We start from the raw sequence: 128,661 nt of genomic DNA, 5'->3' as shown, positions 1-128,661 counted from the left end.
GGGCTGAGGCTGCCTCCTGGCCAGTTTTTATGGCTCCTGAATTCAGGAAAAGAAAACAAGTTAGGTTCAAAGCCACTCCTCATGTCTGAGACATCCAAAAGTAAATGTTCACTGCCTAGATCTATTTTGATGAAAAGCAGAAGTTGAAAAACTGATCAGTGTGTACTGTTGTGGTTTGCAAAGAATAAAATTGGCCACCCAGCCCATCCAATAAGAGCATGAATGTCAGAATTGGATTTCTAGGTGATGAGATGGGAAGGAGAGTGGGAAGATGAAACCAAACTTGAATGGCCCCAGTGCAACCCCATCAAAATACTTTCCTCCCCACTCCCTGCCTTCTCCTTCCCGTAATTCTTATTCCCTCCACAATCACCTCTCCTCTTTTGGTCACTGAGGAGTAGTTAGAATAGCAGACTGACAGGTGAGGAGAATGCAGAGGAAGTCAGGAGACCTTCAGCAGATGCAGGCATAATTCCATTTATTAATATAAACTGGAATTTATCTGCTCTTTACTGTGTTTCTCACTTGACTGTCAGCACTTTGCATTTTAATCTTTGCAGCAATTCCATGAGTGAGGTGTTAGCCTCTGTTCCCTTTGCAGATAAGGCTTGGAGGAGAGGCCACAGGTAGCAGGGGGTGGGGACTGGAATCCAGGTGGTCTCCAACCCCAAATCATGCCCTTAACCATCAGCCCTTCTACCTCCTCTTAGCATGATTTCAGCCTGTTTCATTTTCCCTCTAAGTCGTATGATTCCGCTCCTTCACCAATGAACAGTAGATAAGAAACAAGTAAAAGATGTTGCAAATATAGGGCAGTTCTTAGGAAGAAACATTTTAAGGGGAAATTTAGAATCTCCCTTCTCTTTCAACTATAATAATGACAAAGTTTGTCCTGCAGCTATGTGCAGGTTCTGGAAAGGACAAGGTGATGAACTTATTCCTATATGTACAGAACTTATCAAGGATTTCAAGAAGCTCATGGAGAAGACTTTTCTTCTCTAAGATGCTGCTGCCTGATAATATGTTTACTCTGTATTCGAAATGTAAAATCAAAATATGTGTGTGCATATGTGGGCTGACACAGGTGTGTTCATGTGTGAGCATGTACATATGGGTGCATGTGTGGGTGTGCACGTGTGTGGGCATGTGTGTATACAGGCTTTGCTTGTGTTTGGGAATGTGCATGTGTGTATGCAGGCAGCTGTGGCATACAGCGTGTTGGCATGTGTGTGTACATATGGGGCATGTGTGCACATACACACTTGTGACTGTGTGTTTGGGCATGTGCATGCACATGCATGTGTGTTTGCAGGCATGTGCATGCATGTATAGTGTGTGTTCATGTGCACACATGTGTCTGTGTGACCTTCAAGGTGCCATTCAGCAGCAATCAGTGCAGCCACATGCTCTAAATCCAGACATCAGACCATCAACCTTGGCTGGATCCATTTGTGCATTTGTCTAAAATGCAATATTTCTCAACGATGATCTGGCGGTCCAACTGCAAGAGAATCAGCTGGGGAATTTGAACAATGCACACCCAGTTGATTTAATGAGATTTTGTTCTAGAGCAACTGCTATAAGCTATATAAAACTATATATATGCTATAAGTATACACATCCAGTTCGTGTATCATGATCACATAAGTCCAGGATAAATGGGGAATAAATGAGGGGAAATGATTTTCAGCCTAGCCAACTTTTCTTACTCTTCATACATTAACTAAAAGGTAGCAAAAAAATCTTACTCCTTAACACCTCCCCCTGCCCCCGCCACACACACGGAGGCAGGCACCTTTATGTTCTCAGCTTCTGAATTCATTTTGCATTTGACAAGCACATAAAAGCTTACGTGAGAGGAGGCCTTGGCTCTTTAGATGCAGTTGGTAAGCATGTTCCCTTCCCTTCAGACATCTCCATCCTACAGAAGCTTCAATCCATTGCCAATAGCTGAGATTTATCTTCTCAAGAAGTTTAAAAGTGTTTTTACCTGTTAATATGTTTGAGGTTTCTTTGCTTGATTTATGTGCCATCTTGGCTCAGGAATTTTACAGCAAATTTCCTCAGTGCTGCAAATGAAGATTTTCTAAGTGTGGATGCTTTGTTACAAGCAGCGCCTCTGGCAGGTAGTAGGTAAATCTCTCAAACTCAGAGGCCTGACCCTCAACTCTCAAACTCATCTATTTAAAAGTTACACTACCTAAATTGTAAACTTTCCTCTGGTAAATAGCATACAGGCCAAAAGGCACAAATTAGTAAAGCAAACCAAAGTTGAAACCCAGAAAGAGAATAAAATTAAAACGCAAGCCTCATTGGAGGGCCGTCATTTTTCTTTCCATCACTAACAATCCAGAAGCCAGACCTGGGTTCAATTCTCAGGGACAAAAGAACGGCTCTCAGGGAATTTAGCCTCACCACATTGCTCTGGAAATATTGCTGCTGCTTTTTGGGCACAAAGACTTCTTCTCCCAACGTCTTCTATTTTCTATCGCTTCTCATGGACGGTACCGCAAACTGGAAGATGGTGAGTGTGTGGCAGGAAACCACCTGGGGAGCAGCGACGACCTGACCAACTGCAGTGAGGATTGGGATGGAGAGGAGAAGACATAGGCAGGAGATATAAAAAGAGTTAGAGGAATCCTACGGCAAGGTGATGGACAGGAGAGAGAGAATCAGGAAGATAGGGGGGGTCACAGATGACAAACAAGGTTCTGATTCTGATGTGAATCACTAGATTTCAGAGTTTGCACAATCGCATGCCTGCTTGGAGTCAAGCAGGTAAACTATATCAGTGGGGGGAGTGCGGACTGTGGGAAACCAGAGGGCAAGGGAAGGGAACCCTCCCCAGTTACAGCCAGCTGCTACCAGCTCAGAACCAAGGCCAAGAATTCCACAGCTTCCTGTTTTCAAATGAACCCAGAAAGTTTGGGTTTAAAAGTCTGAATTTCAAATGTTGAAAATTATTTCTTTTTATAAATTCAGAAACCCCATATAGATCAAATAAAACCTGTGTGTGGATACAGCCCAGAGTTTCCAGTTTGGGGCCTCAAAAATAAAAGACGGTGCTACTGAAGAAATGAAATTCCTACTCTCTCCAGATAGTGCCTTTTTAAAAAAATTAAGGTGAATCTATAATCTAACCCAACTACCATGAAAACACAAGATTGGAAAGGAACCTACTTTCAGCCGATGAGAATACTCTTCTCCTCCTTGTACATCCCAGCTGATTGCTGTCAGCTCGCACATCTGCATGCAGTGCTGTCACTTTGGAATCCACCATTACCTATTCTTACTTTCTCTTTTTAGGCTTCTCTCCTGAGATAATGCAAGTGAGGATGTGATTTGACACTTACCCTGTTAAGATGAACAATGGATAATTTAGGTGCCAATCAAGTATAGAAAAATGTCCACATTTCTTCAAATCAGTCAAATAATTGTCAAATCACTTCACTTTGCTTCTCAGGTACAGTGCAAGCTATGAAGCTCCCCAGAGATTTAAATTCTGAGTGCTAATGGTCTTTGAAAGCTACACCAAAATCAACTTGATCTTGAAAGTGATTCCTTCATTCAAAAAACTCTTATTAAGTGCTTACTCTGAACCAGCTCCCATGATTACACACGGACTAAGAAGAGGAAACTATGAAACATCACTTCATCCCAGAAGAGAGGAAATGCACTATTATTTACAAAGCATAACATTAATACTTATGAAAGTTTCTCCTTCCATGTTAAAAAAAAGTACTAGCAAGAAACAATTGGAGGGGGGACCAAGGTGGCTCTGCAGGCAGAGTTCTTGTCTGCCATATGGGAGACCCAGGTTCGCTCCCCAGTACCTGCCCATGTAGAAAAATAATAATAAAGAAACAGTTGGAGCCTTGCATGCAGGAGACCCAGTGTATTAGTTAGGGTTCTCTAGAGAAACAGAATCAACAGGGAACACTTGCAAATATAAAATTTATGAAAGTGTCTCACGTGACCGTAGGAACGCAGAGTCCAAAATCCACAGGGCAGGCTGCGAAGCCGATGACTCCAATGGATGGCCTGCATGAACTCCACAGGAGAGGCTCACCAGCCAAAGCAGGAATGAAACCTGTCTCCTCTGAGTCCTCCTTAAAAGGCTTCCCATGATTGCATTTAGCATCACTAATTGCAGAAGACACTCCCCTTTGGCTGATTACAAATGGAATCAGCTGTGGATGTAGCTGACGTGATCATGACCTAATCCTATGAAATGTCCTCATTGCAACAGACAGGCCAGCGCTTGCCCAAGCAGATGAACAGGTACCACAACTTGGCCAAGTTGACACCTGTCCCTAACCATGACACCCAGGTTTGATTTCCAGACCATGCACCACCATCCCAAAAAAAGAAACAATTGGAAAATAAAGTTTAAAATAATGCCATTTGCAATGATCAAAATGTAGGAAATACTCAAGTATCAGAAGAAAACACAATTATCGAGATGTCACTTCTTCCAAAACTGATCTATAGAGTTAATGTTATTCAACCAAAATCCCAGCAGGCGTTTTTCATAGAAACTGACAAACTGATTCTAAAGTTTAGATGGGAATGTAAGGGACATAGAATAAACAAAATAATCACACAAAAAAAGAACAAAGATGGAGTACTTACATTATTTGATTTCAAGATTTACTAAAAAGTTATAAAAATCAAGACTGTTTAGAATATTGGTATAAAGAAAGACATAATAATGATGAATAGCTGGGATAAAAAACCAAGGAGAAAATTCAGAAATAGAACCAGATAGATTAATAGAAACAGATAAAGATAGATAGATAGATAGATAGATAGATAGATAGATAGATAGATAGATAGATAATGTCTGTATGTGTGTAATTGATTTTCAACAAAGTCTCTAGGATAATTCAATGGGAAAAAAATAGTCCTTTCAATAAATAGTGCTGGAACAAGTGGTTATTTATTTTGAAAAAAAAAAGAAAAGAAAAGAAACTTGGTACCTTTCTCACACCAGACACAAACAGTAACATTTATCAAATACCTAGATTCAACAACCAGAATTATAAAACTTCTAGAAGAAACCAGGAAAAAGTCTTCATGACCTCGGGGAAGGCAAAGATTTCTTAAATAGGACACACACAAAAAATATGAAAGAAAAAATTGTGAAGCCTCCAGTCTGTCGCCGAGGAGGGAGCAGGGCGCCACTGTGGGGGCGCTGAGAGTCCTGAGTTCTTACTGGGTGGGTGAAGATTCCACATACAAATTCCTTGAAGTTATCCTCATTGATCCATCCATTCTAATTGATAGAGTGTTACCCTCGTCAAAATAAAAAAAACTCCTGCCCTTCAAAAGACACTTAAAATAAAAGGCGGGGAGAAAGGCTACTTCCTTTACATCTGGCAGCAGCCATCAGGTAAGCCAAGATGGGTGCTTATTAGTACATACAGGAACTACGGAGGAAGAAACAGTCCGATGCGATGCACTTCCTTTTGAGGTCCAATGCTAGCAGTACTACCAGCTCTCTGCGCGCCACAGGACCCCCGTCCCGTCCTGCAGGATAACGCGCACACACTGGGATACAAGGCCAAGCAAGGATACGTCATCTATACAATTCGAGCGTGCCGTGGGTGGCCACAAACGCCGGATTCCTAAGGATACAACCTATGGAATGCCTGTCCATCATGGTGTTAACCAGCTGAGGTTTGCTAGAAGCCTTCTGTCTGTCGCCAAGGAGGGAGCAGGACGCCACTGTGGGGCGCTGAGAGTCCTGAGTTCTTACTGGGTGGGTGAAGATTCCACACACAAATTCTTTGAAGTTATCCTCATTGATCCATTTCATTAAGCTATCAGAAGAAATCCTGGCACTCGGTGGATCACCAAGCCAGTCCACAAGCACGGGGAGATCCGTGAACTGACCTCTGCAGGCGCAAGAGCCGAGGCCTTGGAAAGGGCCACAAGTTCCAACGACGCCATCGGCGGTTCTCGCTGTGCAGTTTGGAGAAGGCGCGATACCCTCCAGCTCCACCTTTCCTGCAAATCTAAGTAATGTTTGTAAAATTCACAAGTAATAAACAATTTAGGACAGTCGTGTCTACTTAAGTGTTCTTTGCTAAACAGTAGTTGTCTGCAGATTGTTTTGTATATATATTATATATAGTCAAGTTATGAAAATTAAAATACAATAATATTTGAACACTACTTAAAGTGATGGTGTATCTTTATTCTAATAATATAAACAAATTTGGTTTTGCTTTATCTTATTAGGGAGCTTTATGTCAGTGTTTTAAAATGCCCATGCTGTGTGTGGTATAGGTGTGAAATAAATTCTTTAAAAGAAGAGCGCTGAAAGTAGCTCTTGGGTAGATTTGTTTGGTGAATGAAAACCTACAGCTTTATTGGTGGCATAAAATGCTCTCCAGGTTTATTCTCAAGTGGCTGGTTTTTGGAGTTTGGTTAGACGGAAAATTAGGGAAAGATTTTTTGGGTTTTTTTTTATTGGAATTTGCTTGGAAATCTGTAGGATGGGAGAAGGATAGATATCCTTACTCTTTTTCACCATATATTCAACATACACCATCAGTAGCATTTAAGATCTGGGAAAATAAAATAAAATAAAATAAAAGGCAAGACTCACACTGGGAGAAAATATTCACTATCTATGTATGATAAAAGACTGGTAGACAGAATACATAAAAACTTTGACAACTCAATCATAAAAAGATAAGTAAGCCAATAAAAATGGTCAAAATATTTGTAGAGACAAAAGATATGAATGACCAAAAAGCACATGAAATGAAACTCAATATCGTTAGCTACGAGTGAAATGCAAATTAAAACCCCGATGAGATGCCACTGCACACCCATTAGAATGGCTAAAATTAAAACGGAAATTAGATGGTTTCCAAATGTCTGCACTCACAGAGTGTGAATACAGAAGCAAGGGCAGATTTGAAGGATAGATGACTAAAGTAGTTTAATACATAGGCCCCATGTATTAGTTTAAAGTTGTTTAATACATGTGCCCCAGACACCCTAAACTTTGAGGTATCTGGGGCACACGTGCATGGAGAGATGTTCATGTAGACAGAAGAGGAACTCGAGCTGGAGAGATTTAGGAATAATTAATATACAAATGTGTGATCAAGCCTGAAAGTGGAAAGCTCTTCCCAAGCAGAATGTGAGAATTTAGACGAGATTTAAGTGCTATACAAAACCAGAGGTAACATTGCCAAGTAAGGGTTACACAAAAGAAGAAAAGTTCAGGCGTGAGAATAAAAATGAACCACCACCACAGTAAGACAAAACAGCATCAGGAACAGAGGGGAAGAGAGAGTTTCTAGAAAGAAGGACTGGACAACTGTGTCTAGTTTTGCAGATATGACAGGTAATATAAGGACTGAAAACGGTTCACTGGATTTTCATCTAAAAGGTTATTGGTGACTTTAACAAGTGTAATTTCACTGGTGTAGCAGGAGCCAAAGCAAAATTGCAGTGGAATAAGGAATTCATGTGTGAGGAAGAAGGAGCAGACCAACAGGGAAGCTAGACAATTCTTCAATGATCTTAGCTGTGAGGAGAGAGTTAGGAAAGAAGTTGGGCCAGGAGGAAAATGAAGACAGATATGAGAAAAGTGCACTTTTGTAAAATTAAGAGAAAAACAAGTAAGTTTATACACTAACATGTAAGAAGCAATGGAGAGTCAAAACCTGACAATATGAGAGAGAAAGGGCAAGTCAATGAAACAAGCTTCCTAAGGCTATGTGAAGATGTCAAATACAAAAGCAAAGCACATGGGATTGGAATATACGTGGAAGGTCTCATGGCAAGAAGCTGCAGGAGCACTTGCCTTGATGCATATGCCCTGATGAAGGTATTAAAATGTCCATGCCATCCTCTAGGAGAGAACGATGAGAGGAACAAAGCAGATGGTGAGAGGTAGTCCTTCACACCCCCTCTGCCCCATTCCTGCATTTTCTCTGGGGCACATGAAGCTAAACAAATAAACACAACATGCAAGAGGAACAGAAGAAATTTCTTTTCATCCCATCTCTGAACAAGACTTCTTGGGGTCATGAGGCTCTTATGGTGAGCTTTCTATGGAAGTGGCAAATGCAGAAGGAAGTGGATAGCAGGTTCCACATAATCTAAGTATGTCAACAGCCCTATGTGGCCAGCTGTTCTCCCCTCAACAGTGATCAGAGATCGCAGAGAGACTTCAGCCCTCAGGTTGCTTTGTTCCTCTGCCGCATATCCCAGGCAACCATATCTGTGAATCTATAGACTGAGAGAGCACCCCTGTCTGCTGCAGCCACCCACCAGGAGGGGCTGAGGAATCTCTTTCCTTCTCCTGTTTCCACTGCCGATGCCCCCAACCCCATACCAAGCAGAGCCTTACCAAGTGTTTCAGTTTGCTAATACTGCCAGAATGCAATATACCAGAAATGGTATTGGCTTTGATAAAGCAGGTTTATTAAGTTATAAATTTACAGTTGTAAGGCCATAAAAATGTCCAAACTAAGGCATCCAAAGAAAGATACCTTGACTCAAGAAAGGCAGATGGCATCTGGAACCTCTATTAGTTGGGAAAGTATGTGGCTGGCATCTGCTGGTTCTTTGTCTTCTGGTTTCAAACAGCTTCCTCAGCGTCATTTTCCTTCTGTGTCTCCAAATGTCTCCGTCTGTGTTGGCTCTGAGCTTTTTCCAAAATGGTTCCCTCTTAAAGGACTCCAGAAAGTGGATTAAGACCCACCTTGAATGGGCAGAGAAACATTTCCATGGAAACCAGCTAATCAAAAGTTCCCACCGACAATCAGGTAGGTCACATGTCCATGGAAAAAACTTAATCAAAAAGATCCCACCCAAACAGTAGGTCTGCCCCTACAAGTGTGGATTAGGACTGAAAGAATAGCATTTTCTGAGATGCACAACAGTCTCAAACCAGCACACCAAGTGTTGTGGATTGAATTAGGTTCCCCTAGAGCTATGTTGAATCCTAAACTCCAGTCCTATGCATGCGGACTCATTTGTAAATAGGATCTTTGAAGAAATTATTAGCTAAGGTATGAATTCATTTGTGAGTGAAATCTTGGATGATGATTCAATTTAGATGAAGCCAAACTGAACCAGGATGGGCCTTAATCCACATGGCTGAAATCCTTAGAAGCAAAGGAAATTGGACACAGAAGTAGAGTGAGAGGAAGCCAGAGAAAGAGGCAGATTGCCATGCAAGGAAGCAGAGATGTAAACCAAGGAGCCCTAAGGATTGCAGTAAGCCAGCATCAGGACACTACAGACACTGGGAGATAGCATGGGCTGTTGAATTCTTGATTTTGGACTTCTAGACTCCAGATCAGTGAGACAATGAATTCCTGTTGTTTAAGCCAACCAATTTTGCAGCCCTGGGAAACTAAGACATCATGTCAGGCTGCTTCCCCATCCTTACTCTCTGCACCATGACAGCTCCTTCTCACTCCCTGCTTTTGTCCTCTCTCCTATCTTCTCCACTTGTTCCAACCCTACCCTTCTCTTGAGCCCCAGTGACCTGGTCCAAATGTTCTACCACATCTTGTTCTCACATAATTTGCCTTGCTACATGCAAGAACATTGACACTTAATGTCGCACAATGGAATCCATATAAAATAACAAATGATAAGACTGTGTGTTCTATGGAGAAGTCCTCTTTCCAGGACTATATTATTATGATTTTATGAAGTAGCTTATTTATGCAGTTACCATAAATTGCTCTATCATAACTTTTGATTTGGAGCCTGGGATCCACAGCCTGTTACTTTCAACTATTATCAAAATACTCTACTCACTTTCTTTCATTACTTGAAAGCTGCACTAAGCCAATCAAATCACAAAAAAAAGAACACAGCAGTCCAGGATCTGAAAAAAAGGCATTTTGCCTCCTAATTTCCAGTTTAAAACAGCACAATACAAAGGGCCATTAATATAAATTGAATACCTACAGTATATATAGTAATTTTTCTTTTAATCCATGGAACAGATCAGATTTATTATTCCCATCGTACAGATGAGAAAAGAGAAGTTTAGAGCATAAACTCCTTTTCCAAGATTACACAATCGATTGATAGCAGGACAAAGGGAATCAAAGTTAGCATTCTCTATTCATCACCCTTAATAGCAAAATAATTGCTTTCCACAATACAATCATGCATTAAGAAGTTAGTTTCTAGGATATCTGCCAAGATGCTTCCTTGAGTTTGCTATTCCAAAATTTACCATCACATAAGAGCTTCAGAGAAGAAAAAAGATGTGTTTGACCCTTCTGTTCTCCTCTGCCTTCATTTATTGCACACAAAACACATTCTGTAGGCTAATTTTTATAAGATCCACGCTCATGAAAAAGTATTTTGGTCTTTGCTCTTTGCTGATATCTATATTCAACAAAATAGATATCAAAAGAGTAACAATAGAGTTGCAAATGAGCATCTTTGAGGTTTTGAGTTCTTTCTCTATACAAATTTATGAAGACATTTACCTTCTTTAGTACACCCCATAAGCATGAGAGCCATGGAAGGTCTAATTACAAAGAACAATATTTTTCAAAAAAACAACCGCTTTTGCAAAACTTTATAATATGGATCTTCCCTCAAGAAGTTTGTAACTTTGAACCACTGCTTTGCTCCAGTGATCTATTATTGTTCAAAACCTCTAAGAACTTCTCTTCTAGCATTGCTTCAGTTGCACAAATTGTTTCCTTAGTAGTTGCTTCCAATTTAATTAGCAATATGAATAGTAACTAATTAAATATTATTCATTTATTAATTTAGTTAATGAGTGCAGGTCCTATAGGTGAGATGTAGAATCTGGTTTGGAAAACAATAAAACAAAATCAAATTCAAACTCAAAATAGATTTTGGACCACACAAACAATACAATTTTTTAACATGGCTGTTTCTCTGATGTTGCTATTAAAATGCTTGAAGACAATTCCAAAAGTCATTTTTAAAAAAATCAAACTGCTCAAAAATTCCTATATTGGTTGTATTCATAGCTATAGCTTCTTTTAATCTAATGAATCAAATTATAACTTGTTTTATTTATGGTCTAATTACCTGTGCTTGAGTCTAAAATTACCTGTGTTTTATTCTAAAATCTTTTCCCTCTCTGAGAGTTATAGGATAGATTGAGGGACTGTATTTCAATTCTAATTTTACAGTATGTAAATGCCATGTTTGATGTGTTCTGTTTAGTTTCCTTTCCCTACTGTTTTGATGTTTCTCTCTCTCCCTCTCTCTTTCTCTCTCTTTCCCTCCCGCCTTTCTCCCAGTCTCCCACTGTTTCTCCCTCCAACACAATTTCTATTATTTAAACTCAGTTTTAAGCAACTTTGTACCAGGTTACTTTGTCTTCCAAGAAGTTAATTCTAGTTCCTGAATTTTTGAAAATGAGAATGTACCAGCACTCGCATTCTTTATAATGGGGATTTATCACACCGTGAAAATATCTCACGCCAAACAACTCCACTCAAAAGCCTCTCTGCTACCGTGTTCTGAACCAGGCTGAAAATGAATCCCTGAACAGTGATACTTCATGGTAACATGCCCAGCTCACAGAATCCCATTTTGCAAAACACGCACTTAGATTGTAACTGAAAACAGGCAAGTTTCCCCTGTCTCTGGCGTGATTCCAAACATCTGAAATGTTAGAACATAGTGCTTTTGTGCCGAAACATTACACAATCCCCAAAGTGCAAAACTGTCTTGTTTCCACTCCTACTATTTTAAAGAGCCAGGAGTAAAGAGAAATAGAGTTCTGTAATAAACTGTGTGTTGGGGTGGCAGGGAGGGGAGGGGAGCAGGGATACCTGAAAGACATCATTCAATTTAGGCATCTTCCATCCTGGAAACAATGGAAGAGGGCAAAAATAAGACCTTTTTTTTAATCCCTTGTGCACAACTCCCAGAATACTTAAGAACTGAGTAAAGCACTGTCATCAGAGTTTTAAAGGTCGCATCCCCAGGTCTCTGGAATGAATCCCCCTTGTCTCATACTTGGGACTCCATAATCAGAAGAAGGCTGGTGTCTCACTCTTTGCCTGAGAATCAGAATTTTTTGGATTAAATGTTTGAAGACGTTTACTCCTTCCCTTTTTGAGTCTTAATTCTGTACCAACTTTTTTCCTTTTAATAAAAGTCTATTCGTTCTTAATAAACGTTTAAAGGATCATGAAAAGATGGGTGGAAGCTTTCCTTTCCTTTCCTAAGACAACACCATCATTGAGCTTATGTAAAGAGCCTATAAGGTCCAGGGAAACGTTGTTCTTTTCTGGTAAGAAGCCAGAGCTGGTTCCTTAAAGCTGTGTTGGATGTTCCCCCTCCCACCGCCAGCGCTCTGGTTTCGCGCCCTGGCTGCAGGGTTGCCTCCGGGGCCGACCTGGTGAAAAGTGCCCGGAGCCTAGGAGACCGGGTGCTCGGCGGCCCAAGCCTACGCAGGAGAGTGCTGCCCTCCAGCGACCGAACTGGGGGATGCAGCACGGCCCGAGCTTTGCACTAGCTGGGCGGTTCCACTGCATTCCGCGACATTTGAAACGGAGGTTTGTTTTGCAGGGGGACACGGTAAAGCCCGGGGACTCTTGATGTATGGACTCCGGGACAGTTTCTTTTTTTCCCCTAGAGTCAGGAGAGATAGACAGATGTATAGATGGATGAATAAATAGAGCAGAGATGTACGATAGACAGTCGGTAGGATGGCTGATGGTTAGAAGTCCGTTTTGGGAGTTTGCTATTGACAGGCACAATGCTAGGTGCCTCATTATTGCGTTTCAGTTTCTCTGGGACCCTGAATCGCATACTGGTTTTGCCCCCCATTTTCCAAATAGGAAAACTGAGGCCTTGCCACTTGGCAATCTTTTGCAGAACCAGGAAGGGGCCTAGTGGGTCTCGATGGCCCGTTCCAGTCTCTACTATAGACGCTCGACCTTCTCCGTGTGCCTCGTCTCTCCTCGCCGCCGCGCTCCTGAATGGCTCATGTCGCCGCCACCGCGTCACCCCCTCTCACTAACACCCCAGGACACCTCTACCCCCGGCCCAGCGGCCCTGGACAGTACGCTCGAGGCAGCGTGTGCCCATGCCCTGAGTCCCGCCGGAGTTGCTGAACCAAGCAGGTCTCCGCCCCCCACTACCCCATCCCGTCTCCGGCAGAGGCTGGTCTCGCGCCCTGGGGCTGGGCTGCGCGCAGTCCGTAGGGGGCATCTTCTGCTTCCACGCTTACCCGGAGTTGCGCTTACAGGAAAAGTGGAAAGCTCTGTCCCAACAGACTTTAAGATTGTCGGAAAGTTTCGGTCATTCGTAACCATTTATTAAGCGCCTACTAAGCGCCTGACGCTGTTAGACGCAGCCTGAAAGACTTTGGAGGCAAGGGCGGGGACAGACGATTGGACAAGTGACGACAGTCGCCTGTGTTTGGGCCGACGGGGATCAGCGAGAACGCCCGGGAGGACACGGGGAAGGGCAGGACACCAGCGAGGAGAGTGGCCAGCACATTCCAGAAATCTAAGCCAGTCCACGCGCCCCTCTAACGCTCCCACGCTGCAATTCAGTGACTTGATCCCACCCCTGCTTCCCTCCAAAAGTTCCAAAGACCCTGGGTTCCTAGCAGGCAAGCCCTTCATCTACCAGGAGGAGGGCAACCAAGCGACCCCCCCCCCACCCCCACCACTCCGACCCGGCCCTGGGGGTGGTTGGTGAGTCTCCGACGACCGCCCCCCTCCCGCTGGCTGCCGCGCTGGCTGGCGTAGGGCCTGCGTCAGCTGCAGCCCTCCGGCGATTGGGGCGCGCTCGCCTCCTGCGGTTTGGAGCTAATTATAAAGTGGCGCTAGCCTCTGCCAGCCCACCACCGCGACGCGAGGCAGGCGCTCGCAGCCCCGCCCGCAGCGCGGCCCCGCAACAACTGGAGGACGGCGACCTGGAGAACCACGCCGGTCCGCTGCTCCAGGCGCGCCCTCCTCACCTGCCCTCTTCTCTCCCCTCTAGAGTCGGTCCTGGGACCCGCGTTCTCCGGCCAGCCCTGCTCCATTCGAAAAGCGGCGACGTGAGTGAACTTGCCCAAAGCTCGCATTTGCTGCGTGCATTTGGGACCCATCTCGCCTGCTGTGACTTGTTCTTCGTTCCATTGCATGGGGTTCCCCAACTTTCTCCTAGTCCCTATTTGTGATTCTGATCAATGTCGCCCCTCCTGCGCCGGCTCCCGCACTTGATCTGGGGCGTTCTTTCCAGAATCGGTAACGGGAGTTGGATAGCGCGCCGTCCCGGTAGCCGCCGGCGAGCTGAGCCGTCCCCAGGCCTCCCCAAAGGACTTCCCTAAGGGCTCTGGTTCATCGAACCCCTCGGGGGCGCTGCCGCGGCGAGGGGTCCCTCTGGGCCGGGGCAGCCTCGGAACGTGTGTCCCTCTCTCCCCTCAGCCCATGGCGCGGTTCCTGAGACTCTGCGCTTGGCTGCTGGCGCTCAGCCCCGCACTCCTGGCCCCCGTGCGGGCGGAATGCAGCCAGGACTGTGCGTCGTGCAGCCGTTTGGCGCGCCCGGTCGACATCAACCCCCTGGTGAGTGTGACACGGGAAGGTAAAGCACATCGCGGCAAGAATCCGCGGTCTTTCTTGCCACGGCCCATTGAGCGGCGCATCTCGGTCCCACCTGGTCCGAGCCGCGGCAGGGCGGACCCCTAAGGACCCAGGTGTCCCGTCAGTTCCTGGAATACTGACGGAGTCCCACCCTAGTTTTCAGCTTCAGGGACCTACGCCTAAGGTCAGGTAAGGGCGGCTGTGTCTCCACACGAACTGTACGGATGCCCAGAGGTGTGCTCCTTTCAGCACCTCGGAGAGCACTGGGTGGTTGACTCAGAGGGCCGCTGGAAGATGCCTGTTCATTCCAACTCCCAACATACCCCTGCTAAAGGTCCCATCCCCACCCAACCATCCTCTCCTTCCCGCATACTCACCCAGGGGAAATCTGGCGTTATCAGTGTTGTCGGTTTTTATTACGTGGTCTCTTTTCGGATTTCATTTCTCTAGTTTTTTTAACCTCAGTCCTTCAAGCTCTCGCCCTTACCTGTGGTAGGAAAAAAGTAAGGGGCTGGGAAAGGGGCAAAGAGAGAGGAAGGGGCAAGCTCAGTAGACAGCAAGGGTCCTATAGGCAAGTAATGGCGGGCCTTCGGCTTGTGTCTTGTTTTAACTGTACTTTTTGCCAAACGTACTAAGACAATAGTTTCACTCTTCTATGAAAATAAGGCACGGGAGAGGAAAGGTGGCCAGTTGAAGAGGTTGCAACAGTCTATAGAGAAACCACACCACAAGGGATTTAGAACAAAAAGCTAGTGACAAAACAACTCTCATTCTAATCATAATCCAAGCTCCCAGATCACCTCTGGTGCTCTTAATGAGAATCTTTGGCTTCCGAGCCCAGATACTTTCATTTTTTACCAAGCTTCCCAAATAACTCCTTTGCACTTGCTTCACAATTTGATGCAATTTTGTGATAAATTAAAAGAGAATTATTTATTATTCCAGGGACTGAGGCTCCAGTCAAGCCTTTGAAGAAATCTTATGTATATAGTAGATGCATAAAATGGAGAAGAAAGTTATGGAAAGGATCCCAAAAATATGTGAGGCATATATTTCAGATTAAATGTTTGTTTTATTTGAATTAATTTGTTCCACTTATTTTCACATGTGCTGAAATGGTCTCAGAGGAAGACACATAGTAAGGTTTTATATTCAGACTATGAGAAAAATATTCCCCCTTAGATAAATAAATAATATGCTTCATCCACCTTTCTTCTCTCTGCTGTAGACCTGAGCTTTTAAGTCATACCTAAAATTGAGCAAGTGACTACAAACAGGTTTTTAGGGTAAAGAATTATATGCACAGAAGCAGAGAGAGAAATCAAAAACATACATACAGAAGACCTCACTCCCAACCCCATACACTTTGCTCACTGCTGGACATATGCAAAGTACAGCCATTTATAAACCTCTTTTCGTAGCGGTTCCCGTCAAGGTTAGGTGGATTCTAGTGTAATTTTTAAAATCACACAGTCTGACCACAAAACAGTATCAGGTTTACTTAAATTATGTGATTCCATGGATTAATATAATTGACATTTAACAGTGCATGTTCAAATACTATATTTAATCTGCTGATTTTACCAAGCTACCAAACTGCTGCTAATCTTTTCTTTCCATTGTTGAGGAATTTGAACAGAGCTCTTTTTCTGGTACATAGGTCTTCCCTAGATATCACCAAAAACTGATTTCTTTCTGTTTTTTCCATCCCCTCTCACTATTTAATTGGATGGGGGGGGGGGGATTAACTGCTCTTTCCAAAATTGTCCTCACTCCTTTTTATACTGTTGAATTTTTGTAGCTTGTTATTGTTTTTAATCAGATTCTGGTATGGCAGGCACATGTAGAATAAGCAGTTTGGGAAAAAAGATAATAATGAATCATAAAAATATCTGTCTTGTAAAATGGCATTTTGAATCATAAGGAACAGATGCGTTTTGTGTTGAGGTTTTTACTCAGGGTGGTTATTTTCTCAGTGACAAAGCCTTTGTTAATGGCTACGTTGCTAGAATTACAGCCGTTTTGGAATTTTAGCTAGGATGCAAAAGACAATGGGAAATAAGGTTGCCTAGCCAAAATATGTAGTAAAATCAATGTAACAAATATTTGTTGAGCTTCTCCCATGTGAGTCGCCTGTTCTTGGATCTGTGGGTATGCATGGATGAGCCAGCATGCCATCACTGATGTCCAAACTGAATCTACCATCTAGTAAGGGTAATTTACCATCTAATATGATGTTGACCACAGAACACAGTATATGATATTACAAAAGATGCACAGATGGCTATAGGTACATTTAAATTAACACCATTTCTTTAATATGTGTGTGCTATCCTGATTATTTGTCATTATTTATTTCGACGGAATCCCAAATCACTTACTTTAAAATGCCTTTTGGTAAACATATATAAAATACTCAACATTGGATTTTGGCAAAAAGATTATTTTAGAATGGAAATATTATTGCCACTTGAACATCTGAAGTTTACTAATGACATTTTCATTTTTAATCAGGCATCAAGAATAAAACAGAACTGTTCTAATTAGATTATCTTTAGTTTTTAATATACTCATATTTCATTTTCTTTGACACAGAGGTTAAATAATCATTTAGAGCTGATTAGACATGTACCCTAAAGAATTTGTTGCATGAATAAAAAGACTTTTCTCATTTCGAAAATAACACGATGTGTGTTTTCTATCAATTAAGGAGTCAGTATATTAAAATAGTAAGAAAAGCTGATATTTTCATTTAAATCAAGGGTTCTTAACCTGTATTCTATAAATAGACTTTAGGAGGCTATGAAAAATCCTGAAAGGCTAAGAAATAATATAAACATTTTATAAATATTCATGTCAATTATGATTCTTTTTATTGTGCCCAAGTGACATGTTGAACAGAAGAGAATCGTAACAAGCTCATTAGAAAATATAGCCTAATTCTTACAATGATTAGAATTTAATTATTGTATAATAAAAAGGAAAGAACTGCATGCTGATTATTCCTATTTAATTAAATAATGTGATTGTCATTGGAAAATATTTTCCCTGCACACCAGTAACTAAATGATTAAGGGGGAGGCGGGTAGATATAAAAATTTGAATACTTGAATATGCATAATTTTATATGAGACCTCACCATTACAAACATTTGGTTGAAGATGATAAGATCTGTTTTAATCAACCAAGGAATAAAGAAAAGCAAAACGTATCTACTCTGAGAAAATCCATATATCAGAATACAAATAATTCATATGCTTTAAATTGAGTTTTTAGAATGTCTTTCCATACTTATTTTGAAATTGTCATTTTCCTTGAAAGACTGAAAGTGATAGCAATATCAGATAGTATTTCAGGTAAAATAATAATACAAGAAAGGAAACAAGCATTATGTTACAAGTATTGATTTTATCTGTAAGCTAAGATGATAAAAGGAATTTTGAGAAGGTAGAGAAATCTCTCCTTTTGGGTTAGAAAAATCCCAAACAAAATTGAGCAAATGACGGAAAATTAGCCACTAAAATCAGATTCTGAAAGCAGCCAATCTATGTTAAAATTGGGTGGGAAAAAATAGTTTAAAATATTGAAACCTGTCAAAATCCAAAGACAGATTTCTCATTTAATTCTGTTAATTCTCTCCACTTCCTCCCTTTCAGTTTTCATTTATTTCACTTGCCTGTCCAGTATGATGAGAAGTTTTGATAAGAAAATGGGGATGATTGCATTAAATGGGAATTTCCATACCAAAGCAAGGCCAATATGGTCCAGGAAAATTTGCATTTACTCAATAAAATCCAGAAAACCTCTTTCTATCATTAAATCGAGTTATTTTTCCAGGCTTGCACACTGGAATGTGAAGGAAAACTGCCTTCTCTCAAAACCTGGGGAACCTGCAAGGAGCTCCTGCAGCTCTACAAAGTGGAGTTTTCTCAAGACGGCGCCAGCACCTTCCCAGAAAACGGCAAACAGGAGGAGAGTCATTTGCTGGCCAAGAAGTATGGGGGATTCATGAAGAGGTATGGCGGTTTCATGAAGAAAACGGATGAGCTTTATCCTGTGGAGTCAGAGGAAGAGGCCAATGGGGGTGAGATCCTTGCCAAGAGATACGGGGGCTTCATGAAGAAGGGTGCAGAGGAAGATGCGCTGTCCAACTCCTCAGACCTGCTGAGAGAGCTGCTGGGGACGGGGGACAACCGCGACAGCGGCCACCACCAGGAGGGCGACGACAGCGACGGAGAAGTGAGCAAGAGATACGGGGGTTTCATGAGAGGCTTGAAGAGGAGCCCCCAACTGGACGATGAAGCCAAAGAGCTGCAGAAGCGATATGGGGGCTTCATGAGAAGGGTGGGTCGCCCCGAGTGGTGGATGGACTACCAGAAAAGGTACGGGGGCTTCCTGAAGCGCTTTGCCGACTCCCTGCCCTCCGATGAAGAAGGTGAAAGTTACTCGAGAGAAGTTCCCGAAATGGGGAAAAGATATGGAGGATTTATGAGGTTTTAACACCTTTTGCTCCCCAGCGACCCCAGGCCCTAGCAAGCCTTCCTCTCTCCCACAGTGAGAAAGGGCCTCGCTGATTGTGTTTTATTGTCCTGTGTTGCTTGCATTCTACAGTTTGCTTTATAACAGGATAACTATACAACTTGAAAGCTGTCATCTCAGTCAGGTTCTGTGTTCTTTGTAGAGCCTTGAGCTCAGCATTGGTCTATTGCAGTTATCTCGTTTTCAGGCTAAAATAATGTTTGTTACCGTCTCCTTTATTTTCAACAAAACGTTAATAAGTGCTTACTTGTATATAGATATAATAAACCCACTACCCTCCTGCAAAATATTCCTGTGAGTCTCTCCTTTTTGAAGGCTTCCATAGCCTGTGGGGTTCCATGATAAAGCCTAGACAAAGAGATAGTAAAACCATCTGCTTTTGAAAGAATAAATGAATAACTGGCCTCTTTCTATTCCAACAGCTGAGTCTGCAAAATGCATCTTCATTTAATTCCTTATACATAAAATCCTAGGTGAACAAACAAATTGGAGCAAGACAGAATATATTACCACAATCATTTTTGGGAATCATATATCTGAAGCTAAAGCATACAGCATAGCTAACATAATTGGCTATGCCTTATCTAAAGGAAACCTACATTTACATCCTGATGTATATATCTCTTTTCTTCAGCAAAGCATTGTAAAAGTTGATAGGAATTCAGGCATAATTTTGAGCCACATTTTGCAGAGAATAAACTGAAGACTAGAAAGGGTAAGTGGTTGGCCCAAGGTTGCCCAGCAATTGAAGGACAGAAATGGAATTAAAACTTCAAACTTGTTGACTGTAGCCAATGTCCCTTCTCCTACAGCTCCCATCTCCCCTCCCAGTTACTACCAAGAAGTGAGAGAACTTGGGATTATATCCTGTCTACTGTTGTACAACCCTACACCAGGAATATAATAGGTTTCCAATACCTAGTATACATATATATGAATGAACAGATGAAATTTGGTGACCAGATAATCAGGAAAAGTGTTCTGAGTGTTTTGTACAGGTCATAGCAGATGTTTAAAGTACACTCTCATTACACAAGGTGCTTACAACTACTTCATATGAATGAAGCCATTTGGGACAACATTCAGGTACCAGAAATGTAACATTTCCTCATTTTTCTAATTAAAATTACTTACAAATCAACCTGCGTCCACTTAGCCATTTTTCCAGGACCCCCAACAATTCTCTCCCTTGTGTTCATCAGAAAAAAGAAAAAAATACTTAGCAATTCAGGAAAACTAAGGATGAGTCTCTGGTCTTCAGTCTATCAAGGCTACCGTATCAGTTATTAGAGCCCTTCAGCTGTCCTCTCCACTCCAACTTGGCCAGGGTTCCAGTACTAACAGAATGCCTGTCTACTCCTGATGGATGGGAAAAGGTCTCGGTCCTGCTACCCACAGAACTCCACCACCATCTACCTTTCTAGTCCTGGGTAAACTAATTTTCCCTTCCAGCTGGAGTGTTAGGAGCCCTCCTTCTTCTGAACCAGAGATCCAAGTAATATAATTTAACTGTTTGAAGCAGATGTGTAAGCAGGTGATTAAAGGCAAATGGCACTTGGAAATCAGTGCAAGGAAGCAATAAGGAGCGATGGGCACTCGAGCTTTAGCCATTTGTTTCCTTTGGAAATGCCACCCCAGCATCATCAGACTTTCCCCAAAAAACCTGAAAGCCAGATATTTATGATAATATTCATAGTTTTTAATTTTGGAGACAGATTCTATTTAAAACAGAATGGGGATAAAACACACATCTTACAGGTCAGATTTGAAAGACACAGGGGCTAGTCTTCCGAAGAAAAAATAAATCATTTAATTTCCTAGAACAGAGGATTTCTAAACCTTGGAAACACAAATCCAGTCTATACCTTTGAAAGGATGAGGGAAAAGTGCCTTAGTGCCTTCTTGATAAATGTACAACTAAGAAAATAATAGAATTTCATGAATAAAATATTTTCCAAATCAAACACAATCCTTTATCTAAGAAGCTGTTTCTTTTTATTTTTGTGATAGCCATTAGACTAGGCTCAAGCCCTGATTAACAGACAACTGTCTCTCCTGAATTCATCATGAAATAAAGGGTAAGGCACAGAGTTCAAGCTTTCCGGGAGGCTCCTAATCCTCTGTCCCCTGGTTTTCCCTCCTGTTATGTCTGCCAAGGGCCCCGGGTAGGACAGTGTCACTCACTTCTACATTTCCTCAACTCCCTCAAGTGTAGAGCCAGGAACCTGGGAGCCACTCCATAAATGTTAAGGGAGGAAGGAGTAAAGGAGAGGGACAGGAAAAAGAGGAAAAAAAACAGATAAAGAAAAGAAGGGAAAGCCACAAGAGAAAGACCAGGCAATGAGAGCTCTGCTTCTGCCCTTGGCTCACATGGCACATCAAAAAAAAAAAGCATATGTCTAATTGAAATTTAATCACTTTTTCAGTGTTTTTGACAGTTGCTGAATGGCAGTAATGCTGACTTTAGTAGCTGCAGAACTCGAGTTCTGAGTCTCAAATGTCATATAAATATCCAAAGTTCGGGGAATTATCAGGTTATACACAAAGAGCCCAGCATCTCATAATTTAGAAATACAGCTACAAATCCAGAATGATTATGGCTGCTGTAAGAGCTTAAATCTGGGAACCTTTACTATAAGCCTTCACCTGATAACCTATACTCTTTTTTTCATATTTCTTTATTGAGATATTTTCACACAAAGTCCATCCAAAGTATACAATCAATGGCTCACAACATCATCACATACGTGTCTATTCATCATCATAATCATTTTTAGAATATCTGCATCACTCCAGAAAAAGAAATAAAAAGAAAAATACATTCCATATCCCTTACCCCTTCTTCTTATTGACCACTAGTATTTCAATCTACCTAATTTTTTTTTACCTCTTAATGCCCCCTGTTATTTATTTATTTTTATCCTTGTTTTTATTTACTTATCTGTCAATACCCTGGACAAAAGGAACATCAGACACAAGGTTTTCACAGTCACAGGGTCACACTGTAAAAATTATATAGTTATATAATCATCTTCAAGAATCAAGACTACTGGAATACCGTTCAATAGTTTCAGGTAGTTCCCTCTAGCCACTTCAATGCACCATAAACTACAAAGGGGTATCTATATAATCCATAAGCATAACCTCCAGGATAACCTCTCAACCCTGTTTGAAATCTCTCAGCCACTGAAACTTTGCTTTGTCTCATTTCCCTCTTCCCCTTTTTGATCAAGAAGGCTTTCTCAATCCCACGATGCCAGGTACCGGCTTATCTCAGGAGTCATGTCCCACGTTGCCAGGAAGATATACACCCCTGTTTTACCCACTTTTTTGTGTTTCTTGAAATAGGGTTTTATATTTATTACTTTTCCCTAAATGTTTCTGCAATAGTTAGCAATTAGAATTTATTCTGTGGTGGGGGGGGGGGGAGCCCCTTTTAATAGAAAAAGAACGGTTGACCCAAAAGCTACTTCTGCACTTTCTTAGCCTTGATGAAAAGCTCAGTTACAGGGTCACATCTCAAACACCACCCTTCACTGGGGGAAGCAACCTGAATGGCTTTGATAATGTGTGATATTGCCTTTGGAGAAATATGTCAATCTTTCTTCAGCTGGCCTTATCAATCCTAACTTTGAAAATGTCATAAGAAGAAATAAAAAAATAATTCACTTGTAAGTTTGACCCATAAGCCATCTAAGAAATACCAACAATTTTAATTTCCTTTTCTTTAGTTACAATAATGAGCTTTAAAAACTGTGTGTCACTTCATTTAGAAAGTCTTCAAGTGCACGTGAAAATCTTCATACATAAAGTTAACATCTAAAAGCATGTAAAACCGAGAGTAATTGACATTTTCCTATTACATAGGGATTTTTTTCATTGTGCAGTTTAGATAAAATTCTTTTAAGTAAGGACCCCTGGTGAAGTTAAAATATATACTTCACAAATATTTGATATTCACACAATTTTTCAGGAATAGGCCTATCATAGAAAGTCAGTCAAATCTATAATTAAATACCCTGTAATTAGATCCAGATTAAAATAACATGAAATATGTGTAGTTTACCTGTACAAACACCATCAAGAATAAAGGGTTAATAGTAGAAAATATTGAAAGCTATAGTGAATGTTCTAACAAATTGTGAGTAGAGAATTTTAAAATAAGTCATCATTTGACCAGAAAGGTTTGACATCTGACATTTCATATTTTAAAATATCTTGCTTATTCTGTAAGTGTCAAGCCTGAATGATCAAATATTAAGCAGCTCCTTTCCCTCTTTTAAGCATCCACAAAGCTGGGAGTTATTTTGACAAGATTCAGTACCAAGAATGCTTTTTTGAACAAAGGACCTGAGGGATTTTTGTTGGTCTTATTCAGAATTAGCATATAAATGGCAAGCAATGATTTATAATCAATTAATAAAATGGAACCCAGAGTCCTATAAAACATCCCACGTTATATCACTTTAGTGGGAATTACAGGTTTAATATATTTTATGATTATCTTCAAAGAACAAACATAAATACAATCTAATGTTAAAAAGATAATAAGAATCCATTTGGGGAAGTGCAGTGTGCTTGTAGGTAACATAAAAAAGGCAAGGAATTGGGAATTAAATTAGTTAAACTAAGTGCTAAATTTTTTATCATCACAATCGACTTTTTTTCTTTTTTGTGAAAAATAACATATATACAAAAAAGCAATAATTTTCAAAGCACATTGCCACAATTAGTTGTAGAACAGATAAAAGTTTGGTGTGGGTTACCATTCCACAGTTTTAGGTTTTTACTTCTAGCTGCTCTAAGGTACAGGAGACTAAAGGAAATATCAATATAAAGATTCAGCAGTCATTCTCATTTGTTAAATCCTACCTTCTCTGTTTAACTCCACCACCACCTTTGATCTTTCTCCCACTTTTTAGGGATATTTGGGCTATGCACATTCTAGCTTTTTTTATGTTGGAAGGGGCTGTAAATAATATGGGATGGGGGATGGGACTAGTTAGTGTTTGGAGAGGCTGGCCCCTCTACGTTTGAGAAATTATCTGATACAGGAACCCATCTGGAGGTTGCAGGTTTCTGGAAGGTTACCCGAGTGCATGGAACCTTTGTAGAATCTTATATAATGCTCTAGGTGTTCTTTAGTATCGGCAAGAATGGTTTTGATTAGGGTTTGCAAGCTATAATAGGTAGCAATGTCTAACTGAAGCTTGCATAAGAGTGATCTCCAGAGTAGCCTCTGGACTACTCTCGGACACTGATACCTTATTTATTACACTTATTTTCCCCTTTTGGTCTGGATGGCATTGTTGGTCCCATGGTACCAGGGCCAGGCTCATCCTTGGGCTCATCTCCCATGCTGCCAGGGAGACTTTCACCCCTGGATGTCATGTCCCACGTTGAGGGGAGCACAGTGATTTCGCTTGGGCTTAGAAAGAGAGAGAGGGCACATCTGAGCAACAGAAGAGGTCCTCCAGAAATAACTTTTAGGCATACCTATAGGTAAGCTACGCTTCTCTGCTACATATATAAGCATCACAAGAGTAAGCCTCAAGGGCTTAGCCTATTGATTTGGGTGTCCTTAATGTTTCACACAGCATCAGGCGTTTCCCCTGCAGTAAGATTTAATAGCTTAATTTTTTAACTGTCTGTTTAATATACTCTGGGAGGTATCCAGAGTATCCATTACATTAAGCTATACAGGATTAAATGCCCTCATTCTTATTTTGGGCTCCCTGCGTATGGATTGGTTAAATGATCTATCCAGACAGGTTGAGTTAGATTATGTGCAACAGAAAATTTAGGTTCTGGATAAAATAAACCTTTCTTCCTTTGGTCTCAAAGAGTAGGTGAGGTTCTAAAATACAGACGTCTTCCTTACCCCTGTATTCTGAGTTACCTCAATCTCAACGATACTCTTTATTTCAATTCTCAGAGTTTAGACATTATAGTTAGCCCATAAGTAAAATATTATAATATTTGTCTTTTTGTTTCTGGCTTATTTCACTCAACATAATGTCCTCAAGTTTCAATCCTTGCATGCCTCACAACTTCAATCCTTCTTGCAAAATATCATTGTATGTATTCACCACAGTTCCCTCTTCCGTTCCTCAGTAGATGTACCCTTAGACCACCCCCATTCATTGCAAATCATTAATACTGCTCTCATAAGCACCACTGGACAAATGTCCATCCATTCATCTTCCCACTTTCAGTTCTTCCAAGTATATATCTAGCAATGGGCTTTCCGGATTATATGGCAACCGCACCCCTAGTCTCCTGTGGAACCACCACACTGCCCTCCAGAGAGGCTGCACCTCTCAGCTTCGCTACCAACAGTGAATAGGTACTCCTCACTCTCCACATTTTCTCCAGCACTTCTAGCTCTCTGTTCATTTTAAAACACTTTTATTCACACATAAACCTAACTAAAACCCAACCTAACTAAAAACTCAATGGTTTCTAGTATAATCACATAGCCATGCCTTTACCACCACAATATATATGAGGATATTTCCATTTCTTCCACAAATAATCCCATACCTCTCCCCCATATACCCCGCCTATTGACATTTAGCTTTGGCATATTGCCTTTGATACATTCAAAGTAAGCATATTACAATGCTACTGTTAACTATAGACCCTAGTTTGCATTGACTGTATTTTTTTCCTATATACAATCCCATTTTCAACACCTTGCAATATTGACATTCATTTGTCATCCCTCATGCAAAACCTTTCATACATTTGTACATTTAATCACCATCGTTGTTCATTCTAGACATTGCAAATTTATACCATCCCAGTCTTTATCCTCTATCTTTCCTTCTGGTGTTATAGATGCCCCCAGTTCTCCCATCTCAACCATACTCACACTCAGCTTCATTCAGTGTACTTACAATATTGTGCTATCACCAGGTAGTATTGTGCTATCCACTTCTGGATCTTTACAATCAGTCCTGTTGAATATTCTGTACTCCTTCAGCATCAAATGTCCAATCTCTACCCTTTATGTCTTGATAACCTGTGTTCTCAACTTCAACTCTCAAAGCGCACTTATTGATGTTAGTTCACATTAGTGAGACCAAGCAATATTTGTCCTTTTGCTTCTAGCTAATTTCATTCAATATAATGTCCTCAAGGTTCATCCACATTGTTACAAGCTTCTTGAACAGCTGCATAATATTCCATCATATGTATATACCAGTTTGTTTAGCCACCTGTCCATTGATGGACATTTGGGCTGTTTCCATCTCTTGGTAATCATGAATAATGCTGGTATGAACATCAGTGTGAAAATGTCCATTAGTGTCCTTGCCTTCAGTTCCTCTGATGTATACCTAGCAATGGGATTGCTGGATCATATGGCAATTCTATGCTTAGCTTCCTGAGGAACAGCCAAATTGCCTCCCAGAGAGGTTGTGCCATTCTACCTTACCACCAGCAGAGAATAACTGTACCTTTCTCCACATCCTCTCTAGTGCTTGAAGTTTTCTGCTATTTTGATAATGGTACACTTCTAGTAGATGTGAGATATCTCATTGTGGTTTTGATTTGCATTTCCCTAATAGCCAGTTAGGTTGAGAATCTTTTCATATATTTTGAGCCATTTGTATTTCCTCTTTTGAAAAGTATCTGTTCATGTCTTTGTCCATTTTTAAATCAGGTTGTCTTTTTGTTGTTGAGTTGTAGAATCTCTCTATATGTTCTGTATTTAAACGCTTATCTGATATGTGGTTTCCAAACATTGTCTCCCATCACATAGGCTGCCTTTTTCTCTCCTGACAAAGTCCTTTGATACACAAATGGGCTTAATTTGGAGGAGACCCCATTTATCTATTTCTTTTTTCACTGCTTGTGCTTTGGGTGTAAGATCTAGGAAATCATCTCCTATCGTAAGATCTATAAGATATTCCCCTGCATTTTCTTCTAAAAGTTTTAAGATCTTAGCTCTAATGTTTAGCCTCTGTTCCATTTTGAGTTAATTTTTATATAAGGTATGATAGAGAGACTTATTACAGGAATTAACTCAGATGATTGTGAGGATTGGCAAGTCCAAATTCCATCGAGTAGACCAGAGCTGGAAACTCTGATGGGGTTACAGTTGAATTCCCCAAGAAAAGTTGGCTGACTGAAGTAAAAGCAGAAATCTTTCTTTCTGAGTATTTTTAATTCCTCAGTTCTGACTTTTCAGACCTCCAAATGGTTGGATGAGGAGACTACTCTCATTGCTGAGGTCAATCTTGTTTGTTAATTGTAGATCCAATCAGCCGTAGATGCAATCATCTGATTATAGATGCAAATTCATCCATGAAATGCCCTCACAGTGACAATCAAGCCATGGCTTTCTTGACCAAACAATCTGACCCCATAACTTAGCCAGACTGCAACATGAATTTGACCAACAGAAATGCACACACAGAAAATCCATACATCGTAAGTGCATCTCTCACTGAATTGTTATGAAGCAATCTCACCCAGATAACCATCATCTAGGTCAAGAAATAAACATCACCAGAATTCACAGAAGCCTTACTCATACCTCCTCCGAATAACTAATTCCTCCTTTCACCCCAAAGGTGAATTCTATGACCATAGATTAATTTGCCAGTTTTTATAGTTCATATATATGAAAACATTGTTCAGCGTTTTGCATCTAGCTATCTTACTCAACATTATATTTGTGAGATCCATCCATGATTTGCATATTGCTATAGTTTATTATTTTAATTATCAAATAGTATTCCATTGCATGAAAATACCACAACTTCCATCCTATTATTGATGGATGCTTGGGTTGTATTCAGTTTTTGGCTATTTCAGATAATGCTGTTGTAAACATCTTTTACAACAATGTGTTCTTAGCACACAGGTTACCATTTCTCTTGGACAGAGACACCTGCCAGTAGATCTGCTGGGTCACAGGTTATGTAGATATTCAACTGCAGTTTGTAATGCCAAACTGGTTTCAAAAGAGTTTATGTCGATTTGGACCCCAATATGCAATGCAAGCCTCACCAGTACTTTGCATTATCGATCTTTTAAAATTTAGGCTATTTTGTTTTAATTTAATTTTCCCTAATTGCTAATTAGATGAAGCATCATTTTATATACTTATTGACCATTTAGATATATCCTGTTACTCATTTGCATTTTAAGTGTCTTTTTTGGGGGGGGGGGTTATACACCTGAACCGTTTTTTGCACTAAGGTGTATGGCTTTGTACCATTAAAGAGAATGAGCTCTTTAAACTATTAAATACCCTCAGAAAATCATGTCTGACCTTCCTATTAACAGTCTCTACAAGCCTATCCACATTGCTGAACTAGTTAAATACTGGATCTGCATGACTTTGGTCCTTACAGCTTCTTTTGTTTAGAACATTTGTGTGAGAGCATCCCTCTCCTAACAGGGTGCCTTGCCAGCTGCCAGGTTTCCCTCTGGACTCACTGAGCAAAGGGTGGGGATGGATGATGTCTGTGGGACTAATCAGTTTTGATGACTTAGCTGCTTAAAGAAGCTACTTCATCCAGGTCTTGCAGTGAGGCATCATCTTCCTCAGCCTGCCTCTTACCTCGACCCTGGGGCAGTGAGGCTCCTTGGTGCTCTCTTCCTAGAAAACCCAGAAGAGCTTGAAGACCTCCTGCAGACCCTCTACTCTCCACCCTCATCTTCACCATCTAGAGAGGAAACTGGAAGGAAGAGGAGTTGTGGGAGTTTTAGCCATGAACTTCTCAAAATTCATCCATCAAGCAGAAGGGCAGATGATCTATGGATAGAAAAGGGGCTGAGAGGAGGGTGGGGACTTTGAGGAAGCCAAAAAAACTTGAAATGGGCATTGAGGCAATAGGAAACTCAGCTTTTATTAAAGAATTGGCTGGTAAGGCAGGAGCTTAAGTGAATTTGGAGTTGCAATAGAGCATTTGCCCAGTGAGTCCTTTTTTTTTATTATTCTTTTCATTGCCCAAATTATTCCTTGCATATTTATGGAGCATGTACTACAGGTCATGCACTGTTCTAGGCTTTAGTTTTCCAAAATGAAAAGTAACCTAAGTTTTCTGCTTTCTCAAAACATACAGCTTAATATCTAGAGTGAGAAAATAAACAGCAAACAAATATTTTAAGTGCTATGCTTGTTTTGTTGTAAGAAAATTCAAAAACTGCAGAACTATGTATTGTTAATAGTGACATTCCTCCATCACCTCCCCTACCTTTTTCAGAGGCAACGTAACCATGTTAACAGTTTCATGTTTGCCCTAAATATATTTCTCATTAATGAATACACAACATATGCAGGCATGAAAACACAATTTCATTTTTTTTAACATGAATAAAGTAACTCTATACACTTTATTCTGCCACTTTTTTTCCACCTAATGTAACTTAAAGCTTTTATGTCAATATATAGGTCTATCAATATGATGTCCTTTAAACTACTGCATGGTATTGTGTAATACAAATGTTTTACTTTTTTAACAATTCCACTAGTAATTAATTTTTCACAATTACAAATAATGGTGCAGCAAACATCCTTATAAATATACATGCACTATATATCCTATGACATAAAATATACATGTATGTGTATGTGTGTAATAGGGTATATTGCAAATATTTCATAGGATTAACTTCTAAAAGTTGAATTTCTGGATCAAAGGACATATATATTTGAAATTTTATAGTTATTTCCATGTAGCTTCCAAAATGCTGCATCAATTTGTATTCCCAACTACAACATATATATATGGTATGTGTCCCTTCCCCAGTGTTAAGCCATTTTATTCATTTAATTTTGTCATGAAGATGGATAAAAATAGTATGCTGTGTCAAGTCTGTTTACTTATGAGTACAGTGCAGTACAGAACACCAAAAAATGCAATACTTACGTAATAAACCTAAAAAAATATGTACAAGATCTAAATGAGGAAAACAACAAACCTCTGATAAGGGAAATCAAAACAGGTCTAAATACATGGTGCAATAGTCCATGTTCATAGACAGGAAGGCTCATTATGGTTAAGATGTCAATTCTTCCAACTTGATCTATAGTTTCAGTGCAATCTATACAAGCCAATTATTTTGTAGACCTTGACAAACTTATTTTAAAGTTCATATGCAAAGAAAGGCAAAACACCTATAACAGCCAATACATTACCAAAGAAAATCAAAGTCAGGAGACTGAAAATACCCACCTTTTACATTTACTCTCAAGCCAAAGGGATCAAAGCAGTGTGGTATTCATGAAAGAATAGACAAATAGATCAAAGGAGCAGAATATAGACCCACACCAATATAGTATACTGATATTTGATAAGGGAGCAAAGGCAAGTTAATGGAGGAATGATAGTCTTTTCAACAAATGGTGGGAAACAACTGGATATCCACATGCAAAAAAAATAAAATAAATCTAGACACAGACCTTACACCTTTCACAAAAATTAACTCAAAATGGATCACAGACCTAAATGTAAAATGCAAAATGATAACACTTTTAGAAGGCAGCAGAGGAGAAAATCTAGTTGACTTAGAATTTGGTAATAATTTTTTAGATACAGTTTTTAGAAAATTTACAACTTTTAGAAAACATTATGTGGTGGTTTGAAGCTGTTATGTACACCAGAAAAGGCCATGTTCTTTCTTTTTTTTTTTTTACATGGGCAGGCACCAGGAAACGAACCCGGGTCCTCTGGCATGGCAGGCAAGCATTCTTGCCTGCTGAGCCATCGTGGCCCACCCAAGGCCATGTTCTTTTAATCCATTCTTGTGGATACATACCTATTGTAGGTGGGACTTTTTAACTAGGTTATTTCAACTGAGATGTGACCCACCTCATTTGAGATGGTCTCTTAATCCCCTTATTTGAGTCCTTTATAGGATAAAGACACAAAGAAAAAGCCCAAAGAGCTCAGAGAAGTCCTAGAGAAGCAAAGAGATGAAATTAAGAGAAGCTCACAGAGAAACACTAAAAGAAGTTTAGAGAAAAAGTCACAGACAGAGAAGCCAGTAGCTGATAAAGGATCAAGGATCTGTATCCAAAATACACAAAGTACTCTGAAAACCAGTGAGTCTGAACTTCACTATATGCTTGCTGAACATTTTTCTAAGAATTTCTTGTTTATTTGATTATTTGTCCATTTCACTGTTTCGTTATCTTTTTCTTCTTGATTTATAGGTACTTTTTGATATATTATACCAAACAATCCTTTTTCTGTACAAATTAGATTACATAATTAAGAAATTAAAGCTTTTCATCACTGTGTATCTTCAGCTGTACACGTAATGCATCAAATTACAAACCTCTTGAAATACCCTTTAGAATGCAGCTTTCTTAAAACTCCAGGGATAACATAAATTGTGATCTATATGGGAAGTTACTCAAGTAAAAAATGAATCTAAATGTCCCCTGAGAGTAGTAAGTCATCCTCTGCACAATAAAACATAAAAATGTGGAAGAATTTTAGAGTTGAAATACATCACATAGAAACTTCTTTGGAAATAAATAATATCCTAAGAAAAGCTGTTAACCACTAATCCCCAAAATTCCAGCATGGTCTGGTAATGGCTGCTGTAGGAAATGGAATGTATTGAGCCTTTGGAAAGGTGGACACTTCAGCCATGAAAACAGGATGAGGCTGAAATGGTGTGACATGATTAAAGTTGTCTGAAAAAAAAAAGCCAATAAGTCCCCTTGAAGCAGCACAGGAAGAGGGGACAAGCTGAGCATCTTGTATGCCTAAAAGTCTTCAAATGACATAAAAACTGAAACTGAATTTTAAATGACTAACTCCTTGCTGTTACAGGGTTCCAGTAGGTAATCTATCAAGGAAAAATCCTTTATAGAATTTGATCAGAACTTAAAAGACACCATACCATATTTCACTTCAGATTAGTCAAGCACTATATATTATTAAAAACTTCCAAGTGTCCACTTCCAAATTCTTCCCTACTTGGGTTCTCGAGTCCATCAGGTTCCTTTATGATAGCTTTCCTAGAACACTCATTTTGTTTGGTTGGTTGGTTTTGCTTTTTCCTCTGCAGCACTTATTTCATTTATAATGATTTGCTCATTTGTCTGGTTAATTTATGTCTCAACAAGTAGATAATTAACAGTAGGAAAGTAGGAAATAAGTCTGCTTTACTTGCCACAGGCATTCAATAAATATCACTGTGAGTCCAGGCTCCCAATCAGACTCTCAGCAAAAATATGTAAATTGTTTTCATTGAAAAGGCATAATTATGCTCAGAAAAAAAAAAAAAGATGAACCTATGTGCAAGCTAGAAACAGAATGGAAATCCACAGTTATAAGCAGGAGCTGAAAAGTCAGGGGGAGGTGGGCTTCTACTTTGACTTTTTCATGATACTTGGCTCAAGGGGCAAGGTCCCAGAGCCTCAGCTCAGAAAGGAACAGGTCTCTGCCATCCATTGAAGGCGACTGAAAAAAGTCAATATTTCAGACCAGGATGACTGGTTATCTGGGATGGTAGGAGTAAGCAGTACAGTTTAGAAACCAGGATCTGGGCACAGCCAGCTTGGGCTCGGTGGCCAGATTTTCAGTATTATTAACATCACTGTGGAGAAGTGGCCCCAACACACCAATGCAAAGTCTATTTCTGAACCCAGGCTGCAAAGCATCTAGACAACGGAGAACAGGGAGAACAAAAGAGAAAAACAAAAACCTCCATTCTAATGTGCATTAGAAAAATAATAGGACAGCCAATAAATGCTATAGTAATGATGTCATTCCAGATGATGTGCAAATATTAAAGTAATTTGAAAAATAAATTTAAACAAGTATTTCAAGATTTTTGGAGATAAAGACAGGAATGCCATTCATGAAAAAGGAGCAAGCAATTATGAAATAAAAAATATATTAGCAATAAATAGCATGTATAGTCATTGAGAAAATCTAAATTCTAAAAAGTCTAAATTTTAGATTAGACACTGTGAAAGACAGTATTACTTGATAAAAAAGCCAATGATGAGGAATTCACCCATAACAAAACAAAAGATGTCTTAGAAAAAGAAAAACAAATTAAATGACAAAAATAGGTTGAATGGCTTCAGTGTAAACCTTTTAGAAGCTCCAGAAACAATAAACAAAAACAGTGGCTCTTAACACCCACTAGGATGGTTATAATCAGAAAAATGGCCAATAACAAGTGCTGGCAAGAATGTGGAGAACTTGGAATGCTCATACATTGCTGAAAAGTAGTTTGGAAGTTCTTCAAAAAGTTAAACATAGATCTACCATTTGACCCAGCATGGGTAGTTCTGTGGTGGAATGCTCGCCTTTCACGTGGGAGACCTGGGTTCGATCCCCAGACAAAAAGATCCCCCAAAAAAAAGAAAGAAAAAAAAAAAAGAAGTATATTTGGGCAGTGTGACGGTGACTCAGTGGCAGACTTCTCGCCTGCCATGAAGGAGACCCGGTTCGCTTCCCAGTGCCTGCCCATGAAGGAAAACAAAACAAAAACCATATAACAATGAAGAGAAAGGCAGAAGACGGGTGAGTATAAATGGTGCTGGAGTTAAAACTGTTTTCAAGAATGGAAAAAGAGGAAAGCAAGCTATCAAATTTCTTTTATGAGGCTAAAAAAGTTTTATCTGCTTTATTGATGCATAATTGATGAACAATAAGCTGCACATATTAGGTGAAAATCTGATGTTCTGCAAATGTGTATACCTGTGAAAACATCACCACAATCAAAATAATAAATTTAACCATAACCTCTAAAAGTTTTCTAGTGCCACTTTCTAATCCCTTTCCTTTCTCACCCTGCCCCTCCACCCCTAATCTACTTCTGTCACTAGATATTAGCTTGAATTTTCAAGCATTTTATGTAAATGGAATCCTACAGTACATAATCTTTTTTTTTTTTTTTTTGTCTAGTTTCTTGCAATCAGTACAATTTTGGAGATTCAGCAATGGTACTGCGCATATCAGTGACTCATTCTTTGTAATTCCCTTTTATGGATAGAACACAATTTTTTTTCTCCATTCCCCTGTTGATTTGTTTGTTTGTTTGTTTCAGTTTGGAAATCATTCTCGAGTGATACAATCTGTTCTTTATTCTACTCTTCTTCTTTTTCTATATACTTGTGAATTAACTGAGTATTTCTAAGTATTCCACTCTATTTCCTTTGTTGGCTTATGGGCTAATCTTTGTTGTGTTTTTAGTAGTTGCTTTAGCACAAACATATTTCTTTATCATAGTCTACCTTTAAGTAATATTATACCACTTGATGTATTATAAGAATCTTACAACGATAAACTTTTATTACCCCTCTCCTAAACCTTATGCTATTGTCATATATCTTCAATATACATTATAGATCCCATAGTACATCATTATTCTTGCTTTGCATGGTCAATTCTCTTTATTTATAGAGGGTCAGAAATGAAAAGGAGAGCTGTTTGTTTTCCATTGTTATTCTTTCTTTTAAGTGGATTAAGATTTCCATCTGGTTCATTTTCCTTCTGCCTCAAAGACTCCCGTTAAAGATTTTCCATTTCTTGTAGTGTAGGTCTCCTGGTGATGGATTTTTTCAGCATTTGCATGTCTGAAAAAGCGTTTATTTTTACTTTGCTTTTGAAAGATATTTTACTTAGGGATAGAATTCCAGTTCGAGATTTTTCTTTTCTTTTTGTAAAAAAAATGTCTTCAGACTTACATGTTTCTAACTAATATGCTGTGCTGGTTTGAAAGGAAGTATGCCCCCTAAGAAAAGCCATGTTTTGATATAAATCCCATTTCTAAAAGGTAGAATAATCCTTATTCAATACTGTATATTTGAAACTGTAATGAGATCATCTCCCTGGTTGATGTGATTAAGTTAAGAATGGTTGTTAAACTGGATTAGGGGATGACATGTCTCCACCCATTTGAGTGGGTCTTGATTAGTTTCTGAAGTCCTATAAAAGGAGAATGAGAGACTCAGAGAGAGCAGAGAATGCTGCAGCACCACAATGCAGAGTCCACAAGCTAGCAACCTTTGGAGTTGAAGAAGGAAAGTGCCTCCCGGGGAGCTTCATGAAATAGGAAGCCAGGAGAGAAAGCTAGCAGATGATGCTGTATTTGCCATGTGCCCTTCCAGATGAGAGAGGAACCCTGACCGTGTTCACCATGTGCCTTTCCAGATGAGAGAGAAACCCTGAACTTCATCGGCCTTCTTGAACCAAGGTATCTTTCCCTGGATGCCTTTGATTGGACATTACTATAGACTTGTTGTAATGGGGACATTTTCTCGGCCTTAGAACTGTAAGTTAGCAACTCATTAAATTTCCCTTTTAAAAAGCCATTCCGTTTCTGGTATATTGCATTCCAGCAGCTAGCAAACTAGAACATATGCCATCATCTTTTATATGCTCCTCTATATGTAAAGTGTCTTTATTTGCCTCTGGTTGCTTTTAACAATTCATCTCTATCACTAGTTTTAAGCAATTTTATTATGAACATGCTTTGGTAATGTTTTGTTTTGTGTTTTCTTCATTATTTCTTCTGGGTGGTGTTTGTTGAGTTCCCTAAACCTGCGGGTTCACAATTTGCACTAGATTTGGAAAACTCTGGCCAATATTTATTCAAATATTTTATACTACCCATTCTTCCTCCTTTGGGCCTCCAATTATACATATATCAGTCAGTTTGAAGTTGTCTCATAGCTCACTGATGATCTGTTTTGTCTTTGTATGCTGTTTGGCAGGGCCACATTTCATTCTTTTTCCATGTGAGTTTCTCGTTATTGCAGCACCATTGTTGACTTTTGTTTGTTTTTGTTGGTTTCTTTTGTTGTTTATTGGGGGGAAGTGTGTGGGCCGGGAATTGAACCCAGGTCTCCCACATGACAGGTGTGAATTCTGCTACTGAACTGCCCTCACACCCCCTTGCTCCATTTATATTTATCAGGACTTCATCTCTGTGCCAGGCACTGTATTAAGTACTCTGCATATATTGCCTCATTTCCTCTCTTAACAAGCGTATGGATTAAGCTATATTATTGCCCCACTTAGAGCCTAAGTCACTTGCCCAGGATTATATACTTGGTATCTGGTAGTACAGAGGTCACCCACTTTCAGAGTTTGTAACTGCTCTTAAAAGACCAAAAAAAGAGAACACAGGAAACATTTAGAGATGTCTTGGGAAACCAACTGTATTTCTCCTTCTCTTGTTTCCCTCCGAAGCCTGCTGCTCAACATATCTCAGAAGTAAAATCTGGCCATAATTCACAAGCATGCTTTCTGAAAACTTTCAAGGTGTCTAATACTGGGTGGTTTCAGCCATGAACTTCAAACCGTCTTTGTACCCACCCTTAAGTGTCATCTCAAGTCCCAGAAGGAGCGGAAAGAAGTAGAACTCAGCTCAGTCTATGAGCCAACCCACCAAGTTGATCCTAGAACTTTCATCCATTTCACTAAAATCAGAAATTCAGTATTAAAAGAGGTGGGCTAATACTTTACATTCCATGGCCCACCCTGTCTTTACACTTCTTGAGATGTTTGACATTTCACCAACTTTAAAAGGTCAGAAAGGATTTCCTGCCTGGAACAAGAAAGTGATAAAAGCTAAAAGGGGTCTCAAAATTACCATTAATTATGAGCCACAGTCCCTACCAAACAAAGACTCACTAATATAATAACTACACTGAAAATATGTTTTCAAAAAGAGAGGTAGAAAGGGCCTATTAAAAGAATAGGAAAGAAGGTAGAAAATTAAACATTTCCATGACATTGGTTTCTTAGATGCCACTTGCCCAGAGGTTATCTCTTCCCACCTAACAGAATAGGGAGCAGAATAAAACATATAACCTAAGGAAGGTACTGAGGGTCACTGAGTCAAGGGAAGAAACTGGGTGATGGGAATCAACACTTCTCTAACTAGAGAAACGGGTTGAACAGAGGACTGATCAAAACAGGATGTACTTAGTCATGCCCACTAATATTTTAACAAATATTGACTGGGCATGCTGCTAGGCAATGTCTACTCAAAAAGTTATTCAGAGGAAAGTAGATCACGAAATTACAGTAAAGCTTGCTCAACAGATATTGGAGCAGGGAGGAATTAGGAGAAAGGTCAGAAGTTAGGATTGAGGCACAGCAAAGAGCAGAAGCCACTGTTTTGGTTTTCTAAAGCTGACGAAATGCAAATATGCAAAGAAAAGGGCTGACTTTTAACAATGGGGGGGTTATTAACTTACAAACTTACAGTTCTGAGACCATAAAAATATTCAAATCAAAGCTTCAACAGGTGATGCTTTCTCCTTGAAGACCAGCTACTGGCAACCTTGGGCCCCTCTGTCAGAACAGCAAGGCATATCATGACATCCTGCCCTTCTCTCCCAGATTTCTTTGCTTTCAGCTTCTGGCTGCTTCTCTTTCATTTCTCTGGGGCTTTTTTTAAGGGCTAATCCCCTTATAAAGGGCACTCCAAGTAAGAGGATTGAAACCGACCTTGAATGGGGTGGGTCACATCTCAATCGAAATAACCTAATCAAAAGGCCCCACCCACAACAGGTCCACTCTCACAGGAATTGATTACAAGAACATGATCTTTTCTGGTTATATACATTTCAAAAGCATCACAGTCACTGTCCTGAAATCAAGTCAAGCTTTGTCTGAACTACTCATCATACCTTGTCTTTCTTAAAGTGAACAGGTTCTGTTATAGGTTTTTGAGTGACAGTCTGATAAAGAGTCTTTGTGCTGTATATTGTCCATTTTCCCCTTCAGCTCATGTTCTCCATTTTGCTCTGTTCCCCCAGGCAGCTACCTAAATGGACCCACTGCTCTCAGTGGTACCCACTGCTCTCTGGTTTCCACTTGGGTTTTGCCAAATCAAATCACCAGCAGATCACAGGTGAGTGGATTATTCATTCCTACAGCTCTGCAGGGTTCTTACCACAGGCTAAGGCCATGAACTAAAGGTGTGAGATTCTAGAGGCTGTCCTTCTCTACACTGCCTCTCTGCCTTCAGTTCTCATATCTCCCGCCTTTGTTCCTAGAGGCATAGGAGTAGCAAAGGAGCCTGTTTTTTACTGCTGTTACTCCTTCACGATCTCATGTGATTTTCCCATTTCCTGCCCATACCTCTATAAATAGTCTTTTTATGAAGCTCCACTTGAATTATCCTAATTTGATGTTTCCTGCTGGAATCCAGGCTGTAAGGGTCCAGCGTGTGACAATGAGAAAGTAGAACTGCTTAAGACTGGAGAAGTAAAGATCATAGAGAGGCACATTAGGTGTCCATACCGAGGCTAGGCAACCGCTGTCAAACCACATTACACATGATGGTTAGCAGTTTGCACAGACAAGCTAGTTAGGAAGACTGGAAAAACGGACCGGTGAGATCACTGCAGGGCTAGGACTCTTAGGCAACCAGAATCTTGACTTTTTCCAAGTACACTGTGACTAGAGTGAGCAAGGCTACTCATTAGAAACACCACTCTGGGTCTGTCCTTCGGTCCTTAGAACACATCAAAATATTTTGCAAAAGCATTTTAATCTGCTCACGTGCAGGAAGACCCAACCTCAGCAAAGAGATATTTTCTGAATATAAAACACACAGCAATCACAATGGCTATTTAAATAAAACAACCTTCTAGTGCCCTTAAACACTTGGAACTTACCAGAGCAAGCTGCTTTAGGATATTACAGTCCTTTATTCCTTTCTCTTTCTTTTTTTCTTTTCTAATACCCCATAAACTAAAAAGGGGATATCTATATAATGCATAGGAATAACCTCCAGGATAACCTCTAGACTCTGTTTGAAATCTCTCAGCCACTGACACTTTATTTTGTTTCATTTCTCTCTTCGAGGTTTTCTCAATCCCTTGACGCCGAGTCCCAACTCACCCTAGGAGTTCTGTCCCACACTGCCAGGGAGGTTTACACCCCTGGGAGTCATGTCCCACATAGGGAGGGAGGGCAGTGAGTTCGCTTCCCCTGTCAGCCAAGAGAAGGACCTGTTCCTCTTAAATGCTGTCGTTTCATTAGAGTTATTTTTACCTGTATGTCTGTTTTTAAATGTTTTTATATATACATTTATACATATGTGTGCATTTATGTGTTTGTGTGTGTATAAATATTTCAGATGTAGTGTGCTACAAATCAATACTAGGCTGTGAATGAAGGACAGGATCTAGCTTTGGGTCACCTGTATGCCTTTATGTGATCATTTACCTCTTCGAGCTCCAGATTTCTTGTCTGTCAATTAGGCTAGTGTAGTGGGTCCAAAATATATGCTAGGTTCTAACCCCTGGTACCTGTGCACGTGGTCTTATTTATAGATAGGTCTTTTCAGATGTGATTGAGGATCTTTAGATAAGATCACCTGGATGAGGGTGGCCCCTGACTCCAATGACTGGTGTCCTAATAAGAAAAGAGAAGACATAGAGGCTCAAGGAAAAGCAGTGAAGGGAAGGCAGAGCTGGAGATTGGAGTGTTGACTCAAGAAACTAAGAGGCACCAAGGATGGCTACAGCCACCAAAAGCAGGAGAGAGGCATGGAGGGATCCTCCTCGGAGTCTCCAAAAGGAACCAACCAACCCAGCAGATACCCTGACTTCAGACTTCTAGACTCCAGAGCTGTGAAAGAATAAATTCCCATTGTATTAAGCCATCAGTTTGTGGTGACTTGTTATGGCAGCCCAAGAACTGTAAGATAGGAAGGAAACTAGTGACAATCACATTTGAGTATTAATGCTATTGATGTCTTTATTTTAGGTCATAAGGTCTTAGGGCCTGGGCTGGGGGCTCGTCTTGCTCTGCAGAAAACAAGATGCTATAAATACAAAGCCTAATCATTTGATAAGAGGGCAATTTGCTGAAAATTGTATGAATATGATGACTCAGATTCACGTTTCCATTGTGAGCTAAAAACATTTCTTGAAAATGAATTTTATTTAGTTCTTTTCTACCACCATTATTTAGTCCTAGTTCAGGCAAAATATATTTGTTGCAACTAACTTTTTACCCACTTTGTTGTAAAAATTACAAAAATAACTTGGGAAATTATTATAATTTCACAGCACCCCAAGTCTTATACACAACCTTATTAGCAAATTACGTGGCCTTATCTTTAAACTTTAGTGTGATATACCGAGTTTCAGGCAATGGACCAGATAATTTCACAAGATCCATTATTGTCTTACAATTCTATTTCAGATTCATAGAAAATATTTCAGTAAACTTCAAAAGGTAGAAGGAAAACACACACACATATTAAGCTTCTTTTTAACTGTAAATTATCAGTGCTTTATCTTGAATATAATTAGCAGCACTGAATTATATATTTGAATATGGTTAAAAAGGGAAATTCTAGATTGTACATATGTTGCTAGAACAAAAACTTTTTAAAAAGTGTTTATCTTTAAATCTGTTACTCATTTTTCACCCCTTGAACTCAAGAATTATGTCTTATATGCTTTATTAAATGACAGAAATTCTGGCTCACCTATTAATCTTAATAAATAATTTTTGTATGCGGACCAAAAAATGTGCATGGTAACAAAGTGCATAATTCAAAAAATACTAGGCAACGTAAGATCTGTTTTAGATTCTCTGAGTACACCGCGTTTTTCCTCCAAGACACGTAATTGAAATTGAACATTTTTCTCAACTAGTTGTTTTCTATCAGTCCTCCAATAAACTTATGAGAGAAAAAGAACTCTTTGTGTTTTGTCATAGCTCTATATCCCTAGAGCCAAGCACACAGATCTCACAAAACAGATTTCTGAAAAATACTTATTGAATAAATGAATGGCCTCCAGACTATTGGGGGGGGTGCACATTTATACTGAGAGTAAGGTATCAGTATAAAGAACAAATGAACAGACCAAGCAATAATTCAGAAAAAGGATTATGACTGTGAGGTGAAACGGAGGGAGTGCTGAGCCGTGCCTGGGAGCCCATCCATCCCAGGAAGTGGTATGGAGGGAAGGCCAAAAGGAGGGGTCTAGAGAGGGAATTTAATCTGTGCCCCCTATCAAAATGGGGAGAACTTTAAATATATTCAGTCATAGAAGTCTAGCCAAAGTTCTGAAAGCATGTGATGCTCATTAGAACTTATCACCTGGATGGACTTATTAAAACTTTTTTATAAATCCAGTAACCTGGATTAAAAACAAATATTGCAAAACCTTTTCCTGGCACAGAAGTACGGCTGTTGACACATGAAGAAAGAATGCTAAATTACAAACTCACCATTTTGCAAAGCCCAAAGTCATAAGCAATTCAGATAGAATCATGAACGTAAAACACCGCGTGTTTTAAAAGTCATTAGGGAACAAGAAAGGGACATGGTGTTCAAGTATCACCCTATAGACCTATTATAAAAGGAAAAATGTACTTTTGTCACTGAGAAAACTTGTGGTTTCCCACTTTTTCCTAGTGACTAAGCTAATAATCACTAACAGTTTTGCTGACATCAGGACTTCATTATGTGTTACAACAAAAAAATGTTCAGCATTATATAAGATATTTTCTTGCCAATAATTTGTGTGTGTGTGTGCAGGTGCAGGGTCCAGGAAACGAGCTTGGGTCTCCTGCCTAGCAGGTAAGAATTTTACAACCAAGCTACCCTTGCACCACCCACCAATAATGTTTTAATTTGAGTATAATAAAGCCTCTAATGCTAACAGCAAGTTCGTACAAGTTACAGGGAACAGAGATTCAATTTAGTGATACCATCAGAAAAGAAAATCGAGAATATGGGACAGTTCTTAAGAACATGCTCTGGACTCTTCAAAAAAGTCAATGACATAAAAAATACTGAGACAGAACTGTTCTAAATAAAGATTTTTTTTTAATATGACAACTAGACGCACTGCACAAATCTTGACTGGATCTTTGGGATAGGTAGGGAAATTTGAACATGGATAAATATTAGATGGAATTATGAGGTGTGATTATTTAATTATGGTTATCTAGGATAATTCTTAGGATGAAGGAGCTGAGTATTTGCAATGAAGGGTCATTATATCTGTGACGTATTATCAAATGGTTCAGCAGAGGATAGCGGGCTGGAGATGGAAAGCAAATATAGTGAAAAGCTAGCAATTTCTGGGACTAAATATACTTTCTTGGAGTTTACATGTTCTTAATTGACCTGAGGAAGTGCTTCCGCTGGAGAAGTAAAGATCTCAGGAGACCCACGAGGACTGACTATCACGACAGCATAATGTCTATAAACTATTAAACACATGCTGTCCCAAGTTGCCCCTTTTCGACCCCATTGGAAGGTGAAAATATAGGATCTCATTTCATACACTGCACTATCATACCTGGGTGAAACACAGGTAAGTTACCACATTGGCCACTCCTTTATCTACTACCTAATCATATTTCAAAAGGTATGGGAGGACAAATAAAATCACATGACACCTCCCAGCTTTTAACATAAGAGCTGTGCACATCTAGCCCTGTACAGACTCTGTGCTGCTGAAGTGAGAAACTGCTGCAGGTAAGAGTTAACTTTTTCAGCCACTCAGGAGAATACTTGAGGTGCCTGCTAGTCCAGAGCCAACTTCTCCAGACACAGCTTAGAGCAGTCCCCAACTAGGGGGTGAAATAATTCTGGAACTTGAAAGAGATTATCTCCTCCAGTGTCTTTTTATTCTTCTTTTTGGAGTTTTCTTTTTGTTCATCTTGGTTACTTTTGGTAGGAGAAGGAGTGATTAAAAGGTGGTGGAGAAGCGCCTAGAAGTAAAAAAAAACCTAGAATTGTGGAATTGCAACCCATACCAAACTCTGAAATCTGTTCGACAACTAATTGTTGTGAGGTGCTTTGAAATGTATTGCTTTTTTGTGCATGTTTTATTTCTCACAAAAAAAAATTTTTTAAGCCGACTATAAAATATGAGACTCAAATCAGATAAGCAGATAAAATATAGAACACCCAGTTAAAATCGAATTTCAGATAAAAAAGAAATTATTTTTTTGGATTTTTGAACCAGTATTGTATCAGCCATACTTGTACTAAAAACTAATTTTCTGGAACTTCAACTGACAATCCTATATTAAAGCAAAAAAAAAAAGGTGGTGGAGAAAGCCAAGAGGGAGCCAATGTAGAAGTGCTGGTGTGTGCTGGTGTGTGCTGATGGGAGCCCAAATATTTGGGTTTTGTAACAGGGTCTTCCAGCTGCCAATACTAAAGTAGAGAATGTGACTTAGATTAACTCCTATCCCAAACCCCCCTTCCTAGCCCTCCTCAGCAATGAGGAACAAGATGTGAACATCAAAAGGAGCAATACATGCACTGTAAAGACAAAGAAAACCCAAATATAGCTATGGGGATTTTAAAGGATAATTACAGAAAAGGGGATCAAATATTTCACTCAAATACTTTTTAGAGCCTTTCTGTGTGTATTTATATATGTTTTATGCAGATAGGCAGATGTTTCTCGATTAAATAAGGGTTCAAAGCTATAGTTATAACCTAAAGGACTGGTTTTCCTAAGACTATTTATCCACCTTCATTTTCCATCTCTTTAAGGTTCATGCACCAAATGTTCAGAAAGTCAAATTTGCCCAAAGCACCAGCCAGTAAAGTGGCAGGACCAGCACTTGAGCCACATCTCCAAAGGAGAGTCCTGCTTCTTCCAGTGTGCTTGAGTACAGGTCACTGATGCTAACTAACCCTTCTTTCATTCTCATAGCCTGTCCTTTCACTCAAAGCTCTCAGTACATGCCTAAAAAAAGAGAGAGACAACCCTTGTGACTGGAGGCCCAGTAGTTCATAGAACTTTAGTTCAATCTATAGTAGTCAAAAGAACAGGAGTTCTGGAATCATGGAGGGTGGGCTCAAAGCCCACTTCAGCTTCATAACTGTGGAATCCTTGGCCAGTTCTGTGCCTACCTGAGCCTTGCAGTTATCCCCCAAGATCCTTTTAAAGATAAAGTGAAATAAGGCACAAAGAGGAGTTATTGCAACTTGATACTTGATTCTTGTTCACTGGGAATATTGCTTCATGATTATTGCTCAGTGGTCATATTGCCTAATGAATCATCAGGGAACAAAATAGTCTCTTTTGGCCAGGCTTTCTGTCTTCAGGGCTTACCTGCCCTTTTCTCTTATGTTCCTAGAGTGAATGCTTTTAGAAGACTGGGCTCATGATCTCTTCATTCAGAACACATTTAAGCAATGTAAGTTGAAGAAATATCACAAATCCTTGTCCTAGCAGTGATCCCAAAGAGTAAAACTACTTGCTGAACATTATAATGTTTATAGCAAGGTTCTTGACATACTTTCAAGTAAATCAAATCATCTAATTTGAGAACAAACTTTCTTTTACAGAAAAATTCCAGGGAAAACCTGATCTCTTATTCCATATAAAACTCCCATGAGGGTGGGCTGTGGTGGCTCAGCAGGCAGAGTTCTCGCCTGCCATGACAGAGACCCAGGTTTGATTTCCGGTGCCTGCCATGCAAAGAAAAAGAAAAAGAAAAAAACAGAAAAACTCCCATGATTCGGAATGTATTCTCCACAACACCTGTATATATTTTTAATAGATAATTAAAAAGGGGGTGGTTCTCTTTCATAATTGCAATACCTCCCATGTTGTCCACAATTGGATTTGAGCCAGAACAGGTAATATAAGCTTGGAGAAGAGAGTGATTTGTTCTGTAGTTGGATCTCTTTCTTGATTGTAAACTTGAAAGCTGCATTAACATTTAGTGAGGAGTAAGGTAAATGGAAGTACCTAAATTTCTTCAGAAAATACCTTTAAGGATATTATTAATAATCTCAATAAACCCAAATAAGTTACTGGGAGATATCTGCAATACTTCCTTCTTGCTCTGTCCAGAAGGCAGCCTTCTAGAAAAACTCAGTTGCAAACCTCCTTGCCCAGTTTTTCTTTACTCCCCTACTGAGAACCAGTCTCCCTGTCCATCCTCCAAAGGCAGTGTCCAACCCTTCATACAAATTTTTACTGAAGCACTTATCATACCATAACCCTGTGTTTGCTTGTCAGTCTCCTGAACTACACTCCCATGTTTCTCAACTCAGTATCTGTGAAATTCAACATCTAATATTTTGAACCAAACACGTGTTCAGCAATACTCACTGAATGCAATGAAAGCCTACGTGGTTTCCTGGGGATGTTTCTTCCCTTCCCAATTTCAAATCAATATCTGCAGTGGTGTTCTGACAGTGGCACTCTCTTTCTAGTCTGTCTCAAAGAGAATTTCAGGCAAGTCAGAGCTGTCAGCCCTGGGTCCCTTGGTATCTTCACTTTGGCCCCAGGGACATTTCAAAGTTAACTCCTGACTACTGAAGATGAAATAGAGGTCACCCCAAAACAATTCTTTCTCAAGACTGAATGTACGCTTTTTTTTACTTTATTTTAGTTTTTCCTCTATCACTTAGTATTTAAGAGAGAGGACTGGGAAGTCATTGCATGGCTTCAAAGTCTAGTCTCACTCTTACTAACTGTCTGGTCCTGGTCAAGTTACTTAGCCTCTGGACACTCAGTTCACTCAGATATAAAACAGGATATTCTTCACAAGGGCTAAATGACTTGGTGCATGGAACACTGCCTAGTTTGTAAAAAGGGCCCTATATGGATAGTCACTATCACCATGGTAGTCGCTGTTATTTTCTCGAATGACTGGGGCCTGATTACATTACAGTTCGGCAGAAACCAAGGTCTGATTTCTACATGAAATGACTAAGAATGCTCTGATGTAACAGGGTATGATTGCCAAAAACTCAAAGCAGTGTTATGAAACCCAAAGGGGGTTCTAGAGGGGACACACGAGCGCCAAGAAAACCCTATTGCAGTGACGAAGACTCTGGACTACAACTCATGAGACCTTGAGCCTGACATTGCACATGTTATTAAATAGCCAGGCAATCCTGAATAAAGTTCCTTAATCTTTTTTGTGTCTCCCTGTTCTCACTATAAAATAATAATAATGCTTGATGTTAGTGTCTCAGATAGATGTGGTAAGGAACAGGTGAAAATGTGCAAAGGCTTTACTTATATGACAATATTATTAATATATTATTAACCAACTGCCTAATGAAAAGCAAGTTTCTATTTAATATAAGATCATCAAATGTGTTCATATGGTAGAAAAATGACTGAATTAAGAATTCAAGTTCTTAATTTACTGGTATCAAGATGCTGGGCAAGTCAGTAAACTGCTCAAAGACTATATGTCTTTAACTACAAAGTTATTATTGTAGTCGGTACATAGGTACCTCTGTGCATAGGTAAAATTAAATTGCACAATGAAAGTGTCTTGCGATGGAAAGGTTCTTATTAACATAAAGTATTTTCATAATCATTTATATAATTAAAAATTTGTTTTCTCTCTATGTAATAGATATATATTGTCTCAAAGGTAAATTCTCTTGTGCCAAATGCATTATGTGTTATATATCTCTCAAAAATTGTGATCGATTTATCAGTTACCATTTTCTTTACTAGGAAGAACCTCTCCTTGGTCAATGAACATGGATACATTTACAGATACTACTGTATTTCTGGGAAAATTCCTATATTACTTTTTAGAATCTTTAGTTTACAAGATAATTCCCAAGAGAAAAAAGAAAGTTGCTGGAGAAATTGTGCTTATAACAGGAGCTGGACATGGTCTTGGGAGAGAGTTGGCCATAAAATTTGCCCGTCTTGGAGCCATTTTAGTTCTCTGGGACATTTATACAGAAGGCAATGAGGAAACAAGCAGACTGGCCCAAAAAAATGGTGGTGTAAAAGTATTTGCCTATACATGTGACTGTAGCAATAGGCAAGAGATCTACCGTGTCGCTGAACAGGTAAGCTGATTGATTTTCTTCATGACGCCAATGCCAAAGAAAAATATGGTAACAGGTATGTTTTTTTCCAAAGAGAGGCAAGAAGGTATCACAAACTTATCCAAGATCTCTGTGTGCTTCAGGCCTGATTCTGCACATCAGAAATCTAACATTGTAAACCTGCAAAATGGGTATAGCATAAAGCAATGCAAGAGAGAACATGATAAGCCTCCTAATGTTGTTCAACTGCTTTTCTTGGTAACCCATTTACTGACAGAAGTCAAAAGAAAATGGGCCTGATCCCATCTCTGATGCTCAGTGGTCGTGCAATTTTTACCAAATTAACTACCCACTCTAATGTCCAGTTTCTTCACTTATAAGCTAAAGGTATTGGACTTGATTTTCAAGGTCACTTCCAGTTTTAATGTTCTATGTAAATGTTTAATGTTCTATGTTTTATAATTCCAATGCAGCCAATAATCAATATATATTGAGGACCAAAAAAAAAAAAAAAAAGAATGAAATATATAGAGAATTGAAGCATTTACCATCTATCTAGACTAACTCTCAGACTTTGCTGGTTGATACTTGTTCAGTTAAGCTTTTGAGTAGCTGCTTTTCCAAGCACTTTTTACATAATAACTCAATCAATACAATAAAATCCTTTTAGGTCTATATCACTATTACCATCCCCATTTAACAATGAAGAAACTAAGGAACAGGAAGAATATGCAAATTTCCAAAATCATAAAGCAAGTAATTGGCAGAGCCAGGATTCAAGCTCAAGGAGCCTGATCTTTTCACTATACTATGATCCAAAAGGGTATCTTTCACAAAGTTTGATAATGGAACCCCCAAGAAATTTTCCTTTAGCGCCCCCAGTTCCAAATATGGAATTCACTTATCAATACATTCAAAAATATTTACTGAGTCCCTACTCCATAACACTCATATTATACTCTATACCCACCCTCTTCACTCTCCTCCTTTTTCTACTGCCTCCTTCTTTGTCTGATCTTTATAATTCATCACAAACTAATGAGCATATGTGCATCCCTTGGTGCATTTTAGAACACAGCAAGTGGAATTTAAGTGAGTTCTCTATTTTGCAAAACAGAAAGAAATGTGGACAGGAAAAGTTCACAGGTAAGAATCTTTGAGTCAGCTCAAGGACACAGTTTGTCTAGAGTCAGCTCAAGGACACAGTCTGTCTAGCAGGGGATCCAGTTTCAGTACTACCACTAACTACCAGTACTGCCACTAATACTAATACTGCCACTAACTACCAGTACTACCACTGACGACCAGTACTGCCACCAACTAGCTAGCTCAGGGCCTCTGGAAAAGTCTTCTCTCCTGAGACATTGTCATATGTAATCTTCATTATGAGGTAGGTGCTATTATTTTCCCCAGTCTATTGATGAAGAAACAGAGTCAGGTAGAGCTTACAGAACTTGACCAGGTAATAGAGCCAATAAGTGGTAGAACTGAGACCTGACCCCATCGATCTGGCATTGGAACTCATGTTGCGTTCCCAAATAGTCATCAGCAAATACCTGAGCCATGAAGAAGATCCCTCAAGAATCCACTTCTCCTTTGATAAAAATCATTGTGATCTCTGGACTTCCATATCCTCCCCTACAAATCTCCCGTCCTTGCTTAAAATTTTCTTACTATCTAATAGAAAATCAAGTTAAAATCTTTAACAAAAAATTATCTTCCCACCATTGGAATACATCTTACACTTCCCTTTGTTCTCAGTCCTATGACTAGACTCTTCTACTTTAACTGCTTTTTTGTTTCAAGTCAATGACTTATATACTACCCCCAAGAAGCCAAAATACTGGCTGTTGATCTGACCTACAAGAATTTCAATCACCCACAGGCATTATTGAGTCCACTGAAATTTACAAGAGATTCAAATAGTAATGACAGCATTCTAAAAAGAAACAAAAATTAACTTCTCCAAATTAGATAGAGGTAACATATTCATCCAAAACAGAGCCCAATGTACAAATAGCTTTTGTTGGAATAACCAGGTTCCCACTTTATTCCCAAATGACAGGTCCAAATCCTAATATTTATTACTGTGTGTTTATGTGTGAGTGTGCACATACACATGCATGAGATTTGTTCATTACTCACAGAAATAGTCATTTTGATTAGAGAGTAATAAATTTGAGTGAAAAGAACTTAAGATGTGGAATCCAACTTGGATATGAATTGTTCTTCCTCTCAAAAGTCATGTCTTCTTCAACAAAATCTTGATTTCTCTAAACCTCTCCTGCCTCATCTGTAATTCAAGACAAGAACTTCCTAAACAACGTCAGGAAGTACTATGAAAATTAAGTTCTATGACCGAGGGAAAGCCCCTCTTGGCTCTGGTGCACCTAAGTCTCGGGGCTTCTTGGACAAGGATGCAGTGGCGTCCCTTAAGTTTTTCTTAAATATTCAGGAATGTCTTAGGTCAAATCTATCCCCAGCTCTTGTATGCTTCTTAGACATGTATGGCACCTGTTAATCTAAAATTCTGCACTTGCTTATACTGATTCCTTCATCAAGCCAATAGAATGTGCCCTTCCTGAAAAGTTAAGCATCTCAGGGATGTTTTCCTCTGGCTTGCTGCTCTCAGTAGTAGAGGAGAACAATTTCTTCACTCAAGGTCAGCTCAGCAATATTAAACCTTCCTTTCGAAGCTCATTTAAATCTAGTGCACCAGTAGCAATATTTACCTAATGTCTCCAAATCATATTATCAGATATGCTCAACACTTAGCCCAAATCATATTATCAGATATGCTCAACACTTAGCAACACATGGACAAGGGATTAGAAAACCAAGACAAGGCAGGAGATATTTCTTCTGCTTTAGAAACAAAGAAATAATATGTTGGATCAGTGCAAAAGATTCACTTTCGGGCAAAAGAAAATATCTTCACAGTGGTTGTTAAAACATTCACCAGGCTTTACCCCTGGGTCAGTTTTGCCTATGAGATAAAAAGGAAATATACTAGTTGGAAGGAGTCCATCCAGTGTTGATCCAGTGTTTGGAGCACACTTTCATCTGATGGGGTGGGTGGGCTATTGTGGGTTAAGATGGGTAGGTGGGCATTCAACAGGGAAGAGTGGAGAAAGGTGCTGAGGACACAAGTGACAGGAGGGCAATAATGCAACAGTGGGGCACAGGGAAATATACACCAAAGATAACCAGATTTGAGGCAGTCTTTTGGACAAAAGTTCACTGTATAGGGCGGGCCGCGGTGGCTCAGCGGGCAAAGTGCTTGCCTGCTATGCCGGAGGACCTCGGTTCGATTCCCGGCCCCAGCCCATGTAACAAAAACGGAGAAACAGAATACAATAAAACAAGAAAATGTTTAAAAATGTTTCCCTTTCTTCCTTCCTTCCTTCCTTCTATCCTTCCTTCCTTCTCTCTGTCTTTCCTTAAAAAAAAAAAAAAAAAAAAAAAAAAAAAAAAAGTTCACTGTATAACAGAAGTCTATGAGCAACAGATTCAACACTTACACGTTTGGAATTACTTATGCCAATCCCTGACCAGGGCATTAGAGGGAACTGAGATATGCTCCCTGCCATCCTACTCCCAGAGGAGGGGGGATGGCACCTATAGAATTACTGTCACACACCAGAGCTATAGAATTACTGTCACACATCAGAGCAATTCAGACAGTGCCACCTCAAGGAAGGCAGTCAGAGCTGCCAAGGGACTGAACAGGTACTCCCCATGCAACATCTCACTCACGGGTCACAGGGACACTAAAGGAAAAGCCATTAAGACAACAGAAATATACCCCAACAGTAGGTCATTTCCACAAAAAATACCAAGAGTCTTCAATCAAAATGGCCAGATCAAAGTGTTTTATTCTTGTTTAATTGATTCTAAAATTATTTTTTTAAATGATGACATTTCTACATGCAAAATAAAAATGAAATTGTTAATTTTAAAGAAACCACCCAAACGATGTTTTTTAAATGAAGACTGGGAGTAAATATATATATATATTTAACACCTCCAATGACTTACTGTTTACTTCACTCCTGTCCAGGTGAAAAAAGAAGTTGGTGATGTGACCATCCTCATTAACAATGCAGGGATTGTGTCAGGAAAACCGTTTCTTGATATTCCAGACCACATGGTGGAAAAATCATTTCTTATAAATACTTTGTCCCATTTCTGGGTAAGTTTTCTTTCTTTACCATTTTATCACCATTAAAGGTGAATATGAAAAGTCTATGTAATTTATTGACATGGACCAGGTAATAGTAAACAACTATTCAGTCATCTGCCTATAAATAGACAATTTGAGGGATTTTTATCAACAGGCCAAGGAGGTCTCATCCTTGCCAGCTCTCACAATGTTACTCAAAACACTTTCCTAATTTGCCTTTTGTAAAGAATACTTCCCTCTTGTTTCCCTCCTTTCTCTTCTATAAATTTGGGCTTACCAGGAGCATGACCTTGAAATATTTTGGGCTTCAGTTTCTTTATTTATAAAATGAGAACAAAACCCTACTAAGCTTGGCAGCTGTGTGCATGACAAAAACTTAGGATAGTGCCTGGTATACAGTAAGAGCTAAATAAATGTTAGCTAGCATTATTCCTCCCCACTTTGTTTTCTTCATTAAGATGCCCAGTTGTGCATGCACATAAAATGTCACTTTTAAAATACTCCCCCTCCCTCCATCTGAGCAAACTCCTCTCACTCATTAACAAATTAAATCTCTCATATCATCTCTATCACATTCAGTTGGTAGGTTGGTAGAAAATATTTTGGGTAACCTAAGGGATCTTGGGACCAAACTAGAGAGTGTAGAGGGAAGGACCCTACTCTAAGACTTTGGAATAAGGTTAGATCAGGAAAAAAAAAACCTGAACGGGACATTGTGAGAGCTATTCTGTACAATATGCTCAAATGCACTTACTTCTCTCCATGCCAACTGCCTGTGACACATCAAAGATCCTGATATGTGCCCAGAACACAACCACCTCTTCCCCACGTGAAGGTATTTGCACAACCTGTCTCCTCTGATGAGAACAGTCTTCCTCCAGATCCTCACACAGTGGCCCCTTCTCACCTTCCAGCTCTCATGTAGTCTCTGGACTTGCACCTCTACACTGAGTATTCCGTTTGGCTTGATTCATTGACATAGTTTAACACATATAAGCCTTCTTATTGGATGTAAGCAAACACAGAGCCAAACAATGCTGAGCTAATACTACAACCAAAGAGTCAGCTTCCATCTGAAAACTATGGAAGAAACCAGGTGTAAATCGCCCTTGTCTATGCCATAATTCAGTCCTATTTAGTCTGTTCTGCTCTGCTGGGTCTTAGCCCAGAGTCTGCCTTCATGGGCTATCTGCTTTTTGATTGAATAAATCCTAGAAATCTGATTCTGCCTAGGGTATAGTTTGCAAAGTGTTTTTTTACTGAGGCAACTTTAATTTACATTGGGAATCCTGGACCTCTATGTCTGTCCCTGGTCCTTTCCCTTGTGGCTTTGAGTGTGCTTTCCTTCACTCTGTCTCCCGAAGCACAGCTTCCGGCCTGCAGTAATAGTACTTCAAACAAGATGGCGGTAGGGGAGAAAGGATGGCGGAAACTATCTACTGATGACAAATCTGAATGAATCTGGTTTACTTTAGTCACAAAATTATCAAGGTGGAGGAAGCAGAAACCTCTACTGGATTGTGATATACAACTATGTCATCAGGATTTGGTTAATTATTCCATCAAAAGCCCTTAACGAACAAATCTCCAGGGCCTTTCTATCCATGCTATGAAGGGTGTAATCTCTTAACAAATTTGTATTGATAAATTAATTAACCAGGGAAAGAGAAACCTGAGACTTTTTTATCTGACAGGTTTTCCCCATATTTCCTCAGGGCAGGTCCTAAAACAAGATAATGCTAATTAAGAAATGGGGAACACGTCCCTAAGCTGCAATGCTTCTAACAGCCCTGCTCCTTCTCATCCATGTCAGGGGTCCCAAGGTGAGGGAATAGGCTTTGGGTTCTTTATCACCCAAGAAGTGCCAAAGATGATGCTGGATGTGGAAACATCTCAACAGTTTTCTTTTTCTAAATAAAAACATAGTAGAATGGCTGCAATGGGCTAGCTGTTTAGGCAGAGTGACAATATGTTAAAAAAAAAAAAACAATATGTGGTAACTGAATAAGGGACTTCAGATCTTGCAGATGTGATAAATTAACAATTCAACTGCATGACAAAAGTTAGCTCAAGGGAACAAAAGTGAACAGCCTCCCAAGTTAAATATCTTCAGTCAAGATGAAAATCTCTGTTCCCTGGGCAGATTCCCAAAAGATAAAGAATGACCAGTTCTTGCTTGGAACAGAATAAATAACCCAAGACCAATTTTAAACGACCAGGTCCTTCACCTTTTATCATACAGAAGTTTCTTTTGTTCATTAATTTTAAGGATTTATATCTGTTTATGAATTTAAACATACAAAAATATACATAGAGCTCTGTGGCAATATCATTCTTAGATTTCAAATATAACTTTAAAACACAATTAACCTTATTAGCAGATTAAAAGATAAGGTATATACCATACTGAATTTACCGTCTTAATTCTGCTTCCCAAACAGCATAAAAACTGTGCTTGGTGACTCTATGTCCTCGTTCTATATATTTTAGCTTCCTTAAAAATTTTATGGGTAACCAAAGATTACTCATTTTTTAATCCAATTTCTATTATCCTAAAATTGTCCAGTCATTCGTCACCACAAAACAATCACTGATGACATTAAAAGGCTGTCAAACAGATGACATGGAAAATCATAAACGTTGATGCAACTGAAGCAATTAAGTCTAAACGATTTGCAATATTGTCTGAAGTTAAAAAAAAATCCATCCTTTTTCTTGTACACCAAAGTTGTCCCATGTCAATGTAACTGAACACGTATCGCGCTCTTCATAATCTGAAATATTTTGTGGAAAGAAAGACAATTTGTCTGACCCATAAACCAGTGTGAAAAAAAAAACTTAAGAAGTCCAGACTTTTTCATGTGAAAGACCAATTCTTACATCAAATGAAATAAAATAAAGCAAGTCTGATAGCTGTTTGCATTACAGCTCACACTGTGATAAAATTAGGGAAAAGAGCTTTCTTTAGCGTTGATCAAACACAAACACACTTGTGATTTATTCATGGATTTACCTTGATTATGAACAATATGTAAACCTGGGACCATATGTAATTCTCTATTGATTTACTAGGTATCTTAAATGCTTCACAAAAGTTTTCATTTAGTCCATTTTTTATTACTAATTGCCAAATCTACATTTATTTGCATTTCTTTTCCTGCTCTTTAGTGGTAGCTATCCCTATAAAGAGCACAAATGATGGGTTTCTATGATCAAGTGTTCTTCAAGAATTTTCTAAAAAAAAAAATCCCTCCACAGATACAAACAAACAGACACTTAGAAACTTTCCTTCTGTGAGGGAAAACTTTTCTCAATGGAAACACAGAAAACTGGGAGCAACTTCAGCCCCAGCATAAAGAAATACACTGATACATTTGGGGGGAAAAAATCCTTGTAGAGAAAATCTGAACCCCTACAAGTAGTTAAACCCTCAAGCAAAGTAATTTCTCACCCTGGTCATTTTTTTATTTCATCCATATGCAGCCATATGGCAGACTATTGTCAGTTATACTTTCTACAAAAAACTGGGGAACTTTTGCAGCCCCAGTGGGTAGATTTCCTTATCAAAAGTCCACTGACATCGGAGACCCGGGTTCGATTCCTAGTGCCTGCCCATGTGAAAAAAAAAAAAGTCCACTGACAGCATATATAGTAATTCAACCCAATTGCTATACTACTTTCTGGAAAGTTTCATAAACTTTCAGACACCAAAAATGGAACTGCTGCTGGGTCTCCATACCTAAGCTTCCAGCCCCAACACATCTATAAGACCATCACCCTAGAGATGCTTGCTCCCCAGGACATAGGACCAAATGTTTTGCACTCTTTTGCTGCAAGATAGTAGCTAGTTCTTGCTATTTCCAACAAGCCCATAGTCACAACTGATGCAATAAGATTTTTCAATTATTCATTGTTGCTCATAACCAGAAGAGTCAGAGATATAATTTGCCACCATACTTGGACATGGAATGTCAAAAGAGGCCAACTGTCTGTATCTCAGCAAAAGCTCACCAATCAGTTCAGCAGTTCTGGAACAAGATTAGTGAATCACAAAGGAGTTTGAAAGCAAAGGATACATCCTTTGATCTACTGGCTGCTCTCTGTTCTAACAGGTCTTTGTAGGTAAGCATATCTCAGTGGAATCTCCAAAATTCTAATAACAAAATCCTCACGTTGTAAAATCTCATAGGAATAGATGGTAAGCATTGCCAAGGTTTTATTTAATTCACTTATAAGAGAACCAGCAGGATAACACAGCCGATCCAATAATAAAAAAAGAAATTTGCATTTATGTCATCAATGGGTAAACGAAAGCTGAAACAAGATAACCAAACTCTTACCTCTAGGATCATCTTTTCTATTAGACAGAAATAAAATCATTTCGATTAGTTTCCATAAGTTAACCTCTAAAATTCTGACAAGATTGTGAAATATCTATGGCCCTAATAATTATTAAACAAAGTTACACTGTCCAAGAAAAAGAGAAGATCCTCAGGCAAGCTTATCAGAAAATGCTCGAGCATGATTAATCATACAATTATCGCTTTGCCTTATTTCCAAGTTTTGGAGACTCATTCCCGAACAGAGGTTAGGGAAAAAAGGCCCAATATTGGGGGGAAAGGAGTGGAAATGTTCCCCAGAAGAATCAAAGAAGCCTGGCGGTGGGAAAACTGGGACTTCTTCACAGCATGAGCACTAAAAATGCTGAATTCACGTCTTGCATAAGGATGAATGAGTGAATTTAACCAAAATAGCTAAGAATATATCTAGTACAATGGTAGACAATTCCAAAGAATTTTACATACCAGAAATATGTTTGCCTTGCCTTGAAATTCACCTTTCCTCAAACAAATTCTCCCATTCTGCCAATCCACTGGAATGAGGGAGAATCTTGCTTATGGTAAAGCAAGAAAGGGGGAAGTGATTAAATTTTAATACAGGTTTCTGGCAATTACATGGAAGAACTCAGCATACTAAAAAAAAACTAGATTTCAAGTTTTTCAATAAACCATAAAGGTGAAATGCTCAGTTAATTGAATTGGTGCTATTTACTTAAAAGGAGAAACAAATCAAATGGTATCTCATAAAGACTAACAAACAAAATTCTAAACTCCTTGAAAACAGTGATCACATGGTACCTACATTCGTACTGTCACAGAATTGAACACATCCTAAGTGTTAAATGAATTAACAAATTCATGAAATATTTGTTGAGAAAATAACAAATTAATGAAATATTGAGATAGTGTATTTATATCTTCTAGACTTACAAAGCCTTCCTTCCTGCCATGATTAAAGCCAACCATGGACACTTGGTTTGTATTTCAAGCGTAGCTGGATTATGTGGTATTGGTGGACTGTCAGGTGAGGACTTAGTTTTATCATGTACCTTTTTCTTTTTTAAATACCATGTACCTTTTATACTCCTCAATCTATGGCAACTGGAAACTGGGATTCTTCCAAGGTAGAGGAAAGTGGTACATTTGGCTCTATTTTTAACACCGGCATTCCTTTCCATTTCCATATTTATAATAACTGTGGGAAGGGAAGATTTCCTCCTCTTTTTAAAACACAAAGAGAATAATTTTCCTGTTGGTTCATTTGTCTTCCTGGGTTAAAAGAAGTTAAAATAATTCCCTTCTTGTATTTATTCAGTGACTTGATGTAGCACGTACTGTGTGGAGATAAAGGAATGGGGTATAAGGTCAAACAAACTTTAACAGTAATGCTTTGTCCCTAAGATCAAGTCTGAGAAAGCAGAGGGGAGGTTAATTTTTTTTTAAGTAGCTCTGAGAGTTAACTTGCCAAATCTGTTACTAATAGCTCCTCACTTTGTTTCAGATTACTGCGGAAGTAAGTTCGCAGCTTTTGGCTTTGCAGAGTCTATCCTCAATGAACTACATAGTCAAGACAGAAATGAAATTAAAACCACTATCATTTGCCCATATTTCATCAAAACTGGAATGTTTGAGGGCTGCAAAACCAAGTAAGTGAAATCTTACAGTAACTTTTGCTTTTATAATAAACTTCTAATATCTATCAATTATCATCGTATCATTTGAAGCTCTGAAATACAGACAATAAAACAAAAGAAATTTTAATGCCTAATTTTCAATTAGAAAATTTATTCCATTTTAAAGCGTAGTACAGTTATTGAGCTTATGATGTGGTAGTAAGAAATGATTTAAAAAGTTAGCATTGAAATGCTGAGAAGATTATTTCTTTCCTAAAAAAAAATACCACAGAACAAATAACCCAAAAGATGAAATATTTTATAAGATTTATTAATAAATGTGGGTAAGTACTGGGGAGTGACACTTTGACATAAAAGTTAAATTTGGCTAGAATGGCCCATACTAGGGTACAAACAAAATATGAGGCTTTTCACACAAGGAAGCTATCAGTAGAGCTTATTGAAAAGTGTAAACTTGATATAAAGGACAAGTGTAGTCAATAGCATTGTCCAAAATGGGACAATATAATCAAAAAAAAGAATTTCATCACCGATGACGACAGTGCCTGCTCCCTAGCAAAGTGGTTCTGTCTGGGAAGGATCAAATCCAAAGATTTGAAACTTCTTGACCCTACCAAGGTATTTGACTTTCATTGGATCTGACCTCAGAGGAGGGCATAGTTATAAAGAACATCACAGTGAACTAGCAAATTGTGGAGGCTTTAGAGTTGGGTGTGATACCAATACAGGCACAGCAGCCAAAGGCTTAACAGGGATATCAAGGAAAGAGACAGTCAAAGAAAATCTGTCTAAAACCACAATCCATCCCTGGATACTGGGACCAGGGATATACTGTAGGCATTCCCAAACCTGCACCTCTGATGAAAGCATCAGAGGCTGATCATTGTGGGAGAAGCACACCTCACTAAACTCACCCAGCCAAATCAGCAGGCACATAAACAGGCAAACAACAATAAAAACAAGTCCCAGGGAGGATAACTATCTAGAATTACTAGAACAAATTATCTAAAATGTCTAGTTTCTAACAAAACTATGAACTCCATGAAGGTACAGAAAAGTGCAACCCATTGCAGGGGAAAAAAAATCAATAGATATTATGCAATCAGAAGAAACTCAAGATAAAAGAATGAGGAAAACAAACAGTTTCAGAGAAATATGGAGCACCATTTAGCACACCGATAAACCAGAAGGAGAGGAAAGAGAAAGGCGTGGGAAATAGTAATAAAGTAATGGCAGAAAACTTCCTACATTTGATGGAAAACTTGAACTTACACATGCAAGAAGCTCAATAAATTTCAAATACGGTGAAAACAGGGGGATATAATACTCGATGCATCATACACAAAAAGTTGAAAGACAAGACAGAAAATCTCAGAAGCAGCAAGAGAAGATGATTCATCGGGCAGAAAAGAACCAACATAACACTTACAGCTGACTTCTAAACAGAGACAACAGACACCAAGAGGCAGAAAGATTCAAAATACTGAAAGAAAAAACTGTCAACCAAGAGTCTTAAATCCAGGGTGGGCCACAGTGGCTCAGCAGGAAGAGTTCTCACCTGCCATGCCAGAGACCCAGGTTTGATTCCTGGTGCCTGCCCATGAAAAAAAAAAAGGAGTCTTAAATCCAATAAAAATCTCTCTCAAATATGAAGTCAAAATAAAGAGATTCTGATGAAACAAAAAATTGAACTTGTTAGAAAATCTGAATTACAAAAAATACTGAAGGAAGCTCTTCAAACTAAAAGCAAGTGACACTTGAAAATAATTTGAATCCACATGAAAAAACATTTATGCCTGTAGCATAATAAAGTGGATTATTTTTTTTTTTTTTTTTTTTTTTAAACATTTTCTTGTTTTATTGTATTCTGTTTCTCCGTTTTTTGTTACATGGGCTGGGGCCGGGAATCGAACCGAGGTCCTCCGGCATAGCAGGCAAGCACTTTGCCCGCTGAGCCACCGCGGCCCGCCCCAATAAAGTGGATTATTTTTAAAAGACTGTATACTTGATTTCTCTCCTTTATTCCCTTAATTGATTTAAAAAGAAATTGCATAAGCAATATGTACCTAATAGTATGTTGGGCCTATCACATATAGAAATTAATTTTTTTACAATAACACAAAAAAGGTAGTTGGTAATAAAATTGTTTTGGATTAGGGAGATGATACCATACGGTAACACATATCCAAGGAAGAAACAAAGAGAGCCACAGAAAGAAATGGAGAATAAAAAAGTTGATATAACAAACTCTACCTTTGGGTAGAACTAACATTTTAACAACATTCAATCTTTCTATCCATGAGCATGGAATGTCTTTCCATCTATTTAGGTCATGTTTTATATCATTTAGCAATGTTTCATAATTTTCTGTGTACAAGTCTTTGACATCCCTGATTAGGCTTATTCTTAGATACCCGATTCTTTTTGGTTGCTATTTTAAATGCAAGTTTTTCCCTAACTGTCTCCTCAGATAGATCATTGCTTGTGTATGGAAACATTACTGAGTTTTGTACATTAATCTTGTATCTCGCTACTTTGCTGAATTTGTCTATTAGCTCAAATAACTTTGTTGTAAATTTCACAGGGGGTTCTAAGCATAGGATCATGTCATCTGCAAATAATGAAAGTTTAAATTCTTCCTTTCTGATTTGGATGCCTTTTATTTCTTTCTACTGTGTAGTCACTCCAGTTAGGACTCCGAGTACAACATTAAATAAGAGTGGTGACAATTGACATCCTTGTCTCATTCCTGATCTTAGGGGGAAAGCTTTCAGGCTCTCACCGTTAAGTATGATGCTAGCTATGGGTTTTTCATATACGCTCTTTATGATATTGAGAAAGTTTCCTTCAATTCCTACCTTTTGAAGTGTTTTTATCAGGAAAAGATGCTGGATTTTGTCAAACACATTTTCAGAATCACACGAGTCTTCCCTTTCAATTTGTTGATGTGCTATATTACATTGATTGATTTTCTTCTGATGAACCACCCTTGCATTCCTGGTATAAACACACTTGGTCATGATGTATAATTCTTTTAATGTGTCATTAGATTCAATATGCTAGTATTTGTTAAGAATATTTGCATTTATGTTCATTAGGAAGATCGGTCTATAGTTATTGTTCTAGTTTGCTAGCTGCCAGAATGCAACACACCAGAGACGGATTGGCTTTTAATAAAAGGGGGTTTATTTTGTTAGTTCTTCAGAGGAAGGGCAGCTAACTTTCCACTGAGGCTCTTTCTTACGTGGAAGGCACAGGATGGTCTCTGCTGGTCTTCTTTCCAGGCCCCTGGGTTCCAACAACTTTCCCCGGGGTGACTTCTTTCTACATCTCCAAAGGCCTGGGCTGAGCTGCAAGTGCTGAGATGAGGAATGCCGAGCTGCTTAGGCTGTGCGCTCTCTCATTTAAGCACCAGCCAATTAAGTCAAACGTCACTCATTGCAGCAGACACGCCTCCTAGCCAACTGCAGATGTAATTAGCAATAGATGAGGTTCAGGTACCATTGGCTTATGTCCGTAGCAACAAAACTAGGTATGCTCACCTGGCCAAGTTGACAACTGAATCTAACTAACACAGTTATCCTTTCTTATAGTATTTTTATCCCGTTTTGGTATTAGAGTGATGCTAGTTTCATAAAATGAGTTAGGTAGCATTCCTTTTTCCTCAATTTTTTGGAAGTGTTTGAGCAGAACTAGTGTTAGTTCATTTTGGATTGTTTGATAAAATTTCCTTTGAATTTTCTTTGTGGGAAGATTTTTGATAATTGAATCTCTTTACTTGTAATTGTTGTTCTTCTTGAGTCTGTATCTGTAGTTTGTGTTTCTACAAATTTGCCCATTTCATCTAAGTCATCTCGTTTGTTGGCCTTTAGTTGTTCATAGCATTCTCTTATGATTTTTTAAATTTCTTCAGGATCTGTAGTAATGACCCCCCTCTCATTTCTGATTTTATTTGCATCCTCTTTCTTTCCTTTGTTAGTCTAGCTAGAGGGTCAATCAATTTTATTGCTTTTCTCAAAGAAGCAACTTTTGGTTTTGTTGATTCTTTCTATTGTTTTACTGTTCTCCAGTTTGTTTATTTCAGCTTTAATCCTTGCTATTTCTCTTCTTTTATTTGCTCTGGGGTAGTCTGCTGCTGCTTCTCTAAATTCTCCAGATGAGCAGTTAAATCATAAAGTTTTGCTTGTTCTTGTGTTTTAATATATGTATTTAGCGCAATAAACTTACCTCTAAGCACTGCCTTTATTGCATTCCATAAGTTTTGAAATGTTGTAATCTCATTATCATTTGCTTCCAGATATTTACCAATTTCTCTAGCAATTTCTTCTTGGACCCAGTGATTACTTAAGAGTGTGTTGTTTAATCTCCATATATTTGTGAAAGCTCTGGTTCTTTGTTGATTATTAATTTCATTTTGTTGTGGCCAGAGAAAGTTCTTTGGATAATTTTAATCTCATTAAATTTATACAGACTTGGTTTGTGTCCTAGCATATGATCTATCTGGAAAATATTCCATGTGCCCTAGAGAAGAATGTATATCCTGGTGTTTGGGGGTGTAATGATCTATATATGTCTATTAGGGCTAATTCATTCATCACATTGTTAAGGTTCTCTATTTCCTTGAGATCCTCTGTCAAGTTGTTCTATCTATAGTGGAGGGTGGTGTACTGAAGTCTCCCCACTACTACTGTTGAAACAACCTATAGCTACTTCAGTTTTGCCAATGTTTGCCTCATGTACTTTGGAGATCCTTGATTGGAAGCGTGAACATTTATGATTGTCATTTCCTCCTGGTAAACTGACCCTTTTATTAATATGTAATGTCCTTCTTTGTCTCTTATGACATCTTTACACTTAAAGTCTATTTTGCCTGATATTAGTATAGCTATTTCTGCTTTCTTTTGGTTACAGCTTGCATAGAAGATCTTTTCCCATTCTTTCACTTTCAATCTAATTGTGTCCTTGGGTCTAAGACCTGGTAAACAGCATATAGATGGATGATATTTTTAATCTATTCCGCCAATCTGTATCTTTTAACTGGTGAGTTTAGTCCTTTAACATTCAAAGTAATTACTGTAAAAGCAGTTCTTGAATCTACCACTTTATCCTTTAGTTTAAATTTGTCAGGTCTATATATTCCTTTCCGTCTCTCTCTTTTTATCCTTTAAATTCCCATTACTGGTATTCTTCAATTCTGTACCCTCCTTCAGACCTCCTTTTTTTTTTCAGCTGACAGAACTCCCTTTAGTATTTCTTGTAGGACAGTTCTCTAGTTGCCTAGTTCTCTCCATTTTTGCCTTTGAAAATTTTAATCTCTCTCTCAATTTTGAAGGACAACTTGACTGGATAAAGAATTCTTGGCTGGGAGCCTTTCTCATTCAGAATCTTAAATACATCATGCCACTGTCTTCTTGCTTCCATGGTGCCTGTAGAGTAGTAGGGACCGAGTCTTACGTGTTTTCCCCTCTATGTAGTAAATCACTTTTCTAGTGTCGCTTTCAGGGCTTTCTGTTTCTCTTCAACATTTGACAGTTCTATTAGTATGTGTCTTGGAGTAGGCTTATTTGAATTTATTCTTTTTGGAGTTCAAAGCCTCTCTGATTAGCATATTAATATCTTTTATGATAGTTAGGAAGTCTTCCCTGATTATATTTTCAACTAACTTTCCCAGACCTTTACAATTCTCTTCTTCACACCAGTGATTCTTATATTTCTGTGCCTCCTGTTACCTATCACCTCCCTAAGACCCAGTTTCATTTCTTCCATTCTTCTCGCCATTGGTTCCTTTGTGCAGTCTCGTTCAATTGCTCTGTCTTCTAGCTCACTTATCCTTCCTTCTGCTTCTTTGGATCTGCTATCGTGTGCCTCTAGTATATTTCTAATTTGGACTACTGTACCTTTCATTTCCGTGACATCTGCCATTTTTCTCTTTAATCTTCAGAATTCTTCTCTATACTCTTCTAGTGTGTTTCTGATATCATTTGTCACTTTATAAATATCCTTGAGTAGTTGTTCCCTATTCTATGTCCCCTGTGGAATTTTGATTTGGTCATTTGGCTGGGCCTTTTCTGCTTGCATCTATACATGCTTTGTGATTTTCTGTTGTGTTTGGGATATTTGATTATCTTAATAAGGTTATCCTGCAAGTTGGTTTCCTTCACGCTTCCAAAGTTTTGTATCTACTTGGTTTTGGGTTGAACGTTTCCTTCTGTACTTGGTGTTATCAGTTATTCCCCAAAACCAAGGCCTGGTTCTCCTTTAGGGGAAGCAATTCAACTACAGGGTCTAGTAAAGGCTAGGCCAGGGTGTACATTTATTTCAGTGGCAGAATGGCCACCTGCCCCATGGGAGACCCAGACTTGATTTCTAGCCCAAACCATACAACCCCTCAAAAAGTGAAAATAATTAAAATCTAATAAAATATGGAAAAAAAAAAAACCACCTCAACCACTACTGCTGAAGTGAGAAGACACTCCAAGATACATTTGGAATGAATTCAGACTGCTGCCCACCAAAAGGAGAGAAAATTTTAAAATAAAGATAAAAATAAAAAATAAATAAATAAAATAGAATAAAAATGAATATCCAAAATAAAAAATAAAAAATAATCAATAAAAATATAAGTATATAAACTATATAAAAAATAAAATTTTTAAAATACTAATAAAAATATATATAGAGAAAATATATATTTTTTAAAAAAGAAGGAAAAAGGATAAAATAATTTTGAGAACTCGGGCAGATAGGGAGTTGGCCCGCATGCACTTACTCCTTCTAACCAGCAGGTGGCGATCCTGAGGCACCTCCTTCCCTCAGGCTCCCCACTCCCTGACTGCCGCAGCCGGCCTGCCTGAAGCGGCCACTGGAAGACAGTGTGCAAAGTGGAGGGGTTGCTCGAAGCCCACAGCCACGAGACAGCTGGGCCGGGACCCTGAGACAACGACCAGTGCCCAGGGGATCAGCTGTCCCGCAACGTCCAGCGACCCGCAGATCCGCCACACACCAAGCCCACCAGGGCAGCTATTCCCGGCACCCAGCTAGGTGAGTGCTCCTGGCACCCAGTGTCCATGCCCAAGGGCGCTGTCGGCTGTACGGTCACCTGGGACAGTCCCATTGGAGAGAAGAGACGGTCAGTTCCCTCCAATCCGTACCTACCCCGGAGCCACGGCCCTGCCCCCAGTGGGGATGTGATCAACCAAACCTGCTCTCCCCTTCCCAATTTCTCCACCTATCCCCTCCCCAAAACACCTTGGAGACCCTCTTTAGTTATTCACCCCTCAGGACAGCAGACCTGGTCATTTCTTGCTCCGTGAAGCAGGGGTAAATTTAGTCCCTAGGCTCCACCATCTACCCAGAAGTCCGCATACACGGAGAGACCATTGTTACACTTTCCAGCACACCACTGTTTATGATAGTCTTCTACCTACGTTTGTACGTTGAAAATCCTCATGAGCAGCACGCAAATTTTCCAATGATGAAAGCAGAAAGAACACAATCGGATTTGCTAAGAAACATTTTCTGACAACACATCAGCTTCTTTGGACTGATAAGGACAAAACCAAAATCCTGAGTTCACAGAGGAAACGTGGCCACCCAACACTAGGCAACATGGCAGCTGATAAAGGCAGTGATGGTCAATGATGACTTCTGAAATCTTGGGGTCCCAAGATAACGTGCAAGCTAAAAAAATAAGAGTCAGAAAAAGAAATACTGATAATTCTAAAATGGTAGGGAATGAAAAAAGCAATGATCTGTAGATTACATGTAATTATAAATGTCAGTATCCTTTCAGCTAAAGTCCTAAGAAAATTCTTAGAGAATAAAATATAAAGGCTAAATTGTCAACATTCAATTATGGAAAATCAAGGTAATTTTGAATCAGCCAAGATAAACAGATTTTTTTTTCTGAGAGGACGTGTATCAAGTAAGAAAGAAATATCAAAGGAATACCTTATGGGAGTTTAATCAATGCGCCCATCCATTTCAATCCTTTGATTTGACAGCAGTAATATCATAAATACCTATTTCTGTCTTAATGCTAAAACAATGGCATGCCTAAATTAAAGACACATTATATATGCCCAACAGAGGGGTTTTGGTCAAATAAACTTTTTAAAACTTGCTTCTTAATAGGATATAATTATTTGGCGTGGAGGGAGGGAAGAAAGACACAAAAAATATCTAAAAGCAATTCCTTCCATGTATTTATACCATCGTATAACAGAAAATCAGCAAGGGCAGGGAGTTCACTCTAGGGAATTAAATGTATTAGCACTAGTTCCAACACTGCTTATGAGAAAAAAACACAAGACCATCCCTACTTTCCACATTTTATTTGACTATTTATAGCTGTCTCTTTTTTCAATGAGATTTTATTGAGATATATTCACACACTATACAATCCATCTAAAATATACAAATCAATTGCTCACAGTATCATCATACTCTTGGGCATTCATCACCACAATTAATTTTAGAACATTTTCATTACTCCAAAAAAAAAGCGAGAAAACCCAAAACATCCCATACCCCTTATCCCTCCCCTCCATTACTGACTCCTAGCATTGGTATAGTATATTTGTTGCTGTTGATGAAAGAATATTAAGATATTACAGTTAAATATAGTTCATAGTTTACCAAGTATGTTTTTCCCCATACACCACTCTATTATTAACTCCTTATAGTAGTTTCACACATTTGTTCAAGTCCATGGAAGAATTTTTTTTATATGTGGACTGTTAATCACAGTCTTTGTCCACCACAAGATTTATTGTTTTATGTAATCCTAGGTTTTAACCTCTGGTTTTCCTTCTGATTGTGAACTTCCCCTGTCAACCACATTCACACACAATTCAGCACCACCAATTACACTCACAATACTGTGCTACCATCACCTCTACCCAATCCCAAACATTTCAATTCAGCCTAGTTAAAAACTCTGCACATATTAAGCAATCATTCTCCATGCTCTTGCTTCATTCTATCTCCTGATAAGGTATATTCCTGATTCTCTATGAGTTTACATATTATAATCGGTTCATATTAGCGAGATCGTACCAATTTGTCATTTTGTATCTAGCCTATTGCATTCACCATAATGTCCTCAAGGTTCATCCATGTTGTCATATGCTTCAGACTCATCTCTTCTTACTGCTGAACAACACATTGTGAAGTACGTACCACGTTTTGTTTATCCACTCATCAGGTGATAGACACTTGGGTTGTTTCCAATTTTTAGCGATTGCGAATAATGCTGCTATGAACACTGGTATATAGTTAGAGCTATCTTACAACTCCAGATCTGAAATTTTAAAAAGTGATGCCCATGATGTCAGCAACAAAAAATTCTGCATTTATCAAATAACCTTTTATTGTTGTTATTGCAGGTATCCATTTCTGTTACCTCAATTAGAGCAGGAGTATGTGGCCCAAACCATTATAAAAGCCATTTTAGAGGACCAAGTTTATGTAACAATGCCCAAACTTACCTACCCACTATTGGTGCTTAAACAGTAAGTTAATAATGACTTCTATCACTTTGGTTGTTCGTGAACAAATCTTCCAATCCTTGCTAACTCTTCTGCCTAGAAAGCAACTTCAGATTTTTTTTAATTTTAAAGGAAGAACTTCAATAGTGCAAAGAAAATTTATTGGACCATCATAGACTGACAAAATTTAGCAACTGTTAGGCCTTACAGAGTATAAATTATCTATTTCAACATAGGATAAACAGAGCCTAAATAATTTTCATTATTATTTTGGGGGGGGGGGGTGAATTCTTTTAGTTTGACATTGTAGAGTTCTGTTTGGAAAGCAAAGGACCAAAATCCCGAGTGTACAGCCAGATAAAGGGTGAGGACAGTTGGCAAGTTCCTCGTTTCAATATTTACTTCATGTAAGACCTCTGCTATAAGCTCCAACAAATTCGTGAATTGAATTGTCCCAGACCTCTATCTTCCAAGACCTACTCTTCACCAAGCACTGAGCTGACCACTCTGCATGCATCACATTTAGTCCTCCAAACCCATCAGGGTATAGCTGCTGTCATTACCCCCTTCATGATGGGTAACTCTAAGGCAGATGGGATTACAGACATACAAGATCTTTCCATCTTGATGCAATCCTCCCTTGCTGTACTACAAGCAGAGCAGAAGCACAACCAGGGATTTGCTGTTACAGAACTATGTTCTTTCCTGCCTTACCCTATTTCTGTGACACGCTAGGTTGGTTCATGCATTCACCAAACATATATGGGCACAGGAGTTTCTAAGATGGCCACGTACTACTAATCCTTACTCAAGAGCTGCCCCAATTCCTTGACTCAAGGAATTGCATCACAACTCCATCACATCTGCCACTGCCCTTTCAAAGCACTTGTCGCACCCGTAGATACTTGTACCACTGTTCTCCTTACTAGACTGCAGGCTCCATATGTACAGGGTAATATTTTCTGAGCTGTTTTTTACTCCTTCCTCTAGCACCTAATATATAATAAGTATGCGATACATATTTGCTGAAGTGAATCAGAACTGAGCTGATCTTAAGAGAGCTAGCTAAGAGTTCACCTCTCAAGGACTGAAGCAGTGATTCTCCACCTTGAAGGCACACCAGATTCACCTGCAGAACATATAAAACTACTGACACCTGGGGCCAACTCACTGACTATTCCACTTTAATTACTCTGGTTTTCTTTCTAGCTTTTGCTACCATTTGTTAGTCTAGCGAATGGAACACCACAGTCTTTCCACAAAACTCAGTGAGTATAATGGATGTAAAAACTGTAATCTGAGTATTGTGTTTCTTGAAAGCTCTTGGGGTGATCTTCATGTATATTCAGAGCAGGGATTTCTGGAGTAGAGGAAATTGTATGATGCTCAGCACCTGGGAGGAAACACATTTCTGTTAGTCGCTTCCATTTAGTGATGTGTGCACAGGACGGGTCACGGCAGTTCATGTTTTGTGTAGTTTGCAATTACTCTTCACAAAAAAAGTCTCTTTGATTTCTCTTAAAGGCTCATAATTTTTTCTCTGCTTATCTCTAGAATAATGTCTGTAAAAATGACTCTTGCACTGGCTGACTACCTCGGAATTACCCACTCCATGGATTCTTTCAAAGGGAGAGCAAATGAAAATGATGTTCAAGCTAAAAGTGAGGAGAAACACCAATAGGTCAAGTCTCAAAGGTGGCAGTACAATAAACGCATAGTGTTATAAAAATGAACTCTCTGGAATTCATCCTAAGGCTTAACGCACTTTGGTCTGCTGAGGACTCAATGGGGCTGCCAAAACTGGCAACCTTATTCCCAGGACATGGGGTACACAATAATTACTTGTTCTAGGCTTTCAAACGAACCATTCAGTTTTTGCTGTTTTATTTTTTAAGTTTGTAAATAAGGATATTACAGCCTTTCCGATGAAGTCAGTAAAAATACAGTTAAAAATAGGTTAATGCAAATTGACCTGAAACAGGTAATATATGATACTTTCATTGTAAATAACCACTTTGTAAATCAGTGTTTGGGGCTGATTTTTCAACATGAGATTTGAAGACACCCAGTAGTTTTGTAATTAAGAAAAATTAGTCTTACCTCGCAAAATGAAGGCTTATCTGAATTGCCAATTAATTTTTACTGGAGTTGATAATCATTTCAAGCTCCTTAGTTCAAGTGACCCTGCTTATTAGAGAAAATAAATCTGTCACTAACCCTTTATTTTAAAAAAAAGCAATTTGTTAATTCTTCATTTGATAATCACCATTGCATAATTATTTTTTATATTTAGTCTTTCACCCATTTGAGACTTTTTTTTGCAAAACATAAGGTACAGTGCTGACTTAATTATTCTTCCAAATGAAAAGGTAATTTATTTCAGAACTATCCTTTTCCCACAAAAATGACGACCTTCATAACACATGCTACCAAAATTTTAGCAAGAATTCCCACTTTTTAATTTTAAAATTAAAACTGTTAATTTTACAAATTAATAAAATTATGATTAACATACAACCTCACAATTGGAGCTACAAAGGAATATTCCATGTATTCAACTATATAATGTGAAAGGCTAGTCTTTTTTACATGTCTTAGCTCTTAATTTTGACACACCTGATGACCATAAAGTTCTGTCACTTCATATTCTTCCCCTTTCTTTACGAAGAATATATTCTCAGTAATTCTTAGTGGAATGAGAAGCAACACAGAAAGGTGTTTTCTTCCATACAAAAGGGAAGTAGCAGCAGTGGAGCCAGAAATAGGAAGCAGGTAAAAATTTTAATCCATCCTGGGCACACACACAAAAAAAAACGTATTAAAACAAAATAGAAACAAGTAAAATTATTTATTTAAAGAACATTTCTCTGGTGCAAGGAAATATTTCTTTAAAGCATATTTAAAGTGTCCTTTATTCACCGCATGGAAAGTAATTCCATTTTACAAGTAGCAAAACTAAAAACCTATTTCTTTTTACACATTTCCCTTTACACTTTTTTTCTGAGAAAATTCAATGCTGCGAATAAACTGACTTCATTATCAAGCATAACGTTCTCTCTCGGAGAGTTAACTAGACATACGAATAAAAGCAGCAAGGAATTTAAAATCATAAAGCTTCATTTATATACTGTTAGCTGACAAAAGACGTCTGATGTAGGACAGTTGTCACCTACTTACCTTTTTCATTCAGGATGATCTGAATCTGCTGAGAATTAAAAGATCCAGTACCCAGAACTCAGTAACCTTTTATGACATTAAAAAGTACTTTCTTTTGAGGACTTATTGAAAATATTAACAATATGTTAATGTTGGCAGTCGTTCTCTGCCAGGGAGCGCTGAGCCACGGCCGCCCTTGGCGCCCGGGTTTCCTCGCCGCGGGCTCCAGCACCCCGCGCCCCCAGGGCGGGGCCTCCAGCGCTTACCGCCCCTCCCAACCCAGCGCTGCACGCGCGCTGCGGGACCCACAGCCCAGGCCGGATGCGCTCTGCTAACCATTTACTTGTTTGCATCCGAATGGATCGAACCATTTCCTAGTTTTTACTCTATTGAAGAGAAAGAAAACGTGTATATAAGACCTTTCCACAATACTGGCTTGAGAAGGAAACTATTTACATAATTGATGCAATAAAATATTCCTTCCATTGATGTATCCGAATACACGATACAAACCCCCACTGAAAAAATGTTTATTCATATGGAATGTACATCACTAATGCCGGTCATCTGGCAAGCCATTCCACACACTGTCCCTTTCTAGGTTCCGCATGGTCCCTGAGCCCTGGTCACTGGTCATCCCTGCAGCTTTGCCTCTATCAGGTTGGACAGCTAGGGAATAACAGCAAAACCAAAAATTGAAATTTTCAGTAAAGTATGTCTTTTGTTAACCGAGAAAAGTGGGCATTCGGTTTCCAAAAGTTCTAGCATATCATTTGAAACGCTGTATTTCTACCTTCATACACAGAAAGCATCGTTTAATTTGACATGAACTAGAGAAGAAATTTTTAATTAATAAAGCCCTTAAGCATTCCAGATAAATAATCTTTTCAGGGATATGAAAGTTACCTTGGGACAGTTTTGTTAGTAAAATCTGTCTCCAAAATTTAGACACCTCTGCCTTCTTAACCAAGTGCTCAAAGTTTTTCCTTACGGCCTCAAGAGCTGCTGTGTGTATTGTCTTATAACTCGGTCCACTCTAGCCATGGTTTGGGGATGCTGTTTCTCACTAAATAAACTGGTCCTACAGCCCCTCACTAAGGCGTCAGAAGGTCCGTCCTATCAGCTTTTACTTGCTTCAGCCAAAACTGGATCCTGTTGCTTCTAAAATTGGGCCTGCCCTATTTTCAATTTGAAGAGAGTCTTTTATTCATTCATTCATTCATTCATTCACTCAACAAATATTGACTAAGAACCTCCTACATATGGTACTAGAAATATAATGATGAATAAGAGTCACTAAATAAGGTACAAGATCTAGGTGATAGTTATTAGTTACACAGACTTATGCTTTCTTCAGTTTTGCCTATTTCCTGCTTAATATTGTTGAGAGTCTGACTTCTAATTTATTAGGTTTGCAATATTTAAAAAACACACAATCAGTTTATCTGTTACCTTTCTTTTGTATTTGCATACTGTGGATAAAGGGTTAGCAAGGCCTTTTGCCTCTCTGCATGAGAATTTTCCCATAGGTGAACTCCTAGCTGTGTTCTCCTGGTAACCTGGTAAGAATGAAATGTCAAATATGCTTCTAAGCAATACTGCTTAGGATACAAAGGGTCCCTGAGAGGTAAATGGTATTGGACTGGGAACAGTGGTTAGTGAACTACAAATACTGGACTGAGGCGTGGGTGCTTTGAGCTTCCACAAGCAAGAGGATTCTTATAAGTCGGGCCTCTGAGGCTATGTCCATGAAGTTATTCACCCTCGGAGGGGGCATGGGGCTTTAAAGCCAGGGAAGATCCCACACTTGTCCCAGCCTCCTGCACAGGAGCTGACACCGAAGGAAAAAGTGTTTCCTGGAGTCAGATGAAAGGCTGCCCCATGAAAAGACGGCCTGCCACAGCTGGCTGGCCCCTGGGGTGCCTTCCTGCATCCTGAGTGGCCTCGGGCCAGGCCTCCCCCTCTGAGCCTAAAGGAGAGTGATAAGGCCGTCCAGGTGATCAGCTCCGAGGACCATTTTGGGGTGGCATTTCTGTGTGCTGGTCCCCTTATACAAAATAAGGGAAAACTAACGAGGTGAGGCAGAGGCGCAGAGTCATGGCGGGGTCCTTCCTCGGCCCATCCACCCTTCTCCAGGCCCGCCTGGGCTGCAGCCCTTAGGCGAGCTCTGCCGTGACAGAAGCCACCCGGAGGGGAAGGCGTCCAGGGTGAACCCCATCATAGCAGCCACAGGGGCCGCGGGGATCAGGGCATGGCTAGGATGGTGCCAGCATGGCACAGAATGGCTCAGAGACCTGGCTTCATCCAGGACCCCAAGCAGCGGCAGCAGCTGCGGAACGCGCATGGTGCCAAGGTGCTTCGCAGACTAGGTTGTCATCCCTGGCTGGACACCGAAGCCAGGCTGGAGCCAGAGGAGCTGTGGGCACCATCCCTTTCATTTCAAGGGTGACCCAAATCTCTGCTCCCAGAATCCACTACAGCACAAGAGAAACTGCAAATGCTATATGACATACCCAGTGTCATTACTAATGACCAAGGACCCCAAGTCACCAGTAACCTAACACAAGACTGGACACAAAAGGAAGGGATAACATGGCAGTTTCATTGGCCTTATAACCCCTAAGAGGCTTGCCTAAAAGAGAGAGTAGTAATCAGTTGAGGGACCTATTGTGCAGGCGGGGATTTGGCTGATGCTTTCTCCTGTATGCCAAGAAACAGGTACAGGACATGTTTGCCTTCACATGAGAGGAAAGACAGTGAACCTTCCAGATCTTTCCCTAAGGACATCTACATAGCCCTACTATCCATCACAGATTGGCAGCCAGGGACCTGGCCACCTTGTGTTCATTTTCAGGAGTACCTGAACATAGGTGGATAATATCCTATAAACCTCTGTAGACCCAAGTCTTCTACTGAAAGCCAAAAGACAGGTTCTACAAGTACTTGCAGAAAACACAGGCAATCAACTCCCAGAAAATGAAGTGCCCACGAAACACCATCAAGTTTCTGGGGGCCAACCAATTGCGCAAGACTCATGTTTTAGCATCTACTATGCTAACTAAGAGCCAAGCTTATCACCACCCATAAGCAGTTAAAGAGATGCAGAATTTTGCAGGATTACTGGGCTATTGGAGAGTGTCCATTACTCATTTGGCACAATACCTACACCCCCTGTATAGAATAGTAAAAAAAGGGATCAGTATGGGATTTGGGGAACAAGGAAGAGGAAGGCTTTATTAAAGCAAAAAGTTTAGTAGCCCAAGAACAGGCCCCACAAAGTGTAACTCTAGGGTGACCATTTGAGCTAGATGTCTCCTTCACAGAGGACACAATGGGGTGGGCCCTATGGCAAAGGGACAGGAAGACATGGATCTCCATAGGGTTTTGGTCTCAATTCTTCAGAGGAACTAAGCAATGTTCTGCCATCCTAGACAATCAACTCCTGGCTGTAAATCAAGCTCCACTACAAGGAGAAGCCATCACAGGGGGATATGGCAGTGGAAGTGAAAACTACATATCATATTAAGGGATAAGTATAGGGGCTGTTTGTGAGACCTGCTTCTATGGTAGCCCAGAATGGCACCCTAGCATAGTGGCATGCATTTCTACAGCAGAGAGGACACGTGTCATGGTCAGGTTCATGTATCAACTTGGCCAAGTGGTGGGACCTGTTTGTCTGGTTGGGCAAGTGCTGGCCTGTCTGTTGCAATGAAGACATTTCACAGAATTAAATCACGATCATGTCAGCTGCATCCACAGCTGATTCCATTTGTAATCAGCCAAAGGGGAGTGTCTTCTGCAATGAGTGATGCTCAATCTAATCACTGGAAGCCTTTCAAGGAGGATTCAGAAGAGACAGGTTCTTCCTGCTTCGGCTGGCGAGCCTCTCCTGTGGAGTTCATCCAGACCCTCCATCGGAATCACCGGCTTCACAGTCTGCCCTGTGGATTTTGGACTCTGAGTTCCCACGGTCACGTGAGACGCTTTTATAAATTTTATATTTGCGAGTGTTCCTGTTGATTCAGTTTCTCTAGAGAACCCTAACTAATACAACACATAACATCTAGTCCCATCTCACTGGAGTTACAAGCCCTTCTGGGGCCCATAACATACACCATGATTTACAAGAGGCCCCAGAGTTGCACCTTATCCTGATGGATAAGGAAAGGAGCAGGAACACCCTCCCACCCACCCCAGGACAACAGTGGCCATACATCCAGCAAAGGGCACCTTATGGGTAGAGACAGAAAGGGGACACAAAAGTCCACAGGCTCAGCTAAGAGCTGTCTGGTTGGTTCTCATGAATGTGCCACATCTGGTCACCACTGGCACTGATTCATGGTCAAGGGTCCTACCAGAGGCTATCAGAAACTCAAGGCAGTATCCACCAAGGGAAGCGAGCCAGCCTTTAGCTTCCTGGTAGCACCAGCCCATATGTGAGGCCTCAAGTATAAAAATGGATAGAGATCTGGAACCTTAAGCTAAATGCCACCCGAGATAAAATAACACTACAACTCATCTCCCTGTCACCAAAATAATACCATGGAGTCTGGGTGGACAATGCCCAAGGAATGGCCTGGGATCTTCTTGCTGAGAAGGCAGGAGGCTCCTACTGCAAGAGCTGATGCTGACATATTTGGAAGAGAGAGGACCTGGAGAGAGACATAGTGGCAATGGGCAGGTAAGCATCCAATCCCAAAGGACATGGCTGTGGTGACGGTGCCCTAGATTACTTTTAACACTATTATAGAGGCAGCAGCCACTCCCCCAGTGGGATCAAAGGTATGGTACAGTCAGCCAGAGTGAGTTCTGTTGCGAAGAGGTCACTGCTGGGAGAGGACCCAACAAAAGTCTTGCATTAATTAAAAGGGTGAGATAGCCCAATTTGTGTTTCTAAAAAGTTCTTTATCCTGTTGCTGCTGGTTTATGCTGTTTAAGATGGCTAACTGCTTATACTAACACTTGGCACACCACTGAAAACATATTTTTAGTTTACGCCTAAAGGGTGGGCACCTACAACTGATTCCACTCTTGAGTTTGCAGCCTCATGCCTTTGAGCAGCAATGGAGGATTGATCCTCTTCATGGTCCTCTTTGTCCAAGGCTGGATCCAAAGCAACAGAAGGCAGTGGCAACCTTGAACATCACTGACATCACAGGTGATACGGTTCATTCATTGGAGGTGGAGCTAAACACCCTGGGACACAATCTACCTTCCCCAGGTCCTAAATAGCAGTGACTGGTTTTTTGCCAACTGAGGCTAATGCCCCGATATCTAATGAACTTCTCATAATGGAAGACAGTGATTATGCAGCACATTCACATAGCCATGACTGTGCCTGGGTGGATGGGGAGATGCACTCATGGCTTCTCCTGGATACATGCTAAAATATCAGGCACAATCCCAGTGCTATTAATTGAGCCTATTAGAAGAGGGAGGTGAAATAGGTCTGTAATCTCTTAGTGGGATTATTTGATCTGTTTTTATTCCCCTGAGGAGATGATAATGACACCACATTCAATATAGAAACCTTCTGAAAGTTTGTGCCCATGGCTCTTGGTAATACTGAGCACTGCCTCTCCACAATAAACTGAGGCATTACAGCTATGTTATGTACAAGGCAGTGCTATAAAACCACATGGCTGTGACTTTTCTCACAGAAGCACAAGGAGGAGTACACACCCGATCAAAAACTTACAGGGGAGATGGTGGTGAAGGGAGCTGCAGAACATACTCTTCCTCCAAAAGCAACTGGTGGACAGGCAGAAACTATTTGAAACAATGGTCCTGGGGCTCTGGAGGCCAGGGGAGTACTATACAGCAGTCAGGCAAGACTGAGAAGCTGGGGCAAAAAAAGCTGGGTGACTCTCTCTGCGACAGGGGCCGGTGCCCATTCTCCACTCTCGAGGCAAGCAGCCTCTGTACAATCTGTGGCTGGCTGCTGCAGATGGAGAGGCACATGCAGGGCTTCCTCCCTGGGAATGGGTAGGAGGAGCACAGCTAAGTCCCCAGTGATCAGTGAGTTTGGAACACTGGGTCCAGCTCTGGACTGAAGTTCTGTCCCAACAAGATTCCCTGAAGACATTGACTGAGCCAGGAGCCCGTGGAGGTTGAAAAACACACTCCCTCCTTAGGGCTATGGAAAAATACCTTGCTAAAGAACAACATCTGCTTGGCAAGCCAGGAAAGCACAGTTTCAGGCATCCAAAAAAAGGAAGGATTTCGGTGTCTGTCCTGACCCTCTCCTCAGGGCCCTTTGGCATTGGTCTATACCCCCTTCTTTGAATCCTGGCCCCATTTTGATCAGTTAAACAGAGGCTGTTCTAAAGATCTAGAAGAAGTTGAACCAAGTGTCAGAGAAGAGCTGTAAAAAAATAAAATAAAATTTTAAAAACTCAATAAAAATATTTTAAAAAGGAAAGATGTAGGAATTTGTCAAATTTCTTTTTTGCATCAATTGTAATGATCATGTCATTTTTCCATTTCAATGTGTTAATGTGGTGTATTACATTAATTGATTTTATTGTGTTGAAACACCCTTGTATACCTAAAATAAATCACACTTGGTAAAAAGAAAAAAAAGAAGAGCAGTAACTCAAAGTCAATCAACTATAAAATCAAAGACAAAGAATCTTTGATTTTATTGGTTACTCAACTGACCATAAGAGTAAACTCATCAATGTAATCAGGTGCTTAGACCTGAACAAAAAATGACAAACCATACTAGGAAACAAAGATATATGTCCCAGTCAAAGGAATAAATTTTAAAAATTGGAGAAGGCAGAATTTGGAACAAACAACCTAAGATGTTCAAACAAATCTACTAAATGAATTCAAGAAGATGAAAGAAAATAGGGCTAAAGAGATAAAGGATAGTAAGAAGACACTTAGCATAAAGAATAATTCAAAAGCATGCAAAGAAAAATGCAGAACTTATGAGAAAGAAAGGCGCAACAGAAGAGATTAAAATACACTAGAGTCATACAACAGCAGATTTGAACAGGCAGAAGAAAGCATCAGTGAACTAGAAGATGGGATATGTGAAGTAAAGCAGACAGAAGAACAGATATGAAAGGAGTAGGAAAAAAATTGAGCAAGATCTCAAGGAATTGAATTACAGTACAAAGTGCACAAATATATGCATCCTGAGTGTGCCAGAATGCAAAGAGAAGGGAAAGGGGACAGAAAGACTATTTGAGGAAATAATGGCTGAAATTTCTCAACTCCTGTGAAAGTCTTAGATACAAATGTCCAAGAAGTGCAACATTTGCCATAAAGAATAAATCCTATTCCAAGACACGTACTATTCAGAATGGCAAATGCCAAAGATAAAGAGAGAATTCTGAAAGTAGATTCATCATACACAATGGATGCTCAATAAGACTAAGTTCTGATTTGTCACCAGAAACCATGGGGGCAAGAAGGCAGTGGTATGATATATCTAAGTTTTTATCCTGAAAGAAAAAGACTTCCAGTCAAGAATTATGTATCCAACCAATTGTCTTTTAAAACTGAGGGAGAGATTAAATTTTTACTGAATGAGAAGTAGACTGGCAAATGATAATGTATATATCTGATTAAATATTGCGCTGCTACACAAAGAATAAAGTTGTGGGCATGCAATATTGTGAATGAACCTGTGTGTCACTGGGTGAGGCAAAATAAACACAGAAACAAAACAGCAATTATTGTATGGTCTCCTTTAGAAAACGCTTGTAAGAAAACAGAGGCCTAGATTGTAAGCTCTTACAGCTAGAAGTAAAAACCTAAAATTGTGGAATTATAACCCATGCCAAACTCTGAAATCTGTTCTACAACTAATTGTTGTACTGTGCTTTGAAATTTATTGCTTTTTTGTATATATATTCTTTATCACAAAAAAGAAAAAAAAAGTCAATTGTGATGATAAAATATTTATTTCTTCTAGCCTCCTACATTCTGGCACAGCTAGAAGGTAAAATCTAAGATTGTATAGTAGCCCCTGACAAACTCTGGGATCTGTCCTCTAACTACTTGTTGAAGAGTGCTTTGAAAACTACTGCTTTTTCTTTCTTTGCTTTGTATCTATGTTATAGTATTCAATTTAAAAAATTAAAAAAGAATACATGAAGTGAATTCATCATCTTAACATTTTTATTATAGAGTAATGAAATTTTATTTGATTTTTAATATTCTTCTTTATGTTTTGTATTTTCCAAAAATCTGTTCTGCATGTATTTTTCCTTCATAATAAAAATGTTTCTTAGACTATATGTACTCACCACGCTATTCATAAAAGACAGACTGAACACATGCTATTCTATATTTTTCTATTCTATATTTTTCCAAAATCTCATTTAAATGAAAGGGAAGATATAAAAATGTGAATAATATAACAATACTAAAAAAAAAAAGAAAGGCTATGAGTTAGAATGATTAAAGGTTGATAAGTAGATTGGATCCCACTTATAGAACAAAAGCAGAAGATACCTTACATCAAAACACACTGAGGGGTGGTGCCACAGTGGCTCAGTGGCAGAGTTCTTGCCTGTCATGCTGGAGACCTGGGTTCGATTCCTGGTGCCTGCCCATGCAAAAACAAAACAAAACAAAAAACACACTGCGGGAAGGAACTACAGAAATGTATTGTCGTTTCCAACAGCAACAACTCAGAGCTACTCCATTTCAGTAAACATTTACAGACAGTAGAAATGGAACATGAGTATCTAGTTGGGAGCCTTAATATAGAAACAAACAAAAGTAAAATAAAGGAAAATTATTTTGTAGTTTGGGGCTGGACAAGAAAAAAAAAAACACCCAGAAACCATAAATTGTTGATTTGATAACATAAACAAATGTAAGCTTCAGTATAGCAAGAAGATTTCATAAGCAAAGTAAAATGACAAGCCACAGACTAGGAGAAACTATTTTCACATAGATTCACAATTGATAATTGATAATGAGCCATAATACATGTGTTTCTATAAATGAATTTGGGAAGAACAGTAGGAAAATTGGGTAAAGAAATGCACATGCAGTTCCCAGACAAGTAAAAGAAATAACTTAAAACATCTGAACAGATGCCACATTTCATAGGCATTAAGGGAAATGCAAATTGAACGGGAGTAACTTTTATTTCATCAATCGATATCTGAAGATTAAAAAGTGAGATAAAAACCCAGGATTGTTGGAGGTGCAGGGACAAACATTCAAGGAAACATAACTTGGATTATCCTTCATGGAAAGCAAATGGGCAGTAGTTATTCTTTTTGACACTGCTATTTCACATTGAGGAATTGACCACGTCAAAACACTGACATTCACTGGAAGACATATGGACAAGGATTTTCACTGAAGCTTGTTTGAAATAGCAAAAAACTAGAAACCACTTAAATGCATGTTTTTATTTTCCCCATTAATCATGGTAGGGCCATATAATAGAGTTATATGAAGTTAACAAAATGAACAAAGCAAGAACTATGCTTACTGGCAGGGCAAGCTTCCTAGGTTCAGTTAAATGGAAAAATGCAGAATTATTCTATTGATGTCAAATTTATGAGTTTGGTTATGTTTCTCATCCCCCCATCATTCCTCACGGGTAGCCCTTTTCCTCTTTGTGTTTTTATTCACATTTTTCTTTCCCCTTTCATTTGTTCATACATGTCTGTGTGTGTGTGTGTGTCTGTGTATGTGGAATTTACAGAAGAATGGATATAGGAGGCACACACCAAACCGTTCACACTGCTTACCTCTGGAGGGAAACAGAATTGAGTGAGGGAACAAAGACTTCAGGTGTTGTGAGGTGTGTTTCTTGGTTATATGGCTCTTTTTTTTTTTACAACTGTCATACATTGTTTTATAATATTAAAAACAACAGTGATTAAAATTTACATACTTTCTTATATAAAGAGATTGTTCAACTCAACAACAAAAAGACAAAACAACCCAATTACAAAATGGGCAAAAGATATGAACAGACACTTCTCAGAAGAGGAAATGCAAATGGCTAAAAGGCACATGAAAAGATGCTCAACTTCCCTGACTATTAGGGAAATGCAAATCAAAACCATAATGAGATATCATCTATACCCCCTAGAGTGGCCCATTATCAATTAAACAGAAAACCACAAGTCCTGGAAAGGATGTGGAGAAAGAGGCACACATCCACTGTTGGTGGGAATGTAAAATGGTACAACCACTGTGGAAGGCAGTTTGACAGTTCCTCAGGAAGCTAAGTATAGAATTGCCACATGATCCGGCAATACCATTGCTAGGTATCTATTCAGAGGACATGAGGACAAGGACACAAACAGACATCTGTACACCAAATGTTTATAGCAGCAGTATTTACAATTGCCAATAGATGGAAACAGCCCAAATGTCCATCAACAGACAAGTGGCTCAACAAGCTGTGGTATATACATACAATGGAATATTACGCAGCTGTAAGACAGAATACAGTTATGAAATATATAACAACATGGATGGACCTTGAGGACATTATGCTGAGTGAGATGAGCCAGAAACAAAAGGACAAAGACTGTGTTTTCTCACCGATACGAACATTAGTTAATGAACTTGGAGAATTTCAGTTAAGAACAGAGACCAACAGGAGATAGAAACAGGGTACACATTGGGTAATTGGAGCTGAAGGGATACAGATTGTACAACAGGACTTATTGTAAAAATTCAGAAATGAATAGTACAATATTGCCTAACTGTAATACAATACTGTTAGTACACAGAATGAAGCTGAATGTGAGAATGATAGAGGGAGGAGGGCTGGGGGCACAAATAAAATCAGAAGGAAAGATAGACAATAAAGACTGAGATGGCATAATAAAGAAATACCTAAAGTGTACAATAATAGTGACTAAATGTACAAATTTAAAAATGTTTTTGCATGAGGAAGAACAAAGGAATGTCAATATTGCAGGGTGTTGAAAACAGATGGTAATTCATATTTTGAAATTTTAACTTATGTGTGAAACTAAAGCAAAAAATGTTTATTTGATACAAAATTTATATTTTGACTAGTGCATCTCTTAATATAACTTAAATGGACAGTTTAAGTGAACACCATAAGTATGTGGAACCTTGAATAGGGTATGAGATTTTGTAGGTTTGTCCAATGTGATGCCCCGATAAATCCCAGAGTGATTTGAACAGTGAATAAAAAAGTATTTGCAAAGTCCCCTTGGGGGAGTGCTGAGAAAGAAGGAAAATTCAGCTTCCCCATTTGGAGAATTCTTGATATTCTCACAAGCAGTGAGGACAACCAAATCAATAGGCCAGGCCCTCAATCTTGGGTTTGTCCCATTGAAATTTATCCCCACAAAGGATAGGCTAAGCCTACTTTAAATTAGACCTAAGATTCACCCCCAGAGAACCCTTTTTGTTGCTCAGATGTGGCCTCTCTCTCTCAGCCAACACAACAAGCAAACTCACTGCCCTCCCCCTCTCTACGTGGGACAAAACTCGCAGGGGTGTAAACCTCGCTGGCAATGTGGGACAGAAATCCTAGAATGAGCTGGGACTCCGCATCAAGGGATTGAGAAAACCTTCTCAACCAAAAGGGGAAAAAGAGAAATGAGACTAAATAAAGTGTCAGTGGCTGAGATATTTCAAACAGAGTCGAGAGGGTATCCTGGAGGTTATTCTTATGCATTACATAGATATCCACTTGTTAAGGTGTATTAGAGAGGCTAAAAGGAAGTGCCTGAAACTGTAGAACTGTGTTCCAGTAGCCATGTTTCTTTAGGATGATACAGCTTTCACAAAGTGATTGTGTGATTGTGAAAACCTTGTTCTGATGCTCCTTTTATCTATGGCATGGACAGATGAGTAAAAAAAAATGAATTAAAAATAAATAATGGGGGAACAAATGTTAAAATAAATTGGATAGAGGGAAATACTAGTGGTCAGTGAGAGGGAGGGGTAACAGGTATGGTATGTAAGAGTTTTTTCTTTTTTTCTTTTTATTTCTTTTTCTGGAGTGATGTAAATGTTCTGAGAAATGATCATGGTGATGAATATACAACTATGTGATGACAATGTGAGCCAGCGACTGCACAACTGAGTATGGAATGTTCATCCATTAAGAATATTCGTGTTGTATGTTGATTGGTTTTATTAATAAAAATTTTAAAAACATATATATATATATATACACACTTTTTGCTTTTAAAAAAAGTCTTCTTAAAAGAACACATTGGGGGTTACTTTGTAAAAGAGAACAAAAAACTACAGTAACCAGATGATTCACTCAAAATATATTAGTTTTACCAAAATGGCTTCTTTTGTGATACCGTTTTGATTTTGGCAGGAGGAGATTATACAATCCTCAGAGAAGAATAGGATTAGCTTAAAAGGAGGTTCACCTGTTCCACGACAAGTTGAAAGCAGTGTTAGCTGGAACAGAAGTAGGAAACAAGTACATTTGTCTCATGTCAAGGAAGAAAACATGTGAATCATTAGCCCAAGAGTTGAAGGAGGCAGGGCCCATTTGTAGTGCCGCCTTGTTGGGGAAAGAAACTGTTATACAAAGAAAGGTGAAAGTTTTAGAAAGCCGAGTCACAAGGAAGACAGTGTAAAGACCGGGCACGTGTGTTCCAAGTGCATCTTTAGAAGGCCTAGCATTCTTCCTTCCACTGTCACCAGAAGGACAAAGCAATGTGTTGGTGGAAGTTTGTTTCTGTCCTTCCATTTATTCAAAGATCATCATTACCTTGAACAAACACTCCCCAGCCCATCGCCAGCCTGAGTAATCACAGGGTGACGTGGCATGGTAATGAATTAATGTCGATTTGATCTGGTTTAGTAACTCTCACTTTGCTGAAATCATGTGGAAAGAAAGATGATTCAGACACAACCATCGTCTCATGGCCCAGATACCTTTTCTCTTTTCATCCTGCCTTTGTCTTTTGGGGGTTCTTTTCCCTTTTGATTCTTTCTTTGACCAACAGAAATACCACAGTGAAGGACACCAATTGTCTATTTTAGCTTTTTTCTGTTTGCTTGGTTTGGTTTGGTTTGGGGGGGGGTGGGCAAGAGTAGCTCAGTGGCAGATTTCTCACCTGCCATGCTGAAGACCCGGGTTCGATTCCTGATGTCTGCCCATGAGACAAGAAAAAAAAAAAAAAACTTCATGTATGTCTGCTTTAGCTTTTGACAAAGTTTTTGTGGAAACACCATGTGGGCAAGGAGCAAAACAGGTATTTTTTTTTCCTCTCTCTCTCTCTCCAACAGATTTTTTTAGGTGTGTAGTTCATATACTATAAAACATACCCATTTTAAGGTTGAGTTTTAGTAAATTTGTAACAGCTGTGTGTTACTCGCCACAATAAGTTTTGTTGGGAACCCTTTTAAAAAATAGTTTTATTAAGAAATCTTCACACACATACAGTCCATCCACTGTATACTATCAATGGCTCACAGTATCACCACATAGGTGTGTATATTCATCACCATGATCATTTTTAGAACATCTGCATCACTCCAGAAAAAATTAAAAAAAGAAAAAAGAACTCATACATCCCATACCCCTTACCCCTCCCTCAAACTGCAATCTACCTAATTCTTTCTTATGCCTTATTCCCCCTATTATTTATCTATTTACTTTTCCTTATTTTTTTACTCATCTGCCCATATCCTGAATAAGAGGAGCCTCAGACACAAGGTTTACACAAACACATGATCATACTGTAAAAGCTATATAGTTATATAATCTTCAAGAATCAAGGCTACTGGAATATAATTCAATAGTTCCTCCAGACACTCTAACACACCATAAGCTAAAAAGGGATATCTATATAATGCATAAGAATAACCTCCAGCTTAACATCTCGACTCTCTGAAATCTCTCAGCCACTGAAACTTTATTTAGTCTCATTTCTCTTCCCCCCCCTTGGTCAAGAAGGCTTTCTCAATCCCATCGCACCAGGTCCCAGTTCATTCTGGGAGTCCTGGCCCACGCTGCCAGGGAGATTTACACCCCTGTGTCACTCGTGGTTTTGAGGCCGGGAAGATGTCCAAACCAAAGTATTATCAATGTGTTGCTTCCTCCCCTGAAGCCGATGGCATTCTAAGGCTGGCTGCCGGCGATCCTGGGTCCTTAATTGATCACACGGCAAGATACATGGCAGTATCTCCTGGTGTCTCCCTTCTCTTCCACGTTTCATTTCAGCTTCTCACTTTCGGTGGCTTTCTCTTCCTCTGTCTGAATTTCATTCCATTTTATAAAGGACTCTGGTAATAGCATTGAGACTCATCCTGATTGAGGTGGGTCACACCCTCACTGAAGTAGCTTCACCAAAAGGTCATACTTACCACAGGGTCAAACCCACAGGAATAGGTTAAATTTAAGACCATGTTTTTCTGGGGTACATACAGCTTCAAACCACCACACAGGTTTTTAAACTCCATACAGTTTCTTTCCTAAAACAGATGTGCGTGTGAACAGCCGAAGGGCTGCTGGTCCTTTATTCTTAGCTCTCTTTATTGTCATCTTTGTCCTGTTGTACCCCCGCAAAATGAAGCAGCTATCCTCTATTCTGACTCTTACTTGTACTTTGCCCTGGGGTGCAAGAACCTTCTGGGTAATTTATCAAAAAACCTTCTGGATAATTCAAGAATGTTTAGCTCTTGAGAAAGAGTTGTCAAACAGATTTCAGAGTTTGGTATGGATTACAATTCCACAATTTTAGGTTTTTACTTCTAGCTACTCTAAGATACTGGAGACTAAAATATATACCCGTACAATGATTCAGCAATCATACTTATTTGTTAAACCCTACCTTCTCTGTATAGCTCCACCATCACCTTTGATCTTTCCACCCCACACTTGAGGGGTATTTGGGCTATGCCCATTCTAACTTTTCCATGTTGGAAGGGGCTGTCAATAATATGAGGTAGGGAGAAGGAAGTAGCTGATGTTCTGAAGAGGCTGGGCCCTCTAGGTTTGAGGACATATCTGTTCCAGTGACTCATCTGATGGTTGTAGGTTTCTGGAAAGTCACCGTAGTGCATGGAAGCTTTGTAGAATCTTATATAATGCCCTAGGTGTTCTTCAGGATTAGCTGGAATGGTTTGGGTTGGGGTTTGGCAAGTTAATGATAGGTAGCAATGCCTAACTGTGGCGTGCGTAAGGGTGACCTAGAGGCAGCCTCTTGACTTTATTTGAACTCTCTCGACCACTGCTACCTTATTTGTAGCACTTCTTTTCCCCCTTTAGGTCAGGATCACATTGTTGATCCCAAGTGCTGCACTCATCCCCAAGAGTCATCTCCCATGCTGCCAGGGAGACTTTCACCCCTGGACATCATGGCCCACATAGGAGGGGAAGGCAATAATTTCACCCACAGAATTGGCTTAGAGAGAGTGAGGCCACATCTAAACAATAAAAGGGGACCTCCAGAAGTAACTCTTAGGCACACCTACAGGTAGGCCAAGCATCTCTGCTACATATATAAGCTTCTCAAGACCAAGCCTCATGATCAAGGGCAGGCCCTATTGATTTGGGTGTCCCTAATGTTTGACACAGTATCAGAGGTTTCCCCAGTGGTAAAGTTTAATAGTTCCTTATTTTTTCTCCCATCCTTCAAGGGACTTTACCAATACTTTTTTATTATCTGCTTAATTTAACATATTAAATATATATATATATATATATATCCTAGGATGTATCCAGGCATTATATTAAACTATACAGGATTGAAGGCCTTATTCTGGGCTCCCTGTGTTTTGTTTAAATAAATTATCCAAACAGGTTGAGTTAGATTACGTGCTACAAAAAAATTTAGGTTCTGAACAGAATAAACCTTTCTTCCTTTGGTCTCAAAGAATAGGTGAGGTTCTAAAATATAGACAATGTCTTCCTTACTCCTATGTTCTGAATTACCTTAACCCAGACTTGATCAGCTTCATTCTTATTTCTAAATACCGGGTTACACATATATAAAACAGTCTCTCAAAATCCAGAAATAATAATTCCCACTCTGGACTAAATGTGACTACTATAAGAGTTTACAATCTAGGCCCCTATTTTCTTACAAATATTGTCTAAAGGAGACCACACAATAATTGCTCCTTCGCTTCTGGTTTATTTTGCCTCACCCAACATCCCACAGGTTCATTCACAATGTTGCATTCCTCACAACTTCACAGCTTTTTGTAGCAGCACAATATTCGATCATATGCATACATCCTTGTTCCCCAATCTATTTCTCAGTCACTGTATCCTTCAGCCACCTCTATTCATTCAGCATCATGTATAATGCCCAAAGTCCACAGTTTATCAGCACTCTCAATTTTAGATAATTTCATGAAAAATAACCTATACACACACCCTCACCAAATAGGAAATCTAAACATCCCCTTAACTCTTGTCCCTCCCCTCATTATTTATGAGGTACTGCTGTTGCTGTGGTACTGCTGATGTTTTCTTGTTAAACACAGCCCATAGCATGCAATACCAGTTTTCCCTCTGTACCCTAGACTTCAACACTCTTTGTACAAGAATCATACCTTTGAAGTAGTTCATACAAGAATCATACCTTTGAAGTAGTTCATGCAAGAACTTATTTATGTTTGTAGTGTTAATCAGTGGCCTAACAAGTCTATACAACCCCTTTCAATCATGGTCACCTTCAATATGGCAATATTACATATAAACCCCTAGTAAACCACCTTCACTCCTATCTATTCCCTTACATTTGAGTTCAACCTCATTAGCTAACTGTTCACCCATCTCCAGGTCCTATGTATCTCTAATTCCCCTATATTCTGTATTATAAGCCTCCAATTCTAACTTTACCATGGTTATAAAAGTGGAGTCCTATAGTATCTGTACTTTTGTGTCCATCATATTTCACTCAGCTTTATGTCTTCAAGGCTTATTCATCTTGTCATGTGCTTCAAGACATCATTTCGTCTTATTGCTGTATAATATTCCATCGTATGTATACACCACATTTTGTTAATCCACTCATCTGTTGATGGGCACTTGGATTGTTTCCATCTTTTGGCAATTTTCAGTAATACTGCTATGACATCGGTGTGCAAATGTCTGTTTGTGTTACTGCTTTCAGCTTTTCTGGGTATATACCAAGTAGTGCTTTTGCCAGGTCATAGGGCAACTTGATATTTAGTTCCCTTAGGAACCACCAAACTATGTTCCATAGCAGCTGTACCATTATACATTCCCATCAGCAGTGCATAAGTGTCCCAATTTCTCCACATCCTCTCCAACATTTATAGTTTCCTGTTTGTTTAATACCAGCCATTCTTATAGGTGTGAGGTAGTACCTCATTGTAGTCTTGATCTGCATTTGCCTTATAGCTAATGAAAATGAGCATCTCTTTATGTGTTTTTGATCCATCTCTATTTGCTTTCAGAAAAATGCCCAGTGTTCTATTTGCTAGCTGCCGGAATGCAACATACCAGAAACAGAAGGGCTTTTAAAAAGGGGAATTTAATAAGTTGCTAGTTTACAGTTCAAAAGCCAAGAAAATGCCCCCAATTAAAGCAAGTCTATAGAAATGCCCCATCAAAGGCACCCAGGGAGAGATACCTGGTTCAAGAAAGCTGATGACATTCAGGGTTTCTCTCTAAAGTGAGAAGGTATGTGGCAAACATAGTCAGGATTTTTCTCTCTCAGCTGGAAGGGCACATGGCAAACATGCCATCATCTGCTAGCTTTCTCTCCTGGCTTCCTGTTTCATGAAGCTCCCCAGGAGGCATTTTCCTTCTTCATCTCCAAAGTTCACTGGCTGGTAGAGTCTGCTTCTCGTGGCTATGTCATTCTCTGCTCTCTCTCAGAGATCTCCCATTCTCCAAAATGCTTCCTCTTTTATAGGACCCCAGTAAACCAATCAAGACCCACCCAAATGGGTGGAGACACATCTCCCCTAATTCAGCTTAACAACCACACTTGATTGGGTTACATCTTCAGGGAGATGATCTAATTACAGATTCAAATATATAGTATTGAATAGGGATTACTCTGCCTTTACGAAACGGGATTTTGATTAAAACATGGCTTTTCTAGGGTCCATACATCCTTTCAAACCAACACACCTAGTCATATCTTTGGCCCACTTTTAATTGGGTTGCTTGCTCTTTTGTTATTGAGTTGTATGATTTCTTTATGTATACAGGATATCAAACCTTTGTCTGATGTGTGATTTCCAAATATTTTCTCCTATTGAATTGGCTGCCTCTTCATCTTTTGACAGTCTTTTGAGGTGCAATAGCATTTGATTTTGAGGAGTTTCCTTTTATCTATTTTTTCTTTTGTTGCTTATGCTTTGGGTTTAAAGTTTAGGAAGCTATCTCCTATTACTAGGTTTTGAAGAGGTTTCCCTACATTTTCTTCTAGAAGCTTGACGGCACTATTCTTATATTTAGGTGTTTGATCCACTCTGAGTTAATTTTTGCATAGGGTGTGAGGTAAGGGTCCTCTTTCATTCTTTTGGCTATTGATATCCAGTTCTCCCATGCCCGTTTATTGAAAAGGCTATTTTCTTCCAATTCAATGGATTTGGGACCCTTGCCAAAAATCAACTGACCATAGATTTAATGGTCTATTTCTGCACTCTTGATTCAATTACATTGGTCAATAACTCTATCTTTGTGCCTGTTTTGACCACTGTGGCTTTTTAATAAGTTTTAAAATCAGGAAGTGTTAATCCTCCTACTTCGTTCTTCTTTTTTAGGATGCTTTTAGCTATTCGGGGGACTTACGTATTCTTAATGCATATAAATGAAATTTTCATAGACAATTAGGATAATATTAGATATTCAGTCATATTACATTTTTAAGCTCAGAGTATGTGCTTAAAAAGAGTATTTTCCCTATAACCTCAAAAAACTTAAATTTATTTTTTAAAAGTGGCTACAGAGTACGCCATCTAAACATATACCTTATACAATGACGATTAATCTATTTTTGCTTATATACTTATTTCCTAAAATGGTAAAACATTTACATGATCAGTACAGTGAAAGTCTCCTTCCCATCCCTGACTCAAAGCTACACAGTTTCCCTTCCTAAGGGCAACAAATGACACTTTTTTTTTGAAGACAAAGTCTTATAGGTAGACTTGGATCAGAAGGTATAAATACATTCAGTCCTGATACATACTGATAAACTGCTCTCCAGAAATTTATCATTTACAACCTTTCCTTATGAAGACATTCTTTTAAATAGTATTTGTCCATTTGGAAGGCAAGAAATGTTTTAACACACATTTTCTTTGCGTAATAGCAAGGTTAGACCATTTTTTCACATCTTTAGTAGTCCACTATGTATCTTCCATCGTAAATAACCCAACCCTAGTGTGTGCCAGAAAGGACCCTTTAAAAATTCCCTGTTACTTCTAGAAAACCTCTTCTGTTGCTCAAATATGGCCTATCCCTCTCTAAGCCCATCTCTGCAAGGAAAATCATTACCCTCCCCCCTACATAGGACATGATATTCAGGGGTGAAAGTCTCCCTGGCAACGTGGGACAAAACTACCAGAGACGAGTTCAGCCCTGGCACCCGCGGATCGACAAGCCCTTCCTAACCAAAATGGGGAAAAGAATTGTAACAAAATAAGGTATCAGTGGCTACGAGAGTCCAAATCTAGTTGAGAGGCTATTCTGGAGGCTATTCTTACACAAGCTTCAGCTAGATTTGCTAATTGTCACAGCTTGCCAACCCTAAAGAACCCTAAAGAACACGTAAGGCTTTACCTCAGATTCTACGAAAGTTTCATGCACTAAGTTTACTTTCCAGAAACCTATAGCCTCCAATGGTTCCTAGGTCAGATAAGCCCTGAAACCCAGGGGGGCCAGTCTCTCCAAGAACATCAACTAATTCCAACCCCTTATCCTATATTGTCAACACCACATTCCAGTATTAAAAACTTAGAACGGGCAAAGCTCAAATACCCCTAAAGTTTGAGAGATGAATCAAAGGAGAAGGAAGTATTATAACAGAGAAGATAGGATTTAACAAATGAGTATGACTGCTGTATCATTATACTGATATTTCTTTTAGTCTCCAGCGTCTTGGAACAGCTAGAAGGAAAAACCTGAAATTGTTGAACTGTAACCCATACCAAACTTTGAAACCTATTCTATTATAACAGAGAAGATAGCTGTTTTGAATATGTTTATATCTAATAATGAAAAACATTTTTAAAAAGAAGAAAAAGCAAAGGAAGAAGAAAGAAGCTAGAAGTCAGCAGAACCCAGAAGAGAATGTGACATTTCCATGTGACAGCAAAACCAAGGAACCCAAGAATTGCAGCCAGTCAGAATGCTACCAACTCCAGAAGGAAGCCAGCCTTTTAACCTCTGATACAATAAATTCCCATTGTTTAAGCCAAAAAAAAAAAAAATTCCCTATTAGCTTCCAGGATTATGGCAAATCCTTTGGGTTCCTCCCACACACACACACACACACACACACACACACACACACACACACAAAGAGAAGCCTTCTCCAAACTGCAGGCTTCTAGCTCCCCTATGGCTTATATCCATACTTTGTAACTGAGATAACTAATAATGCTCAAGATCTATTTCTTGAGATCCACTCAGGCTTTCTGAACAGGAGGGAGAGTGACAGCTCAGGACTAGGCAAAGAAATACCATGAAGATTACATAGGGTTAATGTTTCCAAAGTTCACCCACACGAACTCTTGCTCTTGGGCTGGGTGAACTTGGGACCATCACCTAACACTTCTGTGCCTTACTCCATGCCCCCAACCAGGTGTTGCTCACCTCCAAACATGGGCCTATTCTATCTGGCAGTCTAAAAGGCCCTTCCAGTCCAGCTCCTCATCTCCAGGGTGGTTAGGGCCACTCCTTTCAAGGTGCCTGGCACCTGCGGTGCATAACCCTCATCTGCACGTGCAGTTTATGAATCTGTCTCCCCCATTGGCTGGAAGCCCAAGAGCTCTGTTCAAGGTCTCCCAGAGCTCTGCACAGAGACTAACACTGCACACGCCTCTAGATGATGCTACTGACATGAAACCAAGGTGTATGTTCACATGTGCTCAAATGGACACGTGCAAAGATGCACACACTTGAACATGCACACACATGTACACACACCCCCGCCAGCCTGATCTTCTACAGGCAGCTACTCAAAAGCTTTCAATTGCTTGCCACTGCCCACGTGACCCAAGACTGCTCTCCTAGTCAGTGGGAACACACAAGGCCCTCCCCCACACCTACATTCTCAGACTTACAAAACCTGTTTCTTCTCTCAGTCAAGGAAAGAACAAAAAATGCAGCTCCTCACAAACCCGCTTCCAAGACCACTCTGTGCCTCTGCCACTTGTGTCAGGTCCACTCAGCGATCACATTAATACCAAACCCAATCTTGTCCTGACACCTAGTTTGTCCTTCAACACCCCATAACTTTGTTGACATTTCTGTTACTTGTGCCACCCAGCAAACTCCACCCTGTAAGATAAACCTTTCCGGGGCGTCTTACTCCCATATTAGATGATTACCTAATTGTATTAACTGACTTTTATTTTTTATTTCTTGCATAGGGAGGTGCCAGGAATCGAACCGGGTCTCCAGCATGGGAGGCGAGAACTCTGCCTGCTAAGTCACCGTGGCCCGTCCAGTATTAACTTGACTTTTTAAACCTTTTTTTCCTGGACAGATTATCATCGCTGTATCTTCTGGATCTTTGTACACAGAGATGTTCCATAAACACCAGTGAAGTCGCAGCGCGCTGTTGAATTTTTCTTTTACTTTTTTTTTTCACCTTACTTAATTTTGTTGGAACAAACTTCTCAAACCTCCCCTGGCTCCTTTCCCTCGGTCACCTTCCAGCGCCGCACCCGCTCCCACGGTCAACCCACCCACCGCTGGCGCGCTCAACCCCTTCGCCCACACGCCTTACCTCCGCAGGGCCCAGGAGGCTCCAAGACCTTAGCCCGAGATGGAGTCTGGCACCGTCGCCTTAAGGTCGCCGCTGCATCCCTCCGCTCTGCCTGACGCAAGGGATGCCAACCTTGGGGGTGTGCTTTGGCCTCACCTGGGGCCCTTTTGAAATGCTGATGACTGGGCTCCCCCGACTTTCCACAACTGAGAAAATCTGATCAAATTATCCAGGGTGCGGCCTGGGCGTCGGAATTTGTAAACTTCCCCAAGTGGGTGCTACAGTGAGCCACACCGCTGAAAGAATGCGCGTGGGGGAGGCACCATCGCGTTTCGCCAGGCTCCATCTCCCGGCCAGAGAAAAGTGGGTGGGGAGGGGGAGCGGAGAGCTAAGGGGAGGGGGTGGGGAGGCAGCGGCGGGCGGGCCCGGGCCACGTGACGCGCGGAGCCCGCCCCGCCCCCGCCGCGTGGTCTCCCAGACGGAATTCCGCGACGCGACGCGAGTGAGCCGAGGGACGCGGAGTAGCTGCGCGCGCTGACCGTGGGCGCTCGAGGCTGACGAGGCGATTTCTCCCCGGAGAGCGAGAGCAGCGTGTCCAGGGTGAGTCGCCCGCGGTCCCCGACGGCCAGGCAACTCCCGGGAGGCGGCCACCGCCCGCCCCCCACGCGCCGGATTCCCGGGACCCCCCTTCCGCCGGAAAACAGTTCGGCCTGGCGGGGATCGGGCGAGCTGGGAGGGGCGGTTGCGCACGGTCGCCCCCCGTTCTTACTTCTATTCGGCCTGGACTCCGAGCTCTCTGCGGCTGAGTGCAGCTACCTCCGCTCCCGACGTCCTCAGGCCACCCTTCTCAGCGGATAGTGGGCTTGTCAGTCCATCTGCCAGCCCTGCTGCCTGTCCCTTCCGACCAGGACTGCGCCCCTGCGGGGTAAACATACGTTGCCTTTTTCTGTCGGGTGAATGAGCTCAGCCCGGGGAGTAGCTGGCCTGGCCACGGGATGGATAGACCTAAGGAGGTCTTCAGTTTGATTCAGTGCAACACACTCCGTGGCTTTCTAGAGAGTGTCTTTAAAATGAAATGAAACCTTACACTTGCCTTTGCTTCTAAGTATCCTTACCATGGTCATCTTTCATTGGCATGGCCAGAAATCAATAACTCGTATGCTGGCAGGAAAAACAATAATAATTCTAGGTAATACTGTTTTTTGGTTTTGGTTTTGGTTTTTGTCGTTCCATACGTGATACTGTTCCAGCAAGGCCAGTACACTGTGGGAGGTAGGGAGTGGGGGCAGTGATATAACCTGGTGAGGCTGGAATCCGGCCCAATTTCTTTTGGGAAGTGAACCTGGCAGGGGAATGCCTTTTTTTTTTTCTTCTTTCGTAATCTGCTCAGAAGTTTCCTATGGACTAGTAATGACTATATAACTCTCTTAATGCTTCACCTCTGTATTAACTCAGTTAACTACTTCAGCTCTCCTCTGGGGTAAGCAGCAGTGGGTTCTACTAGAATCTTCCTTTTGTAGATGAGGAAACCAAGACACAAAGAGATGAAGTAATTTTGACCAAAAATGCATAGAAACCAGTGGCAGCTTCAGAGTTCAAACCCAAACGGGTGCCCAAGCAGACAGACCTTAACTTCGAATGGGTGAGATGCCTAACTCTTAAAAGACTAGTTAGCACCTGCTAAGGTGGTGATGAAAAGATGGAGAACTCATTTTCCGGCTTGCATCATGCCAAGGTTGAGACAATAGGATAGTAAGTACTAAAACGCCCTTACCTCGAGAACTTCCCTTGACACCCAGTGATATATCAGACTGCTAGTTGCCCATGTAGTGCTGGAGACTAGAGAAAAGTAGATCTCTGTCCTTTTGGCAGGGCTTCAGTGGTAGTATGCCAGAAAAGGAAGCTTGGCTGGCTTGGTTGAATTGCCCAGGTGTGGACTTCCTAGCAGAAGGAGAGTTAGCAGAGGCAGGATTCTGCAGTGCCTTGGGAAGCCCAGTCAAGAATCAGAAAGTCACTCTGCAAAAATCAGACCAAAATGGCAGAGTTGGAGGGTTATACAAAGCAGGGCGAAGCCCAGGGCCTCACACCAGAGAACCCCTCTTTGTTTGCCAGATCCGGCATGCTCCTATCCTAACTGGTCCTGGGCACACAACTAAAACTTGCTGCCCTGAACTAGCTTCCCTGACCTTATTTCTCCTCAGGGGTGTTCAGACTGACCTGACTTAACTGAACCAGATCTTGTTCCTATGCATCCAGAAGACCCAGTGCCTTGCAATCCAATTGCTTTAACCGGAAGACAGTATCTGTCTGTCCCCTGACTGCCAGTTGTTACTTTCCTAGGCGAATGCATGTGGAGAATTGATCACCCCAGGGTTAAGGATATTCTCTTAGGCTTTTTCCTGCCACAACCCTAGCCTACCAGATCCCTCCATTTAAAAGAGCACTGTGCCACGGGTGTGGGTTAGGCGTACCACACCTCACAACCCACTCCCTGCACAACAGAAGCAGTGGTTGCAAGCTGTCAATTTCATCTTCACACTGCAGCTCAAATCCTTCCACTGCTCCCACTAAGCAGCTGTCACCTCTCACCTGGACTAGTGCAGAGATCTCCTGTTATGCCACCTGCCCTCTTTCCCCCAGGAACAAGTTGCAGAGAAGCCAACGAATACCTCTTAAAACCACCTGTCAGATCATTTTGTCCCCTTCGGGAAGCCCTTGCAAACTCTCTGTCATACTTCAAGTATATTCATGACTTGAAAGAAGTGGTTTGCCCACTTCTTTCTTGGCTTCTCACTTTCTTTCTCGCAACCCTCTGTCCAGGTTGGCCTTCTTTCTACTTCTCTTACCCGCTCTGGGCCTTGGACTATTCCATTTCTCTGCCCGACAAGCTGTGACCCCATTTCTTTACCTATTAACATTCATCATTTGGTTATCTCTTGAAATGTCACTTCCCAGCACATCTTCCTTGTTGCTTTCTCTCCCTGCCCCCACCCCTTCCAGGGTGCCATCTTTCTATAACATCCTATACTTGGGTGTGAAACACTTAGAGCCAGTAACTGTGTGTTTATTTGTTTAACGTCTATCTCCTCCACTGGACTGTCAGCTCTGAAAGCACCACAGGCTGCTCATCCCCTCAGGCCTAGCTCCCAGCATCATACCTGCACCAGTCAGTAGTCAGTAAATGTAATAAGCGAGCCCACGGGGCCCTGCCACTAATAGCACAGAGGGCTTGGACAAGTCACATATGTATTCTCTCTCATCCTCAGTCTCATTTGTAGAATGAGCCAAGGAACAACACAAAGGTGCATTCACTTTTAGCCTTGTCTTAGTATCTGGCCATACTCCAAACCTTCCTGTGAATATATGTATCCACCCATAGTCATTAATAATAATTAGTGCTTTCCTGGCCAAACTGCAAAGGCAGTGAAGACCTACTGTTCTTTCAGCACTTTCCATCTCCTGACAATGATGCCCTCGTCTGAGCCCCTCCATTGGATAGTCCATTCAGGAAAGCTCCTCTACTCCCAGTGCTGTATGTCCGCTGATAAAATTGTTTTCTCAGTCCTAGAGGAAATGTTTCCTTCTTTCTCAGCTAGTTGTTCCTAAAGCATCTTACAAACTTATTCTCACTGAAGTGTGAGTAGCTGATAGCCAAATTTAAGTAAGCATGGAGCCTTGTGTGAACTTATCACGGGGAGACTTTTTATTCATTCAGCCAACTTCTTATTGAGTGCCTTCTTAGTGAAAAGAGCTATGAAACCGAGAAACATGGTGACACAAGTATAAGTTTTTACTGTGTGCCAGGCATTGAGGTTAAGCACCCAGGAAGATTTCCATCAACCCAGGCCAGGACCAGAACAGATGAGCCAAAGCCCATAAAGACTAAGAAATGTGCCCAAGGTTTCATAGCTTAGCAGAGACAGAAGCAGGGCAGGGATTCAAGTCTGTCTCTCAGTGATATCCAGCAGTCACACTACAGGGTGGTGAGTGCTGAGGAAGCAGGGAAAGGACCTCCAGTGCTGATAATGCATCCATCAGAAAAGGTCTAGAATGTTCCGTTACCTCTCTGTAAATACTTGGCACAAATAGGGTTGAAGATTTTCCTTTTGAGTCTCAGATTTTAAATAGTAATAAAAAATTTTGAATTAAATAATAATTCAAAATCGAATGAACAGCAGTGAAAACAAGAGAGCCCAAACCTAAAACGAGACCAAATGAAAAACTGAAAGGAAGTTGTCCTAAGCATTATGATGTGGTCAAGAATTTGAGCATAAAACCAGCTGGCCCGACTTGGCGATTTTTATTAGAGAAAGTTAACTATGCAAAAACGGTGAACACAGACTTGGGGTTAAACTGGGAGTGTGGTGATTACAGTGACTGATTAAGAAGTATCTAGGTTCTGTGTGAACCTAGCTTGACGTTGTGTCCTGAGGAGAGAAAGTGGGGTAATCCCTGGAGGTTGCTTCCCCTTTCTGAATTCAGAGTCTTCCCCCAGGCAAGATCAAGCTTCTCAGTTACTTTGCCGACTTTGAAAAGTCAGAGCAACCTCAGAGGGAACGGACTGCCGAGTTTTCGTACAGGTCTGTCTTTCTTTGTAGGTTATCAGCCAGAACATGGCTCCAAGCCAGAAATCAGTGGAAAAGATGTTGGTGTTCTTGGGAAGGTCTCTGCTCTCTCTTCTGGAAAGCATGCTCTTTGCCATCATCCCACGGCCCAGGAAGAATGTCGCTGGTGAAATTGTCCTGATAACAGGTGCCGGGGGTGGACTGGGAAGGCTCTTAGCCTTGAAATTTGCCCGCCTTGGAGCTGTGCTTGTCCTCTGGGACATCAATAAGGAGCAGAACGAGGAGACATGCAAGCTGGTCCAGGAAGCTGGAGCCACGAGAGCTTATGCCTATACCTGTGATTGCAGTTGCAAGGAAGATATATATAGAGTGGCCAATCAGGTAAACCTTGGGCGCTTGCCATTTGATGGGTGGTAAGCACCCCAAGTAAGTCTTAAACATCCATCAGTTTCTCTGTCCATTTGCCTTTCTCAGTGCCTATTTGTCTGACTTCCATATCCCTTTAATTTAAAGAATATATGGCGGGGAGCAGGCCACAGTGGCTCAGCAGGCAGAGTTCTTGCCTACCATGCCAGAGACCCAGGTTCGATTTCTGGTGCCTGCCTATGCAAAAAAAGAAAAAAAGAATATACTGCAGGGGTGGGGATTGAGATTTTTGAGTCTTTACTATATGCAAGACACTGCACTAAGCGGATCTCTAAAGGAGATCCCATTGTTAGCCCTGTTTCACAAGTAAGAAACCCAGATTTAGGAAAGGTAAGCAGCTTACCTGAGAAGCACAGCTAGGAAGTAGTAAAGCTGTGGCCAGGCCTCGAGCCTCTCGGGTTCCTAACCAATAGGCTGTACTGCCTCTGTTGGGGAGGTGACAGCCTCCTCTGAGGATAAAGAAACCGAGGCACAGAGATAGCGCAGAACCTTCCCAGAGACCCAGAGCTAGGGTCTTGAACCTCTATTTAGCCTCATTTTAAAATGCAGGCCATTTCTGCCACACTTCAATGCCTTTCATTTGAATATATATTTATTTTAAGTAGTCAAAAAGAAACATAGAATATTCCTTTCATCCTGAAGACCCTTAGCCACATCTGTTCCTTAGACAACTATACAGATGCACATATAAAGAAATCTCTCAGGAAACCAGAGCTCCAGTATGCCAACAGTAAGGGCTGCCTTAGTTAACTCCTGTTAGCTGGCTGCCTCTTTTCCCTCTGTCCCCACGTTGGCACATGTCAGTCACACAATGCTTATTCCGTGGTTTGCCAAACTCCACAGTTAAGTGGGAAGCTAGATACCCCAGGAGGCTGCAGCAAGCAGTCTTACTCACATTGGAAACTTATTCTGTAACTTCTGAATTCTAACTAGGGTCCCTTTGCTGCTTGCTATCCCTCATCCCAGTGGAAACGTTTCCCGATCACTGGCAGGGGAGTTTGACTTTACATTTTACATCTCAGGAGATCAGACCTTGACAACCTAACGTGGCCCACTCAGGGTCCCTGGAGGTGTCCTTGCAGCTTGCTCTGCAGACTCCACAGACGCAGCTCTTTGCACTTTCAGCACAGATCACCTGATGCATGAATTGACACGAGCCACAGATAGCTTCCCCAGACCCCTCTAGGCAGTGTATGGTTCATATTCGAAGACTGAGTACAGAACAGATAAATCCATAGGAAAGAAAATTATTTGCATGAAAAATCTTGTGATAAATGCCTAATCTGGTACAGTTTACATGAAGATATAAAGATGTAACCTCTGTATATGGCGAAGATGCAAGCCATGGATAACAGCTGAAACACCTGCATAGCCGCCTACTTCAGAAAGCTGGGCTTAATCTGAGTCTGATTGTTATCAAATGATAAATTGTATGCTAATATGCTTAATCATAGGAGGGCAGTGTGCATGGACCTGTTTATTTCTCTTATCTCTAACTTCTAGCTTTTCCATCCCTGTCTCTGAGCTAGGACAAAAACCTCTGATGCTGGTGCGATCCTCAGGCCCAAATCCCTTTCTTCCTTTTCATTTTTGTCACAGGTAGGGCTTACCTAACTGTTCAGCTTAAATTTGATGAAATATCTTAACTGCTCTTCAAATCAGACTATAAACTAGATAGTCTCCAATACCGTTATCTGAAACTGTAACATAAAATGTGAAGTTTCCTTAATCTCAGTGCATCCCAAGTTTTTCCTAGGCTGCAGACCTAGTTGGCAAGTATAAATCCCTCACACACATAACTCTGCTGGGCCAGGCCTTCTACAATAGTGGATGAGAAAGACGGCAGTTTCCACCTCACCTCAATAATACTTCATCCCCTGAACCAGACTGCAAGGGCACTTGCCCCATACATCCAGACAGGCACACGCACATGTCACATGCACACACACACGCACGCACACATAGCCCGACACGTAAGGAATGCTGCTGTGAACCCTCTCTGATGGCAACATGGCAACCCCAGCAGGGCCAGGGACCCTGCTGCTTTATTTTATAATACAGGTTATAATAATGACATTCAGAACACAAATGATAGCCAAGGGACTGCTCCGCCTCCTGTTCTCCATTCTGGAATATCCTGGGCCCAAGTCTGACTTAAGAACCAGGATGACACCCTGGAGATGTGTTTTGAGGGAAGGACTGCCATGTCACCCCCATAATTTCTATTTGTTATGTATAGAGATCAACAAATGCCTACTCTGCCCAGTTTGCCATTACCACTGGCCCTCCCGTCAGGCAGCTTATCCCTAAACATGTGAGGTAAGAAGAAGAGAACCAGTCAGGCTGATGGAAACAAGACAGATAGGTTCTAAGCTATGCTGTGTCTTTAAAGCATGCTGACTCATGTCATCCTTTCTCTGTTCTCTCCCTACCCACACCTATCTCAGTATGGAGGCAGTCTCGATTTAGATGACATTTGGATATAACAAAGCTATTCGTATGCTATTAGTTGCATTAAGAGGATATACTACTTACCAGAAAAAAATTACTCATCACCGGGCTTAAACAACAGCTCAAATCATAGAAAGAAAGTAGCATGTCAGTCCTTGAACCGTCTTAAGAAGAAGGGAAGAAATGAGAAGTGGAGCCTCAGGAGTGGGTGTAGGATGCAAAGGAAATAACACATGCCTTGTTTTTAGAGGGCATAAATAAAAAATATTAAACAATAAAAAGCTATGGGAAAATAAATCTGGGATCGTATAAGGGGTCACTGCATTGGGGCAGTGCTGCTGTTTTTCAACTCAGGTTAAAAAAGATGTTGGTGACGTTTCCATCCTAATCAACAATGCTGGAGTGGTGACAGGCAAGAAGTTCCTCGACTGCCCAGACGACCAGATGGAAAAGTCATTTGATGTGAATTTCAAAGCACATTTATGGGTAATTATTTTTTCTTCTTGGAATAAATGTCAAGTTTCTCTGACATTTAGAAATGCCTTCCTCCTGCTCTCTTAAAAGATCATTACCCCCTAAAGAAAGCACTTTTTCAGTTCAGGACCTATGCAAATCCACCCATTTCTTTTCTCCTGGCCTAACTTGGCCTTTACCTCCCTGAAGCTCTGCTCAGGGTCTTCTACCAAGAGAGAACTATCCTCATTTTCGTATTACCATTTATGGATTGCTGACAATCTCGGGCACCCCATGTACAACCCTAAAATAGGAGACGTCATCATTTTCTCGAGGAAACAGAGAAGTTAACATATTTGTTCAAGGTTGCACAGCTGGTGTCAACACTTAGACTTGATAATTTTTCTAAACTTTGGACAGTTTTGAAAGTGAAACGGAACATTATTAAAAAGGATCTGTTGTGGGCAAACCAAGACGTATGGTCACCTTACTCGGTACCTACCAGGGAAGGAGGTTCCTGCCGCTGGCCCTAGTTATTACATATTGCTAACCACTGGGAACAAGACCCCTGATTTCCAAAATGATGTATCCACTTTTCAACATTGCATTTCCTGACCTTTTTGGAGATCAGCCACCTCTGGCCTCCCCAGGCCATGAAGGTTCTCTCTTTCCACCTCTGCCTCTCTGGATCCTGGTTAGTTCCAGCCCTATCCAAAGTGCTGCGTTCTCAGCACAGGGCTCTCTGCCTCTGGGAATAAGTATTTGTTGGGGAGGTCTAAGAATGCCCCTGCAGCCATGTGTTCCTCCTGCTCATCACTCTTTTGGCTGCCTTCAAATGTCATTTGGCATTTGTACAATTTCTGCCTCCTCAGTTCACTAAAAATGCAGTGGTTGTGGTGATATTCTTGGTGGTCCATATGATTTTCAAGAGGAAAGCAGAAAGCTTAGAACTGATTGGCCACCATGTTCTTATAGAAACCATTGCAAACAGTGCATGTCCTCTTGTCCCAAATGGCCCTCACCTCTGTACTCAGGGCCAATGCATGGTCAAAATAAGGCTGAAGATTAGAATCTCCAGAAAAGTCTCTACTCCTGTGGTTGTGTGTTCTTTTCCTGCCTCTTTGGGGGTTTTCCTTGTCTGTTTCTCTCTTTTCTTTCTCCCTCTCTTCTTCTAGTTGTCCCTTAAACATTGCCGTGTCCCTGGCTCCTGTCATCCCCTCTCATGCCCCCATTCTGTGCACTCTCTGAGCAAGCATATGTCTATTCTTTGAGCACCTGCCCTTCGCCGAGTAGAGGTAGGTGTTCATGATTAGAGGGGTCAGAGAGCTGCCCCGGGGCAGTGTCCCCAAGAGGAGGGTGGGTCCCCACTGAGAACCCTCTCCGCTCAGGGTACTTTTCATTAGGCTGTGCTGTCTCCTTTTTCTGTTCGTCCATTTGTTTTGATTTTCACTTCTTCCAGTATGCTAGTTTCTCCTTGAAACTTAGTGTGGTGTTGGTAAACTTTGGATCACCTGGACCTTTTAAATGACCTCTTTTCTTACCTCCTACTCCTCTTCATCTTTGGATCATTATTTCTCTGCTGAAGAAGACATCTGCAAAAGCCCATTTCTCTCTCCTGTACCTTCTTTCTCCAGATTCCCTCATCAAAGGTGAAGGTGTTCCACAGTCCAGAGACAGAGCATAGCTCCCTCTTTCAATTCTGTTTTATGATATGGAATAAAAATAAGAAATGGTTACTCAAAGAAATAGAGATGAGTGAAAGAGAAAGTTATCTTTTTAAGTCAAAGCCAACAGCAAGATGTCCTCTGAACAATGTTCAGGATGACTTTGACATTCCAAAATAAGGGGAAGAAAAGACAATATAAATCTGAGAAGTCCTATTATTTGTTTTTGAATTTGGGCTGCTAACTAAGATTTTCCTGTACTACTTCAATCGTTGACTTAATATTGTGTTGCTAAAAGTCCCATGTGCACCTAAGGAAAAATATTGTATGATTCCACTTGCATAAAATATCTAGAGTATGCAAGTTCATAGGGACAGAAAGTAGGTTACAAGGTACCAGAGGGCAGTGGGAGGGCAATAGGGAGTTATTGCTTAATGGATGCAAAGTTTCTGTTGAGGGTGATGAAGAAAATGAGTAATGGATGGTAGTGATGTTAGCACATCATTATGAATATAATTAATACCACTGGATTACACATTTAAAAGTGGTTAAAATGGAAAATTTTTATGATATGTATTGGCACAAAAATTTTTTGAAAGTTACCTATGGGCAAAAAACTAGTCTGGATGAGTTGTTTTTGTTCTTGTTTTTTTGAATTAGTTAATTTTAGTAATGTTGGAATTACTGCTGTAGCAGGTTAAAATTGTTTCTTTCCAGATGTTCACATTTTCATATCCCCATACCTTCAGTTATTTTTATGAATGTAAAAATAAAGTTTAATCACAATGGTAATATGAACATCTGACAAAAGTACACAAAGTGGGCGGGCCACAGTGGCTCAGCAGGCAAGAATACTTGCCCACCATGCCAGAGGACCCAGGTTCGATTCCCGGTGCCTGCCCATGTAAAAAAAAAAAAAAAAGAAGAAGTACACAAAGTGGTATTAAATGCTAAAGCTTTTCTTTCGCTCTTCTCAGACTTATAAAGCCTTTCTACCTGCTATGATTGCTAATGACCATGGGCATTTGGTTTGTATTGCAAGTTCAGCTGGATTTCTTGGAGTTAATGGACTGGCAGGTAAGCAGAATGTGCTATTTCACAATTGCAAGCCTCTTTGTAACCTTAATTTACATGGTAGCTCTGTATAACCAGTATTGTCTGAAGCACTGATAATAAAGGATAATAATTATGAGATACATTCACTAAGGTAAAGGATTGAGAATCTCGTGCAGCAAAACTGTGCCCTGGCTAAAGCAGCTCACTGAGACTCATCCATCAGGATCCTTTGCAGCCACTCAGATAACAGGACAATTTGCTGAGGGGACACATCCTAATGCTTTTGAGCTAAAGTTTTTGACACAAAACTAGTTTTAATACAGTATGTTTCATTCACAGGAATAAGTTTTTTGGCATCTCCATTCACTCAGATATCACCATTCTATGCACATCTTCCCATGCCCTGGGCTTTCTTTCCTCTGTGCTTAGAATTCATCAAATTGCTGTGATTACCTCTCTTATTTGTCTGACAAGGCACCGGACTTTGAAATAATGCAGGTGGATATCCAGCTTCTGTGAGCCCCTTTACTGGCACTCTATCCCTTCCCCCAGCTCATCATAGAAACAAATATCAGACTTTGATATTTCCCACAGTGTGGGTCTAGACTCACCTGCATCAGAATTACCTATGAGCTAGTTTAAAATGCAGAATCCCTGTGCCCCAGGCTACATCTGCTAATCAAAATGATCTGGTGAACAGGATAGCCATTATCAATAAAACAGAAATCGACAACTGCTGGAGAAGATGTGGAGAAAGAGGCACAGTTATCCACTGTTGGTTGAAATATAAAATGGTACAATCGCTGTGGAAGGCAGTCTGGTGGTTCCTCAGGAAGCTAAGTATAGAATTGTCATATGACCCGGCAATACCATTACTAGGTTATTCAGAGGACATGAGGGCAAGGACACAAATGGGCATTTGCACACCATGTTTATAGCAGCATTATTTACAATTGCCAAGAGATGGAAACAGCCCAAATGTCCATCAATAGACGAGTGGCTAAACAAGCTGTGGTATATACATGCAATGGAATATTTTGCAGCTGTAAGACAGAATAAAGTCATGAAGCATGTAAACAAAAAAATTGACCTGGTGGAGGAGCTCAGTGAGCTGCATTTGTACAAGTGACTCCTACAATCCTAAACACTTCCCATAACTACTCCAACCCACCTGTCCTCCTCCAGCTTTTTCCTCATAACCTTAGGGAAGTCCTCACTACCCCAGGCCTAGGACCTGTAGCCTGGTTCTGGCCTAGTATAGCTGCTACTGCATAACATGGTAGATATGTCCCTTTTGACTACATAAGGCCGGGGAAAAGTGTAAGCCCACCTAACCTCCTTTTCTTCTCCAAACTTCTGCACTCTGAAATTTGAATGCTCAGGTGTACCCTTGTGTCAAAATTGACACAGATGCCCCTTCCCACACTCCCCACTGCATTTTCAAGCCATTTAAGAAGCTGAGGTTGAAAGTGCCAAGGCCTTTGTTTTTTTCTGAAAGTGGAAGAGGTAGTCATAGTTGGAAGAAAGTTTCATCTAATGTCATAACCCATGCTGAACTCTCTGACATAAACTTCCAGATTACTTAGTGCTTAGTTTCTGCTTTATGTGTCTTCTTGTTGCAATTATTTCTGTGTTCTTTAGGTCAGGGTCTGGACGCATATCCTGTGCCCCATGTGACAACCAGCACAGGGTCTTCCCTGTTCATTACCTTGTAAGTCAAGTCCAGATGCAACCCAAGGAGACTCACCAAGGAGTCTTGGCCCAGGAGCCTCTTAGCCTAGCGTCCATTTCCTCAGGACCAGCTAAGTTTTACTTGACCTATATGCTTCTTCCCACTCATTCCTCACTTCTTCCAGTGGATGGCAAGATCATGCAGAAGAATGCTGAAGTGGCTGTTGCTTGCAATCTGTGTTGGGTTTAGTGGTACCAGTAAGCCTTGATATGGTGCCATTTTTTAAGAACTTCAGAATATTCATCAGCATCATTTGCCTTTTTCAGATTATTGTGCAAGTAAATTTGCAGCCTTTGGATTTGCTGAATCTGTGTTTTTAGAAACATTTGTCCAGAAACAAAAGGGGATCAAAACCACAATCGTGTGTCCATATTTTATTAATACTGGAATGTTCAGTGGTTGTACTACTGGGTAAGTAGGTCCTTTATTTCAAAAAGACTCTATTAAAAAAACAAATGATTACCTATCTGTTCTTTTGCTTTCTTTTTTCCCTAAGTGCCTATAGCATGCCGAACGCTTTGCTACATTGTGGAAAGACAGTTGCATTCAGCCCGTCCCTGATCATAGGGAGCTGAGAGTCTAGCAGAGATGATTTGGCATGTGCATGGATGACTAATCAGGCAGGAACTGCTGAGCCATGAGAAAACTCCCGGCTGTTTAGAGGAAAGCAAGATGCCACCTCACTGAAAAGGCTTCAAGAGAAAGTGGTATCTTCAGTCTTGATGACAGGCAGGCAGGATTATTTTTTGTTCGTTTTTGTTTTTAATAAGCAAAAGGAAATTTTTTCCTTTATCCTGATGGAAGTGTTTTTTACTGAATGTTTCTCCCCTAGTGCTATCTAACTTTGCATTGATCACTTTACCTATCACCCACCTCCCTAATTTTCCACTCGGGCATGGTGAAATTTTAATTATTCCCAATAGGATGAGCCACAGGCACATCTTTTTCTCTGTAAACATAGTCCTCATTGGCTAGATTTCTCATTTATCATTAATGGCATCTTTTGTGTGGTTGTGGTGACTCTGGCTTTGTTGTTTTTTGTCTGTTTCTTGTCTTTAAACCCAACCATAAGCGCCTGAGGATGAAAACCTTCCTCTTAGCACCTTCTTTGGCATCCATCACCGAAGTCGGTATGCTTGTCTGCAGTGATCTTGTTAATGTTTTCAAAAATATAATTTAGAAAAGCTGCATTGAAATATAGACTACCAATAACCAACTTATGTCCTGATTTTTAAAAACTGATAAGCAATGTTTGATCAAGAGAGTCCTATATTTTTGCTGAAACCATCTGATAATCTTTGCTACAGCAATTAATAGTAGTGGCAGGAACAAGCAATCACAAACTTTTGGTTGCCCAAAACATGTCTATTCTCCCTTACTTGATGTGCCATGCCATATGAGTTCTCTAAATAACTGAGAAATGTGTGTGTGGTTTTTTTTGTCCAGTCACCTTTCTGAAATTATTTTCATAAAATGTGTGCCGGCCTGACTCTTTTGTGTACTTTAAAAAAAAATAAAACAGAATGGGCCTGTATCTCTTTCTTTCAAGTCTCATTGTATTCCCAATCTATTTATTTCTCTTTTTTTAATTTTTAAAAACTTTTAGTTTTCCAAATAAACCTTCTTTAATTTTGTCCTATTTTTTTAGTTGTTTAAAAATGAAGCCTAATTTATTTTAAAAGTCTATTTTTTGAAGCTGCTCAAAATGTAACCTAATTTATTAAAATTTCAGAATTTCCGCCTCTCCTAGGTGTGTTTCTGTTTGTGTTTAAAATAATTGAGTTTAATGTGAACCACGTATGACTGTCCTAATGTTGAGCCACCTTCCAGCTCTGCATCTGCTGAGACCTTCTCCTGGGCTTCCCTGGTCACATCCTTTTCCTACTACAGTCTCCATCCACCCTCCTCCCTCGATGCCACAGGAGAGCTGGAGGTCATCGAAGGGGCACAAACCTGCAATCCAGCATTTCATGGAGACCACAGGCAGTTGTTTCCAGCTACTGCCTTATAACTTTTAGATCCACTTGTTTAATGTGGTTTCATGTCAATGCATACGTTGTGGCATCGATGTATTCTTTAGAAGTATTACTTCCGTTTCAAATTTCAGATGTCGTTACTGACCATGGTGATAATCGAGTAAGCATAGAAGCAGATGAAATCTGGAAGGACGCAAATATAAGTGATAATACCTTACAACCTTTTTATCTCTAAAGTGTAAAGAATTCTCATTATTAATTTGTTAACGTGCAGGTATTTTTTCTGCCATAGCTCTCCTTTTCTGTTGCCGATTCTGGAACCAGAATATGCAGTCATGAAGATAGTAGATGGTATTCTGCAAGAAAAAGTGTACTTGTATATACCAAAGTTTTTATACTTCATAGCGTTTTTAAAAAGGTAACAATAATCAGCTTCTTCCTTTTGGTATCTTCTGTTTCTCCCCTAATGTTCCAGTCAACAGCTTACTCCAAACCTCACCTGAAGGAGCCACTTAAACAGTATCTGTTAAATTACTGCATTTTTAAAAGGAAAACCTCTTAAGTTATGCGAGCCCCCGTTATGCCCCTTTGCTGACAATTGCAAGGCAGCAAAGTTCCAGTGCTCTCCGTGAGTCTAGTACATAGACGCTTCCTTATGACATGGATTTACTGAATGATCTGTGGACAGATAGAAATGATATTTTTAAGAAAGTTGCTTTTTCTGGTGCGTATTATAACACAAGCATGTTGAAATATAGAATTGCGCTTCCTCAAGTTCAGAGCCCCAAGGTAGAATCAGACATCAAGCCAGATATTTCAGGAATCTATGGTAGGTGTAAAACTGACAATAGAGAATTAATTTAAGCTATAAGATGGTGAAAGAAAATTTGAGAAATAAGATGGGGGATAAAAACTGAAAGGAAAGTCTTCTCTTAAAAGCATGAGAAGGTATCTTTACCCATCCTTCACTGTTTAAAATGGCTGAAGTGTGTCACCTGCAGTATTAGGACCAAACTACAGGGATGCTCAGCCCAAACTGCTTCAGCAGCTGCTGGTCCCAACACTCTCAATTCATCTTCTAGGCTGTAGAGGGTCATCTAGTTAAATTCCCTCAGAGGGGCTTCTGCTTTGCAGGGAAGCACATTCCATTATTGAACCACTTCCTTCTGTTGAGTTGAAATCTGTCTCATTTTAACTTCCTCTTGGTTCCAGCTTTGCCCTTCAGCAAGCGCTACATGGAATTCCATTCCTCTTGATAGTGACAGTTCCTTAGTTATTTGAACACAAGTATCACAAGTTATCTCCTCTACATGGCCAGCAGCTGTTGCCCTTCTCTCTCTCTAGCTCCTTATATCTCCTTTGGGCAGTGAACCAGAAGTCATCCTACTGTCAGATCACTTGGCCAGGGCTTCATCTGGCACAGGACTTATGGCTGATGAAAGCTGTGTGGGACAGGGCAAATGATCTCTGACAACTCATTTAAAAGCCCTGCTCCTACTATTCCTTAAGTCTTTGACTCTGGGCATGCCATCAGTTTGGACTGCATGCCGTCAATTTGGATAAAATAAAGATCAGTGTCTGTTATCACCTGTAGATGAGCGCAGTGCACTGTTTTTGGGCCATTGCACGTATCTGCAGCGCGGTGTTTCCGACCTGACAGACGTTTCTAATATAGTAATGCCAACTGTAAAAAATGTGGGACTTTATTTTTCATTTTGAATGGTGATAGAGATTATGTTTGCTTTCATGAAATGGTAGTTCTTGGCAGAGGTTTGAGAAAGGGCAGTAGAGTTCTGAGAAGACTAAAGGCAAAGAGAGGACATGGGATGGGCTACAGTGAAAGTGATCCCAGTGAGCACTCACTCAGACATTCATTCAGCAACATTTAGAGAGTGGCAAGTGTGTGCAGGCATTGCTTCCTATCCTAGGCCTGGGGTTATAGCAATGAACAAAACCAACAAGAGGTCCTATGCTCAAGGGGATTATCTTCTTGGGGCAAGGATAGTTGTGGGGAGGGGCAAAGAACAAACGAACAAAACAGCAGAGTAGAAGAAAAGGCATGCTGGATAGTAATCAGTGCTCTGGAGAAATTTAAAGCAGGAAAAGGAAATCCTGGGTGGGAAATGAAGGGCTGCAAGATGGGGTTTAAGTTTTTAAATGGGGCCCCAGGGAGGTCTCTCTGAGAAGGTTGACATTCCAGGAGAGATGTGAAGATGGTGAGGGCATGAGCCCTGTGGCTCTCTGTGGGAAGATTACCCAACACAGGTAGCAAATGCAGACTCCTTCTCCATACTCTCAGCCAGCCTTCGTCCTGTCTTAAGGCTTCCTAGGTCTGCTATGTCCTCTACTCTCTCTCTCTGCAGCATGAACCATCCCATATACGAGTCCAAGGCTGAGATGACACACATGGGGGTGGGTGGTTTTGGGGGCGTGGGCTGGCTGAGAAGAGCAGTCTTGGACAGGCCTTGCCAAAAGGGCCTGAGAAGTTGTCACATCCAATCCTCAGAGCAGTCCTAGAGAGAAAGATTCATGACCTCAGTTTATACTTGATGGAATGGAGGCTCCCAATTTATTCAATAGCTTGCATGAGGTGGCATCGTGAAGGACAGAGCTAGGGTTTGAGCTGGGTTCATCCCGCCTCCAGTGCCCAAACACATACCACAAGACTTGGCCGCTTTCCATTAGTCACTGAGGAGAGCCTTGGAGGTTCAGAAGTGGAAATGAGAAGTGAATTGAGTGACATGAATGAAGCAAAGAGAGATAACAGAGGACTTCGAATGTCCTACCAGATAGCGGGGAACCCTCCTGAACAACCCCGGGCAATCCTGAGGTGGAGGCAGATGGGTGATGTGTGATTGATTTCATTTGGGCAAATAGGTGACGAACCCTGTCTCTCAGCTCAGCTGGTAATGGTGCTTATATGAATGATAACCTAAAAAGTTTCCTCTTGTGTTCTTTTTAGTATCTTACCCCTGAAAACGGCACTGATTGTGGCAGAATATTTGGGCGCCTTTAATGTCATGGATGGTTTCATTGGCTCAAAGAAGAAAGACTAAGGACCAGCGGGACTGCTCGTGTCACCTGATATCCAAGGACAGCATAATTCACATTTGGTTCAATGAAGAAAAGCATTTTTGTCCAAACAGAAAAATAGATCCAGATGCCACATAGTAGCACTATTATTCTGCCATCTAGGCTCAGATTCTCAACCAGTGCCTTTGAAAATAATGTTGATACCTGCTTTTTTGTTTTTTTTTTTTTTTCTTCTCAAAACGAAAAGGCCCTTTTTGACATTTCCACTCTAATAGATGTTGGGGTCTGTAGCTTTCCGATGCTGGCTGCTGGCCATCCTTGGGTTCCTTGGCTTGTATCTCTGCCTCCTGTCCCAAGGCGATGTCCTCTCATCGGCTCATCTGTTTTCCACTGATTTCAGGCTTCTTCCAGTGGGACTTTCTCCAACGTCTGGCTTCCAGTTTCTTCTCTTTATAAGGCCTCCAGTAACATGGTTGGTTCCCCCCTTTTTCAGTTGGGCCACATGGTCACTAAAACATAACATCTTCAAGAGGTTCTATTTATAATGGGTTTGTACCCAAAGGAATGTGGATTAAGATTAATAACATGTCTCTGTCGCGGTACATAACTCAGTCCACAGCAAATGCCCTCTCTCCAGGGATAGAGCCAGGGAGGGGATAGAGCTCACATTTGACCAACAGCTGACTCTTGCCTTTGGGGTTTTTCAGCAGGTACCACCTGCTTATGGAAAAGGCCAGCTTCCCATGCCCTTCTTTCCAAAGCAACTTCACAAACACTTCTAAATACTCTGGACACTCACAGAGCAGGTGGCAATCCACCTGAAGGTGAATGAGGGAGCCTTGCTGGGACAACCCTGGGAGGCTGTGATCCTTGACAAAACTCATAAATACGGTTGCATTTTTTTTGACCTAGAAGAAATCAGAGAATGGTTGCTTCTTATTCCAAAAATTAAACCACTGAGTTATATTTATTGCTTCCTACTGACCCAAAAACATATATTCATTTGATTAATTCAAAGTGTTTAACTTCATATTTCAAGTCAGGCTTCATGTTGAGATATTTTTCCACGGAAGGGAAACTTTCTGCCTTTATACCTGACAGTGCTTCCCTCACTTCTGATCTGTTGTATTCGTATAATTTAATCATCGGGCAAACTACTTTCATGCTTTGAAGATTAACTATAAAAGCAAGATTAAGAAAAATGTTAATTACCATTTTCCTGGACCTCCTTCCCAGGCCTGGGGAGGGGGATGGGGATACCTGGCTTGTGAGAAAAACAGAAACCTTTGTTTCTTGCCCTCTTTTGTGTGGAGAGAAGGATGTGATAGTAAGACCCTGTCAGAGTGCTAAGAAATGAGAGTTTGGATATCTTGAGGGTAATAGTGATATTAGAGGGCCAAGATCTCAGTCCGGGAAGTTTGGAGTCTGGGATCCACTGTACAGTTGATTTAGCTTGAGCAGCTTGCATGATTCCGATAGCTCTACCGATAGCATTTCTTTTTCATTCACAAAGTAATCATAATAAACTTGTTTATGATGAGCCCATTAAAAGTGATTACGCATCATGCCTGCCAACAAGCTATGTACTTCACACACATGATTTCATTAGGCAAGAATACTAACGAAAGAACTGTTACTCAGAGAAGAATTGAAGCGTTTTGGTGGACAACGAAAACGAGAGGGCATTTTGTTTCTCACACTGACATCTTACTCAATCCGAGAGGATCAAAAGGCCTTAGTCAAACCAACTGATGTTCCAAATCCTTGGTTAACAAGGTTAATTAGGAGAGAGGCACGGTATTGCTCCTAGATTACAATTCCAAAAGCGCATATTGAGGGGTCTATTTAGTAGAGGAATAAAGACAGGTTCTTTAGGGGATTTAGTAGAACAAAAGTCTTGGGGGCAGGGTGGGGGGTACACAGGGAGTGCCCACTGCATCATCACAACGTTCCTAGCAATTATTTCTAATAGGGGTGCATCTTGGCCAGACAGTTACACAGACCTGAAATTCAACTGTGGTTTTAGAATACCCATAAAATTGTCTAAACAAATTTGGAGTTACTTAGGGTGCTCACAGAAGAGACCACCTATAAATTAGATGGTTCTAGTGGGTAGTAAGGGGATTTAGAGCTGCTGGGTAGCAATGCTCTCTGTCCGTATTTCTTACCAGTTTCTCTCTGAAATGTAATCCCAATGAAGCTTTGATCAAGAGCCCAACACCTACGCAGACCTGAAGAAAAGCAGGGCTGCAGCCTTGTCCAGCGTCCTGCGGGCCTGGGATTTCTCCAAACCCCAAAGACCTCCTGGTGGCAGAAGAGCACAAGGAGTTTGGCTGGGCTGGGTCGAGTTGTGTGACCAGGCGCCTTTTTAAAAAAAAAAAATCGTGGTTTGATTTTTACATTTTGAAGCCAGCCTAGGAAAGGAGATGCAGGCCCCAAATGGCCTTTCCATTCCTCAGCCTCCAAATGCTGAGATATGTTCATATGTTCTCAAATGACGTCATTTCTCAAATGAAGTCATTTCGAAGCAGGGCAGGCAGGATGAATTGGGGATGCTTGGAAAGATGTAATTCCAATCTCAGAGAGCCAGCATTTGCAGAACCACAACCCAGAATATGGGCCACCAAACAAAGACGTTTAATCCCAGACAGAGCAGTTGAGTGGCGAGATCACACAGCAGACTAGGTACCTCTGACAATGCAAGACTGGTGACCCATCGGGGGTGATCCTACAGCCCCAGCCCACGTGCTTTCCAGGCTGCTGAACGGTTCTCCTCTGCTGTCAGTGAGCTGGCTCAACCAGGCCACAGAGGAATGCCTGGAGCCTTGTTTTAGTTTGTTAAAGTTGCTGAAATGCAGTAAACCAGAAATGCAGTGGCTTTTACCATGGGAAATTATTAACTTACAAGCTTACAGTCTGCCACTATGAAGATGTCCAAATCAAGACACCAAGACAATACCTTCTCCCCAAAGACTGGCTAGTGGTGAGTCTCAGCTTCTGTCACATGGTCAGGCACGTGGTGACATCTGATCATCTCTCCCTTCTCTCCTCAGGGTTTCCTTGCGTCAGCTTCTGGCTTCAGTGGCTTCCTCTCTGTTTCTGTGTTTCTCTCTGCTGTCTGTTTGTCCTCTAAGCTTCTCTGACTTTTCTCGCTCAGCTTCTCTCTTTTCCCTTTCAGCTTCTTTGTGTACTTCTTGAATCTCATCTCATAAAAGATTCTAGTAAAAGGATTAAGACTGGCCTGTGACACACCTCAGCTAAAATAGTAAATCCCACGCACAGTAGGTCTACACCCTCAGGAATGGATTAGCTTTAAGAACATGATCTTATCTGGGGTACATAACAGCTTCAAACCATCACAGGCCTGGATCCCCTTTTTTACCCTAAGCTTGGTATCAAATTGGAAATCAATAACAAGTGCACCAGCCCTTGGGGACCTCTGTTGGGGAGGCTGCTCGAGGGTGGTGGAGCAGGCTGTCACATCAATGTCCAGATCGAATGCACATATTTGAACACCCTTCTTGTGTATCGGCACCCGCTGAAGCGGTGACACCAGAGGCACTTGCGGCAGCACATCTCTACCCCTGGCATGTTCTCGCACCAAGGACATCCTGCACTGGCCTCATGTTTGTCTTTGCCATTGGATTCCACGAAGGTTCGGAAAGTGGCATTGGCCCTCCTGACAAACTCCAGTTCCCGATCCTCAGGATGACAGATCCACAGTACTGTCACCTCACAACAGTAACCCAGGAGATGGAGGCTGAAGGCAGGAGCTCCCGCAGCACCCCAAACTAGCACCTAAGCAAGTGCTTCTGTCCACACTCCCCTCCCTCCTTTTCCCTGGCCACGGAGGAAGCTGTGCCTGGCCCCCAGCTGGCCCTCCTGCCTGTGTCTTCTTCCTCAGCATCTCTCGGGACACCACCGGGAGTCCCAGCCCCTGTTTCACCACGAGCTTCTCCCCTACATCCTATGCACCTAGCAAAGGGGATGCCAAACTTGGAATCAATCATACAAGTAGACAGCTTTACAAAGCCCGCCCTCCCACCACCGTCCTCGACATTAGGTCACTGAAGGTGCAGACTTGAGCAAACCATCCATCTCCTCCCCTGACAGGTGCCCCCAAGTATCCCAGGACTTGGAGACCTTTCAGAAGAGGTCATCTCTCAACTTATTTCCCTCCTCGTGGTTGACACCATGAATCAACCCCTCATCTCAGCAACCCCTCTGCCTATTTGCCACTTCCACTGCTCACTCCTTCAGTTGTTTCTGTACCTCAAGCTTCTCTCCTTGGAGCTATCACTAGGTAGACTTTGCCTGGAGGCTCTGAACTGTGCCCACGGCCCCTTCTCCCAGATCCCTGCAAGCTGCCCCAGCCAGAAGCTGACGTGTGCTGCCCTGCTTTTGCTTTCCAGCTCCTGCTGTCCCCAGTTTGGAGCGCAGCCAGTCTCTTCTGCCTCTCAAACATCACCAGCACATTTTCCTAGCCATCCCCACCACTGCTGCTTATACCTCAGACTTTTCCCGTTTGATCTCTGCCCCTACAGTCATTTCCTGGCTGGCCTTTCTGCATTGAGTCTTGCTCATTCTATTAGTGAGGCTTGAACTAGCTGGGCTGACTGAAAATCCCATGGGAACAGCGGCTTACAGAAAGTGGACATGTATTTCTTGCACGTATTTATTGTCTAGAGGCAGCTAGCTGTTGAAGACTACTGTTCCCCAGTTCCAGGAATGTAAGCTTATTCTGGGTATCTGCTTGGCTCTGCAGGGGTTATGTTCAGGATGACACTGATGAGCCCAGTCTGCAATGACCACAAAAACCTCAGCCATTGTAGCCACATTCCAGCCTGCACACATCCAGAAGGGAGAAGGCACCACACTCCCTTTAAGGACAATCCAGGGACATTACACATACCACATATACTACATCCTGTTGGGCAGAAATAGCCATGTGGCTACACTAACCTCAAAGGATGCTGAGCAATAGGGTCTTTATAGTACACTGCCATAAGCCAGCTGGAGCTTGGGGTTCTGTTACTAGGGCAAGAGATAAGAGCAGATATTGGGTGGTGTTCTTGTTTGCTAGCTGCCAGAATGCAATATACCAACAACAGAACAGCTTTTAAAAGGGGAATTTAATAAGTTGCTAGTTTACAGTTCTAAGGCCAAGAAAATGTCCCAATTAAAACGGGTCTATAGAAATGTCCAAGCAAAGGCATCCAGGGAAAGATACCTTGGTTCAAGAAGGCTGATGAAGTTCAGGGTCTCTCTCTCTCATTCGAGGAGGCACATGGTGAGCACAGTCAGAGCTTGTCCCTCAGCTGGAAGGTCACATGGCGAACATGGCATCATCTGCTAGCTTTCTCTCTTGGCTTCCTGTTTCATGAAGCTCCCTGGGAGGCGTTTTCCTTCTTCATCTCCAAAGCGCTGGCTGATGGACTCTCTGCTTCATGGTACTACAGCATTCTCTGCTCTCTCCGAATCTCCTTCATTCTCCAAAATGTTTCCTCTTTTATAGGACTCCAAAAACTTATCAAGACCTACTCAAATGGGTGGAGACACGTAGTCACCTAATCCAGTTTAACAACCACTCTTGATTAAATCACATCTCCAGGGAGACGATCTGATTACAGTTTCAAACATGCAGTATTGAATAGGAATTATTCTGCCTTTACGAAATGGGATTTTGATTAAAACATGGCTTTTCTAGGGTCCATACATCCTTTCAAACCAGCACAGGTGTCAACATACAGTTTCTGCCATAATCTACCTCTTTAACCACCCAAATATCATTTATTTAATCCAACTCCTTGAGCATTTAAACCACTATCAAAGAATCTTGCCTAGAGAAAGTTTAAATTCTAAGCCAGTGCCCCTTTCTGGCATCTGTGCTATGCCAAAACCTACCTTGTCTCTCTCTCTCTCTCTCTCTCTCTCTCTCTCTCTCTCTCTCTCTCTCTCTCTCTCTCTCTCTCTCTCTCGTCTCTCAGTCTCCAATTTAATGGAGACTGTCTTAGGGACATTGAAACAAAGTTTAGGACAAAGGCCAAACTCTTCATTTGCTTTTTGCTGCTGGGCTGGATTCCATATCTCTTTAAAAAGCCTTGTGGGTGGGCCACAGTGGCTCAGCAGGCAGAGTTCTTGCCTGCCACGCCCAAGACCTGGGTTCAATTCCCAGTGCTTGCCCATGTGAAAAATAAAGCCTTGGACCACCATGGGCTTCCTTCTTCTAAGGCCATCATCTCAAATCCACATCTCTGAGTACTTGCAATCAGGTGCAGGGGCTATGGTATGGAGGGTATGGTTGCCAGGAGTTAGTTCGACTTTTATACCCTCTTCTTATGCTTAATGTTATTCTCATCTCCACTGCATTATGGGTGTCTTAGACCCAACTTTGGATAGCTCCAGATGCCCCAGTGTTTTTCTAGTTGCTTTCACCTCTAGGCAGCCTGTGAGAAGTTGGGGAGAAATCGGTAGCATTTTTTCCTAGAGAGACTGGAGGCTCAGGATAGTGAATGGCCTTCAGGTTGAAGATGGGGCCTGAGGTGAGCTAGATTTCTGCCCTATGAAAGCCCCAAGGGGAAGCAGAAAAAAAAATACAGTTGTCATGGAATTGTATTCCCTAGGCTTCTCTCCATGAGACTCTGTTTAAAGCAATGAAGCCACCCAACCCACATGGGTATTATGGATTTGCCTTACTATTTCCCCAAACAATAGTCTTTTTCAGCATGTGATATATCTACCAGCATAGAATAGAATCTATTTAAACCAAATATTTTCATCACAAAACAAGTATTACCAGATTTCCGATGTGTCAGCATCTGAACCCTTGCTGCCTGTCATGTGGGAGCTTGAACTTATTGGTGCCACAGCTTAATTCCCCTTAGGTGTGGCACCCACTATGAGATACTGCATTCTGTATTAGTTAAAATTGGGTGCAGCTGTAACAGTGACCCTAAGAACAGTGATTGAAGAAATATTAAAGGGTACTGTCTAAGAAATCCAGAGCTGGAAGACCACATCTATAGTGTCTCTGCTCAGTGACATCCCAGGGACCCAGTCTCCTGGCAGCTCTTCACACTGCCATCCCAAGAGCATGGCTGTCATCATCATGGGCAAGGTGGCAGCCACTGTGTCGACCTTCCAGGCATCAGAGTGTAGGAAGGGATAAAGACAAAAGGGACATTTGCCTTTGAATACTATTTCTAGTAGTTGTCATACAACACCCCCCTCAAATACTATCAGCCAGATGCAAGGGAGACTGGGGATTGTAGTTTCCATTAGAGCAGCCAGGACCCCATCTAATAACTGCAGAGGTTTCTAAGAAATGGGTATTAGTAATCTTGATCACAGCCTCTTCCAAGGCACAAACTTGGATTCAAATGAGAGAGAGGTGTAGGGACAGTGTTTGTGTAGAAATTAAGTTGGTTTCAAATCAGACGTAATTGTTAAAGATTTGGGATATTAAATTTAAGCCACATGGTAAACACAAAAAAAAGAACCTGAAAAAAATAGACAAAAAGAAATGAGAAGAGGGCCGCGGTGGCTCAGCGGGCAAGAGTGCTTGCCTGCCATGCCGGAGGACCCCGGTTCGATTCCCGGCCCCAGCCCATGTAAAAAACAAACAAACAAACAAAATATAATAAAACAAGAAAATGTTTAAAGATGTTTCCCTTCCTTCCTTCCATCCTTCCTTCCTTCTCTGTCTTTCCTTCCCTTCCTCCCTCTCTCTTAAAAAAAAAAGAAAAAAAAAAAAAAAAGAAATGAGAAGAGATTCAAAATGTTACAACACAAAATATAAAATAAATATGAAAATAGGAATTAACAGAAGAAACAAAAAAAGCATTAGACTTGCAGAGACTAAATAGCAAAATGACAGAAGAAAGTCCTTCATTACCAATAGTTACTTTAATTGTCAGTGAATTAAACACTTCACACAAAAAGCAAAGATTGGAAAGAAAAAAAAAAAAAAACCATGACCAAACTATACATTGATTACAAGACATCCCTTTAAATTCAAAGGCATAAATAGGTGAAAGTTAAATGATGGAAAACATATATATATATCATGCAAACGGTATAAAAATAAAGGCTGGGGTAGCTCTACTAATATTAGATGAAATAGACTTTAAGTCCAAAAAACTGTTATGAGAGACAAAGAAGGTCACAACACACTGATAAAGAGTCAATTTAACAGGAAGATATAATAATTATAAATATATATGCAACTATCATCAGAGCCCCAAAATATATGAAGCAAATAGCGAAAAATTTGAAGGGGGAAATAAACTGTCCTAAATTAATAGAAGGAGACTTCAATATATCACTTTCAATAATGGATAGATCATCTGAACAGAAGATCAGTAAGGATATGTGTATTAGTTAGGGTTCTCTAGATAAACAGAATCAACAGGGAACACTTGCAAATATAAAATTTATAAAAGTGTCTCACATGACCACTGGAATGCAGAGTCCAAAATCCACAGGGAAGGCTGTGAAGTCGACGACTCCGATGGATGGTCTGGATGTTCACTCCGCAGGAAAGGCTCACCAGCCGAAGCAGGAATGGGGCCTTTTCTCCTCTGAGTCCTCCTTAAAAAGCTTCCCGTGATTAGATTTAGCATCACGAATTGTAGAAGACACTCCCCTTTGGCTAATACAAATGGAATCAGCTGTGGATGCAGCTGACGTGATCATGACCTAATCCTATGAAATGTCCTCATTGCAACAGACAGGCCAGTACTTGCCCAATCAGTTAAACAGCTACCACAACTTGGCCAAGTTGACACATGTCCCTAACCACGACAATATGGAAGATTTAAATGATGCAATAAACCAACTAGACCTAGCAGACATATGTAGAATACTTGACCCAACAGCTGCAGAATATACATTCTTCTATAGAGCACTTGGGTCATTCTCCATGGTAGACCACATGTTAGCTCACAAATCAAGTCTTAATAAATTTAAATATATTGATATTATAAAAGTATCTCCTCTAAACATAATGAAATGAAGCTAAAAATTGATAGCATAGGGATAATGGAAAATTAAATACAAATATGTGGAAATTCAGCAAGGTGCTTTAAACAACCAATGATTCAAAGAAGATACATATGGGAAATTAGAAAATATCTTGAGGCAAATTAAAATGAAAATATAAAATACCAAAACTTATGGGATGCAGCAAAGACAGTTCTGAGAGGGAAATTTTACCTCTAAATGCTAATATTAAAAAAGAACAGAGATGTTGTATTAGTTAGGGTTTCCTAGAGAAACAGAATCAACAGGAAATATTCATAAATATAAAATTTACAAAAGTATCTCATGTAACTGTGGGAATGTGGAGTACAAAATCCATAGGGCAGGCTGTGAAGCTGACGATTCTGATGGAGGGTCTGGATGAACTCCACAAGAGAGACTCACTGGCCAAAGCAGGAAGAGAGTCTGCCTCTTCTGATTCCTCCTTAAAAGATTCCAGTGTTTAGATTAAGCATCACTCACTAAAGAAGACACTCCCCTTGGCTAATTACAAATGGAATGAGCAGTGGATGTAGATGATGCGATCATGATTTAATTCTATGAAATGTCCTCATAGCAACAGACAGACCAGCACTTGCCCAACCAGACAAACAAGTACCACCACCTGGCCAAGTTGACACATGAACCTGACCATGCAGATGTCAAGGCAGAGACCTAGCCTCACAACTGGAGGATTGTTTTTTTCTAGAAAAAAAAGAAGAGAAAACTAGCACAAAGTGAACAGAAGGAAGGAAATAAAGATCACTGCAGAGATAAATGAAATGACAGAATTTTTAAAATAGAATAAATGAAACTAAAATTTATTATTTGAAAAAAAGCAATAAAATTGACAAACTTTACTGTTTGTCTAGCTAAACTTTTTTAGCTAGACTGAGAGAAAGAAAAAGGATGCAAGAACCTAAAAGCAGAATGAAGAGATGTTATTAGCACTGACGCCACAGAACTAAGAAGGAGTATAAGAGGGTACTATGAACAACTGTATATCAACAAATTAGATAACCTGGATGTGCTGGTTTGAAAGGAAGTATGCCCCCTAAGAAAAGTCATGTTTTAATATAAATCCCATTTCATAACGGTAGAATAATCCCTATTCAATACTGTATATTTGAAACTGTAATGAGATCATCTCCCTGGTTGACGTGATTTAGTTAAGAATGGTTGTTAAACCGGATTAGGGGATGACATGTCTCCACCCATTTGAGTGGGTCTTGATTAGTTTATGAAGTCCTATAAAAGAGGAAACATTTTGGAAAAAGAGATTCAGAGAGATTCAGAGAGAGCAACACTACAAAGCAGAGAGTCCACCAGCCAGCAACCTTTGGAGATGAAGAAGGAAGACACCTCCCGGGGAGCTTCATGAAATAGGAAGCCAGGAGAGAAAGCTAGCAGATGATGCCATGTTTGCCATGTGCCCTTCCAGCTGAGAGAGAAGCCCTGACTGTGTTCACCATGTGCCTTCTCACTTGAGAAAGAAACCCTAAACTTCATCGGCCTCCTTGAACTAAGGTATCTTTCCCTAGATGCCTTTGATTGGACAGTTCTATAGATTTGTTTTAATTGGTACATTTTCTCAGCCTTAGAACTATAAACTAGTAACCCATTAAATTCCCTTTTTTAAAAGCCATTTTGTTTCTGTTATATTGCATTCCAGCAGCTAGCAAACTAGAACACTGGATGAAATGGATAAATTCCTAGAAACACACAAACTACCTACACTGACTCAAGAAAAAATAGACCTCAACAGACAATAGCAAATAAAGAGATTAAATTGGTAGTCCAAAACCTCCCAACAAAGAAGAGCCCAGGACCCAATGACTTCTTTGATGAATTTTACCAAACATTTCAAGAAAACCTCATGCCAGTCCTGCTCAAACTCTTCAAAGATTGAAGACTTCCTAAGTCATTCTTTGAGACAAACATTACCATAATATGAAAGCCAGATAAAGAAACCACGAGGAAAGAAAATTACAAACCGATATCTTTTATGACTATAGGTGGAAAATTCCTCAAGAAGATACTAGCAAACCAAATCCAGCAATACAATAAAAGAATTATGCACTCATTATACAAGGATGGTTCAACATAAGAAATTCAATTAAAGTAATATACATTACAGAATAAAGAAAGAAAACCACATGATTATCTCAATTGATGGCAAAAAATCATTTGACAAAACCTTTTTGATTTAAAAAAAACACACACACACACTTAGAAAACTAGGAATAGAAAGAAACTTCCTCTGTATAATAAATGGCATATAAGAAAAACCCACAGCTAATATGATACTCAATGGTGAAATTCAGAAATTCTTGGGGTTCCAGTCCCTGCTTTGCTATAGATGAGGTGGTTTTAGGGGTGAGACTTGTTTGCTTGCATGTCACCTGTGGAATGAGGGGGTCAGGTCACATACTCAGGCCTTCCCTGAATCTTCAGTGAGTCTGTGAGAATAAACATAGACAGTTGTTAGAATTTTCCTATATGAGTGTTCATGGCAGCTTTATTTCCAATAGTAAAACCTTTGAAAAAACAAAAAGGCAAAGGACTTGAATAGAAATTTCTCCAAAGATGTACAAATGGTCAATAAGCATATGATGAAAAGATGCACAACATCGTTAATCATTAAGTAAATGCAAATGAAAACTACTTCATACCCTTTAGGATAAGTTTAATCAAAAAGTCAGATAAGTAATGTTGGTGAAGATGTACATAACGCACCATTAGTGGGAATGTACAATAATGCAGCCACTTTTGAGAAGAGTCTTGCATTTCCTAAACAATTAGACATAGAGCAGCCACATGACCCAGCAATTCCACTCCAAGTATGTAACCAAGAGAAATGAAAACAAGTTTCCATATAGAAAGTTTATAGGAATGCTTACAGCAGTGTTGTTCATAATAGCCAGAAGGTGGAAACCATTCAAATGTCCATTGACAAACAATAGATATACAACATATTGTATATCCAATACAGTGGTATCTTGATCAACCTAAAAAGGAATGAAGTTTTGATACATGCTACAACATGGATGAATCTTGAAAACATTGTGCTAAATGAAAGAAGACAGTCATATAAGACCACATACTGTATCATTCCATTCATATGGAAGTCCAGAATAAAATAATCTATAGGGCGGGCCACGATGGCTCAGCAGGCAGAGTTCTTGCCTGCCATGCCAGAGGACCTGGGTTCGATTCCCAGTGCCTGCCCATGTTAAAAAAAAAGAGTCTATAAACAGAAAGATTAGTGGTTGTTTAGGGCTGATAGCTAAAGGGTACAGAGTTTCTTTCTGAGATTATGAAAATGTTCTAAAACTGATTGTAGTGATGCTTGCACACATCTGTGAATATACTCAGAAAACATTAACTAGTACACTTTAAATGGGTGAAGTGCATGGTATGTGAATTATGTCTCACAAATAAATAAATTAAATAACAGCAGTTTTTAAAAAGAGAGAAAAACCTGGAGTAGCTATGTTAATTTCAGACAAAGGAGACTTCAGAAAAAGGAGACTAATCACAACTATCTACCCTGGTACTGGGAGGAGGCAGGCCTCCCTTTCTTGAATAGTGGCCCCTCTCCACACTTGAAGACCATGCAAAGCTTCAGATGAGGCCCCTCAAGATTACACTTGTCCACTCAAGATTGGCTTCTCTTCTCTTGGCCATCAGGTCAATTTTGGGTCAAGTCTCAGCATGACCCTACTGAGGACATTATGGACATGTTTTGGAGCTGCGTGTACCCCAGAAAAACATGTTCTTAAATTTAATCCATTCCTGTGGGTGTGAACCCATTGCAAGTAGGACGTTGTGATGAGGTTACTTCACTTAAGACCCAACCTAAACAGGATAGGTCTAATCCTATTACTGGAGCCTTTATGAGCAGAATGAAATTCAGACAGAGAGAGAAAGAAAGCCGCAGAGGAAGCAGCTAGAAGCTGAGAGTCAATAAATCCCAGAAGAGAAGGGAGAAACCAGGAGACACCAATGTGTGCACTGATTGCCATATGACAAAGTAAGGACCAAGGATCATGGGAAGCCAGTCCCAGAATGCTACAATCATCGGGTGAAAGCATCACTTTTATAATGCTTTGATTTGGACATTTTTCTTAACCTTAAACTAGGTACAAATAAATTCCCATTGTTTAACCCAACCCATATCATGGTATTTTCTTGAGTGGCACAGGAGATTAAAATGCAGGAATTGCATGTACCTGGCCTAAATGTGCTGGCTGGATCTAGAAAGTATGCCTGAGAGTGAATTCTGAGTATGTAGAGTCACAAACTTCTCCTTGAATACTTCTCCCAATCTACAGAGATCTTTGGGGAATGCCTGTTCTGAATTTTCATGGTGAGAAGGGGTGTCCACAATAAGGGCACATAGTTTATTGATAATCCTGGAGAGGCAGATCCCTCTGAATTTCAGGATTTATCTAATCTAGGAGTCCTCTGGGAATTGTACCCTCCAGGAAGGCAAATCTAGTGCATGAAACCTTTATATAGTGTCTCAGTTCAAGCTTAGGTGTTCTTAAGAATCAACAGGAGTAATGTTGATTGGGGTTTTTAGCAAGCCATGGCAATTAACACTGTCCAACTGAAGCTTGCATAAGAGCAGCCTCCAGAACAACATCTTGACTCCATTTGATCTCTCTTGGCCACTGATGCCTTGTTTTACTACTCTTTTTCCTCTTTTGGTCATGAAGGCATTGTCAATCTCACGGTGCCAAGGCCAGACTCATCCCCTGGAGTCAAACCCCACATTATCAGGGAGATTTTCACCCCTGAATGGCTTATACAACATAGTGGGGAGGGCAATGATTTTCCTGCAGAGTTGGGCTTAGAAGGAGAGAAGCCACATCTAAGCAACAAAGAGGCTTCCTGGAAGCAACTCTTATGCCTTGTTATGCGTAGTCTTAGCTTACTTATATAATAAAATATCCTCTTTCCAATTCTTCTCTTTTTATTAACGCTCCCACCTTTCTTTGAGTCACTGAATTACCTTGTCTCCCATTCCTAATTTGAGAGTTTAAACCAAAACTTCTTATATTGGATGTGATAGGTTGAAGAAGAGGGAAGAGTCAGTGATGGCCTGGGATTTAATGGCTCGGGCCTCTAATTGTGAGTGTTACAACGATGGGAACAGCCAACATAAGAGGAGAGAGAAAAAGAGTTCAAGTTTGAAGATATTGACATTGAGGAGTCTAGGAAACTGGTAGCTCTATTTAAGAAGGCCTTTGAATATATGGATTCAGAGTTAAGTAAAAGGCATACATTTTGGACTCATTACCAATTAAATCGTGATTGAATCGTGAGACCACCGAGGGATAATGTGTATAGAAAAATGAGAAGGGGCTGAAGATGGAGCACTGGAAATAACCATATTTAAGAGACCAGATGAAGTAGGGAACTGGCATAGGGGATGGAGAAGGAGCCACCTGAAAGGCAGGGGTTGGGTTGGGAAAGAGTTATGTATCAAAGAAAATCAAGAAGGAATTAGTAGTCAACAGTAGTGCAAGGGACTTTGGTACAGCTATGGGGTGCAAAAGAAATATTTCACATACAGAAAAAGAGAATCTTAACATAAAGAAGGAATATGGGAATATCAATAAGCAAACTACACCTTCAAAAAATGGTTTAGAATCTGTTAAACTTCAGCTTTATGGACAATATTTCTACATGCTCTATCGATTTGTCATTTTCAGGTAGAATTTTTTTGAGGGAAGTGGCACTCATTCAGAGCCTTGGATTTCTGCACCCTTAATTACAATCATCTCAATGTGATAGAGATGGTCTTCAAGTTATACTGAGCACCTTGGGATATATACAGAACACTGTCCAATGAAAGCTGAGGTTGATTGGACAATAATGGGCAATATATATATGTGTGTGTGTGTGTATGTATACTCAAGAAGTATCTAGGCAGATATATTGGTTGATATGATAGAGGTAAAAAACACAAAGAGAACAGTATTACAGAACATAACTTTTGGAAATGCCTATATTTTCATACTGAAAAAGTAGAAAAGAAGTTAGTGAGAGAGGTGTATAAGACACAAACCGATAGTGGAAGGTCAAAAGTAGTAAAATATATTGTAAGCAAGAAAGAAATTAAGAATGGGGCAGAGGCTAACTTCCTCCATTATAACAAAACTCGAATGAGATTCTATTTTCACCTATCAGATAGCAAAGATTTTTTTAAAAGCTTGATTTTTATTCTGTGTTAGAGAGGAAGACATGATAATGCATTGTTAGTGAAGTGTAACTTGGTACAATATTATTGAAGGACAGTTTGACAATAATACTTATTACAATCATTTTTAGAAGTCATTTGACCCAAAAATTTCCTTAGAAGGATTTAACTTGAAGATGTATTTACTTGCTCAAGAATTACTGTAGAAGATCATTTATTGCAGAATTATTTGTTGTAGTGACAGGCAAGAAACAAATGAATTTCAATAAGGGACAAATACCATTTTACATTTGTACCAACAGTGGATAAGTGTGCCTCTTTTTCCACATCCTCTCCAGCACTTGTTGTTTTCAGTTTTATTGATAATGGCCATTCTGGTGGGGGTGTGAGATGATATCTCATTGTGATTTTGATTTGCATTTCCCTAATAGCCAGGGAAGTTGAGCATATTTTCATGTGCCTTTTGGCCATTTGTATTTCCTCTTCTGAGAACTGTGTGTTCATGTCTTTTGCTCATTTTGTAATTGGGTTGTTTGTCTTTTTGTTGTTGAATTGAACAATATATACATATCTCTTTATATATTCTGGATCCTAGAACTTTATCTGATATACCATTTCCAAATACTATCTCCCATTGTGCAGGCTGTCTTTTTACTTTCTTGACAAGTTTGTTGATGCACAGAAGTGTTTAATTTTGAGGAGTTCCCATTTATTTGTTTATTTCTGATGTAAAGAGGCACACTTATCCACTGCTGGTGGGAATGTAAAATGGTACAACCGCTGTGGAAGGCAGTTTGGCAGTTCCTCAGGAAGCTAAGTATAGAATTGCCATATGACCCAGCAATACCATTGCTAGGTATCTACTCAAAGGACTTAAGGGCAAAGACACAAACGGACATTTGCACAACAATGTTTATAGCAGCATTATTTACAATTGCAAAGAGATGGAAACAGCCAAAATGTCCATCAACAGACGAGTGGCTAAACAAACTGTGGTATATACATATGATGGAATATTATGCAGCTTTAAGACAGAATAAACTTATGAAGCATGTAATAACATGGATGGACCTAGAGAACATTATGCTGAGTGAGTCTAGCCAAAAACTAAAGGACAAATACTGTATGGTACCACTGATGTGAATGGACATTCGAGAATAAACTTGGAATATGTCATTGGTAACAGAGACCAGCAGGAGTTAGAAACAGGGTAAGATAATGGGTAATCGGAGCTGAAGGGATACAGACTGTACAACAGGACTAGATACAAAAACTCAAAAATGGACAGCACAATACTACCTAATTGTAATGTAATTTTGTTAAAACACTGAATGAAGCTGCATCTGAGCTATAGTTTTTTGTTTGTTTTTTTTGTTTTTGTTTTTTTATATATACATATTTTTTATTTTTTTATTATTATTATTTTTATGTTTTTCTCTATATTATCATTCTATATCTTTTTCTGTTGTTTTGCTAGTTCTTTTCCTAAATCGATGCAAATGTACTAAGAAATGATGATCATACATCTATGTGATGATATTAAGAATTACTGATTGCATATGTAGAATGGAATGATTTCTAAATGTTGTGCTAATTTTTAATAAAAATAAATAAATAAATAAATAAATAAATAAATGATAGGGGGAACAAATGTTAAAAATAAATTTAGTTTGAAGTGCTAGTGGTAAATGAAAGTGAGGGGTAAGGGGTATGGCATGTATAATCTTTTTTTTTCTGTTATCATTTTATTTCTTTTTCTGTTGTTGTCTTTTTTATTTTTTTCTAAATCGATGCAAATGTTCTAGAAATGATGAATATGCAACTATGTGATGATATTAAGAATTACTGATTGTATATGTAGAATGGAATGATATCTTAATGTTTTGTTTGTTAATTTTTTTTAATTAATAAAAAAATTAAAAAAAAAAAAAGAACAGAGACCATCAGGAAATAGAAATAAGATAGATATTGGGTAATTGGAGCGGAGGGGATACAGTTGTGCAACAGGACTGATTGTAAAAATTCAGAAATGGATAGCACAATACTACCTAACTGTAATACAATAATGTTAGTACACTGAATGAAATTGAGTGTGAGAATGATAGAGGGAGGAATGCTGGGGGCACACACATGAAATCAGAACAAAGGATAGACAACAAAGACTGAGATGGTACAATCTAGAAATGCCTACAGTGTACAATGAGAGTGACTAAAAGTACAAAATAAAAATGTTTTTGCATAAGGAAGAACGAAGGAATGTCAATACTGTAGGGTGTTGAAAATAGATGGTAATTCATACTTTAAAACTTTAACTTATGAGTGAGACTAAAGCAAAAAATATTTATTTGGTACAAAATTTATACTTCAACTAGTGGATTTCCTAATATAACCTATGTGGACAGTTTAATTGAACACCATAAGTACATGGAACCTTGAGTAGGGCATGAGATTTTATTGGTTTGTCCAGAGTGATGCCCCAATAAATCCCACAGTGATTTGAACAGTGAATAAAAAAGCATTTGCAAAGTCCCCTTGGGGGAATGCTGAGAAAGAGGAAAAATTCAACTTCCCCATGTGGAGAATTCCTGATATTCTCACATGCAGTGGGGACAACCAAAGCAATAGGCTGAGCCCTCAATCTTGGGTTTTGTTCATATGAAACTTATCCCCGCAAAGGATAGGCTAAACCTACTTAAAATTAGGCCTAAGAATCACCCCTAGAGAACCCCCTTTATTTCTCAAATGTGGCATCTCTTTCTCAGCCAACACGACAAGCAAACTCACTGCCCTCCCCCTCTCTAAGTGGGACGTGACTCCCAGGGGTGTAAACCTTCCTGACAACATGGGACAGATATCCTAGAATGAACTGGGACTCAGCATCAAGGAATTGAGAAAATCTTCTCGACCAAAAGGGAGAAGAGAGAAATGAGACAAAATAAAGTGTCAGTGACCGAGAGATTTCAAATAGAGTCGAGAGGTTATCCTGGAGGTTATTCTTACACATTATATGGATATCAACTTTTTAGTTAAGGTATATTGGAGAGGCTGGAGGGAACTGCCTGATAATGTAGAGCTGTGTTCCAGTAGCCATGTTCCTTGACAATGACTGTATAATGATACAGCTTTCTCAATGTGACTGCATGATTGTGAAAACCTTGTGTCTGATGCTCCTTTTATGTATGGTATGGACAGATGAGTAAAATATATGGATTAAAAATAAATAAATAATAGGGGGAACAAATGTTAAAATAAATTTAGTAGATTGAAATGCTAATGATTAGTGAAAGGGAGTGGTAAGAGGTATAGAAAAAAATAGGTGAAACAAAGGTTAAAATATATGGGATAGATGGAAATACCAGCAGTCAATGAGAGGGAGTGGTAAGGGATATGATATGTTATGAGTTTCTTCTGTTTTCTTTTTATTTCTTTTTTTGAATTGATGCAAATGTTCTAAGAAATGATCATGGTGATGAATATAAAACTATGTGATGATATAGTTGTTGATTATATACCAAGAATGAAATGATCATATGGTAAGAATGCTAGAGTTTGTATGCTGTCATGTTTAAAAAATAAATAATAAGGGACAAGTAAGTTGTCCCTTATTAAATTTACATAAATTATAATGTATCCATACAATGAGTCATACAATTTAATTTAATCCATACAAATTCAATTTAATTTAAATTAAATTTTAAATAAATTATAATATATCCATACAATGAAATAATATGCAATTGTTAAAAAGAATGACTCATTTCTATATGCACTGATATGGGGCAGTCTTCAAGATATGTTTTTCAGTTAAAATCTTGGGGTCACACAAAACTCTACTGCTTCTCCTTAAAAAAGACATGGGAGGATGTGGGTTGGCCCAAGTAGACATGATTTCATATATACGGAATATCTCTGAAGATTATCACAAAAAAATAATAAAAGACAAAATGGAGGCAAGTTGTGGGAATGTAGGAAAAAAGAAACATATTTTACTTTTGTATTGCTTAACATTTTTAATATGGACAAATTTTTAAGACAGGTAGGGTTTGTTTTGTTTGGCAGTCTGGTTACCCTAATAAAACCTACCAAGGAAAACTACTAAAAATGCTCAATATATATATATTTCAAATCTCTGTTCTATTTTAAATCTAGCCTTACTTTTACACTTTTTATTGTGAAATATAACATATATATACAGAAAAGTGATAAATTTCAAAGTACAGTTTAATAAGTAGTCACAGAGTGTATTTCAAAATATAGTATGGGTTATAGTTCCACAATTTCAGAAATTTCCTTCTGGCTGTTCTAATACACTAGAAACTAAAACAGAAATATCTATATAATGAGACAATAGTCATATTATTTGTTAAATCCTAACTTCTCCGTTACACCTCCTCCTTCTCATTGGATCCTTCTCTCAATCTTCAGGGATATCTGGGCAATGACCATTCTAATTTATTCATATTGAGAAGTGGTGTCAACTTTATGGGATAGGGGGATGCAACTGGTTGCTATTCTGGGATAAAATGATACCTCTAAGTTTCAGGGCCTATCTGCAG

The 128,661-nt window shown here is 40.1% G+C and overlaps 3 protein-coding genes, 1 long non-coding RNA gene and 1 pseudogene across 8 annotated transcripts; 4 read left to right on the top strand and 1 right to left on the bottom strand.

Moving 5' to 3' along the window:
• The first annotated feature begins 5,402 nt into the window (after positions 1-5,402).
• Positions 5,403-12,502, top strand: LOC143686777 (large ribosomal subunit protein eL15 pseudogene; annotated as a pseudogene).
• Positions 12,503-13,860: 1,358 nt separating this feature from the next.
• PENK (proenkephalin) lies at positions 13,861-19,380 on the top strand. Its single transcript, XM_077163200.1, has 3 exons — positions 13,861-14,038; positions 14,409-14,546; positions 18,402-19,380. Exons 2-3 carry the CDS (start codon positions 14,412-14,414, stop codon positions 19,062-19,064), a joined length of 798 nt encoding a protein of 265 aa, XP_077019315.1. The 5' UTR covers positions 13,861-14,038; positions 14,409-14,411; the 3' UTR covers positions 19,065-19,380.
• A 27,176-nt stretch (positions 19,381-46,556) lies between these two features.
• On the top strand, positions 46,557-68,204 carry LOC143686249 (short-chain dehydrogenase/reductase family 16C member 6-like). Its single transcript, XM_077163199.1, has 6 exons — positions 46,557-46,877; positions 50,917-51,048; positions 56,304-56,403; positions 56,881-57,025; positions 66,400-66,525; positions 68,056-68,204. Exons 1-6 carry the CDS (start codon positions 46,557-46,559, stop codon positions 68,180-68,182), a joined length of 951 nt encoding a protein of 316 aa, XP_077019314.1. The 3' UTR covers positions 68,183-68,204.
• On the bottom strand, positions 66,779-91,892 carry LOC143686250 (uncharacterized). 2 transcript variants are annotated; one of them, XR_013176989.1, is made up of 4 exons: positions 91,545-91,892; positions 69,118-69,292; positions 68,602-68,688; positions 66,779-67,894 (listed from the first exon to the last, which is right to left on the bottom strand). It is a non-coding gene; the product is annotated as an uncharacterized LOC143686250 (long non-coding RNA). The 2 variants fall into 2 exon arrangements; XR_013176988.1 differs by having other exon boundaries at positions 68,602-68,685.
• Positions 91,893-91,988: 96 nt separating this feature from the next.
• On the top strand, positions 91,989-110,444 carry SDR16C5 (short chain dehydrogenase/reductase family 16C member 5). 4 transcript variants are annotated; one of them, XM_077166801.1, is made up of 7 exons: positions 91,989-92,123; positions 96,104-96,469; positions 99,299-99,451; positions 102,060-102,159; positions 104,137-104,281; positions 106,139-106,264; positions 108,809-110,444. In XM_077166801.1, exons 2-7 carry the CDS (start codon positions 96,137-96,139, stop codon positions 108,900-108,902), a joined length of 951 nt encoding a protein of 316 aa, XP_077022916.1. In that variant the 5' UTR covers positions 91,989-92,123; positions 96,104-96,136; the 3' UTR covers positions 108,903-110,444. The 4 variants fall into 4 exon arrangements, with proteins under 4 accessions (XP_077022916.1, XP_077022915.1, XP_077022918.1 ...); XM_077166800.1 differs by having other exon boundaries at positions 91,990-92,123; positions 96,122-96,469; XM_077166803.1 differs by having other exon boundaries at positions 91,991-92,123; positions 96,122-96,469; positions 99,320-99,451.
• Positions 110,445-128,661: the final 18,217 nt, after the last annotated feature.

Source organism: Tamandua tetradactyla, chromosome 6 (assembly GCF_023851605.1).
Source record: "Tamandua tetradactyla isolate mTamTet1 chromosome 6, mTamTet1.pri, whole genome shotgun sequence".
In the NCBI taxonomy this organism is placed as follows: domain Eukaryota; kingdom Metazoa; phylum Chordata; class Mammalia; order Pilosa; family Myrmecophagidae; genus Tamandua; species Tamandua tetradactyla.
Note: the sequence above shows the minus strand (reverse complement) of the source record. Positions and strands in the feature narration are given on the sequence as shown.

Bases quoted from the DNA above. Each gene is read 5' to 3' on its own strand.
- PENK (XM_077163200.1), top strand. From the start codon at position 14,412: ATGGCGCGGTTCCTGAGACTCTGCGCTTGGCTGCTGGCGCTCAGCCCC. The intron at 14,547-18,401 runs GTGAGTGTGACA...TTATTTTTCCAG, and splicing joins CGGTCGACATCAACCCCCTG to GCTTGCACACTGGAATGTGA.
- LOC143686249 (XM_077163199.1), top strand. From the start codon at position 46,557: ATGGATACATTTACAGATACTACTGTATTTCTGGGAAAATTCCTATAT. The intron at 51,049-56,303 runs GTAAGTTTTCTT...TATATCTTCTAG, and splicing joins ATACTTTGTCCCATTTCTGG to ACTTACAAAGCCTTCCTTCC. The intron at 66,526-68,055 runs GTAAGTTAATAA...GCTTATCTCTAG, and splicing joins CCACTATTGGTGCTTAAACA to AATAATGTCTGTAAAAATGA.
- SDR16C5 (XM_077166801.1), top strand. From the start codon at position 96,137: ATGGCTCCAAGCCAGAAATCAGTGGAAAAGATGTTGGTGTTCTTGGGA. The intron at 104,282-106,138 runs GTAAGTAGGTCC...TTTCTGCCATAG, and splicing joins TTCAGTGGTTGTACTACTGG to CTCTCCTTTTCTGTTGCCGA. The intron at 106,265-108,808 runs GTAACAATAATC...TGTTCTTTTTAG, and splicing joins TTCATAGCGTTTTTAAAAAG to TATCTTACCCCTGAAAACGG.